Genomic DNA, 144179 nt, shown 5'->3' with positions numbered 1-144179 from the left:
TATTGGATTCTCGTTTGGTTAGACGGAGACTCCAGTATTTGGTCAAATGGAAGGGTTATGGTCAGGAGGATAATTCTTGGGTCTCTGCCTCCGATATTCATGCCAATAGATTGGTTCGTGCTTTTCACCGGGCCCATCCTGATCGGCCTGGTGGCGTGGATGAGGGTTCGGTGACCCCTCAAGGGGGGGTACTGTTGTGAGTTCATTCTCTGGTTCACCAGTTGTGAGTTCCCCTTCTTGACTCCCTCTGGTGGTGACGGGAGGTGGTGCAGCTGGTTTGATCGGTGGAGATCTGCCACCTGAGAATGAGGATGACGATTGGATCTCAGGATTCTCAGATTGGATTTAAGACAGCCGACGCCCTATTCAGGTGCTGGTGATTCCTTCTGGCTTGTCAGATCTTGGTTTTCAGCTCTGTTCCAGTCATCTAAAGCTTAGTTTTTCTGCTAATGTTCACACTTGATTTTGTTGGTCTATTCGGTTTTTTGTGTGGTCTGCCAGCCCCGGCTGGGGGCTCAGCTGAATTTCCACTCTTATTTATCAGTATTTTGCCAATTGGCTTTTTGTCCCTTACTAGTTCGGTCTCTTTTTGCTCTGTCTCAGAATATTTCAGAGTGCTGATATAGTGGGAGAAGTCTAGTGACTTCAGGGTTAATTTTGCTATCAGAAGTGTTGGACATTATGTTTGTAGGGTTTTTTGCAGGTTGCAGACAGTGTCTTCCCTTTCCTTTCCTGTCTAGTTAGTTTGGGCCCCATCATTTGCTCAGCCTATTTTCCTGCCTGTGTTTGTGCCTTCATCATGTTTCACCGTCAATACATGTGTGGGGGCTATCTATTCCTTTGGGGTCTGCTCTGGGGCAGTTAGTTTTCCCTTTTCTTGCTTTAGGCTTATGTAGTCCTCCGACCGTGACGAGGCGTCTAGGTTCATCATAGGCACGCTCCACGGCTACTGCTAGTTGTGTGGTAAGATCAGGGATCTGCAATCTGCATAGTTACCAACCACTCTGGTTTTCTGTGGCTTAGCTTGTTTTGCTTTTTTCTCCTCGGTGACCCATTCATAACAGGAGTGGTTAGTTAGCGTGAGGAGGGTAAAGTGTGCAGACGTGAAGGGAAGAAGTTCGGAGATCGAGCAGAGAGGAAAGGCTCATCTCCAGTGAAAGCGCATGAACTTGAGCCTGGTCTCCACGGTTGTATGGATACTAATGGTCCTGCAACAGACACCAGAGGAGTAGGAGGCTGTAAATGCACTACCCCCATCTAAGACTCGGAGGCTCGGAGACTTGGAGGCACAACAGCACGGAGTGAGCCAAGAGAGGAATAGCAGCTACACCTGTCTGCCATACGAGGTGTGATGGTAGAAGAGAATTAGGAGGAACTTCGGTGTAACTCAGTACTAGGAGTACTTCACTCACATAAGCGCTAGGAAGGAGACTGCACAGCCCATCTGCTGAGAGAGAATCCCTGAGTTGCTTCTAGGCTAGCCTGCTCCGGTACCATCTGTAATCAGGAACCTGGACTGCATTTATCAAGTAAAGATACAGAAATTGCACCCCGCTGTGTCTTTGTCTGCTTCCTACCCTTCCGGCACCGCTACATCCCTGTGCCAACCACATCTACACTGCCCTGGGACTACAGCTTCACCTGTGGGGAGTTTTTACCTCTTTGCTGCACCATATCATCAGTCCCAGAGGATCTGTATGCAGCGTTGGCTTATCACCTCCCTAGCCGAACACCACAGGTGGCATCACAAACTATTCATTTAATCAATTACATTCCACAATTTCAATTCCCCCATTACTTGGGCGCCCAGGGCCACGAATCGGGTCACCGCTGCTGTGACACATCCCGCTAACACCGTTCCGGTACCGAGTACCCCACAGCCCTGGGAGGGCGACCCAATTTGGCGTTACAAACAGGATTACGGAGCCCGGTATCCTCGGGTCCTGTGTGCCATAGACTGTGCTTGTGTAAAAGACTGTGTTGGCGCCATTGCCGCCATTATCCCGCTGATTGGCGCGCGTGGGAGCCTGCCGCATAGCGCAAGCAGTGAAGTCCCGCTCGGGAAGAGAAAAGGAGCGTGAGAAGTGGGAGGAGCTGAGGCCTAGAGCCCGGAGCATAAGGCCTGCGAAGCGGCCGCCGGTAAGCTCACCCAACCCCCGGCCCTGGCTAACGTTAACTAGGGGGGGAAGAGAATGTCCGCGCCACACAGCAATGCAGCGGTGGACGCCGCTGCCATCCCCTCAGCGCGCAAGGCGTAGCGCCCACCACAGCGGTCCCCATAATGCCGCTGTCCATGCCCTACATACCGGGAGCAGCCTGGCCACCGCAGTACTCGGGTGAGTCACATACCCTGAGTGAATTTAAAGAGAGACTGTGCAGTTTGTTTGAAGTATACCCCCTGTCTGAGAGTCAGAAAGTGAACATCCTTATTGGGCAGCTAACAGGTGCAGCACAGAGAGAAGTAAAAGCCTGGCAGGACACTGACAAAGAGACTGTTAAAAAGATTTTGGCCAAGCTAAAAAGCACCTTTGACACCTGCACCGCAGCTGAAATCAAGATGAGATTCTTTGGATGCAAGCAGAGAACGCAGGACAGTATAAGGGACTATGCTCTTAACCTGCAGAAGGCGCTGCAAGCAGTAAAACAAATAGATCCTGACAGTGTGAAGGAGGAAGACAAGCTGTTAAAGGAACAGTTCATTGAAGGACTCCTATTCAGTACCCACAGAGCACAGCTGCGCATCATAACCCTACAAGACCCTGACCTGGACTTTGCTGATTTCAAGGACAGGGCTATTCGGATACTGCAGGAATCAACTGACAGCCGTCCAGCGCCCCCTAGGCGCCCAGCGATCACCTACCACCAGGAAGCAACATCTTTCCATTCCATCCCTGTGGAGGCTGATGCACAGACTCTGGATAAAGATCCAACTGAAGAGCTGCGTCTCCAGCTCCAGGAATTGACCAAAGGTATGGCTGCACTTACTAAAACTGTGCAGTCCCTGCAGGTGTCCTCCAAGGAGAAGATCCAGCTTGCTTCCAGTCCAGAGGATATCCCGCGGCTCCGGAAGAGGAGAGCCCCGCCTCTCCGAGGGAGGAACAACGATCGCTATGACCAGGACGGACGTCCCATCTGTCGTCGCTGCTACAAGGCAGGTCATCTTGCAAGATTCTGTCCTTTAAACGAGCAACCCCTGGGGCAGAGGGCCAACCCCCAGGAGTAGGACCACAAGGCCCAAGGAACTGGCGAGCCAAGTATGATGGAGGGAGACCGATCCTTCCAGTGGTGATTGACGGCATCTTCGTGAACGCTTTGCTGGACACTGGCTCCCAGGTGACCACTATGCCCTATATCCTCTACAAGCAGTATTGGGCTGACTCTGAACTCACCCATGCCCAAGTGATGAACTAACAGTAGTTGCCAGTAATGGTCAGTCTTTGCTGCAGATTGGATGTAAAGAGATTACTGTTAAAGTGGCTCGGGTAGAGCTAAAATCTCAAGGTCTTATAGTTGTGGATATTGATCGACGTGAATGTAATCCCATGATGACTCTTGGTACAAATGTAATTGAAAATTGTCTTTCCGAGGTTATTGTCTTGTTGCAACAGGTGGCTGAGACTGCTGCTTCCAGTGAACAATGAGTCCTGCAGAAGGAGATCAAGGCCCTGATGCAAAGACAGCAGGTAGAACTCTCTGGCGGAGAGATTGCCAGCGTCAGAGTGAGTGATGCTTTCCCCATTGCAATACCCCCCAGATGTGAAATGTTGATTTGGTGTCGGGCAGCTATAGGCCTCAGAGGGAAGGATTACCAGGCATTGGTAGAGCCAGTATACTCCGATAGCAGGCCCACTGTCCTGACAGCCAGAGGGGTAGTTGATGTACGTAAAGGGAGAGTACCTGTACGCCTTTTGAATTGTGGGGAGGAGGAGGCCACAATGCCTTGGTATGCCACAGTTGCTAAGCTGCTCACTGTCAGTGGGTCGCCCTCCCAGGGCTGTGGGGTACTCGGTACCGGGCTGGTGTCAGGGGGAAAGGTGTCACAGCAGCGGTGACCCGGTCCGTGGCCCTGGGCGCCCAAATCAATGGTGGTTTGTGATGTAGTTTATATGGATAGTTCATGACGCCACCTGTGGTGTTTGGCAAGTAAGATGTTAAGCCAACGCTGCATGCACATCCACTGGGACTGATGATGTGGTGCAGCAAAGATGGTTCAGCTCGCTACAGGTGAAGCTGTAGTTCCGGGGCAGTGTAGATGTGGGATTAGCAGAGAGTCATGGGCAGTGTGGATGCTGATGGCCAGATATAGCGGTGCTGATGAGAGAATGAATGGAGGACAGCAGGGCTTGTAGTTTCAAAGCTTTACTCACAGTTCATAGTGCAAACAGGTGCCTGCCTCAGTACTATGTCCTCCGTGGCAGAGACTCAGCCAACCTCCAGGCAAGATAGGACTCTCCCTGCCAACACTCCGCCAACATGTGCCTTTCTGAATGACTCCGCCAATGCGCCTTTAATGGTGAAGCACTCCAGCACTTTGTTACCCTGGAATGCCTCCTTACAGATGTTCCTAGAACTCTACTTGCACGGCAGACAGCTGTAGCCTGCTTCGGGGACGTCTCACTCCCGGCTCTCTATCTGGTTTGCTGTTGTGCCTCAAGTCTTGGATGGGAGTATTGCCTTTACAACCAACTACTCCACCGGTGTCTGCTGCAGAACCATAAGTGTCCATACAACTTCGGGGACCAGGCCCCGGCCTTGCGCTGAGAACCTATAGGCAGGGTTCCTCTTCCAACCTACAACTCCTCTCTGTTCTCTTACTCCTTCGTTCCGCACTGTTCTTTCTCTCTCTTATGGAAGCTTAGGTTGCAGTTCTACGTCTTTCTCCTTCTGTTCCTTTCCTGTGCCAGCTGGCTCAGATCACTGAGGCAGCTGCAGCACTCCTTCCTCCATCTCTTCTTCCAGGGATCCTCACTCCTATCTGAGTGACTTCTTACCCGCCTGACCTTCTGCCAGACTGAACCTGTAATTCTAAACCTTCCCCACCTTTTATATGGATCTCCACTCCACCCACCTCCCAGCACATCTCGTGTTACGAAGCAGGGACCCACGAAAGGTGCTCTGCTACCCTCTAAGCATTGAGCCGCAATGTGGTCCTGCTGAACTATCCTGTGTGTGGGGTGCAGGTGTTGAAGTGTGGCAAGGAGTTCCCACCTTACCTGAATGGTGGGGCACTACACCTTAGGAGAAGGTGCAGTACCTCTGTGGCGACTGAGCCTCAGGGGCGCCACATACCCTCCTCCGTTAAACACAACACATCCATGGGCTGCAAGGTAACAAAGTAGACAGCAAAGAAACATACAAAAATTTTGTAATGCATAACAAACTTTTCTTATACTAATCTTCCTAGTGTAGGAGGTACTCATCTTGAACGTTACAAACAATTCTATCTAAAAGTCTATCTAAAATTTTTAATTCTAAGTGCAATTCTCAATTCAAAGTGCTATTCTCTGTAACACATTTTTCTCTCATTTTTCTAGATGCAAGACGCTGACCGCAAATACCTGGTCCGTCACCTGTCACTTTCAATTCTTTATTCATATCACTCATCTCTATATCAGACATTCCTAATTCTTCTATAAAAGCCATTTCTCAGTTACTAATACTCTTATAAAACACATTATCAAATACTTTACAGTAAAACACTCAACAATTATTCTTGTAAGTGCTGGACACCGCTCCCAGGTGGGATTTCTTGCAGTGTCCTTTGAGGTAGACATCATCTTCGAAAAGTGTCCATGCAAAACATCATCTTCGCAAAGTGTCCTTATGTAAAACATTATCTTCGCAAAGTGTCTTATGTAAAACCAAGAGAGAGCACCTAAAGAGGTGCAAACTATTTACAAACACAGTTTCGGATCATTCAGCGTCCATGATCTCCTCAGTTCCAAGCAGAAAACAACGCTGCCACTCAAAAACTAGGCAACCATGATGAACAATAGAAAAATAGAAAAAGGCACAACTGGTGCAAACAAACCCTCCTGGGTAACGAGAATTTTGAGAATTTTCTACTTGTGTTCCCCTCCTGGGGTTCTGGAAGCTGAACTGGAACTGCTACCAGATTCACGGTAATCGTTGACAATCTTTAAGTATTCTTCTTCCCAAGGTGTCAAGCCAGGGATCTTTGGTTTGGGCTGCCGGACTGGAGCTGATGCAAGAGCAGCGTGGTTCCTAGGAGCAGGTACCTGAGCAGTCTGGGTGGCAACGGTGGGTGGAGGGGCAGCAATAGGTTGCTTCAGCTTTTAACGCTCAATAAGCTCTTCTGGAATACGACATACATTCAGGGCATACCACCCCCTGAGCCCCTCATGCCGGGTGAATGTCACATACTCCCCAGGCTGCAGGTCTCTGTCAGGATGTCCCTTCCTCAGATGTGACTCGACATCCCTCCTGTTGAAGAACAAGTCACTGATTTCTTGGGGTCCGCAATAAATCCAAAACCCCTCTCCTTGTTCACATTCAGCACTTGCCCCCATCCATCTGCATCCCGGGGGCCGTAATGACCAGCACGGGCCCTCTCCTTGCGGTCCAGATCTGGGCCCAGTATCGCTTGCCGACGCTGCTCCCTCTCCCGGTATTCAGCTGCCAGCTGCCGGATAGTGGCCCGACATCCTGCCCAGTTCTTTTCTTCCTCCCGTTCTTCTCGGGACCGGCCCTGGCCCACTGGGGCCTGCGGCACCACCGTTAGGGGTCCAGATGTTTCCCCCTGGGGACAGTCATCCCTGTCCCAGACCAGGTCTAGCACGACCTGGCCAGCCACTGCAGACGTGGTGCACCCCAAGGCCTTCCCAGGTGGAGGAACATCTGACGTACCTGAGGCCTCCTGGCGGTGCGGTCTCTGCTCTGGTACAGGCTCGTGATGGTGGACAGCTGCAGGGATATCCACCGGAATGGTTGGTCCGGGCGTCGGTGGTGGTGAGGCCGATGGCAGCTCTGGGTCCGCGGGGGTTTCGGTCGGGACCTGCGCAGCCGCAACAGGTCTGGGCGGGAGCATGGTCTCAGCTCTCGGGTCCTCCGGTACACTCAGCCGCACCGACAGCGTGGAGGTGAAAATCAGCGCTGTCGGTGACAGTCCGGTGCAGCGGCAGCAGGCACCAGTGGAGCGGGTACCGCAGGCATAGGCCCCTCCTGGGCCTGCTGCCGTCTCAGCTGCTCCAAGGCCTCCTGCCTCAGCTGCAGACGGGTGGTCAGTTCAGCAATTTCGTCTTCTAGCTGCTGGCGGTTCATTCCGGAGATCGGGTTGGAGCCTTCAGCCATGGTGCCAGGGAAATCCATTTCCCCGCGCTCCACAAGCCTCCTTCCCTCACTCTCCAAAATGGCGTTCTGGCGTTTTTCTTCCTGCCTCGACCCCTTTCCCGCCACTGCCTTCTTCTGCCCCTCCTTCCGGGGGCGACGTCTTCTTCCAGCGCCTCCATACCAAGCCAGTATACGAACCCCTCGGGGGGTGGGCCATGTCGCTGTCACATAGTAATTCAGGCAGGGAAGGCCCAATACTCTTCGTGGTCTTTTCCTAGGACCTCCCATCTCTTCACGCCCTTCTTCTCCGCACCAGCGGCCATTTCTAATGTCCATTTTACAGTCTATTAAATCAGGTCTTCTGCACATTCTCACAATTTCAAAGTCTCACAAATTTCAGGCACACAGAACCCAATGGTATCGGGTCTCGTCATCCTGTTCGTGATGCCAAAATTGGGTCTCCCTCCCAGGGCTGTGGGGTACTCGGTACCGGGCCGGTGTCAGGGGGAAAGGTGTCACAGCAGCGGTGACCTGGTCCGTGGCCCTGGGCGCCCAAATCAATGGTGGTTTATGATGTAGTTTATATGGATAGTTCGTGACGCCACCTGTGGTGTTTGGCAAGTAAGATGTTAAGCCAACGCTGCATGCAGATCCACTGGGACTGATGATGTGGTGCAGCAAAGATGGTGTAGCTCCCCACAGGTGGAGATGTAGTCCCAGGGCAGTGTAGATGTGGGATTACCGGAGAGGCACGGGCAGTGTGGATGCTGATGCCCAGATATAGCGGTGCTGATGCGAGAATGAATGGAGGACAGCAGGGCTTGCAGTTTCAAAGCTTTACTCACAGTTCATAGTGCACACAGGTGCCTGCCTCAGTACTATGTACTCCGTGGCAGAGACTCAGCCAACCTCCAGGCAAGATAGGACTCTCCCTGCCAACACTCCGCCAACATGTGCCTTTCTGAACGACTCCGCCAATGCGCCTTTAATGGTGAAGCACTCCAGTACTTAGTTACCCTGGAATGCCTCCTTACAGATGTTCCTAGAACTCTACTTGCACGGCAGATAGCTGTAGCCTGCTTCGGGGACGTCTCACTCCCGGCTCTCTATCTGGTTTGCTGTTGTGCCTCAAGTCTTGGATGGGAGTAATGCATTTACAGCCAACTACTCCACCGGTGTCTGCTGCAGAACCATAAGTGTCCATACAACCTCGGGGACGGGCCCCGTCCTTGCGCTGAGAACCTATAGGCAGGGTTCCTCTTCCAACCCACAACTCCTCTCTGTTCTCCTACTCCTTCGTTCCGCACTGTTCTTTCTCTCTCTTATAGAAGCTTAGGTTGCAGTTCTACGTCTTTCTCCTTCTGTTCCTTTCCCGTGCCAGCTGGCTTAGATCACTGAGGCAGCTGCAGCACTCCTTCCTCCATCCCTTCTTCCAGGGATCCTCACTCCTATCTGAGTGACTTCTTACCTGCCTGACTTTCTGCCAGACTGAACCTGTAATTCTAAACCTTCCCCACCTTTTATATGGATCTCCACTCCACCCACCTCCCAGCACATCTCGTGTTACGAAGCAAGGACCCACGAAAGGTGCTCTGCTACCCACTAAGCATGGAGCTGCAATATGGTCCTGCAGAACTATCCTGTGTGTGGGGTGCAGGTGTTGAAGTGTGGCAAGGAGTTCCCACCTTACCTGAATGGTGGGGCACTACACCTTAGGAGAAGGTGCAGTACCTCTGTGGCGACTGAGCCTCAGGGGCGCCACATCAGTAATAATGCAATGCAGGCAGCAGAGCCCTTGGTCTCATCCGACCAGGTGGAGGACAATGGCTCTGTAAAGCAGCTGGAGGAGTGGTGCCAGCAACTGCAGGTGGGGACTGACTCTACACCTTCATACCAGAAAAATGGGGTTTACAGGATGACCCAGGAGTATGAGCGGGTATTCAGTAAACACCCCCTTGATTTTGGGAAGGCAAAAGGGGTTCAACATCATATCCCCACTGGGGATCATCCACCCATAAAAGAAAGATACCGGCCTATACCCCCAACACAATACCAATGTGCTAAAGGTATGTTGAGAGAGATGAAGGAAGCAGGGGTCATCAGAGACAGTTGTAGCCCCTGGGCAGCTCCCATAGTTTTTGTAAAGAAAAAGGATGGTACCATGAGAATGTGTGTTGATTACACGAAAATTAACAGCATTACACATAAAGATGCCTACCCAATTACCTAGAATTGAAGAATCATTAGCTGCACTTAAAACTGCTAACTACTTTTCCACCTTAGATTTCACTAGTGGGTATTGGCAGGTTCCCTTGGCGGAGGCAGACAAGGAGAAAAGAGGGATTTTGGGTTCTTACCGTAAAATCTCTTTCTTGGAGCCTTCATTGGGGGACACAGATGACCATGGGTGTATGCTGCTGCTGCTAGGAGGCTGACACTATGCAAAACAAGAAACTTAGCTCCTCCCTGGCAGTATACACCCACCGACAGGCACCAAGCACCTCAGTTGGTGAAAAAAGCAGTAGGAGAAGCAACCAAAACCATAAACATATGTACCAACTCAACAAGGGACTCTCAGACCCAACACGGTACTAATTAAACAGGGCGGGTGCTGTGTCCCCCAATGAAGGCTCCAAGAAAGAGATTTTACGGTAAGAACCCAAAATCCCTCTTTCTTTATCGCCTTATTGGGGGACACAGATGACCATGGGACGTTCCAAAGCAGTCCCGAGGGTGGGAACAGCAATAAAGGAACGAAATAAGGAAGGGCTTAGGTCGGTCGATGCGCCACCGCCGCCTGCAGCACCTTCCTACCAAGAGCTGCATCAGACGAGGCCTGGGTATGAACCCTGTAGAACCTCGCGAAGGTGTGCAAAGATGACCAGGTCGCGGCTCTGCAAAGTTGTAAGGCCGAAGCCTGGTGTCGCACAGCCCAAGAAGCCCCTACAGCTCGGGTGGAGTGGGCTTTCACCCCCGGAGGAGGCCGTTTCTCCTGAAGACGATAGGCTTCCAGGATGGTAGACCGAATCCAACGAGCAATTGTGGACTTGGAGGCCGGAAGACCTTTCCGGCGCCCCTCAGAAATGACCAACAAGGAATCAGATTGGCGAAAGGAAGCGGTCCTGGCAAGGTAAACACGCAAGGCTCTCACTACATCCAGTTTGTGGAGCGACTTTTCCAGAGGATGAGCAGGCGCAGGACAAAATGATGGAAGGACGATATCTTCGTTAATGTGAAAGGGGGATACCACTTTCGGAAGGAAAGAAGGAACTGGCCTGAGAACAACCTTATCTTGGTGGAGGATAAGGTAAGGAGAACGACAGGATAAGGCCGCCAGCTCATAAACTCTCCTGATGGAAGTAATGGCGATCAGAAAAGCCACCTTCCATGAAAGAAAAGACAGAGGGATGTCCTGAATCGGCTCGAACGGCGCCTTCTGGAGAGCGCCAAGAACAAGATTGAGATCCCATGGATCTATCGGAGAACGATGAGGAGGAGCCACATGGGCGACTCCTTGGAGAAAGGTCTTCACTTGCGGTAAGGAAGCCAGATCCGTCTGGAAGAGGATTGCTAGGGCAGATACCTGGCCTTTGAGAGTACTGAGGGATAGGCCCGCATCCAAGCCGGATTGGAGGAAACCAAGAATGGAAGGAATTGAGAACGATAGTGGAAAAACATCGTTTTCGTCACACCAGCAAAAAAAGGCCTTCCAGTACCTATGGTAAATGCAGGAAGAAGCAGGCTTCCGAGCCTTAATCAAGGTCTGAATGACCCGGTTGGAAAACCCTGATTCCTTCAGAATCGCGGCCTCAACGGCCATGCCGTTAAACTCAGAGATTGAGAACTCTGGTGGTAAAGGGGGCCTTGCGAGAGAAGATCTGGACGGTCTGGAAGCCTCCAGGGGACGTCCGTGAGCATGTTCACCAGCTCCGCGTACCAAGGTCGTCTGGCCAGTCTGGAGCCACTAAGATGACCGGGATGCCCTCTGACTTTATCTTTTTGACCACTCTTGGGATTAGGGCAAGCGGAGGGAACAGGTAAGGTAGGTGGAACTGGGACCACGGGATTACTAGGGCGTCGTAACCGACGGCTAATGGATCCCTGGACCTGGCTACAAAGTGAGGAACCTTGTTGTTCATCCGAGAGGCCATGAGATCGACGTCCGGGGTGCCCCAGCGCTGGCATATCTGACTGAAGACTGTGGGATGAAGGGACCATTCTCCTGACGCTAGCCCTTGGCGACTCAAGAAGTCGGCTGCCCAGTTTTCCACCCCTGGAATGTGTACGGCGGAAATCGCCGGCACGTGACGCTCTGCCCAACGAAGTATCCTTGCCACTTCCGACATCACCTGCCTGCTGCGAGTACCGCCCTGGTGGTTTATGTACGCCACAGCCATGGCGTTGTCTGACTGAATGCGGACCGGCTTGCCTACTAGAAGATGCTGCCAACGAAGGAGAGCGAGGAAGATTGCCCTGATCTCCAGAAGGTTGATGGGCAGAAGAGTCTCCTGGGCGTTCCAACGCCCTTGGGCCGTTCTCTGACAGTAGACCGCCCCCCATCCTAGGAGACTGGCATCGGTGGTGATGACCTGCCACCGAGGCGGGAGAAAGGATCTTCCGCGGAGAAATGACGTCGACAACGTCCACTTAGCGATTGTTTGACTCTGAGCGGAAGAAGAATGGGGCGATCCAGAGAAAACGAGGTCTTGTCCCAGACTGACAGGAGGAACAGCTGGAGAGGGCGAGAGTGGAATTGTGCAAATGGCACTGCTTCCATAGAGGCCACCATCCTCCCCAGGACTCTCATGCAGGACCGAAGGGACATGACCCTCGAGCGCCGAAGGGACTGGATCCCCTTGCAAAGGGTTGAAAACTTGTCCCTCGGTAAGAACACTCGGGCCAGATTCGTATCGAACTCCATGCCCAAAAAGGTCAGTCGCTGGGTAGGGCACAGAGTGGACTTGTCCTTGTTTACTATCCATCCCAGGCGTCCGAGGGCATCCAAGGTTATGTGAAGGCTGTGAAGACAGTCTTGTCGGGACGAGCCCTTGATCAGAAGATCGTCCAGGTAAGGGATGATAAGGATCCCTCTGGATCGAAGGATGGCCATGACTGTTGCCATCACCTTCGTGAAGACACGAGGGGCGGAGGCTAGGCCGAAGGGAAGAGCCGCGAACTGATAATGGTTGTTCTGAATCGCAAAGCGGAGGTATCTCTGATGCTGGCGAGAAATGGGGATGTGGAGGTAGGCATCCTGTATATCCACCGAGCAGAGAAACTCTCCGGGCTCCATTGAGGCTATTACCGAACGCAGAGACTCCATCTTGAAATGGCGGATCTTCACGTGGCGATTGAGCCATTTGAGGTCCAAAATTGGGCTAAGTGAGCTGTCCTTTTTTGGGACTACAAAGAGATTCGAGTAGAACCCTAAAAACCGCTCGTTTGTAGGAACGGGAACGATGACCCCGGCGGAAAGGAGAGAGGAGACGGCCTGAAGGAACCCTGGAACCTGTGATCGCTGTTTTGGGGATCGGGACAGACAGAAACGACTGTTTGGGAGGGAAGAAAACTCGATTTTGTATCCGGACGTGATGATTTCCCTGACCCAAGCGTCGTCGACAACGGATAGCCACGCGTCCTTGAAAAAGGAAAGTCTGCCTCCCACCCTGGAAAGCTTTCCAACCAAAGAATGCGGCGTATTGCCACAATGTTGCTGTTAGCTCTAGCAACGCGCCTTGCCACGTCCAAGGAGGCGGCCAGAAGGTACTTGCCTGCGTGATTAATTTGGTCTGCTAAATCTGCCAGCTCGTCTTGAGGAGCTGCCGCTGAAACGCCCCTGCGCAGAATTTTTGCCCAAGCCGAAATGGCTTTCGCCACCCAAGCGGAAGCGAAGATAGGGCATAGGGATGCACCGGATGCCTCAAAGATAGACTTAGCCAACGACTCTATTTGCCTGTCTGATGGGTCCTTGAGAGAAGCTCTGTCCGGAAGGGAAAGGACCGTCTTAGAGGAAATACGAGAAACTGGTGGATCTACCTCGGGAGCTTTGGTCCATTTCGTGACTAGCTCCGCATCAAAGGGATAAAGTACATCTAAGTACTTGCGGCCTGAGAAACGTTTCTCAGGATGTTGCCAGTGGTTGGCTAAGGAAGTGTCGAAATCCTTATTAGGGAAGGTTCGAGATGGAGGCCTTGCCTTCTTAAGGGAAACAGAGCATTCCTGAGGGGGGGCCTTATCCTCCTTAATCTTGAGTGTTTGGTATATAGCCAATATGAGACTATCTACCATCTCCTGAGTTCTAGCTATGTCGTCCGCCTCTGAGTCTGATCCAGATAGTGAATCCTCGCCTGACCCCGGATCGTCTGCCGATGAGGGGGACGAGGAGCGAAGCCTGAGAGAAGCAGTGGGACCCTGCGAACCGGAGGAAGAGCCAGACAAGACCCGCTTCCTAGAGCCCCGACTTGGTCTGTCCGTCTGAGGGCCATGGTCCGGTGCTGGCGACTCACCATGCGAGGCGGTCGGTGCACAGGTGACAGCAGATAACTGAGGTAACCGCTCTAAGACCTGGACCAGCGATTGAGACACCTTTGTCAGCTTAGAAACTGACTGAGACATCGCCACGGCCCACTCCAGGGGTGGGGTGGTTTCCGCCCGGGGTTCGGAGTGCTCCTGAGGGGCCGACATGGTGGAAGGGCTGCAAGAGAGGCAGAGGGGAGACGATTGACCCGAAGCCCACTTCTTTTAACAGCGCGCGCAGGCGTAGTGAGTAGCGGTGGGTCTGGAGCAGAAGGCCCTTGCGGGGTTGTGCATAAGTCTCAGTGGCAGAAAAAACACAGCCTGAGGAAACTGCGGGGGGGGGGAGCTAAGTTAGGTGCCAGGGATAGTCAACGTCTAGCCTACCGAGGATCAGAAGCGATGTGTCCCCCAGGCGAGGTCCGGAGAGAAGGAGGAAGAAGATCGGCAATCCTGGAAGAAACGCTGGCGGTGGGCGGGGCTAAGCCACCGCACGGCGTGATTGGCTGAGACCCCAGAGGGGAGGGGGACGGCCAAAGACAGTGACAGGGCTGAAGTGAAAGCAGCCCTGAGATAGGCTGAAAAAGCGCGCGGGGAAGGCGCACGCAGGGAGAGGGAGGAACTTTTGAAAATGAAAGTGAAAGTGCTCCCTCAGTTTCACTAGCGACGGCGCGCCCGGGCTTGAAAGCGCTCCCTGTAGCTGATGAGGACGGGGAGCGCTGATGGAGGGAGCGCTGACGGAGGAAGCGCGCCCCCCCGGATTCCCCCCCGCGACAAGAGGGACGCGCGCCTGTCAGAACGCTGGTTCAAGGGGCGGGAAATTCAAAAGGAGGAGAGGTACTCTGCTGTCCTAGACTGGCCTGTGAGCGCAGGGCTGCAGGGAACATTCAGAAAAACATACCTGATGTCCCTGAAGAGACTGACCACAGGGGCCCGCGATAGAACGCAGGTCGCTGGGAGAGGTGATCCTCAGTACCCGCACCGCCGTATGGTGCAGAAGACGGCTCCAATCCCCGTGTCAGGGGAAACGTCACCGCTGGCGACCACCGTCTTCCTCTCAGCCCTGTCCTGGGAGAGGGGTGAGGAGGGGAATCGGCTAGGACCGTCCATCCATGGCCCCTAGTATCCGAGGGTGGTAGGGGAAGGTCCTGCCTGCGGGTCTGAGAGCTGCGATGTGGGCGATACCACATTGCTCGCTCAGCCGCACTAATAGGAAAAGCAGGATGAACTCACATCCCGTTTCCTGAGCTGTATCTGAAAAAGAAAGGGGAAATCATTAAAAAAACACAACAAAAACCTGAAAAGAAAAGGATTAAATGCGGATCTGGGGAGATCCCGGTCTGCCTCCTACAGACACTAAGCACAAACTGAGGTGCTTGGTGCCTGTCGGTGGGTGTATACTGCCGGGGAGGAGCTAAGTTTCTTGTTTTGCATAGTGTCAGCCTCCTAGCAGCAGCAGCATACACCCATGGTCATCTGTGTCCCCCAATAAGGCGATAAAGAAACAGCATTTACCACCCCAATGGGTCTCTGTGAGTTCAACTATATGCCATTCGGGCTCTGCACTGCCCCAGGAACATTTCAACAGCTGATGGAGTGCTGCCTGGGACACATGAACTTTGAGACAGTCCTGTTGTACCTTGATGATGTCATTGTTTTCTCCAAGACTTCTGAAGACCATCTGGAGCACCTGGCTGAGGTGTTTGAAGCCTTGTCCAACTTTGGCCTGAAGGTGAAGCCCTCCAAATGCCACCTCCTGAAGCCCAAGGCACAGTACCTCGGACATGTGGTGAGTGCAGAAGGTGTGGCATCAGATCCGGACAAAGTCACAGTCATCCGGGACTGGCCGAAGCCCAGCAACCTCCATGAAGTACGCCAATTCCTCGGGTTGGTAGGCTACTACCGAAAGTTCATCAAAGGCTTCACTGAAATAGCCACTCCTATGCAAAATCTTCTGATGGGGCAGTCCAGGAAAGCCAAACAGATGAATTCCACATTTGAATGGACTGAGGAGCTGGAGAGGTCCTTCACCCGACTTAAGATGGCTCTCACAGGAGATGAAGTTCTGGCCTTCCCAGACTATGACAAGCCCTTTGTGTAGTATACTGAGTCCAGCAACGTGGGACTGGGAGCAGTACTGTCGCAGGTACAGAATGGCAAAGAAAGAGTGATCTCCTACGCCAGCAGGAAGCTTCGTCCCACTGAAAGAAACTCTGACAACTACAGTTCCTTGAAGCTGGAGTTCCTCACCATAGTCTGGGCTGTGACTGAAAGATTCAAGCATTACCTAGCTTCAGCCAAGTTTACCATCTTCACGGACAACAACCCGTTGACTCACTTGGAAACCGCAAAACTGGGTGCACTGGTGCAGCGATGGATGGCTCGACTGTCTAACTATGAATTCACCATCAAGTACCGAGCGGGGCACAAGAATGCCAATGCTGATGCGCTGTCCAGAATGCCTAATCTGCCAGACACAGGAGAAGACCCTGAGGCTCTTGAAGAAATAGAGTTACCTCCCTTCCACCGGCCACTGGCAGCCCAACGTGCTCAAGGAGTGAGAAACAGAAGGTCTGGCTTGAAAGAGGTCACCCTAAATCCATTGCACCATCGTGACTGGTCTTGGAAGCATACCACAATGGAGCTGGACACTTCGGATGGAAGAAGATGGAAGCATTGCTCCGGGAGAGATTCTACTGAGCTGGTATGAGGAAAGCCATTGAAAAGTGGTGCCGGGAGTGTGGACAATGTAACCTGCACAGAAAGGATCGAAACAGCCAGAGAGCTCCTCTGCAGCCAATAGTAACCAAACAGCCACTCGAGTTGGTAGCCCTGAACCATGTGAAGCTGGTTCCAAGCCGGTCAGTCTACATCTATGCTCTTAACATCATGGACCACTACTCAAGATTCCTGGTAGTTGTGCCTGTCAAAGATCAAACAGCTAGGACAGCAGCCAGAGCGTTCCAACAGCACTTCTGTAGACCACATGGATATCCTGAGCAAGTGCTTACAGATCAAGGTCCCGCCTTTGAGGCAGAAGTGTTCCAGGAATTCTGTAACTTGTATGGTTGTAAGAAGATCCGGACAACACCATACCATCCACAGACCAATGGTATGTGTGAGAAGATGAACCAGGTAGTGATTGACCTACTGAAGACCTTGCCTTTGGAGGAGAGGAATCTGTGTCCAGAAAAGTTGCCAGATCTGGTAGACCTCTTCAACCAAATTCCTGTGAATTCCACCAACTGCACTCCAGCCTACCTAATGAGAGCAAGACCTGGTAAACTGCCTATTGATTTGGACATGGGAGTCCTTACACCTGAGGTGACGTCACCAGATGCTGACTGGGACACAGAGAGGCAGCAACAGTACAGAAGAGTACAAGAGTGTGTGGAAAAGAGTCTAGCTCAGGCAAGACAAAAACAGGAAAGGCACTGCAATCAGCATGCACCTGCGGTTCCTTTGTCACCAGGAGAACAAGTCCTCAAGAGGAAAAGAAGACTGAATAAGTTGGATGACCAATGGGAAGCTGAACCCTACACCATTCTACCTTCAAATTTTGATAATACCAAGGTGTGCCTCATTAGCAAAGATGGAGGAGAAACCTCAGCAGCAGTATCAAGGGATCATTTGAAATTATGCCCTGACCGGTTAAGAGAAAGAATGGAAGCACAAGATAACATCCAACCCATAGAAGAAGAAAAGGTCAGCACCATACTTGGAGAATTCCCTGCCAACTGGACTAAAGTAAAGGATGCAATAGTGGTGCCAGTGTTGACATTTCCCCAACTGGTAGTACAGGAAGAAGTGAAAATCCTGAGGATCAGGAAAATCAGGCAACAGACACCAGAGGAGTAGGAGGCTGTAAATGCACTACCCCCATCTAATACTCGGTGGCACAACAGCACGGAGTGAGTCAAGAGAGGAATAGCGGCTACAGCTGTCTGCCATACGAGGTGTGATAGTAGAAGAGAATTAGGAGGAACTTCGGTGTAACTCAGTACTAGGAGTACTTCACTCAAATAAGCGCTAGGAAGGAGACTGCACAGTCCATCTGCTGAGAGAGAATCCCTGAGTTGCTTCCAGGCTAGCCTGCTCTGGTACCATATGTAATCAGGACCCTGGACTGCATTTATCAAGTAAAGGTACAGAAATTGCACCCTGCTGTGTCTTTGTCTGCTTCCTACCCTTCCGGCACCGCTACATCCCTGTGCCAACCACATCTACACTGACCTGGGACTACAGCTTCACCTGTGGGGAGCTTTTACATCTTTGCTGCACCATACCATCAGTCCCAGTGGATCTGCATGCAGCGTCGGCTTAACACCTCCCTAGCCGAACACCACAGGTGGCGTCACAAACTATTCATTTAATCAATTACATTCCACCATTTCAATTCCCCCATTACTTGGGCGCCCAGGGCCATGGACCGGGTCACCGCTGCTGTGACACATCCCGCTGACACCAGCCCGGTACCGAGTACCCCACAGCCCTGGGAGGGCGACCCATACACACGTAGTCAAAATTGTTGGTACCCCTCGTTTAATGACAGAAAAACCCACAATTGCAACAGAAATAACTTGAATCTGACAAAAGTAATAATAAATAAAAAAAATCCATGAAAATGAACAAATGAAAGTCAGACATTGCTTTTCAACCATGCTTCCACAACATTTTTAAAAAAATAAAACTCATAAAATAGGCTTGTACAAAAATAATGGTACCCCTGAAAATAAAAGTGACAAAAAGGACATGCTAAATCAAGGTGTGTCCACTAATTAGCACCACAGGTATCTACAATCTTGTAATCAGAGAGTGGGCCTGACTAGAAGGCTACAGATACTCACTGTGCTGTTTGGAAACGTGTGTATCACACTCAACATGGACCAGAGGAAGCGAAGGAAAGAGTTGTCTCAGGAGATTAGAAAGAAAATGATAGACAAACATGTTAAGGGCTGAGTCAGATGGCTGTATAACTCGTGCAAGAATCGCATCGCACTGCACGGGCTGGCTCGACACCTCTCCTGATCAGCATGATGGATTACTATGCAGCTATCAAGCTCAGGTCAGGAGAGCCAACAGCCAGTACCAGGTTTACGATGTGATTCTCGCACGAGAAATACGGCAGTCTGTCTCTGCCCTAAAGGTAAAAGTTAGACCATTTCCAAGCTGCTTGATGTTCCTGTGACTACAGTTGCACATACTATTCAGAAATTTAAGCTCCATGGGACTATAGCCAACCTCCCTGTCAAAGAGACAGATAATATGAATAGTAGCAAAAGAGCCCAGAAAAACTTCTAGACAGGTTTAAGGTGAACTTCAAGCTCAAGGAACATCAGTGTCAGATTGCACCATCTGTCATTATATGAGCCAAAGTGGACTTCATGGGAGACGACCAAGGAGGACACAATTGTTGAAAAAAAAACATAAAAAAGCCAGACTGGAATTTGCCAAACTACATGTTGACAAGCCACAAAGCTTCTGGGAGAATGTCCTATGAACAGATGAGACAAAAATGGAACTTTTTGGCAAGGCACATCAGGTCTATGTTCACAGACGGAAAAATGAAGCATATCAAGAAAAGAACACTGTCCCTATTGTGAAACAGGGAGGAGGCTCTATTATGTTCTGGGGTTGCTTTGCTGCATCTGGCACAGGGTGTCTACAATCTGTGCAGGATACAATGAAATCTTAAGACTATGAAGGGATTCTGAAGAGAAATGGGCTGCCCAGTGTCAGAAAGCTTGGTCTCAATCGCAGGTCTTGCAACAGGATAATGACCCAAAATACACAGCTAAAAACACTCAAGCATGGCTAAGAAAAAAAAAACACTGGACTATTCTGAAGTGGCCTTCTATGAGCCATGACCTAAATCCTATTGAGCATCTTTGGAAAGAGCTGAAACTGCCGTCTGGAAAAGGCAACCGTCAAACACTAGACAACTGAAGCAGTTTGCTCTTGAGGAGTGGGACAAAATACCTGTCGAGAGGTGCAGAAGTCTCATTGATAGTTACAGTAATTGCTTGATTGCAGTGCTGGCCTCAAAAGGTTGTGCAACAAAATATTAAGTTAAGGTTACCATAATTTCTGTCCCGTCCTATTTCATGAGTTTTATTTTTTTTTTAAATTCTGTGGAAGCATGGATGAAAAGCAACGTCTGACTTTCATATGTTCGTTTTCATAGATTTTTGATTTATTATTACTTTTGTCAGATTCAAGCTATTTCTGTGACCCTTGTACGTTTTTCTGTCATTAAATGAGGGATACCAGCAATTTTGACCATGTCTGTACATACATAGATAGATACATTGATAAATATGCATATAAATTCATATGTTCACTATAATAATATACTAATTATACATACACACAGGTATGGGTGCTTGCTCAAGTGAAAGTGAAAGCAGCCACACATTTATAGCGTTCTTGCTCTGGCAGGATGTGATTGGAGCTAAGGAATGGGTATTTGTATTTACAACCTCCCACACAGAGATACGGCAGACAAGTAAGCACAAGGTAATACACTGACACATAAAAATGTAACTTTTTTTGCATTTGTGCTATTGCTAAACATTATCAGAAATCTATTGTTATACTAAGAACTGCAACTAGAAACTTTAATAAGCTGTTCTATAATATGTAGATATGTCTCCATTTATAAGTGGGACAAATTTTCCTGTTATTGACCTGCAGAGATTGAATGGTCTGATTTTTTTAAGTCACTTATGTCATGCTTCTAAAAAATTTTTTTTATCTGTATTAGGCTGGTTTCACACTTGCGTTTTTTTGCGCTGTATTTTAGTGCTAAAAAACGCATGCGCTTTTTTTCCTTATATTTTGCATGGGATGCGCTTATGTGCGCATACACATGCTTTTGTATGCGTTTTTACGTGCATGCGTTTTTTGTGGTGTGCGCTCGGGCGCACAAAATGCATCCTGTTGCATTTTTTGGGCGTCCGACTTGCCTCAAAAAAACGCATGCGCGCAATGCGTTTTTTTACAGCAAGACACCCATTATAAGTCTATGGGTGCGCATATGTGCGCATTGGCATGCTCATGTATGCGTTTTTTTGCGCATGCGTTTTTTTGTTGACCATTGGTTAGACAATGGAAATTAGGGGTTTGGGTTAGAGTTAGGGTTAGTTAAGGGGGTTTAGGGTTAGGGTTTGGGTTAGGGTTAGTAGGGTTTGGTTAAGGGTTAGGGTTAGGGTTAGTATGGTTTGGTTAAGGGTTAGGGTCAGGGTTAGGGTTAGGGTATGGTTTGGTTAGGGTTAGGGTATGGTTTGGTTAAGGGTTACGGTTAGGGTATGGTTTGGTTAAGGGTTAGGGTTAGTAAAGTCATGGTTTCGGTTAGTGTGAGGGGCCAACTAATGTTGGAAAAAAACGCAAACGCGGTAAAAACGCACTAAAAATGCATACAAACGCATAAAAACGCTGCGTTTTTTTTCATGCATGCTCATAAAAATGCTTGAAAAAAACGCAGCATTTGTATGCGTTTGTATGCGTTTTTTCCATGTGTTTTTTTGCGGGAAAAACGCGCTGCAAAACAAAGCAAGTGTGAAAGTAGCCTTATGAAGGCAAACTAATTTTTGGTTGCATAAGACAGCCGTTGTATGGATTTTTGTTCACAGGAGACAAGAAAAGTCACATCTGACTGCAAATTTGCAGAAAAATCTGCTACAAAATCCAAGCCTAACAGTATGCGCATATGACATCTTTTAGATGCCGATGTAGCCGTATAATTTTTGACGTTTTTAGGAAATCGCAGGACAGCACGGTGGCTCAGTGGTTAGCACTGCAGCGCTGGAGTCCTGGGTTCAAATCTCACCAAGGACAACATCTGCAAGGAGCTTGTATGTTCTCCATGTGTTTGCATGTGTTTCCTCCGGGTACTCTGGGTTCCTCCCACATTCCAAAGACATGCTGATGGGGAATTTAGATTGTGAGCCCTATCGGGACAGCGATGATAATGTGTGCAAACTGTAAAGCGCTGTGGAATATGTTGGTTCTATATAAAAAAAAAAAAGATAAAGAAAAAAAAGAAATCGCCAATGGTGTTTTCCCTGAAGCATTTCCCTGTAGAAGGTTCAGGTCACTTCATGGCTTTCAAAACCTGAAGCTGTTAATAGAAATTGCAAAAAACGGAACATGTGTACATCAAGTGTTTTTGAATTGCTGTAAATTCTTTTTGGCATTCTTTTTAGGTCTTTTTCAGGTGGATTACAGGCGGAAGCTACCTGAAAAAGATGTCGTGTGCACACATCCTCACTCTCCAGTGATCATTATGCTTTTTATTCTTTACAGTAGGAGTGCATGACATTTTTTGGATCAAGGGCCACATTATCATACTGAACCAATCTGAAGGGCCAAAAAGAACCAAGTGTTGCGTATGTATTTGAGAAGGATTTGGAGAGTTTCTGCTCCAAAAAATGAGCACACCCAAACTTAGGCTAGTTTCACACTAGCGTTCTTGGGTGCAGCGCAGCCGCTAAGCCCCGCCCCCAGCCCTGCCCCCTCCAGTCAGTTCCTCCTCTGATCGTATGAGGCTGCATGCGATCAGCGTATCCTATATTTAGCATTGGATACGCTGATCGTGCGCTGACCGTGCGCTGGTCTGATTTTGCTGGCGCTGCGCCCAGCGCACAAAAACGAGCTGTGTTCCATTTTTGTGCCCTGGGCGCAGTGCCAAAAGGGCGCAGCGCCAGCAAAATCAGACCAGTGCACGGTCAGCGCACGATCAGCGTATCCAACGCTAAACATAGGATACGCTGATCGCATACAGCCTCATGCGATCAGAGGAGGAACTGACCGGAGGGGGCATGGCCGGGGGCGGGGCTTAGCGGCGGCCCTGCGCTCAAGAACGCTAGTGTGAAACTAGCCTTACACTGAGTTTTTGGAACAGAAGCTCAGCCAAGTCCTCCTCATAATCACAAAACTAAGATTTTTCTGTTCTAACTTGAAGTATGTAATGGTTTGCTTCGTGATCAGAACCACCGTCAGTACATGAATGCAGCACCAGAAACGCTGTTGGTGCATAAATTCAGCATCAGAACCACAGTTAGTACATGAATGCAGCACCAGAACGACTCTTACTACGTGAGTGCAGTGCCAGAACCACCATTAGAACATGATTGCAGTGCTAGAATCATCATCAGTACATGAATGCAGCACCAGAACCACCTTCTTTACATGGATGCAGCACTAGAACCACCATCAGTACAGGAATGCAGACCCAGAAATAACATGAGTACATTAATACAGTGCCAGAACCACCATCAGTACATAAATGCAGCACCAGAAACACCATCATTAAGTGAATGCAGCTCCAGAACCACTGTCAGTACATGAATGCAGCACGCCACGCAGAACCACCATCAGTACAATAATACAGCTCCGTAACCGCAATCAGTACATAAATAAATCACCAGATCTACCGTCAGTACATGAATACACCACCAGAACCACTGTCAGTACAATAATACATCACCAAGTTTAGTACAGTGATCAATTGCAGTTTCAGGTCAGCCCCATATGCACGTATCACGTGAACCTGCAACTCCCAGTAGGTCCTTAACAATAGTAAGGAGATACTGGGAGTTCTTATTACTAGTCATCATTAGCCTGCGGATCAAAGAGGAACCACAGTACTGATGAGATGTAGTCAGTATTAGAGATGAGAGAATATTTTTTAATATTCGGCTTGAATTACGATTGCCAAATTTTCAATATTCACCGATTTATTCGTCGGATATTCACTGAACATAGACGAATGCCATTCAAGTCAATGGGAGGCAAAAACAAATGCATACACAACACTTTTAAACATCCCCAAAAGCTGCCAAAACACATCAAATAAGGGGCAGACACGAGAAAAGTGGCCTTAATTCACCAACAGTACAAATTATAGAATGGCACGGCAGCAATCAGCCATGCATGAGGTATCAGGGTCTGGGTCATCCCTTACAGCTTTAAATTGAATGTCAAATTAGGACGGGGTGGGTGAGAGATCGGTGTAGGCCTGCTGTGCTGGGAACCCTGATACCACAAAGAACAGCTCAACCTGCTTTCATGCTCAGCCACCCTCTGGTGACACAAATATCAGTTTCATAGACTACTATTGTCAGAAAAATGCAAGGATAGTAACACGGGTAGTTGACTCAAAGTGAGTGGAGCCTGCCGGTCTCAGAGGCCTACTGCTACAGGCAACACACATGAAGGAGATCCAATCAGGAGTTTTCAAATTTAAAATAATTATGGCCTGACACCGCCAAAGTGGCATTAATTTCACGAGAGCAGAAATAGTATAATAGGGACCTACACATCTTCCACTACCGCCAATCCAGTAGATGGACACCCAACCAGGAGTGTTCACATTTCCAAAAATTAGTGGCAGATGCCAACGAACTGTTAGCAATTTCACCACAGTAGAAATAGTATAATAGGGACCGACACATCTTCCACTACAGCCAACCCAGCAGATGGACACCCAACCAGAAATGTTCACATTACCAAAAATTAGGTCCTGCCATCACCCAAGTGGCATCAATTTCACGAGAGTAGAAATAGTATAATAGATACTGACACATCTTCCACTACAGTTAACCCAGCAGATGGACACCCAACCAGGAGTGTTCACATTTCCAAAAATTAGTGGCAGACACCAACAAAGTGACATCAATTTCAGCACAGTAGAACTAGTATAATAGGGAGCGACATCTCTTCCACTACAGCCAACCTAGCAGAAGGACAACCAACCAGGAGTCTTCAAATTTCAAGAAATGAGGGCCTGACACCACCGAAGTGGCATAAATTTCATGAGAGAAGAAATAATATAATAGTCTTCCACAACAGTCAACTCAGCAGATGGAGACCAACCAGGACTGTTCACATTTCCACAAATTTGTGTTAATATCGGCAGCAGCAGCAGACGCAGCAGGCACAGAAGCCACACTAAAGATGTCACAGACTGCAATTATGCAAGATTAATGCAGCACACTAAAAAATGCAACATAGCACAATCTGCGATAGGAGTGCTAGAGTCCTTGGAGATTCATGACTTGTTAATCTTGATGAAAGTTAGGCGGTCTACACTTTCAGGGGAAAGTCCGCTGCGCTTATCCATCAGGACACCACAAGCAGCGCTGAAGACAAGTTCTGAGAGAACGCTGGCTACCAGGCGTGATAAAGCCGCACGTGAGAGGCGACCTCAGGCCACTCATCCATTTTTGAAGACCAAAATGTGAAAAGGTCCAAACCCTCCCTGATGGTAATGATATTCAGTTCTAGATACTCCCGAACCATCCTCTCCATTCGTTCACCACGTTTCAGACTTGGACTCTGTTGTGCTGGTGCATGAGCTGGTCTAAAAAAAGTGTCAAAGAACTCACAGAAATTGCTTCTTACACTTACACTACTGCTGCTGCTATTGTTTTGGCGTTGTCGAATTGACATGCTGGAGGTTGGAAGTCTAGAGTTGCGATGCACACGTGTGCCTCACTGCTGTCTTTGGGAAAACCTCTCTTAAGGTTGTGTAAAAAGTGTTTGGATACTCCAGCATTCCCGGGTCCCTTTCCAGGGCGGGACCATCTGGCAAAATTTTGTCTTATAAAGGTGGATCTCACAGAGTGGCAACCCAGTAGTCAGCACTATTTTGATTCCTAACTATACGGGGATCATGTTGCAGATAGTGCAGCAAGAAGGCACTCATATGTCGGGCTCTTACATGAGGTCCAAGCCCATACTGTGTTGTTGGCTGGGTAACACTGATACTTGTTCATTGAAATTTATTTTTGTATATTAGCCTACTGACCGAGCACTCCGCCCTCCACCAGGTGGTGATTTTAACTACAACAGGTCCCTACTTACCCATAAATGCAGGCATTGCTGACAGAGGTGTCCACATTCACCCAGGAATTCAGACATCAGCCTTAGAGAGGTATTCACACAGTGTAGGTACCCATCAGATTTTGAGGCCACCTTGACGTTGGTTGATGGGCAGATATAATTTGGCCAAGTTATATGCTAAGCGTCTCATATTTTTTCTTAATATTCCATAGCTGTAGTGCTGTTCAAGTTTCATATATTCTATATTGACATGCTTTAGCATGATAGAGTGCAATATTATTTTGTGTATTGTATATGGAGGTAGCTACTCCTGGTATGCACCTATTCACATTAGTCTGGAAGTGCCAGTCAGATTTTTGTCTATTGTACACATCTGGGACGCCATTTGTCAGCAACAGTAAAGAGAGCTGCCAGCAGCAGATCTTGATGATTTGTTCAAGTGAATTCAGCCTATAAGAACATTTCTCAGATAACCATTAGTAACCTCAGTAATAAGATGCCAAGATGTGCGTGTATTTCTGCACGTGGTGCTTATACTTGACACTGAATAAATCAAGATGGCTATCCATCCAGTGATTTACATAATTACATGACTTTTCTTTTTGATTTTGCAATTTCAATGCTGAGCAGTGTATTTAGTCTGCTTATGTACAGTACATCCATTGTCATATGATTATGTAAAAAGTTTTTATTATTAGAATTATGCCAGGTCATCTAAAAGCTATCACTGGCACATACTGTGCAAAGATAGATAATGCTTTTCCTGCATCATGATCAGTAATTTGTGTCATGAAAAACCTAAACAAATAAATACTGTAGATTGAAGTAAAGTGTGTATAGTATTTTTCCTGCTTTATTCCTTCTATTATTAAACTGACCTGTGTATTTTTCTGATTGCTTTAAGCAGCAAGGAAGCAATTTAGCATTTCCAAAGTTGTATTATACTTCTATTTCCTGTGGGATATTGAGTCATGTCCTCTGGAAGCTGTTGCTAGTTTTAGTTATTCTATATAGCTTCTTATGTGTGAAGAATTAGAGAAGAAAACACTATTTGTTCTTTTCACAGATAGAACAAGTAACCGTTATGTTAATATATCCTTTTTTTGGCGGTCCACGCGCCCATGCAGAAATCACAGAGATGTGTTCGTTTCCATCACATATGAAAGGTAACAATAAAATTCAATGCATCTGGATACAATGCACACGGATAGCATCAATGTGCAGTCTGTGTGCTGTCCGTGATTAACATTGCAAAAGATAGGAGAAGTTTTGTAATTTATTTTTTTAACAGTGGAAATCACTGACCAAACATTGATGACACCGGTACAACATTATTTACGTATTTCGTGTTGTGCTTCTTGTGTCCTTCAATCAAAATCAGTTGTTAAGCAGATTCTACTTCATTTTCTTTGCTGGTTCAAATGGATCTTTTGGTTCCTTTCCCAGCCATTTACCATATAGGCCTGCTTTGATCTGGGCCCTACATGTTTTTGTGTCTATCTTTTTCAGACTGCAGAGCCGCCAGGCCCAGGGGCAGACATACTGCCGGTGCAGCCGATGCAGCTGCACCTGGACCCATGGATGGAGGGGGGGCTGGCATCACCACCCAGGGAATGCTGGAGCCCACATGACATCGGGATACTGGCACACTATGGGGACCATAAATTGAGCACCAGGCCAACTGTGCTTTAAAGTGTTAGAAATACTTACGTCTCTCTGTTCCTCTGCAGCTCCAGTGTCCAGGACTCTCGGATGTCTCAGGGGAGAGGGCGCAATGATGTCACTACAGCGCGCCCTCTGCGCTGAGTACTGCAGAGAGGCATAAGACACTGAAGACACTGAGGAGACTGGAGTAATGAAGCCTGGAGCAGTGGGGGAAGAGGGAGAGAGAGGAGTAAGTATTTGATTTTTTTTAATATATGGATCAATATATAGGGCCCATTCTCTATGGAGCGCTATATGGGGCCCATTATTCTGTATGGAGCATTATATTGGCCCCATTATTCTGCATGAAGCACTTTATGGGCCCATTTTCCTGTATGGAGCATTATATGGGGTCCATTAATCTGTTTGGAGCAATATTTGGGGTCCATTATTCTGTATGGAGCATTATATGGGGTCCATTTTTCTGTATGGAGCAATACATTGGGTCTATTATTCTGTATGAAGCACTATATGGGGCTCATTTTACAGTATGGATACTATATGGAAGAATATGTGTACCTATAATACTGTATGAAGGACTATATAGGAGGAAATTGACTTGCATAAAGAGTACACTGCTGAGGACAATTTCGACTGGTAAGGTACATTTATCAATATCCAATTTACCTATAATACTACAGGTACTGAAACCTTGAAACCTGGGGACCCTCGATCACCTGAATCCCCTCTGCTTGTATGGTATTGTAGAATTTCTACAATGGTTATCACTAATGTAATGTAAGAAGTAAGTGAAATCTTTGACATTGTACTATACCTATATTTCTTTGTCGCATCTGTGCCTCATGAATTGTGGCATGTGTTAAAGGGGCCCACTGAGACTCTTTCGCCCGGGTCCCATGAAAACCTGGAGTCGGCCCTGTGTGTCTGTGCAAATGTGTATGTTTATCCCCTTAACGACCGCTGATATGCCTTTTAATGGCGGCCGTTAAGGGTACTTATGCTGAGAAATAAGTGTATCGTGTCCTCCAGAGTCGGCGTTTCTTTGGGGTCTCGGCTACCAGGGGTAGCCGAGAGCCCAGATAACATGACTCAAATCTGTTTTTACCGACCACGGTGTTGCGATCACCATTATTCATGGAATAATGGCGACCGCAAAAAAATAGTCAGATTTCCCATTTAATTTTTCTCTCCTCTGATGTGCAATCACAAATGGGTCCCACGATTCCCCCCCCGGTACTTCCCTTGTACTTCACCCCCCGTGAAGTCCCCTTGCCGCCAGCATCTTCTTCCAAGAAGAAAATGGTGGGTACAAGCGCAGTGCGCCTGCCGAGATCTGCCAGCCGGCACCTGGCAACAATAGGGAATTTTTCCTATTGGTTCATTTTGATCACTGTTATAGACCCTATCACAGTGATCAAAATAAAAAAAATAGTAAATCAAACCCCTTTTATCACCCCCTTAGTTAGGTAAAAATAATAAAATAAAAAATGTATTTATTTCCATTTTTCCATTAGGGTTAGGGTTGGGATAAAGTTAGGGTTAGGGTTGGGGCTAGGTTTAGAGTTGGGGTTATGATTGAGATAATGGTTAGGGTTGGGATTAGGGTTAGGTTTCTGGTTAGGGTTAAGGTTAGGGTTGGGATTAGGGGTGTGTTGGGGTTAGGGTTGTGGTTAGGGTTATAATTAGGGTTGGGATTAGGGTTGGAGTTAAAATTGGAATTGGGGGGGTTCCACTGTTTAGATACATCAGGGGGTCTCCAAATATGACATGGCGCCACCAGCCATTTTTGCGTACAAAAAGTCAAACGGTGCTCCCTCCCTTCTGAGCCCTGCCATGCGCACAAACAGTGGCTTTCCCCCACATATGGAGTATTGGTGTACTCAGGAGAAATTGAACAACAAATTTTGTTGTCCATTTTCTCCTGATACCCTTGTGAAAATAAAAAAATTGGTTCTGAAGTAAATTTTTTGTGAAAAATGTTTTTTCCTTCCACATTGCTTTAGTTCTCATGAAGCACCTGAAGGGTTAATAAACTTCTTGAATGTGGTTTTGCACACCTTGAGGGGTGCAGTTTTTAGAATGGTGTCACTTTTAGATATTTTATGCTATATTGACCCCCCAAACTCACTTCAAATGTTAGGTGGTCCCTAAAAAATTTTTTGTAAATTTTGTTGGATAAATGAGAAATCGCTGATCAACTTTTAACCCTTATAATGTCCTAACAAAAAATATGTTTCCAAAATTGAGCTGATGTAAAGTAGACATGTGAGACCTGTCACTAAGGGGTTAAACATGTAAGTGCATGTGTTTATGTGTGTGTTTATGTATGTGGGTGCATGTATGTGTTTGTGTATATGTTTATGCATGTGAGTCTGTGTGTATTGTAGCGTTCCACCATGTGAGTGGACGGGGATTACCCACTTTGCAGGTCTTGGAGGTAAACACTGGCACATTTAGAGTTAAAACGAGTCCTTTCGGTTTATTTGCTCCATAAACCTCACAGTAACAAAACACAGTTTCCAGCACATAACACAAGGAATAGCCTTTAGCTCAGGCAAAAGCAAGCATAAGTGTCCATGATTTCAGGCTCCGTCCTGGAGCCTCAGCAAACATAGGAGGCTTATCCGTCCTCACTTACAGCCAATATCCACAGGCCTCACTGGGTCAGCAGCCTCAGCACGTGGTCTTCAGGAAGGTAGCACACCTTCCTCCACCTAAGCCTGCCGGGACCTTCCACATGGCCCAATCAGATCCATGTGCTCTCTCTTGCGACAGGACCTCAGGTACCTTATATGGTCCATAACCACACCCACAGGTGATCACATAGCTATGACCTCACTAAAGGTCCTATTACACACAGCCACACATATACTTTATTATGACACTCTTAAACACACCCATGGGAGGGTTTGTAGATAACCAGGTCCGCCCATCTCTCTAGTTACATGGAGACTTCTCCCTTATACATTGAAGCAACACCTCAGCAATATCATTGCTGAACAACACATAAGTCTCCATCCCAAAGCCACCCACTTTGGGATACATAACGGCCATTCCGTATTCTGTCATTCATCCTTTCTCCTGGGACATCTGCACAGCGCCCCCTAGTGGACTCAGTGGTTACTACACCACATAATGTATGTGCTTATGCATGTGTGTATGTGTTTTTATGCATATATGTGACTGTACGTTTTTGGATGTGTGTATGCATACGTGTGTGTTTGTGTGTGTTTATGCATGTGTATGTATATAAATGTGTATGTGTATCTATGTGTGTATGTATGTATGTGTGTGCATATGTATATAGGTGTGTGTATATGTGAACATATTTGTTTTTGGTTCATGTATGATACTGCAATTGTAAAGAATAGGAAATCAACCTGGCTCTTCAAAGGGAATCTGTAACTCCCTTTAACGCTTTTAAGCTATTACTATAGACATACAGATGATAGAATGGTTAAACCAGCCTTACCTGTATGTGGGAACCCCGCCAGGGCCGTGGGGATAATCGGTACCGGGCCCGGTCAGTTCTTAAAGGGATGTGTCACGGCAGCAGTGAACCGGTCCGTGGCCCTGGGCGTCCAATAAAAATTATGAAAAGGGGTTTAAAGTTTACAAAAGTTTGTAATGCCACCTGTGGTACTCGGCAAGTAAGGTGTTAGCCGACGCTGCAGATTCAGTTCACTGGGGCAGTTATTGATGCAGCAGAGTTGGTTTAGGTCTCCACAGGAAGAGCTATTCCCGAGGGCAGATTATAGAGTTGAAGATAATGGTGGTAGTGCAGTGTAGGGTGGATGACGCAGTAAATTATTCTGAGGACACAGCAGAGTGAAGTCTTTACACTTTTACTCACAGTTCAATTGTTACAGTCCGCAGCCGGGGTGCTGTGTCCACCAGGCTTCTGGTCCAGACAACTCTCAGTTAGCTTGGGGTGTACGTTGCCAGGGCTCCCTTTGATGTTTCTTTCCTGGCTATCTCACTATGCTGGCTACCACCTCTCCTGCCCTGCGTGTTCACACACAGTGTACAGAGCCAGCAGACTCGGATCTTGTCAGGTGACGTTGGTCAGACCCCTGGATCCTATATGTCTGCCTTTTCAGCGAATGAGTGTGGGGTCAGCTGCAGCACTTAAAGATACTGCCGCCTCCGGTTTCCTAGCTGAGTTCTTAGTTTCTTCACTAGTTTTGGGGCCGGTCTCCTAACTGCGTCCTGGTCCCTCCACCGGCCACGCCGGTGGATGCAGGTCCAACGGCTGGATTGCTCACTATCCGTGCCCCTAAGACCTCTTCTTCCTCTCTTCGCTGGTAAGTACCGTGTCACTGCAGGCAGCACGCGCACAATCCTTAGACGTCTGTAAGGACATTGTGCAGCATTGCGCCCACATATATTGCTACTTACCAGCGGCCACATTTATATGGGATATAATCCCCTACCTGTTTCATTAAACAAGATCTTTTCCTATATCTGAGCAGTCTGCTAACTGATGAAGGCCACATGAGGCCGAAACGTTTTTTTTGTTTAATTTGGCTGCATTAAATACAACTGCATCTATTCAGAAGTTGAGTGCCAAGTTTTTCTTACTTTACACAAGGTGTGGGACCCTACTTGTGCACTCTCCAAGTAGTGCATAAGGTGTTCTCTTTTTACATCCCCTTTAAAGGACCTGACCGACCCGGTACCAGGTAACCCAAGGCCCTGCGGGGTGCTCCACTGGCTGTCAAGCTGACAGCCAGCGCAGAGAAGCTGCAGGGCGCCGGCTCCCAGGGAGCAATTGTACTGGCGTCTGTACAGACGCTAGTACAATGGAAGCTCTGACCGCCGGGTCAGAGCGACGTCAGCAGCATGATCAAGTCATGTGATCATGCTGCTGACGTCACTCGCCGGCGCCCTGAGCGAACGCTGGTGGTAAGTGCTCCACTGTGGAGCTGAAGACACTGAAAATTAAGGAAGGGGGGATTTGGAGTGGGGATGAGGGGTTATTTAATGTGTGGGGGTATTTGGTGTGGGGATGGGTGATACTTAATGTGTGTGTGGGATTTGGCATGGGGATGGGGGGATTTGGAGTGGGGATGGGGGATTTAATGTGTGGGGAGATTTGAGGACACAATGAAAAGTATGTATGAGGGCATGTATGAGGAAACAGTATGGGGGATGGGTGCAGACAGTATGGGGAGCGAACAGGTGAATGTGGACACAGTATTGGGAGAGAGGGTAGAGAGAGTGAGGGGGTAAATATATGAGGAAACAGTATGGTGAACAGGTGGGATGTTACAGGAGACAGTATGAATACGGAGGGGAATAGTGTGAAGCGACAGTATATTGCAGATATTTTTATTTAGGAGCATTATAATGACACTTCTACCTTTAAGGGCATCGTGTGAAGATTTGCTGCAGAAGACCGGAGAAGATGGAAGTCTACAGAGATGAGATATGGATGAGAAAACTCATCATGGGGTCTGGACAAGAAGAAGCAAAGAAGGAGAATGACTCCAGAGACGACATCATCTATAAGGTACCTGGATGTAAATATTATTTGTCATACTGACTAATTCTCATGATTTTATTTGTTAGGAGCAATAAGGGGGTTCTCCAGGTTTGTGCTGAATCTGTAGTCATTCTATGTGACTGCAGATTTCTCAATTCTCACAGTGCTCACTGAACGCTGTCAGGATTCTCTTGTGCCAGTAATTTACATACATGCGGTCACATGCTGACTAGACATATGTGGCCTCACTCAATGAAAATGAACAGAGTCAGGCTGGGCAAGCAAAGTCGGAATGTGGCCAGAAATATATAAATCACATGCTTGTGCTGACATGACCGTGCACTCTTGCCACCGGTACGGGAGAATCCTAAAAGTGTGCAGTGCATTAGTTGTGAGAATTCAGAAGCCTGCAATGTCAGGATTCAGCTCTGCAGGTTCCAGTAGTCATCACATGGACACTTCACTCATATGCGACTTTCATACTTATGGTCCTGTGACAACGAGCTTCTCTTCCTGCTTCTTTCAGTTTTTCACTGAACATTGAGAGTATTAGGGAGAGCAGCTCGTCGGTACATGACTAAGTGTGCAAATCGCATGTGTGCTTGGGAGGGGGGGCGCCAAACCAAATTCTTGCCCCGGGTTCCAGAAAGCCTAGATACACCTCTGGTTTGTACAGTACACTGTGTAGTAAATAGATAGGCTAAGGTTACATTTTAACTTTACTGGTTCTGATTAGATCACCTGGCTAACCCTGTATATAGCTAGATTAGCTGTTCTCCTTAGTCTGTAAGCTCAGGGAAGCTGACCAGACTGGATGTGTCTTGGAGCTGAAGAGAGAGACAGGCCAGATTCCCTTTCTAAGAGAACTCTGCAGAGGCTGTGTGCAGAAAACAGCAAGCATCAGTGGTGGCTATGAACAAGAGCTGTTTTATTTGACCAAACTGGGGCTAGCTCAGCCATGTATGTGTAGCCAGAGTTCATTCTTGCCATGGTGTGACTGTGGAATAGCAATTCGGCTCCTATAATGATCCTCAGACTAGGGGTCCTTAGCTATCCCTGTCCCCAGGATTACTTCCGATGGTAGGGACACATGGATCTTGTTCCCCACTATGCTCCTGAGTAGCAATAATATGTTAAGTGAATGGGGAGAACACAAACAAGACAGACAGGGCAAAACAAGCACAGTCACACAGCACTCTCATGGGGAAAAACACTAAGGAACAAAAGTGTAAAGCCCAATGGGACGCTAGTCACTTCTAACGGGCAAGCCGTGAGTTGGAGTGGTCATGGAGTCCAAGGTCAGAAGCCACGAGGGAATGTCTTAAACAGAAGGAAGAGACAAAAGCGTAGTCAAGTAACGTTTCAAGGTCAGATTACTGGGAGGTTAACGGATCAGAGCTGAAGGGGTTAAATAGGTGGATGGTCAGAACGAAGTCCAAAGTCAGGCAACAGATCAAGCAAACAGAACACAAGGCACAGGAGAGCACAAACCTCACAAGATGAATCTACATCTGGCAGTGGTCTGGGAGAAGCTGCTCAGTTAAATCAGGATCCTGTCAGCGCCGGCGGACTGCCGCGGCTGAACGGGGAAACTCGCCCAGACTACGGGAGGACCCGGGGTCCGATACTGCAGGGAAAGTTCAGACAACAGGACCTGTGACAGTGAAAGTTGTTAGCAGCACAAAGACCTACGATCATGTGACCACAGGGGACGTGGCTTAGCGTCCTGCTGCAGGAGAGGGCTGTAGGGTTCTATTATAGGAATCCTGGAGTAAAGACTAGGGAAACTCAGGTCAGACAAACGGAGGTCATACACGGAGAGGGCGGCGCGGTACCAGAGGGACAAGCAGAGAATAGTCAAAACGGAAGCAATGAATCATACACAGGGATAGCAATGCAGTACAAGGGAGGCAGTCAGAGAGTAGTCAGGTCCAAGGCAAAAGAGTCATACACGGAGATAGCAGAGCAGTACAAAAGGAACAGGCAGAACTCGTAACAGGGACAGAACCGGATCAAAACCAAGCAAGCATAAAGTATCACAGTCACAAAGCACACTAGGGTCACACACTCGGCCAAGGGTCTGAGTGAGTATAAGCGACAAGGAGTGAGCCCACAATGAGGCTATAAAAAGCCTCCCAGAATCTCAGAGTGAGACTGTCCAGATTAACCTCTAAACTACCTGATCCCATGAACTCAGCAGATCATGACAGTTAAGTATGCATTGAAATTACCTGGGATAGTGAACACCTGAGACAGCCGACGCCTCCCAGTCACAGATTGGCTAGTCAAGCCATCAATCAACACACCGACAGCTCAACACGCCCATGTACCAGATTGGATAACATGCTGTCCATCAAAGTACTGACAACTTCATCACGCCCTTTACCGGATTGGACGGTCAAACTGTCAGTAACTGCATCCCAGACACCCTGAGGGGTGGAACCGTGTCACCCATGAGGCAACAAAATAATATAAGAATACCAAGGCAAAAAAGGAAAGGCTTCACCAAACAACACTTGCGACAACTTTGGAATAACCACCAGTAAACCAGGATGTGACCATCTGTCTAGACCAGGATAGGCTAACGAAAGGTGGCTTTACCTGCATAGCAAAGCCAGCATATATAGGAGAGCAGACATTACTGGTTTACCCACAGCATGTGACTAAAGGAGATTAACCACCTTAGCCCAGCAAAGATTTAACTGTTGCTAACCTGCCTAGGAGCTGCAGATGTGCAAACTGTGGAAGGTAATAAAAACTGCACGTGTTTGGACCAAAACTGCATTGCTTGAGTGAACGCTTCCTAAGGCCTAATGCCTACCAGAGAGAGTGAACCCCTACAACTGATACAGTTAATTTATATGGTAGATCAGGGAGACATGGTCTCCCAGCACTACTACTTGTTGTCCACTTAAGACCTGCGACCTACAGAACGGCAGGGTGACACACTGAATGAGTTCCAGGCCAGGGCAGAGCAATGTTAAGATATCATTACGCTATGACATCCTGTAAATGAACCGGAGTGATGACATCCACGCATTGGTCAGCCCATGCCTTGCTGCTGTCTGTTGGCGGATTTACGAGGATCCTTGAAAAAGTGAGAATATGATGCATATTTTTTATTTTAATCTATACTTGTCGGAGATCTGAGGGGGCATTATAAAGTGTGAGGGGCATTATACTCTGTTTAGCAGGGCAGAGCAACGTTAAGATATCAATGCCCCAGAGTGATGACATGAACGCGTTGGTCCTCCCACACCTTGCTGCTGTCTGATGTGGACTCACCAGGATCCTGGAGAACATGAGTATATGATACATATTTTTTATTTTAATCTTGCTTGTAGGAGGTCTGTTGGGCCATCATACTGTGTGAGGAACTTTATACTCTGTTTAGCGGTCTTTGGGGGCATTATACTGTGTGAGAACTATTATGGGTGGCTATTATACAGTGCCCCAAAACCCCTCTGACTGCAGGAAATGATTGCAGCATCTACGTTTTCCTATAAGGTAGAGTTGAGCGACTTTAGTCGGATCAGGTTTCATGAAACAAAATTCGTTTCAGATGAAGCTGGTCCGACTAGGGCAAAAAAAGTCGGAGTTTCATCCGAAACCCGAGCCCAATGCAAGTCAATGGGAAATACAGTAAAAGTCGGCATTGAGCGGATGACATTCATCCACTCAATGCCGACTTTTATTCCCCATTGACTTGCATTAGGGTCGGGTTTCGGATGAAACTCTGACTTTTTTTGCCCTAGTCGGACCAGTTTCATCTGAAACGAATTTTGTTTCATGAAACCCGATCCGACTAAAGTCGCTCAACTCTACTATAAGGATAACTGTCCTACAAATATCAAAGCAACCATGTTGATAAGTGGGGAAATTCCTATGACGAAAAGAGGGAGTGGTTCAAGAGATTACATGGCCTCCCACCTACATGGCCAATTATTCGATTTATTGTTATTATTACCAACAGATAAGAATGCATATGGTTATCTTACCTAAAGCTACAATTATACTGTAAGTATTTCAGACTAGTAACAAAGGGACTCATTAGTATATAGTATTACCTAAATTAGCTGGGCACAGTGCATTGTATTTTAACATATAGTCTAAGAACAAGTTATACACAATATGGGTAGCAGGGTGGCTCAGTGGTTCACACTGTAGCTTTGCAGTGCTGGAGTCCTGGATTAAATTGCCACCAAGGACAACATATTCAAGGAGTTCAAATGTATAATACTTTAGGGTGCAGGTCTCAGAGATGAGAGCTAGATTGAGAGAGAGAGGGGGTATCCACAACATGCTCTTGATTCAACCTATGCTTTTGCAGATAGATGCGACAATCTCTTCTCCATGCCATGACCAAGGGGTCATGATAATGGAATAAACCGGATAATAGGGACTTTTGATAATCAGATGGATGTTATTTGCTACATTCTTAAAAAACATTGGGGAATTATGATTTGAAAGATGTTATTTAACCAGTTCCAAACTTCACTTTTGGGAAAGGTCGGTTCCCAAGGAATTATCTGGTACATAGTCTGTACTAAAAACCATCTCAAACAGGTACCTAGTGTCATTGAGGTGATTAGGCCAAAAACCAATAAGGCAGACCACAACAAATTCATACTAGAAGAGAGTGAATGGATCTTCAGATTAGACTCACTAACCCCTAAAGGCATCAATGAACAACAGTCATATGTGTGGTTTTTTGTGGCACTCTAATAATATGTCTAATAATATGTGTATTCCTGGTATATACTGTAACTTGACACTTGACTTGTTTTTATATTCATACTCGCCTTGTTAATATGGGTCTTCTTTTGTATGGGTCTGGTATCATGTCTATACTTATGGGTATGAGTATTGTTTCAGACCATGATTATACCATAATCATAATACTGTGCCAATACTATTACACACTGCCATTCTCCTACTGTATTTATTTCCTCTGCACCTGTAAGATTTCCTAATATTATCCCTCTTTTGTCTTCTATAATATCATAAGACACGCCTTGTGTTTTGAGTTCACTGCAGTAGTTATGATAAGTATCTGACATCAAGCACGCCATGCGTTCCACTGTGTGACGCATGACATCTACCAGCCTCATACTCGGATTGTTTTCATCCAACATCAAGTACACGATGCCTTCCGTTGTGGAAAGCATGCCCGGTAATTGATGGGCTGTCGTGTCATTGCACATGTGCATCACATGTCTGCGCGGTGAACCTCACTTATCGCGGCGCATTATCAAATAACCATCACAGACCTCCGGCTGTACTTCAGTTTCCTACTAATCCGGTAGGGAGTTTAGATTGTGAGCCTCAATGAGGACAGCGATGATATTGTCTATAAGACGCTGTAGAAATTAATGGTGCTATCTAAACAAGTTAAACAAAAATACGCAATGGTACAGCCAGTGACTCCTTCATTCCTTGCTGATGCCAGAATCGTCCTAGACATTACAATGATAATAGGCCCAGTATGTATGTGTAACCAGAGATGGAGGTGGACTAACCAGCTTTGCCTTCTCCAAAATCATCTTGGCCTGGAGGAGGAGGAGGCACAGGCTATGAAAGGAAAGAACTTGTAGCACACCCACAAGTTCAGGCAAAGACTCCAGAGAGAGCGGAAGACCTCAGTAAGGTAAGGTACATTTACACTCCGTACACTGACAAATGTGCTCTGGGGATCACTCCTAGTCTTAAAATATCAGAAATCTCATTATTTCCATGAATAATCCCTTATTTGACTGAAGTTCTGGCTGTCACTTCTCACGCTTTGCTCGTTTTGACTGTGATACAGTTGCCAGTATACTTAATTGCACATGTTGCAAGACATAAGTGTTAAGAATGTTTGTTTTTATAGGAAACTAGTCCTAGATTCATGTATGCTAATTGCTAGGTGGATACTATACGTTACTGTGAGCTAATAAAGCGTAATTGTATAACAAAAAGATGTCAAACTTTCTATTACTAATCACTGTATGATGAAAAGATATATATCATTTTCTAATATACTTTTCACTTCCTCGGCCTTTTCCAGATAATAATTTGCTGTCAGTGAATATGACCACTTTTGTCCCCACTCATCCATACATAGTGAATACCACTGTACCCAGTTCAGGTGATGCTCTCTGACTAGAGCCTGGACCCCAGACTGATACAGAGTAGCAAACTATCAGCTATATTTGTGCAGTAACCGATGTATTTAGCACTTAGACGTGTTCCACAACATCTGACAGAAAGCTTATCTCCCCTGAGAACAAATGTTTAAAGTCAGGGGAGAATTGCAACACCACTATATACAGTAGATGGTCGATCACTCCCAGAGGAATGGCGAAATCAACCAACATTTATCTAGTATGTACGAACAGTTTATGTCTTCCTGTAGGCAGAACTGGCACATGCAGATCAGTAAGCACAGTAGTTATTTCTTCTGTCTGCCAGTTTCCTTTTTTCCACTGGTTATGTTGGAAGCAATTCCTAAGCCACTAAACTAAAAATAAAGTTAAAATTAAAAGCTGCTTTCAGAGGTTAGTAACACCCTTCTGTGCTTAAAGGTTCAGGTCTTCCATTTCGTAGCCTTCAGACTGTTTAGTATTTCCACAAAGAACATTAGAAGTGTTAATTCAGCTGTAGGTTCTAATGATATAGCAGAAGGCTGGGTTGTTGGGGACACTGCTGAGTAGGCCTAAATTAGAAGGGGCTACAGTGCTACAGGTCTACACCCATCATGTCTAAAGACCATTTCTATACGAATAGTATCATCTATGACTTCCTATAATTCAAATGTCCACTTTAGAAAATCTAAAGCTGGCCACACATCTGAAATACATCAGGCAGATGGCTACCTTTCCTGATTCCCCCTTATCGGCCGGGGTATCACTTGCGAGTGTGATGCGAGAAACTCACGCAAATCTCTCGCATCAATACCTTGCACTTTGGTTCCAAGTGCCAGTGGCAATGCCGGGTATTGTTGCGAGAGACTCGTGCCACACTCGCAAGTGTGACCCTGGCATTAAATGAGCACTCAGGTCAACTAGACATTCATGTATTTTCAATGGAGAGAGAGGAGAAAGCCGATACCAGTAAGTTTTGAAGTTTTGAAGTTCCAATTCTTCCCTTCTTAGACATCATCTGCAGGGGGATAGTCGTAATGGCCACCATATGCAGCAAGAGATGGTCCTGTTCTGTGTAATCGACACATTTGGCCAACTTTCTCCTAATGTTTATTGGGGCCTTAAAGATTTTAAGAGCAGGCCCAGAAAAGTGACTCATTCATCTGTGATCACCACCGAGGCATCAGCAGCAATGGCATGGACAGACATGGACGAGTGTAATGAGTTTCTGATAGCGGCCAACTAGATTTCACTATTCTAAGGCCTTGTCCACACTGTTTTAAAGTACCTATCAAAAGCTATGAGATGCCAGAAATCTCATGCTTGTGCTTTTTTTCTTTCTTAGGCCGGTTTCACACTAGCGCATTTTCAGCGCGCGCACGGCCGGGGGTAGCTCCGCCCCCGATCCGGCTCTCTGCCCGGCGTGCCCGCCCCTTCCTTGTAGCGCCGCCTCCTAGCGGACAGCGGCGCCTGCGATCGGCGCACCCTATCTTTAGCATAGGGTGCGCCGATCGTGCGCAGGTCGTGCGCTAGTTGCGCTTTGACCTGCGCTGCGCACTTTTGACGGTGCGCCGTGCGCGCCAAAATCCAAAAAGTTCGATTTTGGCGCGCACGGCGCACCGTCAAAAGTGCGCAGCGCAGGTCAAAGCGCAACTAGCGCACGGCCTGCGCACGATCGGCGCACCCTATGCTAAAGATAGGGTGCGCCGATCGCAGGCGCCGCTGTCCGCTAGGAGGCGGCGCTACAAGGAAGGGGCGGGCACACCGGGCAGAGAGCCGGATCGGGGGCGGAGCCACCCCCGGCCGTGCGCGCGCTGAAAATGCGCTAGTGTGAAACCGGCCTGAGAGACAAGGGAAAGGAGAAAAGTCTACAAGTTCCACATATTCCATTTTTTTTTTTTTCACGACTAGAACTCATACTTAGGCCATGTGCACACGTTCAGTATTTGGTCAATATTTTACCTCAGTATTTATAAGACAAAACCAGGGGCCTTAGGCCACATGCACATGATGAGTATTTGGCTAGTTTTTACCTCAGTATTTTTAAGTCAAAACCAGGAGAGGATCAGTCAGAGGAAAAGTATAATAGAAGCACGTCACCACTTCTGTATAATTCATCCGTTCCTGGTTGGTTTTGGCTTTCAAATACTGTTGTAAAAAACTGACCAACTACTGAACGTGTGAACAAGGCCTTATAGTCTATGTGGCTCTACACATGCCTATATATTTTTGCAGACCGAGTGGTCAGCACAAAATCCTAGAGATATGCCCTATTTTGAGCCAATTCTCAGATCAAAATTGCCAGTTTAAGATTATGGGTCAGTGAAAAAAATTGTACAGCAATCGGATGCCATTTTTCACCAACTGTTTGATATGAGAAGGTTTTGAAAAGTTAATCATTTTATTACATCTCAGTAAGGCCGGGGTCGCACTTGCGAGTGTGATGTGAGAAACTGACGTGAGTCTCTCTCATCAATACCCGGCACTGCTGCTGCACTCGGGACCGGAGTGTGCGGCTGCATAGAAATACATGCAGCCACACACTCCGGTCCCATGTCGGTCTCTCTCTACACAGCCCCAATTGGAGAGACCATTAGGAGATTTGGCTTTCAGCACCATCTTTATGCTGATGGCACACAATTATACACGTCATCCCCTGACCTTACCCCCGCTGTACTACAGAACGCCAGTCACTGTCTGTCCGTAGTCTCCAACATCATGTCCGCCCTCTATCTGACTACCTCTCCAAAACTGAACTTCTTCTGTTCCCACCGTCTACTAACCTCCCTAAACCTGACATTTCCCTCTCCATGGGTGGCACCATAATAACAACCCAGCAACAGGAGCGCTGTCTGGGTATTATGTTTGACACCAATCTCTCCTTCAAATCCCATATACAATCTCTTGCCTGCTCTTGCCGCTTACACCTAAAGAATTCGTCCTTTTCTCACCATGGAAACAACAAAAACCCTTACTGTCTCCTTGATCCACTCCCGCCTGGACTACTGCAACGCTCTATTAATTGGTCTCCCTGCTACTCGACTTTCCCCTCTCCAGTCCATACTTAATTCAGCAGCCAGGGTCATCCATCTGGCTAATCGGTACTCGGACTTGCCCAATCTTCGCCAATCGTTACATTGGCTGCCCATTCAGTATAGGATCCAATTCAAAGTACTTGTTCTAACCCACAAAGCTCTCCACAGTGCGGCACCCCCCTACATCTCCTCCCTCATTTCTGTCTATCGGCCAACCGACCGCTGCGCTCTGCAAATGACTTTCGACTAACCTCCGCACTAATCCGTACCTCCCACTCCTGACTCCAAGACTTCTCCCACTCTGCGCCAATCCTCTGGAATGCTCTACCCCAAGAAATTAGGACTATCCACAATTTGCATAGTTTTAGGCGCTCCCTCAAAACACATTTGTTCAGAGCAGCCAATCACATTCACTAATAAGTCATTTTATGTGGAAGTGTGCATGCGTAGGCCATTCACTATCCCCATCTATCCCTCACTCCCTCAAGATGGCTGGACAATCATTGTAAATACATCACTGTAAATACACACTGTAAGGTAGCACTTATTGTTAGTGTTGGGGAACACTCACTTGGTAGAGGATTCACGGCACACAGGAACACTTTCCATTTAAACAGTCTATGTGGTTTATTATACAGCATAAACCATAAAACACAACAGTCTTACATCAGACAGGTCAGTGTTCATATTAGGGCTCCGCTCTCTCAGACCTGTGTCCAGTAAACAGGTTCTATAGCCTCAACACAGTTATTTCCCCCTGTCCGGGGTTACCTCTTAGGGTATGTGCACACGCTGCGGAATGCTCTGCGGATTTGGCCACGCAGATTTTATAAAATCCGCAGGTAAATCTGCAGGTCAAAAGACCTGCGGTTTTACCTGCGGATTAGCCTGCAGTTTTGCATCTCCTCATTGGAGAAGATGACAAGCCGCAGCGGAATCCGCAGAAAGAATTGACATGTCAATTCTTTCTGCGGTTTTGAAACCGCAGCAAATCCGCACGGAAAATTCTGCAGCGTCTGCACAACGGGTTTTTTTTTCATAGGTTAGAATGCTACTGTACACCGCAGCAAAAAATGCTGCGGATCCACAGCGGCCAAATCCGCTGTGGATCTGTAGCAGAATCTGCAGCGTGTGCACACACCCTTAGGAGCTCCTGCTCCAGATGTTGGCTCCATAGTCTGAACCCAGTCTCTTTCTGACCTCGGTCAGTATCACTCACGTTTGTCAGGGAAGCTGCCGAACTGGGATCACCATCCCAGACAACGCCTTGCTCACTAGGCCGCCTAACAGTTTCAGATCCTCAGCCGTTGGATAGCTTCCCAATGCAGAGTCATCACTGACTCTGGAAACACGGCCTCTCTGTGTGCTGTTCAGGACTTCTGTCCCCACTTGGAACCGTCCAACACACAGGCCACCAGGTCCAAATCCTCCATGTGCTCTTCAGGGAGGTAGCACACCTTCAACACATAGGCCTTCCAGGACCTTCCACATGAACCAATCAGTCCATACTGTGGGGATGTGGCTCGCTTAGGTGCAGCGGGAGACAAATGTGAGACAGGTTCTTCCACAGTGCTTGCAGTTTATTCACGGCATAAACGCACAAGGAAACGTAACAGCAAACAAATAGCCTTTTAGCTCAGGCAAAATAACACAATGTCCGTAGTTGTAGACTCAGAGCAGGAGTCTCAGCACACATGGGAGGTTTAGTCCTCCCCACACACAACTCCTTGGTTCAGGAGCAGGCCACATTATAAGGCTGTAGCCACACCCACGTTCCCAGCAGCTGACTGGTCACCTGACTGTGACCTCACCACAGGTCCTTCAAACAAAAACAATAACAATATCTGTTATGCTTTACTTCTGCCTTACATTATAGAGACAAGCCATTTATGAGACACATATCTCCCATCGATTACACGACCCTTAGCCCTGCCACATACCTCCCCCCTCTGCCTAAAGCCGTGGGGCTTGGCACTTTCACCTACCAGGCAAGGGATTCTGGAGAGGGCATCGGCATTCCCATGTAGCTTCCCGGCCCTATGCTCTACATGGAAGCTGAAGTCTTGTAGGGCTAAGAACCAGCGGGTGACCCTAGCATTCTTGCCCTTGGTTTCCCTCATCCACCTGAGTGGGGCATGGTCGGATATTAACCTAAACTTCCGTCCCACCAGGTAGTACCGTAATGTGTCCACTGCCCATTTTATGGCCAAACACTCCTTCTCTACAACTGAGTAATTTCTCTCACAAGAAGTCAACTTCCTACTCAAGTAGAGAACAGGATGCTCCTCCCCACGTATCTCTTGGGAAAGGACAGCTCCTACCCCGACATCTGAGGCATCTGTCTGGAGGACAAATTCACGTTTAAAGTCTGGGGCCACCAAAACGGGTTGCTTACAAAGTGCTCCCTTCATTTCTTGGAAGGCTGACTCTGCTTCTTCGGACCAGCTGACCATCACTGACTTTGTCCCTTTAAGCAGATCAGTTAGAGGTGCAGCCATTGTGGCGAAGTTTGGGATAAACCTCCTGTAATATCCCACAATCCCCAGGAAGGCTTTAACTTGCTTCTTTGACAGAGGTCTCGGCCATGTTTGAATTGCCTCCACTTTATTGATTTGGGGTTTGATCTCGCCACGCCCCACTACATATCCGAGGTACTTGGCTTCTTCTCTCCCCAAGGCACACTTCTTTGGGTTTATTGTAAACCCTGCCTCTCTTAGAGCGTCAAACACTGCTTGGACCTTTTCCAGGTGTGTCTCCCAGTCCGGGGTAAAGATGACGATATCATCCAGGTATGCAGCAGTGTATAGCTTATGAGGTGCAAGGATTCTATCCATCGCCCTCTGGAAGGTTGCTGGAGCTCCCTGTAGGCCAAACGGCATCCGGACATACTGGAAGCACCCGTCTGGTGTGGAGAATGCCATCTTCTCCTTGGCTTCCTGTGCCATGGGGATCTGCCAATATCCCTTGGTCAGATCCAAAGTGGTTATGTACCTGGCAGGTCCAAGTCTCTCGATGAGCTCATCAACGCGTGGCATGGGATAAGCGTCGAACTTGGAGACCTCATTCAGCTTCCGGTAATCGTTGCAGAACCTCCATTCACCATCAGGTTTTGGGACCAGGACAATCGGGCTCGACCAGCCGCTCTTGGATTCCTCAATGACCCCGAGCTTCAACATACGCTGCACCTCCTTGGAGATTACCTCTCGCCGGGCCTCAGGAATACGATATGGTTTCACGTTCACCCGCACATGTGGCTCGGTCAGAATTTCGTGCTCCACCACCTTCGTGCACCCCGGCAACTCTGAGAACAGGTCCCGTTTTTTCTGGAGTAACTCCCGGCACTGCTGCTTCTGGGCCTTCGATAGAGTCTCCGCTATGGTAACGGCTCCAACCTCCCCTTCTAGGTTGCCCAGCAAGCACGGAGTTACCGCTGGCTCTCTATCTTGCCACGGCTTGATAAGGTTAACATGGTAAACCTGGTATGGCTTCCGTCTTCCGGGTTGGTGGATCTTGTAGTTTACGTCTCCCAGTTTCTCCACCACCTCATATGGCCCTTGCCACTTGGCCAAGAACTTACTTTCCACCGTCGGGATTAGCACGAGAACTCGGTCTCCCGGATTGAACTGCCTCACTCTGGCTGACCGGTTGTAGACCCTGGCCTGAGCCTCTTGTGCCTGGCGGAGATGTTCTTTAACAATGGGCATCACCTTTGCAACCCTCTGCTGCATCAGTGCCACATGCTCAATGATGCTTCTGTGGGGCGTGACTTCGGCTTCCCAGGTTTCCTTGGCTATATCTAGGAGACCTCGCGGATGCCGGCCGTACAGAAGCTCGAAGGGGGAGAACCCCGTGGAGGCCTGGGGAACTTCACGGATAGAAAACAGTAAATACGGTAAGAGACAATCCCAGTCTCTACCATCTTCCTCTATGACTTTTCTCAGCATGCTCTTCAGGGTCTTGTTAAACCTCTCAACAAGGCCATCTGACTGTGGATGGTGCACTGAAGTCCTCAGCTGGGAAATTTGCAAGACTCTGCACAATTCTCTCATCACCTTGCTCATAAAAGGTGTCCCCTGGTCGGTCAGGATCTCCTTCGGCAAACCCGTCCGGGAAAACACATGGACCAGCTCACGGGCTATACTCTTCGCAGAGGAGTTTCTCAGGGGAATGGCCTCAGGATAGCGTGTGGCATAGTCCAGGATGACTAATATATACTGATGGCCCCGAGCTGATTTAACTAAGGGACCGACCAAGTCCATGGCAATTCTCTCAAATGGCACCTCAATAATGGGCAGTGGCACAAGAGGGTTCCGAAAATGAGATGTGGGGGCAGTTAACTGACATGTCGGGCAGGACCTGCAATAGTTTACTATTTCCCGGTGACACCCAGGCCAATAGAACCTCTGTACAATCCGTTCCTGGGTTTTTTCCACCCCCAGGTGTCCCCCCAAGATGTGTGAATGGGCCATGTCCAACACTTTTCGTCTATAGGGGCCTGGTACTATTAACTGCTCTGCCACCTCCTCCCTTATTTTCGTGACCCGGTACAACAATTCCCCACTCAACATAAAATGGGGAAACCTTGTGTCGGCTCCCGGCTCTTGTGCAACCCCATTAATGACGGTGACATTGTTAAAGGCTTCCCTTAGTGTGGGGTCCCTATGTTGGGCAGTCCCAAAATTCTCCCCGGCCACCCCTAACTCCGGGATGTCAGGTACAGGGGACCCTTCCTCTTCATCCCCAACAAGGACACATAAAGGGAACTCGTCTGCCTCTGGTGGTGGCGATACCTCAGTGGGGTGGATTGGTTCCCTGCTCTTGCTAGCACACTCAGAACCCATCCCCCACAGATCCCAAAACAGACAGAAATCCCGGCCAATAATTATGGGATGCAACAAGTCTCGAACAACGCCAACTTCTTGCGACTCGGTGCCATGCGCCGTTTCAATCTTCACCCTAGCCATAGGGTAGTCCTTTGCATCGCCATGTATGCACCGAACACCAATCTTTTTACCCGGGAGTATGTTTAGAGGAAAACTGGCCCTCACAAGGGTCACCAAGCTCCCGGAGTCCAGAAGCGCCATTACTGCTCGACCGTTCACCTTCACGGGACACGCTTGTGGCCCCTTGTTAGGTAGCGAGTTCACACTGCAAGCTGGATATGCGTAGTATGAACTACGGCGTCCCATGCTGCAGTCCATCTGCTCGGTGGTCTGGGGACAACGGGCCGCTATATGTCCTGGCCCATGACACTTCCAGCAAATAACACCCGAGGGGACCTTGGGCACCGCCTCCCCCGCCCCTTTTGACCTTGGACGCACCACCCCTTTTTGTGACTCCGCCCCCTGCTGGGACCCCCAATATGGAATGGGCTGCTTCCCCAAGGAACCTTCCATCCCCTGGTATCTCTCAACCAGCCCAACCAGTTCATCAGCATTTTGGGGATCACCCTGGGCAACCCAAGTCTGTAGAGGTCTCGGCAGAGAATGCACAAACCGATCCATCACAACTCGCTCTACCATCTGTGCAGGGGAAGCCGACTCTGGCTGCAGCCATTTCTGGACCAGGTGCAACAGGTCAAACATTTGGGAGCGCGGGGGTTTGTCCCGGTGATAGGCCCAACGATGCACTCTCTGTGCCCTGGTAGTCATTGTTACCCCCAAGCGGGCGAGAATTTCCGCTTTTAATTTGGGATACTCTCTGGCATCTTGTACCGTCAGGTCAAAGTACGCCTTCTGGGGCTCCCCCGTTAGGTAAGGGGCCAGTACCTCCGCCCACCGCTCTGGCTGAAGTTTTTCCCTCTCAGCCACCCTCTCAAACACCGTCAGGAAGGCCTCCACATCATCCTCAGGGGTCATTTTTTGTAATGCGCGTCTTACCGCCTTCTCGACGTCGGTGGCATCAGCCCGACCTGGGGTTGGGGCGCTCGTCCTGCCCTCCTGGATGGCGGTTGCCAGAAGCTGCATCTGCTGCCGTTGTTCCTGCTGGCTTTGCTGGAACTGCTGCCGCTGCTCCTGCTGGCTTTGCTGGATCTGCTGTAACAACAGCTTGTTGGTTTCCTGCTGCAGTGCCTGGGACTGGACCAGGTGTTTCATGAGGTCCTCCATGATTCCAGGCAATGCTTGTTGCCCCGCTGCAAACTTCACCCAGGACATGCAGCAACTGTCTCAAGTCTCTGCTGGGACCGCTGCCCGCACGTGTACCACCAATTGTGGGGATGTGGCTCGCTTAGGTGCAGCGGGAGACAAATGTGAGACAGGTTCTTCCACAGTGCTTGCAGTTTATTCACGGCATAAACGCACAAGGAAACGTAACAGCAAACAAATAGCCTTTTAGCTCAGGCAAAATAACACAATGTCCGTAGTTGTAGACTCAGAGCAGGAGTCTCAGCACACATGGGAGGTTTAGTCCTCCCCACACACAACTCCTTGGTTCAGGAGCAGGCCACATTATAAGGCTGTAGCCACACCCACGTTCTCAGTAGCTGACTGGTCACCTGACTGTGACCTCACCACAGGTCCTTCAAACAAAACAATAACAATATCTGTTATGCTTTACTTCTGCCTTACATTATAGAGACAAGCCATTTATGAGACACATATCTCCCATCGATTACACGACCCTTAGCCCTGCCACAATACACTCTCCCCATGTGACCAGACCTCAGGCACATTATATGGTCCATAACCACACCCACCGGTGAGGTATGGATCCCATGGTTATGACCTCACTAAAGGTCCTATTTCACACAGCCACACACACACAGGCTTTATCCTGGGCGTTCAGACACACGCCCCTGGGTGGGTTTATAGGTGACTGGTCCCACCCATCTCACCAAGTCACCTGGAAGCTTTCCTAATACACAATAACAAACCCTCAGCAGTAGATCTGCTGAACAACACATGTTCCGGCTTTCATCACATGACCACACATCCTTGTGATACATATCGGCCATTCACAACCCTGCCGCTCATCTTTCCCCATCACAATAAAGGAAACACCTGCATGCATGTCCTGGGAAGGCCATACAGCACCCCCTAGCTGTCACAGGGGTCACTGCATCACAACACATGTACTTTGTATCTCCCCCACCTCATTGTAGATTGTAGATTGTTTGTCTAATTTTGCTTTAATTATTGTATTGTTAACGTTGTTACTTATGACTTGTGTTTTGAAACTGTTGAACTGTAAAGCGCTGTGGAATATGTTGGCGCTATAGTAATAAAGATTATTATTATTATTATTATGCAAGTTTCTTGCATCACACTTCCAAGTGTCACCCCGGCCTAAAACTGACTAAACTCTCATGGTAACAATGACACACTCGCTGACATGGACTGTTTTTGTATATGAGAAAAATCACTAAGGTCTGAATGAGACCTAAGCATCATAGAAATGACTACATTAATCCTATGGATTTTATTTCATTTCATTTTTTCCTACGGGGTTTTCTTGTTTCTCCTCAGGAATGATGATTGCACAATGATGTAATCACATTCTAACCATACATATGAGTCATTTTAGCATTGTGTATGAATACTATACAGTGATATGTAAGTCACAGATAATGGGAAGGCTCAGATGTAAGTTTTGTTGCCTGGCTGAACTAATCGCAGTGTCTCCTTATGTGACAGAGGGCCCGCTATTAAAACTAAGAAAATGGCCATAGTCTATTGATAAAATCTGCTCTGTAGGTACAAGGAGAGCATTAGTTACTTCCCTTTTATTCATACATCTTTCTCTGTAGACAATTTCTCTATTGATATATCCCTAGTATTGCAAGCATCATGTCATCTATAAAGCTTATTTATTTTACTTAATTGTATTATATAGCGCCATTCCACCGCGCTTTACAGACAATAAAATCCATATTCATACAGTTGTTCAGCATGCAAATAAATGTTTACCTAAAAACAGTTTACATTAGCAGAAGTATCCATTTTACTCATTCTTATTTAAAACCTACTGGGGCAGATTTATCAAGACTGACTTTTATACGCCAGTCTAAAAAAATGTAAAAATAAGATCATTGGATTAAATTTTGATAAATTTCCAAAAAGACAGATACGATGCGTGTTTCGCACAACATCCTTTGTTACCCCCTTAAAAGGCATATTGTGCGAAACACATGTCACAAGTGGTGGAATTCTGGACTTAAAACGAAGTACAAAAAATTAATCCAGCATCGGAGTTTAAAAACTTTGCATATTTAATTCGACAACTTTAAAAATCCTTAGTGCAAAGAATCATAGGTATGATTAAGAGCGCGGAGTGTGCTCGAAACATGTCAGCGGCGGACATGGCTTTTTCCTTGCACTATGAATTATTTAAACTGTCGAGATAAATATGGCAATTTTTTAATTCCTGTTGATGGACCTGTTTGTACTTCATTTAAAGTTGAAATATATCTGTCCCCGGTGTGAGGTGCTGAGTAGTGATGAGCGAGTATACTCGTTGCTCAGGTTTTCCCGAGCAACGAGCATACTCGCTCATCACTAGTGATGAGCAGAGAAGCCCCATCCTGGGAATTGGGGAGCTCTTCTCTATATGCTTGGACATATGGATTCCTTGTTACCCACCCGTTTATGGATTATACTATGAAGATTAACTCTATCTAGCAACTTTGCTAATTACTACTTTTCTTGTCACCTTGCCATGAGGTTATGTGTGCATATGTATATACACATTTATTTAATTTTTACCATTACCGTGCATGTTCACCTAGGAATGTAAGTTATTTCTCATCAGGCTTCCATGATGTTCCACCTTTTCCATTTGTGTGGATGCACTATTTGATAATTTTTTTAATTTTAATTTCCGTTATTTTTATGTGGATTGTGATTTAGTTTTGTTCATGAATTTCATGTATGGCTTTACCTCTTATTAGGCATAGACTTGTACCAAAGTTTGCACCATTTTCTGGCTTTAGGCTTTAAGGACTAAGGGTACCGTTACACCTAGCGATGCACCAGCGATCCCGACTAGCGATATGACGCGGTCAGGATCGCTGGTGCATCGCTAGGTGGTCGCTAGTGAGCTGCCACTCAGGCAGATCTCACTAGCGACATCGCTGGGGATGGGGATCGCTGCTTACCTGTCAGACGCGGCGATCCTGCGTCCTCCCGCCCGGCTCCACGCGTCGCTCGTCGTCACAGCAGGAAGCGCCGCAGGAAGTGACCGACGAGGAATGATCCAGGAGCTTCTCGCACGATCAGCGATAACCAGCGGGGGAGCCGGTCGGAGGCAAGTATCACATGCAGCGATATCGCTAGCAATATCGCTGCAACGTCACAAAATCGGTGACTTTGCAGCGATATTGCTAGCGATATCGCAGTGTGTAACGGGGGCTTAAGACTGACATTCTCTTGACTATGTGTAAGATAACTATCCATAGGAGATCCTTGGGAGTTGGACACCCACCATCTTCAGTGATGAAATTCACTCTAGCAGAAGCCAGATATAAGTGGTATACTAATGGAAAACAGCAGCCCAATACATTATTATTATTATTTATTTTTATAGCACCATTGATTTCATGGTGCTGTACACGTAAAGGGGTTACATAAAAATACAAATGTCACTTACAGTAGACAAACTAACAAAGGTAGACTGGGAAGAGGACCCTGCCCTTGTGAGCTTATGTTCTACAGGCTGGTGGGGAAGGAAACAGTAACATAGTAACTTAGTTATTAAGGTTGAAGGAAAACTATAAGTCCATCTAGTTCAACCCATATCCTATCCTAACTTGCCCTAACATGTTGATCCAGAGGAAGGCAAAAAAAAAAAAACATGTGGCAAACAGTAAGCTTCACATTGGGGAAAAAAATTCCTTCCCGACTCCACATACGGCAATCAGACTAGCTCCCTGGATCAACGCAATATTAAGGAAACTAGTGTATGTTACCACGGCTGGTCAGGAGACAAATCTCAAGGAGTGGACCCTCTTGACCGTGGCACCGAGGGGCCCCGGGCGAGCTGCTAGGTGGAGCCGACCCCTATACAGGGATCGTTAGGAGCAGGCCCAGGGGTTCTGGTACCACGATAGCTGGTACCGAGCCGAGAGGAGCGGCTCAGGACGGACTGGAGTAGGAGTGCGGGACTGAAGCGTAGACAACAGAGCGGGATCGCTGAAGACTGGACCGGAGTAGGACTTCAGGACTGGAGCATAGACAACAGGACGGAGCAGGAACACGAGAGGCAGGACTGGAGTAGGACTGTAGGACTGGAGTGTGGATAGCAGGATGGAGCAGGAACACCGGAGGCAGGACTGGAGTAGGACTGAAGGACTGGAGTGTGGATAGCAGGATGGAGCAGGAACACCGGAGGCAGGACTGGAGTAGGACTGAAGGACTGGAGTGTGGATAGCAGGATGGAGCAGGAACACTGGAGGCAGGACTGGAGTAGGACTGAAGGACTGGAGCGGGGATAGCAGGAAGGAGCAGAAACACCGGAGGCAGGACTGGAGTAGGACTGGAGCGGGGATAGCAGAACCCACGGAGGACAGGACTGCGGAGCTACTGTAGGGACTACGGAAAGCAGGACTGCGAGGCTACTGCAGGAATCACAGAAGACAGGACTGCGAGACTGCAGAGAGCACACGAGGAAGCAGAACCCAGTGTGCTAGCAAACGCAACGATCAGGCGCCTCCCTCAGGGGGGGAACGGCCTGATATGGCCCTGTCAGGTCTGCCATTGGTCTGTAGGTGCTTCCGGGTCAGGGCATTGCCGGAGCACAAGTAACAGGAGGGAGGCGCGGCCGCGGCCTATGGCGCATGCGCATTGCATGCAGAGACCCCGTTGGCTGCAAGCCTGTCAGAAGGGACCGCCATGGTTAAACTTACTGGCCTATAATTTCCAAGTTCAGTTTTTGTCCCCTTTTTGAATATTGGCACCACATTTGCTATACGCCAGTCCTGTGGTACAGACCCTGTTATTATGGAATCTTTAAAGATTAAAAATAATGGTCTATCTATGACTGTACTTAATTCCTGCAGTACTCGGGGGTGTATCTCATCCGGGCTCGGGGATTTGTCAATTTTAGTGATATTTAGACGCCGCCGTACTTCCTGCTGGGTTAAGCAGGTGACATTTAATGGAGATTTTTTTTTACTGATCTTGTTATCCATCATGAGATTTTCTTGTGTAAATACTGTTGAAAAAAAGTCATTTAGCATATTGGCTTTTTCCTCATCCTCATCCACCATTTCACCCAGACTATTTTTAAGGGGCCCAACACTATAATTTTTTAGTTTCTTACTTTTTATGTAGTTAAAGAATATTTTGGGATTATTTTTACTTTCTCTGGCAATGAGTCTCTCTGTCTCAATCTTTGCTGTCTTGATTTGCTTTTTACAGAATTTATTTAATTTTCTGTATTTATTTAATGCCTCATCACTACCTACTTGCTTTAATTCTCTAAATGCTTTATTTTTGTCACTTATTGCGCCCCTTACAGCTCTATTTAACCATAGTGGTTTCCTCCTATTTCTAGCATGTTTATTCCCATACGGTATATACTGTGCACAGGTCCTATTCAGAATGCTAATAAACGTCTCCCATTTTCTTTGTGTATTTTTATGTCTCAGGATATTGTCCCAGTTAATTGCACCAAAATCATCTCTCATCCGGTGGAAATTTGCCTTCCTGAAGTTTAGTGTCCTTGTAACCCCTCTACTACACATCTTATTAAAGGATACATGAAAACTTATTAATTTGTGATCACTATTACCCAAGTGACCCTCAACCCTTATATTTGATATGCGGTCTGGCCTGTTGGTTAATATTAGGTCTAGCAGTGCCCCCCCTCTTGTTGGATCCTGAAACAGTTGTGAAAGGTAATTGTCTCTCATAGTTGTCAAAAACCTATTACCTTTGCTGGAACTGCAGGTTTCTGTTCCACAATGTATTTCAGGGTAGTTGAAGTCCCCCATAATAATGACTTCTCCTTGAGTCGCAGCTTCATCTATTTGCTTTATGAGGATATTCTCTGTTGCTTCCATTATTTTTGGAGACTTATAACAAACCCCTATCAGTAATTTATTATCTTTTCCCCCTCCCCTTATCTCCACCCACAGGGACTCTACATTTTCAATAGATTCATATATATTATCATGCAGGATGGGTTTTAAGGATGATTTTACATATAAACACCTCCCCTCGCTTATTTGTACGGTCATTTCTGAACAGACTATAGCCTTGTAAAATAACCGCCCAGTCATGGCTCTCGTCCAGCCATGTCTCAGATATCCCCACCATGTCATAATTATGTTCCAACAACATTAATTCTAATTCCTCCATTTTGTTGGCGAGGCTTCTGGCATTAGTATACATGCACTTTATGTATCTCTCTGTACCTCTATTCTTTTTTAAATTATTAACTGTTCTAACCCCACCCCCAATTTCATTAATTGTGCCCAGGTCTCTATCTGCACTGTCTTCCCCTCCTATAAGAGGCATACCCTCTCCCCCAGTCCCTAGTTTAAACACTCCTCCAACCTTCTAGCCATTTTCTCCCCCAGCACAGCTGCTCCCTCCCCATTGAGGTGCAACCCGTCCCTAGCGTAGAACCTGTAGCCAACTGAGAAGTCTGCCCAGTTCTCCAGGAACCCAAACCCCTCCTTCCTACACCAATTCCTGAGCCACTGATTAACCTCCCTAATCTCTCATTTCCTCTCTGGCGTGGCACGTGGTACAGGAAGTAATTCTGAAAATATCAGCTTGGAGGTCCTTGCTTTAAGCTTGCAGCCTAATTCCCTGAAATCATCTTTAAGGACCTTCCACCTACCTCTAACTTTGTCATTTGTGCCAATGTGCACCATGACCGCTGGATCCTCACCAGCCCTTCCTAGTAATCTGGCAACCCGATCAGCGATGTGTTGGACTCGAGCACCAGGTAGGCAGCACACCGTTCGACGATCCCTGTCTTTGTGACAGACTGCTCTATCTGTTCCCCTAATAATTGAGTCCCCCACTACCATAACCTGTCTGGCCTGCCCTGCTCTCCTATTTCCCCCCCTTACTGCAGCAGACACTCCTCTGGCTTTCAGAGGACATGCCTTGCTGCAGCAGTGCTACTCCTGCACTGACACTCCCCTCATCTGCCAACTTAGCAAACTTATGGGGTGTGCCAGATCAGGACTAGCCTCCCTGGTGCTCTTCCCTCTACCCCGCCTTCTAACTGTCACCCAGCTAGCTGCTTCATTGTCCTGCAGCTCCAACCTAGCATCCCCCCCTCATCTATCCCATTGAGCATCTGCTCAGTGAGCAGAAGACTCCTTTCCATATTGTCTATGGATGTCAGTGTTGCCAGCTACACATTTAGATCCTAGTAGGTCGGGAGTTGCAGCAGCTCAGGTGGTGTTGAAGTGGCAGCATGGTCATTGCAGGTTGTAAGCTTTCTTAAAGAGATGGTTTTTTCAGGTTCCGTCTAAAGGATCCAAATGTGGTTGATATTCGGACGTGTTGGGGCACAGAATTCCAGAGGATGGGAGATAGGGAGGTGATTGGGTGACGAGTGACTAAATGTGGAGGAGAGAAGGAGTTCTTGGGAGGACCGGAGATGTACAGAGGATAAAGGTTATGGATGGATTTGTAGGTCAGTGTTAGTAGTTTGAACTGGAAACACTGGGAAATTGGGAGCCAGTGAATAGGTTTGCAAAGGGGGGGAAACAGGAGTGTCATGAGGAGAGAGATTAATTAGTCAGGCAGCAGAGTTAAGGACTGACTGGAGAGGTGTGAGAGTGTTAGAAGGTAGGCCACAGAAGAGTATGTTGCAGTAGTCAAGGCAGGAGATGATTAGGGCATGCACAAGCATTTTTGGAGAGTAAGAGTTGCGGAAAGAATGGATTCTGGAAATATTTTTGAGCTGGAGGCGACAGGAGGTGGCGAGAGCTTGGATGTACGGTTTGAAGGAGAGGGTTGTGTCAAGGGTTACTCCGAGGCAGCGGAGTTTTGGGACAGAGGAAAGTGTGATGTCATTTTGCTGTGATAGATAGATCAGGTAGGGAAGATATACATTGCTTAGTGACAGCTGGCAAGTATTTCATTTTTTCTCCCATTCAGCTGAACAAGTTGTTACTACAGTGTTGCACCCAGGGCCGGACTGGCCATCTGGCAATTCTGGCAAATGCCAGAAGGGCCTGTCTGGTTGTTGGCTGCCTTGTCTGCTATGTTGTTAACAGAATCAGTGATCTCAAGATACCCATACTGTTAAGAGTTGTGACGGAGCACGAAGTTACTTACCCCAGCAGGCCACGGGTGTCATTAGAAATATTGGTCTTGTATTACATCTTGCTTTCTTCAATCCAGGGTAGTATATCCCATTTGTTGCTTGGGGATGGTGACAGCATGGGCCTGTATGATTTCAAATGCCAGGGCTGAATTTCAGCCCCAGCCTGTACCTGGTTGCGCCTCACGCATTGGTGGAGGGATGATCAATATGTCAGTCATGGATAATCCCTTTAATTTATCTGAAGGCTGTTGACCATATCCCTCCTGGCACACAACACTCACTTCTTCAGTTTTTGTACAGTTCTGTGTAAAAAGTGAATTTTGCAAAAGCAGCAACTACTGTATTTCTGACTCTGGGTAAACCACTAAAAGGTAAAACTCTATTTACCTGCAAATGTAGTGGTTATCTGCAGGTATACAGTGTTTTAATCATGTCTGGCTAACTTGCAGGAAGCATGGCTACAGAGAGAAAATTAAGTTTTATTCTCCCTGCAGCCGCACCGAATCTTAAATTAATGACCTCTTTTAAGTATAAGTTATCAATATCAAACTAATGGACAACCCCTTAAAGCAAGTCTTAATGAAAGTAATAATGAATGTTTAGGCATATAAAAATAATCCAACATCCATATTGTAGAATAGAAGACTTCACCCGTTATTGAGAACCTGGCATCAGACTTTGGAAAACATAATTAAAGACCTGTTTTTATTCTTTTATATATATTTGATACTATAGATATCATGAACAACATGGAACTTGAAGGAATGGCTGATTGGGCAGATGAGACTGAAGAATCAGAAAAAGATCCTCCTCCATTAACTTGTTGGGAGAAATTCCACACCACAATCTCAAACTGGATGCTGCCACCCGATCACAGAATAACATATATGGAGAGGGCAAACTGTTTACCACCTCCTATTTTTATTATTTCTATCAGCATTATTGAGGTATGTGGAGAATCAAAGCTGTTACATAAGATTATAAGTGCAGCCGTCGATAATGAAAGGGAACCTGTCACCTCCGTTTTCAGCAATGAGCTGCTGCCACTGCCTTTCGGGGCTTATCTACAGCATTCTAGAATGCTGTAGATAAGCCCTGATCTAACCTGAAAGAGAAGAAAAACAAATTTTATTATACTCACCCGGGGGAGGTCCGGTCCGATGGGCGTCGCAGGTCCGGGTCCGGCGCCTCCCATCTTCATACAATGTCATCATCTTCCTTGTTTGGTGCCGTGGCTCCTGCGTAGGCATACTTATCTTTAACAATCAACCTTAGCACCGCATGAAATATCTAGTATGAAAGAGAGACTACAACAGAGGTAAAACTTGATTTTCTAGTACTATTAGAGCAGCCTGGTTATTACTGCTTATTTTTAATAATAGACATCGTGCGTATCTGAGACATATATGGCACCTCTTTATGCTCATACAGTGCCATAAGTCAATGTTATATGTTGGCAAATCCTCCTGATGCATAACACTGAAGGAAAGCCCGAACATGATGTGAACTGAGCCTCGGCCTGTAATATAGCTCTCTTTATTGTTAACATTTTATCTATTTTGCTCCATTTAAAGTTCAGTGTCCCTGGAATAACAGTCAGTGCATGTTAGTTTTACAGCACCGCCGCCGTTTAATGTTTAAACCTGAGTTACTTGTAGCATTAAAAGTGATTCCTACTAACTTTATATTAATCCTACTACAATTATCTACACGTACAGACAAGAGAAAACAGATAAAATGAGATTACCGTTGTGCATCAACACTGATATACATGCAGCTAATTCCAATAAAAGATGACTCTATTATGAGCCCAATTACCACTAATCTACTAAGCCTTGTCATTTTTAGACAGGATCCTTCTCCTACACTATCGTGATTCAGAACCTGCAACTGTGTTTATTGAGTCCAGGATATTTATATTAAGCCACACCTTGATTTTACAGGAGTGAGCAAAAAGATATAGTATATCCCTATTGCTCAATGACAAGACCAGTCATTCCCAACCTGTGTCAGAGTTGTAAGCTAAATTGTGTCAGAGCCAATGACAGTATACTGTATGTGAAGACTGTGAAGTCCTAAATTCCCCATAGAATTCCCAAAACTTTTATATCTTTTCGAGACTTTACCATTTACATACTTTTCAAGCAGCCACTTTAAATTTCATATGGGCAGGTAAAAAGTCATGGAATTCTAAAGTCGGTAATGTTGGATGATAAAAGGATGGGAGTCCTAGCGGCTCCTAACTTTGTTCATTATTACTGGGCATCGCACCTCCACACAATCCCATTGTGGTCTTCTAAACCTGCCAACGCGAAATGGATGGAGATTGAAAAGTTATGGTTAGCCCTAGCTCACCCCAACTCCCTGATCTGGAATGGGATTTACAGTCCTCCTTCAATACACCTATTAGGTCCAATGATGCATACCAGAAATACAGTATATGGAGGGTCTGCTATAAAAAATCCAATCTGGCATCAACTAATTCCACTCTTAAGCCCCCGTTACACACTGCGATATCGCTAGCAATATCGCTGTAAAGTCACCGATTTTGTGACGTTGCCGTGATATTGCTAGCGATATCGCTGCATGTGATACTTACCGCCGACCGGCTCCCCTGCTGATTATCGCTGATCGCGCGAGAAGCTCCTGGACCATTCCTCGTCGGTCACTTCCTTCTGGGCTTCCTGTGGCGCCGACGAGCGACGCGTGGAGCCGGGCGGGAAGACGCAGGATCGCCGCGTCTGACAGGTAAGTAGCGACCCCCGTCCCCAGCGATGTCGCTGGTGAGATCTGCCTGTGTGGCAGCTCACTAGCGACCACCTAGCGATGCACCAGCGATCCTGACCACGTCATATCGCTAGTCGGGATTGCTGGTGCATCGCTAGGTGTAACGGTACCCTTACTTTTCCTTTTTCCATACGAATTTTCCCTGAAAGTCAAAGCCGCTCAACGACAGGGGTATGGACTCAATCTGTAGTACTTAACTTCGCCGACATAATCAACTATAAAATGTGAATTTTACATTCCTATGATGAGCTGAAAACAAAATTCTCTCTCCATTCTCTTACATTTTTCCAATACATTAATATTAGGCTTTTTGCCTCATCATTATTCCACTTTCTACAGGCATTTAACTCGCGCATTTCGGAAGCGCGTCACTAATCTCGCTCATCGGTGACCCGTCACATGATCGCAGGTCACCGATGAGTCGGCAAGACAAGCAGAGGTTTGAAGGAGACCTCTATGGTTGTCATTACCCGGTTGCTATGAGCACTGCCTGTTGGTTGTCGCTCATAGTAAGTGAGCATTTCTGCAACACACAGACAATCTGATCATCACATGTGTGTAGTAGAGGTCATTGAAGTACTGCAGCTTCTAGTCTCCCATGGAGACTATTGAAGCATGCAAAAAATTTAAAAAAATGCTTTTTAAAATATTAACCCCTTCACGACCCATGACGCCTACGTAGGCGTCATGAAAAGTCGTGCCCAAACGACCTATGACGCCTATGTAGGCGTCATGCTATAAATAGCCCCCCTGCGGGTCGGGTGACCGGGGTCACTGAAAGGTCACCCGACCCGCACACAAAGGACACTCTACAGTTAATCCCTGGGGGCGTGGCTTAGCCCCCACGTGCCTACGATCGCTCTGATTGGCTGTTAAAAGTGAAACAGCCAATCGGAGCGATTTGTAATATTTCACCAATGAAATTTGGTGAAATATTACAATCCAGCCATGGCCGATGCTGCAATAGCATCGGACATGGCTGGACACTGACCCCCGACCCCCCCACACACCGACTGGCGGGGCCGATCGGCCCCCGCCACCGATGGACGGCGGCGATCGTTCGCCGCCGTCATCATCTGCTCCCCCTCCCCTGTCTATCGCTCCTTCCCACCTTCCGATGCCCCCAGGACCTCCGATCGTGCTCCCGGTGTCCCGCCGTGGCTCCCGGCGTCCGGATCATGGGCGCCGCCATCTTGCAAAATGGCGGGCGCATGCGCAGTGCGCCTGCTATTGTCCAAGATGGCGGCGCCCATGAATTTGCTGGTTGCCCGTTCATTTTTCATTTTGATCACTGTGATACACTCTCACAGTGATCAAAATGAAAAAAAAAGTAAATACACCCCCCTTTTATCACCCCCATAGCCAGGTGCAAATAATAAAATAAAAAAAATATTTTTTTTTCCATTTAGGGTTCGAACTAGGGTTAGGGTTGGAATTAGGGTTAGGGTTGGAATAAGGGTTACAGATAGGGTTAGGGTTAGAAATAGGGTTAGGGCTAGAATTAGGGTTAGGGTTGGAATTAGGGTTAAAATTAGGGTTAGGGTTAAAATTAGGGTTAGGGTTGGAATTAGGGTTAGGGCTAGAATTAGGGTTAGGGTTGGAATTAGGGTTAGGGCTGGAATAAGGGTTAGGGCTGGAATTAGGGTTAGGGGTGGGTTGGGATTAGGGTTAGGCTTGTAGTTAGGGTTAGAGTTGGGATTAGGGTTAGGGGTGTGTTGGCGTTAGGGCTGTGGTTAGGGTTATTATTAGGGTGGGATTTTGGTTAGGGGTGTGTTGGAGTTAGGGTTGGAGTTAGAATTGAGGGGTTTCCACTGTTTAGGCACATCACGGGGTCTCCGAGCGCGACATGGCGCCACGATTTATTCCAGCCAATTTTGCGTTCAAAATGTCAAACAGCACTCTCTCCATTCCGAGCCCCGACGTGTGCCCAAACAGTGGTTTACCCCCACATATGGGGTATCAGCGTACTCAGGAAAAATTGCACAACAACTTTGGGAGTCTAATTTCTCCTGTTACCCTTGGGAAAATAAAAAATTGGGGGCTAAAAAAATGATTTTTGTGAAAAAAAATGATTTTTTTTTTCACGGCTCTGAGTTATAAACTTCGGTGAAGCACTTGGGGGTTCAAAGTGCTCATCAAACATCTAGATAAGTTCCTTGGGGGGTCTAGTTTCCAAAATGGGGTCACTTGTGGGGGGTTTCCACTGTTTAGGCACATCAGGGGCTCTGCAAACGTAACATGACGCCCGCAGATCATTCCATCAAGTCGGTATTTCAAAACGTCACTACTTCTCTTCCGAGCCCCGATGTGTGCCCAAACAGTGGTCCCCCCCACATATGGGGTACCAGCGTACTCAGGACAAACTGTACAACAACTTTTGGGGTCGAATTTATCCTGTTAACCTTGTGAAAATAAAAAATTGCGGGCTAAAAAATCATTTTTTGAGGAAAAAAAAGATTTTTTTATTTTCACGGTTCTGCGTTATAAACTTCTGTGAAGCACTTGGGGGTTCAAAATGCTCACCACATATCTAGATAAGTTCCTTGGGTGGTCTAGTTTCCAAAATGGGGTCATTTGTAGGGGGTTTCCACTGTTTAGGCACATCAGGGGCTCTGCAAACGTAACATGAGACCCGCAGACCATTCCATCAAGTCGGTATTTCAAAACGTCACTACTTCCCTTCCGAGCCCCGATGTGTGCCCAAACAGTGGTCCCCCCCCACATATGGGGTACCAGCGTACTCAGGACAAACTGTACAACAACTTTTGGGGTCGAATTTATCCTGTTAACCTTGTGAAAATAAAAATTTGCGGGCTAAAAAATCATTTTTTGAGGAAAAAAATAGATTTCTTATTTTCACGGTTCTGCGTTATAAACTTCTGTGAAGCACTTGGGGGTTCAAAGTGCTCACCACACATCTAGATAAGTTCCTTGGGGGTCTAGTTTCCAAAATGGGATCACTTGTGGGGGGTTTCCACTGTTTAGGCACATCAGGGGCTCTGCAAACGTAACATGACGCCCGCAGACGATTCCATCAAGTCGGTATTTCAAAACATCACTACTTCCCTTCTGAGCCCCGACGTGTGCCCAAACAGTGGTCCCTCCCCACATATTGGGTACCAGCGTACTCAGGACAAACTGGACAACAACTTTTGGGGTCCAATTTCTCCTGTTACTATTGTGAAAATAAAAAATAGCGGGCTAAAAAAATCATTTTTTGAGGAAAAAAAATATTTTTATTTTCCCAGCTCTGCGTTATACACTTCTGTAAAGCACCTGGGGGTTCAAAGTGCTCACTATGCATCTAGATAACTTCCTTAGGGGGTCTAGTTTCCATAATGGGGTGATATGTGGGGGAGCTCCAAAGTGTAGGCAGACAGGGCCTCTCCAAACACGACATGGTGTCCGCTAACGATTGGAGCTAATTTTCCATTCAAAAAATCAAATGGCGCGCCTTCCCTTCTGAGCCCTGCCGTGCGCCCAAACAGTGGTTCCCTCCCACATATGGGGTGCCACCGTACTCAGGACAAACTGAACAGCAACTTTAGGGGTCCAATTTATCCTGTTACCCTTGTGAAAATAAAAAATAGCGGGCTAAAAAATCATTTTTGAGGAAAAAAAATGATTTTTTATTTTCATGGCTCCGCGTTTATAAACTTCTGTGAAGCACTTGGGGGTTCAAAGTGCTCACTACACATCTAGATAAGCTCCTTGGGGGGTCTAGTTTCCAAAATGGGGTCACTTGTGGGGGGTTTCTACTGTTTAGGTACATCAGGGGCTCTGCAAACGCAACATGATGCCCGCAGAACATCCCATCAGTCTGCATTCCAAAACTGCGCTCCTTCCCTTCTGAGCTCTCCCATGTGCCCAAACAGTGGTTTCCCCTGACATATGTGGTATCGGTGTACTCAGGACAAATTACACAACAACTTTTGTGGTCCAATTTCTCCTGTTAGCCTTGTGAAAATAAAAAATAGCGGGCTAAAAAATCATTTTTGAGAAAAAAAAAATATTTTTTTATTTTCACTTTTCTGCGTCATAAACTTCTGTGAAGCACTTGTGGGTTCAAAGTCCTCACCACACATCTAGAAAAGTTCCTTGGGTGGTCTAGTTTCCAAAATGGGGTCACTTGTGGGGGAGCTCTAATGTTTAGGCACACAGGGGCTCTCCAAACACGACATGGTGTCCACTAACGATTGGAGCTAATTTTCCATTCAAAAAGTCAAATGGTGCTCCTTCCCTTCGGGACCCTGCCGTGTGCCCAAACAGTGGTTTATGACCACATATGAGGTATCTGTGCACTCAGGAGAAATTGCCCAACAAATTTTAGGATCCATTTTATCCCACTGCCCATGTAAAAATGAAAAAACTGAGGCTAAAAGAAAATTTTTGTGAAAAAAAAGTCCTTTTTTTTTTATGGATCAATTTGTGAAGCACCTGGCGGTTCAAAGTGCTCACTATGCATCTAAATAAGTTCCTTGGAGAGTCTAGTTTCCAAAATGGGGTCACTTGTGGGAGAGCTCCAATGTTTAGGCGCACAGGGACTCTCCAAACGCGACATGGCAACCGCTAAATATTCCAGCATATTTTCCATTCAAAAAGTCAAATGACGCTCCTTCCCTTCTGAGCCCTGCCATGCGCCCAAACAGTGGTTTATGACCACATATGAGGTATCGGTGTACTCAGGAGAAATTGCCCAACAAATTTTAGGATCCATTTTATCCTGTTGCCCATGTGAAAATGAAAAAATTGATGCTAAAAGAAATTTTTTATTGGAAAAATTAAAATGTTCATTTTTTCCTTCCATATTGCTTTAGTAGCTGTGAAGCACCTGAAGGGTTAATAATCTTCTTGAATATAGTTTTGAGTAGCTTGAGGGGTGCAGTTTTTAGAATGGTGTCACTTTGGGGTATTTTCTGCCATATAGACCCCTCAAAGTGACTTCAAATGTGAGGTGGTCCCTAAAAAAATGGTTTTGTAAATTTTGTTGTAAAAATGAGAAATCGCTGGTCAACTTTTAACCCTTATAACTTCCCAACAAAAAAAATTTTTTAAAAGTTTTATTAACTATTTTGTGTCACATAACTCTCTGGTTTAACGGAATAAAAATTAAAAATGTGAAAATTGCGAAATTTTCAAAATTTTCGCCAAATTTCTGTTTTTTTCACAAACAAATGAAAACATTATTGACCTAAGTTTACCACTAACATGAAGCCAAATATGTCACGAAAAAACAATCTCAGAATCGCTAGGATCCGTTGAAGCGTTCCTGAGTTATTACCTCATAAAGGGACACTGGTCAATATTGCCAAAAATGGCCAGGTCATTAAGGTCAAAATAGGCTGGGTCATGAAGGGGTTAAAAAAATAAAAAATATATAAAAGTTCAAATCACCACTCTTTCGCCCCACTCAAAATAAAGCAATAAAAAAAAAATCAAATATACACATATTTGGTATCGCTGTGTTCAGAATCGCCAGATCTATCAATATAAAAAAGGAGTTAACCTGATCACTAAAGGATGCAATGAGAAAAAATTAAAAACTTCAGAATTACTTTTTTTCGTTACTGCCACAGTACAATAGAATGCAATAACGGGCTATCAAAAGATCGTATCTACACCAAAATGGTGTAAAAAAAGGCAGCTCGGCACACAAAAAAATAAGCCCTCACCCAACCCGAGATCATGAAAAATGGTCAGGTCTCGGAAAATTGCGCCTTTTTTTTTTTTACTAAACTTTGGATTTATTTTTTTACCTCTTAAATAAAAAAGAACACTGACATGTTTGGTGTCTACGAACTAATAATGACCTGGAAAATCATAACGGCTGGTCAATTTTAGCATTTAGGGAACATGGTAAAAAAAAAACTGTTGAATTGTACTTTTTTCGCAATTTAATCGGACTTGGAATTTTTTTCCCCATTTTCCAGTACACAGTATGTTAAAACCAATGGTGTCGTTGAAAAGTATAACTTGTCCCTCAAAAAACAAGCCCTCACATGGCCATATTACCGAAAAATAAAAAGTTATGACTCTGGAAAGAAGGGGAGCAAAAAACTAAAACGCAAAGCCGAAAATACCTCTGGTCTTGAAGGGGTAAATAGGTCACAACATTCTTATCATATTTGCCCACTTTCCTTTTGTTTGAGTCTATGTGTTTGTTCGTGAGTTTTTACTCTTTATATACTTGAAAACATTTAATCGAATGTTAAAGTATTATTATAGAATAAGATTGGTTGACAACCTATAAATGATAGTGAAAATTTTAAAATGGCTATTTTTGTTTTTTTCTTGTAAAAATTGAAAAATGTGTTTCAATAAAAATTACAATTTAAACCAAAATTCCCCATAGAATGATGGTTCAGTTGGTTGTTCAGACAGCAGTTACAGTGCTAAGCATAAATTAGTAGACCCCCCTTTGAAAAGAAAGATTTTATTAAATATCTCAAAGAACACAAGAACAACTTCCAATATTTTCAGTTTCATTGACCATTTTTTAACCCATAACATGAAAGTAAGGTTAATATTATAACTTTCATTACAAAATCTTCAGTTTTACTCAAATTAGTTGATACAAAAATGAATACACCCCACATCAAAAACTACTACATATACTACATATACTATTTTGTATGACCTTCAAGTCTTTAAGTACAGCACCAAGTCTTGTTAGCATGGAATGAAAAAGTTGGCAAAATATTGCAATACCTGTCTTTTTCCATTCTTAAAGAACAACCTCTATTATAGCCTGGATGTGGAATGGAGAGTGATGCTCAATTTGTCTCTTCAGAATTCCCCATAGGTGTTTTGGCTGGGTTTAGATCAGGAGACATACTTGGCCAATTAATCATTTTCACCCTGTTCTTCTTCCAAAATGCAACAGTGGCCTTAGAAGTGTGTTTTGCATCATTGTCTTGTTAGAAAGTGCACGTCTACCAAGGGCTCATTGTGATGGTAGCATCTTCTCTTTCAATATAGAGCAGTACATCTGTAAATTCATCAAGCATCAATGAAATGTAACTCCCCAACACCAGCAGCACTCATGCAGCCCCTCATAAGGACACTGCCACCACCATGTTTCACTGTAAGCACCATGCATTTTTCTTAATACTCCTCATCTTTTCCAACACCATACAGTTTAGAAACCATCAGTTCCAAACACATTTATCTTGGTCTCATGACTCCAGAGAATAGAGTTCCAAGTAGTCTTCATATTTTTCAGCATGGGTCCTAGCAAATTATAGGCAGGCTTTTTGTGCATCCGCTTTAAGAGAGGTTTCCTTCGTGGACGATACCCATGCATGCCATCCTCATGGGTATTGTTTTGTCACAGAAAACAATCGCCCTGAGTTGGCAATCTACTACGTTAGCAAACAACAGTAAACCTGTATGTCTATTTTTGTCAACATTTCTCATCAGATGACGCCTCTGTTTAGGTGTGAACTTCCATGGTTGTCCTGGACATCTGTGAGATTGTTCAGTTCCATCTATGTTAAATTTTTGTATCACTTTTGCTATAAGTAAAGCTTTGCTGATTTTCTTGTAGCCTTTACCTTTCTTATGTAAAGAAATTATTCTTTCTCAGGTCTTAAGACATTTCTCTTCCTTGTGGTGCCACTGCTGACTCCTGTTTAATGAATAATAAAACTTACCTGTGGTGAAATTTTTGTTCATAAGGATCTTGTAGTCTAAACTTTAGCTTTCTTCTGAAGACTTTAATTGAGATATACTCATTTTTGCAAAAAAATTTTTGAGTGAATTTGTTAGGAAAATAATTTTTTGGGGTGTGCTAGAAAAACAAATCCTGTTTGCAATCAATGGCCCGCATTTCTGGGAGTAATTTGTAGTATTTTATCCCATAGGATGTGTTGATTCTGAAAGGAATCTAAAGGTTTCCTGACAAATCTGTTGGAGTGTACTCATTTGTACTGAGTATGTGTTAGGCGTCGGGTTCCTGTCGCTGCACAGCAGGAATCCCGAGCCTTGTATTCTTCAGTCTCCCATTCCTCTCCGGCTGCAGAGGAGGCTGCTCAGCAGACTCGTCGATCACGGCGCTCTGCTCAGACCAGCTCTGTGGGTTTGGTTGCTGCTGCCACCTCTGGTCTAGCTATAGTAACACATGATGGTCAGCAGTGAATGATTTCAGGGACTAAGTCCTCCTTTTGGTCCACTGAGCATTCCCGTGGGACGATCTCCCATTGGAGATCGGAGGTCACATGCTCAGGTCCTTCTCCAGCTCGGATTGGACCATCAGAATGGTCAGGAAGGTCCTGGAAGGACGCTGCTATAGAAGGTTCGCATGGCCGCTTGGCCATGCGCTAGTATAGACTGCATTACCAGACTATGAGGAGTGAGTGTTGTATGCATGTATGAATGTCTCTGGTGAATGACTCATTAAGAAACCCCTACCCTTGGTATGCATGTGTTGTGCAGCCTAGCCTGTTAAGCGCCCAGGCTTAGGTGTAGGTAGAGGCAGAGTCTGAGACTGGCATCAGTGTCCACCGTTGGCTCTGCACGCCACAGTGCACGTGCTCAACACTCCACCATAGTCAGCGTCTATAGTGGCGTCTGCAGGTGCAACGCCACGCGCCCAGAAGCTCTAGAGGGACTCTGACCCCGTGTCCTTGGGGCAGAGTTCTGTGACCGCATTCGGTGCGCTCCCTTGCCGAGCTCTGTGAGCTTTAAACAGGCTCCGGCATTTATGTTATGCAATAGTGCGGCTCTGTGAAGCAACAGAGTCTGCCCCTGTACACACCGGGTGACGCTAACCCGCGTGTTTTTTTCTATTATACCGCCATATAGCTCCGCCATTACTGAGCAGCAGTTTACCACCCCTGCACCGTGGACCCAGGGCAGCAAACGCACCTTATTACCATCTTTTAATATTTGGTGCATTTCGCCAGCCCTAACATTATACTAGCGCTAGGGTCTGGCTATTAATGGCGGACGAACAACAACTGCAGCGGTACATCCAGCAGCTGGAGGGTAGGCTGGCAGCTCTTGAGTGCTCAGCCTCAGCTGTGGATGTTACCGCAGTCGCTGTTCAGGCAGCCACAGAGGCTGTCTCCTGTGTGTTCTCTGCCATCCCTGCCCCGACTTTGTCCCGCCTCCCATTGCCCGAGAAGTTCTCGGGTGATAGTGCTTCTTGTAGGGGCTTCGTGAGCCAGTGTACCATACAACTGGAGCTGCTGGCTGCACAATTCCCCTCCGAGCGGGCTAACATGGGATTTATTTCCCTCTTCTTGGGCAGGGCTCTGGAGTGGACCACACCGCTGTGGGAGCGTGGTGATCATGTGGTGCAGAGTGCCTCGCGGTTCTTGGGCACTCTGAAGCAGGTCTTTTTGGGACCACGAGTCACCCATGATACCGCGCTCCAGCTGCTGGCGTTATCGCAGGGCTCGTCTCTGGTCAGCCATTATGCCATCCAGTTCCGGATGCTGGCTTCAAAACTGGAGTGGTCAGATAAGACCCTCATTCCGGTGTTCTGGAGAATCATAGAATCATAGAGTTGGAAGGGACCTCCTGGGCCATCTGGTCCAACCCCCTGCTCAAAGCAGGATTCGCTAAATCATCCCAGACAGATGTCTGTCCAGCCTCTGTTTGAAGACTTCTATTGAAGGAGAGCTCACCACCTCTCGTGGCAGTCTGTTCCACTCATTGATCACTCGAACTGTCAAAAAGTTTTTTCTGATATCTAATCTGTGTCTCCTCCCATTCAGTTTCATCCCATTGCTTCTAGTCTTTCCTTGTGCAAATGAGAATAAAGATGATCCTTCTTCAATGTGACAGCCCTTGAGATATTTGTAGACAGTTATTAAGTCTCCTCTCAGTCTTCTCTTTTGCAAGCTAAACATTCCCAAATCCTGCAACCTTTCCTCATAAGACAGGGTTTGCAGACCAGTCACCATTCTGGTCGCTCTTTTCTGAACTTGCTCCAGTTTGTTGATGTCTTTTTTAAAATGTAGCGCCCAAAACTGGACACAATATTCCAGATGAGGTCTGACCAAAGAGGAGTAGAGGGCAATAATGACTTCATGTGATCTAGACTGTATGCTTCTATTAATACATCCTAGAATTGCATTTGCCTTTTTTGCTGCTGCATCCCACTGTCGACTCATATTCAGTCTGTGATCTATTAGTATACCCAAGTCTTTTTCACATGTGCTGTTGCTTAGCCCTATTCCTCCCATTCTGTATATGCTTTTTTCATTTTTATTGCCCAGATGTAGTACTTTGCATTTTTCCCTGTTAAAAACCATTCTGTTAGTTGCTGCCCACTGCTCCAGTTTATTTATATCTTTTTGAATACTCTCTCTTCTCTAGTATTAGCTATCCCTCCTAGCTTTGTGTCATCAGCAAATTTAATCAGTTTACCCTCAATTCCTTCATCTAAATCGTTGATAAAGATGTTGAACAATACAGGGCCCAGGACAGAGCCCTGTGGTACCCCACTTGAGGCATTCTTCCAACTGGATGTGCAGCCATTTACGACCACTCTTTGGGTCCGATCACTAAGCCAGTTATGAATCCACCTAACAGTTGCCTTGTCCATTCCATACTTAGTCATTTTTTCAATAAGGATTGTGTGAGATACTTTGTCAAATGCTTTGCTGAAGTCAAGATATACTATATCTACAGCATTTCCCTGATCCACCCAATCAGTGATTCTGTCATAGAAGGAAATGAAGTTAGTCTCACATGACCTATTAGTTACAAACCCATGCTGACTCTGTTTAATCACTTCATTCTTATCTAGGTACTTACATACATGTTGTTTAATAATTTGTTCAAAGATCTTTCCTGGTATAGAAGTCAGACTCACCGGCTATAGTTGCCTGGGTCCACCTTCTTCCCCTTTTTGAAGATAGGAACAAGATTTGCTCTTCTCCAGTCTTTTGGGATTTCTCCTGTTCTCCAAGAATTTTCAAAGATTATGGAGAGGGGTTCAAAAATTTCTTCTGCTATCTCCTTCAGTACTCTGGGGTATAATTCATCTGGACCTGGAGACTTGAATTCATTTAGGTTAGCTAAGTGTTTCCTCACTATCTTTCTGTTTATAGATATCCTGGATTCTTCTATTCCCTTAATAGGACAGTGAAGAACAGTTGATGTTACATTTCCTTTCTGAGAGAAAACGATGCAAAATAGGAATTTAAAAGTTCAGCCTTCTCAAGATCCTGGCTTACCATTTCATCATTTTCATCCTGTAAAAATCCTATAGTATCTTTGACTTTTCTTTTACTTTTGACAAATCCCCAAAATCCTTTATTATTGCTTTTGACGTCTCTTGCAAGCCTCAATTCATTGTCAGCTTTAGATAATCTGATTTGTGCTCTGCAGGTTCTGCAGACAACATTATATTCTACTTTAGATATGTCTCCCTCTTTCCATTTTATAAACATATATTTCTTCCTTTTTAGCATGTGCTTAAGTTCTGTGTTCATCCATCCTGGTTTCCTTAAATGCTTCCTATTCTTCCCTCTTTTCAGAATTGTTAATAATTGTGCTTTGAGAATTTCATTTTTCAAGATTTCCCATCCTTCCTGTACATTTTTGTCTTTAAGGATATCCAGCCATTGGATACCTCCAATTCTCTTTCTGAGTCCCTTAAAATCTGCCTTTCTGAAATCTAACCTTGACGTCAGAGTCTTCACAGGTCTTCCTCCTCTAGTTATCCAAAATTCTAAAATAGCATGGTCGCTACCTCCTAGGGTCCCAGCCACTTTTACCTCCTCAACCATTTCCTCCCTGTTTAAAAGGATTAGATCCAAGTTAGCAGATCCCCTTGTTTTCTCCCCTACCTTTTGGAAGATAAAGTTGTCAGCAAGAGAGGATAAGAATTTCCTTGACCTGTTAGTTTTGCCTGAGAGAGATTCCCAACAAATGTCTGGAGAGTTGAAATCTCCCATGACAACTATGTCATATTTTTTGGAGAACTTGGCCATTTGATGCATAAAGAGTTCATCCATATCTTCAGCTTGCACAGGCAGCCTGTAGTAAATGCCTACAATGGTGTCCTTTCCATTGTTCTGTCCTTTTATTCTAACCCAAACAGTTTCTACAGAACTCCCAGTCTCTGAAGCTTCATTCTCTGTGCAGATACATGCATTTCTAACATACAATGCGACACCGCCTCCTCGTTTATCAAGTCTATTTCTTGCAAATAAGTTGTATCCTTCAAGCCTTGTATTCCAATCATGTGATCATGTGTATTGTCCCACCTAGTTTCAGTGATTCCAATGACATCATATTTCTTTTCCTGTGTTAGCAGTTCCAATTCTCCTTGTTTGCTGCCCATGCTTTGTGCATTTGTATAGAAACATTTTAGTTTGTGATTGGTTTCTCTCTCTCCAATATTTTTATTATTTAGATTCTTTTGTCTTTGTTCTTTCCTTCCACTTCTAATAGCAGAGTTCTCAATAGCATTTGTCAGGTGTGAGGCATTTTCTGGCCTTTTGCTTCCCTTCCCACATTGTTCTAGTTTAAAGCTCTCCTGATGAGTGTAGCATGGCGACTTCCAAATACATGTTTTCCAGTCTTCGCAAGGTGCACCCCATCTCTAGCAAGTAGTCCATCATATAGGTAATTCACTCCGTGATCCAGAAATCCAAATCCTTGCTGACGGCACCATCGACATAGCCAGTTGTTCACCTGCAGAATCTTATTCCACCTCCTTGTTCCATGGCCATCCACTGGGAGGATGGAAGAGAAGACCACCTACGCTCCCAGTTCTTTCACTTTCTTTCCTAAGTTTTCAAAGTCACTGCAGATGGTTTCCAGGTCATTTCTTGCGGTGTCATTTGTCCCCACATACAGTATATTAGCAGGAATGGGTAGTCATCTGTAGGTCTGAAGAGTCCAGATATCCTGTCAGACACATTTTTAATTTTTGCACCTGGAAGACAGCACATTTCTCTTGAAGTTATATGCGGTCTGCAGATAGCGGCCTCTGTTCCTCTCAACAGGGAATCCCCCATGACCACCATTCTCTGTTTCTTCTTCACAATATTTTTCTTTCTCCATCCAGGAGGATTCTGAAGGCGTACAAGGTTGCTGTTTGTGGGCAAAGTCTTATCCTGATTTATTTCTTCATCGTTCTCCTGCGTAAGAGCCTGGTACTGGTTCCTTAGCAGTATGGGCGCTGACTGCCTCCTGATCCTCCTGCTTCTCTGGGTCACATGTTTCCATTCCTCTGTTTCTTCAGGTGCACTTCGAATTTCTTCTCTCTCTGTAACATGAAGAGATAATTCTGCTCTGTCTAAGAACTCTTCACCTTCCTTAATGATTTTCAATGTAGCTAACCTCTCTTCGAGATTTTGCAACTTTTCCTCCAACAGGGACACAAGCTTGTATTTGTGGCATGTGAAGTTTGGCTTTTCCACTGGTAAGTCTGTGAACATGTAGCAAGAAATGCAGCTCACCAAATGGCTTCTGGCCTCTTCCATATTGTTATTGTTAAAGAGATTGAAAAATGAGCCAAAATTCGGTGCGCGGTTTACCGATTTCCTCTTCCCCTGGTTTACTGATTTCCTCTTTTCAGCTGCAATGACCAAAATCCAGTAATCATTGAGCTCACGGAGACTCTTCACTTATCCCAGAAGGCACTGGGAATATGCAAATGATTTCATCCGGAATCTTCCCCTGGTTTACCGATTTCCTCTTTTCAGCTGCAACTGCCAAAATCCAGTAATCGAGCTCGCGGAGACTCTTCACGTATCCCAGAAGGCACTGGGAATAGGCAAATGATCTCAGGACTCTTCCCCTGGTTTGAGAGGTCTGGCTGGCCATGTAAAGGATGCCCTGGCCACCAGGGAGATTTCCGCCACACTGGAGGAGCTTATCACCATCTCCACCCGCATACACCTTCGTTTTTCGGAGCGAAGGTTGGAGCGGTCCTAGTGTAGGCAGAGGTTTAGGTTGGCACCTAGTTTTACTAAACCTCCGGAACCTCCCGATCGGGCGTCCGAGCCCCATGAGGCCATAGGGAATTCTTGTGTGGGATCCAGGTCCCAGTCCACATGAGCACCTGTGGTCTGTCACATTTGCCAGCAGTCTGGTCACCCTGTCATCAGGTGCCCACAGCGGCCAGGAAAAAGCTTGCGTCTAGTGGCTGTTGGAGGAGGCCTACTAAATACTGCAACGTTTCCCGTGTCCTTGGGGCAGAGTTCTGTGACCGCATTCTATGCGCTTCCTTGCCGAGCTCTTTGAGCTTTAAACAGGCTCCGGCATTTATGTTCTGCGGTAGTGCGGCTCTGTGAAGCAACAGAGTCCACCCCTGTACACACCGGGTGACGCTAACTCACGAGTGTTTTTCTATTTTACCGCCATATAGCGTCCGCCATTACTGAGCAGCAGTTTACCACCCCTGCACGGTGGACCCCGGGCTGTGAACGCACCTTATTACCATCTTTTAATATTTGGTGCGTTCCGCCAGCCCTAACAGTATGCTACACTCTGCCAAACCAAGAATGCATACCATATATACCAGGGAACAGGAATCTGCAATCTGATTGCATTCGATATATTGTAGCAAGCCTGCTGGCATCGCTGCATGGCCTCCCATTCCCCACTCACCAACTTGCTCACTGCTTGAGGCCATGCTGTGATTTCTGTCTACTGCCTGCTCCATGCTTTGTCTCCTGTCTGCTCTGTGCTTATTTCCTGACTGTGTGTATAGGGGGGCGGTGCCAGAACTCTCTTGTTCTTATGGAGTCAGAGTGCACCTGCCTAATGTGTCCCTGGCCAATTACCAAGAGCCCTCTAGTATTTAGGGCAGCTGCTCCCAATGAACTCTTCCTGAGCAATGTCTAAACTCATTTAGTTTCTTGCTGTTGAATAAGCCAGGCCCTGTCCTATGTCTCGCCTTCTCTGAGAGGCTTTACTCCTAACTTTGCCTAGTACTCTCTGTCTGCCCTCCAGGAGGCAGAATATCCTGGTCCCTGTGCTATTACTCCTTGCCTTGTCTTATCCTGGTCTCTGTGTCTTGGCCTAGCTTTGTCTTGTACCTGTCTTGCCGCCCTCCAGGAGGCCGTATTTCCTGGTCCCTGTGCTATTATTTCTTGTCTTGTGGGTCGCCCTCCCAGGGCTGTGGGGTACTCAGTACCAGGCCGGTATCAGTGGGATGTGTCACAGCAGCGGTGACCCGGACCGTGGCCCTGGGCGCCCAAGTAATAGGAAGATGTGAATGGTGGAATGTAGTTAGATGAATAGTTCGTGACGCCACCTGTGGTGTTCGGCAAGGGAGGTGTTAAGCTGACGCTGCAGACAGATCCTCTGGGACAGATGGTGTGGTGCAGCAATGATGTTATAGCCCTCCACAGGCAGGGCTGTGGTCCCTGGGCAATGTAGATATGGAGACACTTAGATGTAGTGTTTGGCTCAGGGGATGTAGCAGTGCCAGGCGGACGGACGCAGGAAGGAATGTAGGACACCAGGGCATGGAGTTCCAAAGCTTTACTCACAGTCTGTAGTGCCCGCTTCTGTGCCGTGTCCTCCGGGTCAGGGACTCAGTCAACCTCCAGGCAAGATGGAATGCTCCCTTCCACACTCCGCCAACTTATGTGCCTTTCCTGAACGTCTCCTCTACAGCGCCTTTAAGTGTGAAGATCTCCTAGAACTGTGTTACACTGGAGTTCCTCCTGACAGATGTTCCCAAGAACTCTACTTGCACGGCAGACAGCTGTAGCCTGCTTTGGGGACTCTCTACTCCTAAGTCCCGGCTCTCTATCGATGTTGCTGTTGTGCCCTCAAGTCTTAGTTGGGAGTAGTGCATTTACAGCCCACTACTCCACCGGTGTCTGCTGCAGAACCATTAGTGTCCATACAACCTCGGAGACCGGGCCCCGGCCTTGCGCTTAGAACTTCTAGGCAGAGTTCTTCCTCTAACCCACGTCCTCTGTGTTCCCTTTTACTCCTACGTTCCGTACTTGTCTTTTCCCTTCTATGGAAGCTCAGGCTTCGATTCAATGTCCTTCTCCTTCTTTCCTTTCCCGTGCCAGCTGGCTCAGGTCACTGAGGCAGCTGCAGCACTCCTTCATCCATCCCTCTTCCAGGAATCCCCACTCCTCCCGAGTGGCTTCCTCTCCTACTCAAACTCCAAATTCAACTGAACCTCAATCCTGGAACCGTCCCTCTCTTTTATATGTATTCTAAACTCCACCCACCTCCCAGCACGTTTAGTGTTCCAAGCAGGGAACCACCAAAGGTGCTCTGCCTCTCTCTAAGCAAGGAGCCGCAATGTGGTTTTGCTGAACTAATCTATTGTGTGGGGTGCGAGTATTGGAGCGTGGTCAGGAGCCTCCAACTTACCTGGATGGTGGGGCACCACACCTTAGGAGAAGGTGCAGTACCTCTGTGGTGACTGAGCCTCAGGGGCGCCACACTTGTCTTGGTCTAAGCCTTGCTTTGTATCTGTGTATACTTCAGTCCATATATACCTTGTCTTGCACCTTTGCCTTGTCTGAACTCTGTCCTACCTCTGTCTGTCATTCTCCTTGTCTGTGGTTCCTTTCCCTGCTGTGTCTTTCCTGGTGTCCTCCCTGTCTGCTTGTGCTCCGTATCTCTAGCGGTTTCGCTCTGTTCTGCCTGTGCTCCGCTTCTGCTGCTGCAGAACCTCTTGTTGCAGCTTCTCTCCGCATACCTTGTGGTTCCGCTTTGCTCGGCTCCTGCTGCTGCAAAACCTCTTGCTGCAGCTTCTCTCCGCATACCTTGCGGTTCCACTTTGCTTCGTTCTTGCTGCTGCATAATGCCTTGCTGCAGCTCCTCTCAGCATACCTGCGTTTCCGCTCTACTCTCTTTCTCTGTGGCACCTGCTGCTGCAGAACCTCTTGCTGCAAAACTGCAGTTTCTCTCAGCAGCCTTGCAGTTCTACCCTGCTACGCCCCTTGTGGTTCTACCCTGCTCTGCAACCCTGCGGTTCTGATCCGTTTTCCGTTCCATGTCCTGTGGATCCTTGTCCTACCCATCTGTACTGGTTCCTCAACCAGTTTCTGCATCCTCTGTCTGAACAGCACTCTACCTGTTTTGTAATAAGTAATAATAAATTAAAAATCTATTAAACTGAACAAATGAAAGTCAGGCATTGCTTTTTCAACAATGCTTCCACAGAATTTTTAAAAAATTAAAACTCATGAAATAGGCCTGGACAGAAATGATGGTACCCTTAACTTAACATTTTGTTGCACAACCTTTTCACTGCAATCAAATGATTCCTGTACTTGTCAATGAGATGTCGTCACCTCTCGACAGGTATTTTGTGATCACTCAAGAGCAAACTGCTCCAGTTGTTTTGTGTATGAAGGTTGCCTTTTCCAGACGGCATGTTTCAGCTCTTTCCAAAGATGTTCAATAAGATTTAGGTCAGGGCTCATAGAAGGCCACTTCAGAATAGTCCATTGTTTTCCTCTTAGCCATTCTTGGGTGTTTTTAGCTGTGTGTTTTGGTCATTATCCTGTTGCAAGACCCATGACCTGCGACTGAGACCAAGCTTTCTGACACTGGGCAGCACATTTCTCTCTAGAATCCCTTGATAGTCTTGAGATTTCATTGTACCCTGCACTGATTCTAGACTCCCTGTGCCAGCTGCAGCAAAGCAGCCCCAGAACATAACAGAGCCTCCTCCATGTTTCACAGTAGGGACAGTGTTCTTTTCTTGATATGCTTCATGTTTCCGTCTGTGAACATAGAGCTGATGTGCCTTGCCAAAAAGTTCCATTTTTGTCTCATCTGTCCATAGGACATTCTCCCAGAACTTTTTTGACTTGCCAACATGTAGTTTGGCAAATTCCAGTCTGTTTTATTTATGATTTTTTTTTTCAAAAATGGTGTCCTCCTTGGTTGTCTCCCCTGAAGTCCACTTTGGCTCATACAACGTTGGATGGTGCGATCTGACACTGATGTTCCTTGAGCTTGAAGTTCACCTTTAATCTGTTTAGAAGTTTTTCTGGGCTCTATTGTTACCATTCATATTATCCTTCTCTTTGATTTGTCAGCAATTTTCCTCCTGCGACCACGTCAAGGGAGGTTGGCTACAGTCCCATGGAGCTTAAATTTCTGAATATTATGTGCAACCGTAGTCACAGGAACATCAAGCTGCTTGGAGATGGTCTTATAACTTTTACCTTTAACATGTTTGTCTATAATTTTCTTTCTAATCTCCTGAGATAACTCTTTCCTTCGCTTCCTCTGGTCCATGTTGAGTGTGATACACACCATGTCATCAAACAACACAGTGAGTATCTGTAGCCCTCTGTACAGGCCCACTCACTGATTCCAAGATTATAGACACCTGTGATGCTAATTAGTGGACACACCTTGATTTAACATGTCCCTTTTGTCACATTATTTTCAAGGGTACCATCATGTCTGTCCAGGCCTATTTCATGAGTTTTATTTTTTTTTTCAATTCTGTGGAAGCATGGTTGAAAAGCAATGTCTGACTTTCATTTGTTCAGTTTCATAGATTTTTAATTTATTATTACTTTTGTCAGATTCAAGTTATTTCTATGACAATTGTGGGCTTTTCTGTCATTAAAAGAGGGGTACAAACAATTTTGACCACGTGTGTAGATGGTATTGTGTGGTTGGCACTGGAGGATGGAAGTGGAAATTTATGTGGTCTTCATTAAATCATTCCGGTTAATGTTCCTATTTGTTTCCGTTTATCTAGCTGGGTGTTTTCATATACTATGCAGTATGGATGCCACAGAAACAATGGATCACTCTGGATACTGGTATAAATAACAGTCCATTTATATACCGACCAGATAAGCGAGAGGAAGCATGGAGGTTTGCATCTTACATGTTGGTTCATGCAGGGTAAGAATGAAAGTTGGAATATCCTGTCCCTCACATATAATGTGAAGAAGTAAAAGACGTATAGTTACTGGTAGTGAATTCCTTTCCATTACTATGAAAACGGACAGGAATTCACACAGACCACACAGACCACTGCTATACACAGACATGTTAATGCAAGAATCATTGCCCTGTAGGGAAAGTGCTTATTGGGAACGTCTGGAAAAAAAAAAGAATACACTCTACATTGAACAATTAAAGATATGCAGTAGTTGATTTTTCTCACACTTAGGGAAATAGATATTAGTTAGAAGAGACCTCTGCCCGTGAGGCATACAGATGAGTATAGACCTGTCGCCTCAAAGATGTGGCCTGATGATCAGTATCTTGTAAATCAAGACATTCACTAACCCTAGGCCTAGCTGATAAGCTCATAGTGCGCACACATTTCATATTTATGCGAGAATCCCACAATCTCATTTGCACTGGTTTATAAATAAAAATAGCAGATAAAGAAGGAACCTACCTTCTATGTGTGACAGTCTGAGGTTACAGAAAAACTGGCTGATAGTTTTCTAAACCATATTTGTATTTTTTTTCCCACAGAGTACAACATATAATCGGGAATCTCTTTCTCCAGCTTTTCCTCGGAATCCCATTGGAAATGGTCCATAAAGGACATCGTGTTGGGTTAGTTTACATTGCAGGAGTCCTTGGAGGTTAGTGTTATTGCAAGATTAAGGCCGTATTCACGTCAGTATTTTTATTCAGCGTTTCCTTTGTATTAGTAAGCCAAAATCGTGAAAGGCTCCAAAACACAGAACAAGGGTCATCCTTTTCATTACAGTTTTTCTTCTGATTTTGGTGTATAAATACTGATGTAAGATATTCACCAAATAGTCTGTAAGTGTCTGTAAATGTTAATTTTTACATTTACTGCATGGGGATTAAAACAATGAAACCCCACCTTTGTCTGATATTGGGTATGCAGTCAGAAATACAGTCTAGCATCTATGTAATCTTTGAATTCATATTATTTTTACTACACATTGCAATAAATAACTAAAAACCCTTGGTGGCTGAAAACTGTCAACAAGCTACTGTTGATAAATCTGTCTTTGTTTTATAGTATTAAAGGGTTTTCCCACAAGCAAAAGTTCATTTTAATCAATAGATCTTGGAATCATAATAACTTCCACAATTGCTTCCAAAATTTTCACAAGGAAAAAGGGGGGCCCAGGCACAGTCCAGGCCCCCTCTTGTGCTTCAGCTCACCGGTCCCCAGGGTACAATGCACACTGTGCTGGTGCACCACCATAGGCGGTGCACATCTTGTTACTAGGAGCTTTGCTGCCTGGTGCTGCACAGCCGTTAATACAGAATGGCTGTGCAGCTAGAGGATTTCCTCTGCCTCTTCTGTGACATGCTAGTGATGGTGTGTATGTAAGAAGATGAGACAGGACGGAGTCAGCAGTGTGCGGTGCCCTTTAAGGCTGGAACTATCGGGGCTGTCACCACTGTTGGCGGGGGAGTTTTCCTCAGAGAGGGAGCGACCTTTCTGTCAGACAGCATGGAGCATGGGGTACAAAAGGAGACCTGAGCGCGGGAACGGGGCAGACTTGGCAGGAAGGCGACAGGAGACGGTTGACTCCCTCTCCGCTGCTCCTACTGACAACTCCTCTGTTTCCAGACCTCCGTGTGCTGACTTTGAGACTACTCATGACGCTATTCAGTTACCCTCTGTACCCGCACCGTTGAATACCACTGCTTCACCCGAGATACCGGAACAACTGTTTAGAGACTACTCCGAAAGAGTATTTGTTGCGGCTTGTGCACGGGCTTGCGACCCGTGCCCGGCGCCATTTCTGAGGCATTCGCACAAAGGACTGTTTCTACGTTCCAGCGTACCCAAGACAAACAGGACTGAATCCTTCGGCACTATCGGGCGGCAGTGTTGCTCGTTTCTTCATAGCAGAGTCAGAGACTTTGCGCATCTTTTGAGACGCTGCTGGAAATATTCCAGCCTTCCCCCTGCCAGAATTGCAACCGATAAGTGTCCCGTTTATCTTGTATATTCTTTTGCCATTGTCTTTACCTCCCTGCGTGGAATATTACTGTTATTCATTGTTCAGTAAATTCTTGTTAACCCCTTCTCTATCTCCGGTTACTCATTGCATCCGATGAACTGTTTCTCCCTTACATGTACACAATGGCATCATCGCATACGCGCCCGCATGCATGAGCGCCACTCACAAAGAGGACAGCAGAAGCGGAGCTACACCTGCAGAGGAATTCTCTGAGAGGTAAGTATGACTTTTTTTTTTAATAAAATGAATTAAATCAGTATCAGTGGGGGGGGCAAATGAGCATGAATTGAGACTAGGGGTGGGGTACAGTGAATGATGATGAATTGAGACTGAGGGGTGGGGGCAGCACATAATGATTAATTGAGACTGGGAGATGGGGTACAGCAAAATGGTGAACTGAGACAGGGGGATGGGGTATAGCAAAATGGTGATGAACTGAAATTGGGGGATGGGGTACATCAAATGGTGATGAACTGAGACTTGGTGTGGGAACAGCAAATGGTGATGAATTGAGACTGGGGATGGGGAAAGCAAATAATGATGAATTGAGACAGGTGGTTACAAAAAATGATTGAGTCTGGGAGTGAGATACAGCAAATGGTGATGAATTGAGATTGGGGGTGGGGTCAGCAAATGGTGATCAATGGAGACTGGGGGATGGGGAAAGCAAATAATGATGAATTGAGACTGAGAGTGGAGTACAGCAAATGGTGAGGAATTGAGACTTGGAGTGTGGGAGAGTAAATAATGTTGAATTAAGACTGGCGGATGGGTTACAGCAAATTAATTATACGAAACTTGTGGGGATGGGGACAGCAAATGGTGATGAATTGAAACAGTGGAGTGGGGACAGCAAATAATGATTAATTGAGACTGGGGCGTGGGGCGAGCAGCATATGCTGGGGCTCATATGTGCCCAGTTATGATATGCTCAACTCCCCTGATGAATCAAGAGTGAAGAAACGCGTCGTTAGAAAACAATGTGTGGGACAGAGTGCTGGGGATATGCTACATACCAGACATTATAGAAGACTCAACCTCTGACATGCGGTGAGATCGTTCCCATTTATTTCTGCATATGACTTAATCTTGTGGGCCTAAAAGCTTGGGGTATGCACCATGAGGGTCAGAAAGAATAAGTGAACCATGTAATGAGGTGGTGTATAAACTATAAACCCTTTTTGAGGCTGGAACTCATATAGAATATTGGACCTATAGGATATTGAAATTGAATATTCCCTGGGTCTGTTTGCTGCTATATGTTGGATAGCTGTGTCTTATATATTGTGAGGCAGTGACCCCTGTTACAGCTATAGGGTGCTGTGTGGTCTCCCCAGGATGTGTATGGAGGTGTATGAAGGCCATAGGTGTGCATGGCAGTCACGGGCGTAGCTGTGACTCCAATGCAGACTGATAATAGAAGTAAGTGTTAGTCTTGGGCATGTTAGTGTCCAAGACAGAGGTACGGAAAACCTGCTCTGGATATTGTGTTTGAAAGCCACAGGTTTCTGTGACAAAAGCCTGCAGGAAAGGGATAGTGAGTGCTGAGTAAGTCTGAGGAGTCTCAGGCATGTCAGGGCCAGAATGAGTTGGTGCTTGTTGTGCAGAGCAGTTGGTGTGCAGAGCACAGGACAGAGTGGAGCCAATAGGCATGGCACTGACAGCGTACACAGTGATGCAAGTTGTCCACGGTGTGATGAACAAAGCAGGATTTAGTGCTCCAATGTTGAATATCAAGGCCTTTTAATATGATAATGAGATAAGGCCCAAAACAGAACTTCAAAGCTTGAGTAGGAGCCACGCCAGCATGGGGCAAGAAGGGGCCTGGGGGCTTCAATTAGAATATACCTGTCAGCTAGACACAGAAATACACATCCATTGTCTCTCCCAGCCACCCCGACTCCATCCTAGTATCATGGATTATGAGCACATCTTTCGAGTTATGGACTCATGAAAAATATCTGTGTGACCCTGGGGAAATCGCGCATCTGGCAGTGCGACTCCTGAGTAGGTGAGGGCTCTGGGACCTGAGATATAGAGATTGGCCCTCCACAGCGACCCAATGAGGCCATGTTTGCACTCCACATGACAGGCAAAACAAACCGCATTCACTGGTACCTCTCATGTCCTGATCCGATCATGCTGTTGAAAGTTACCCCCTTTCTTAGATATTGGGAATAAGTTCTGCAGGGAGCTAAAGGGTGGAGATTATTAGCCCACCCTCTGACACAGGGGGAGGGACCCAGCTTGCTTAAGAACAGCAGCACATGGCAGAGACACTCACTCTCTCTCAGAAGAACCAGACGATGATGATCTAATAAGGAACTGGAGACAGATCTGCCAAGGGGAGCAGCGGCAGCGCTTTGGGGTCTGTCCGGCAACTAAGATTCTTGTACCTGTTGACTGCAGAGCTCCCGGCACCCACATGCAACCTACCATCTGGTAAATTGACCTCCAGCTTAATATCTCTAATTCTTGTACCCTTATTGTTATATTTTACTCTAACTGCAAATCCACTGTAATTCCATTGTATAGCTTACTGTATATTTCTGTAATTATCTAGTGCGCCCTTAAGGCAATTAAACCATAAAATTAATCTTGGGCTGATGCTTTTACTCTGATTACGAATCTTAGAATACCCAGCGGGTAACAGGACATCCTCCCCGGTGGCCATTTGCTCTAGGTGCAGATCCCTTACTGACCTGAGCGACAAAGGGGGCGCCGGAGAGTTGTGCCTGTGTAGTTACGTCACATTGGTGACGTGGGAGGAACGGGTCCTGTTCCTCCACATTGGTGGCAGCGGTGGGATCAGAGTAATAGTGTGCGTGGGACCCCTACTCCCAGACACTAGAGACTACCAGCGGTAACTTTCACTGCTGGGGTCTTAAGGTCAGCCCAGCACTAGACGGTCAGAGTGCAAATATAATAAGTTGTGTGCGAGGTCAGGGTTGCAGCTGTGTCAGTAACCAGAGGTTCCCAAGATGGCGGAAGGCACCAGGAGTAAGGCAAAGGGGAGGCCAATGCTATGGTCTATGAGGAGGTGGTGGAGGACAATACCATTGAAGGTGAGGGGGAGCTCAGCCAGGGCTCCCCAAGGAGCCAGACCCCCGTGCTCAGTCCCACAGTGGACTGTCCACCACCTGCCCACCCCAGCCTGTCCAGATCGGAGGCCCTTTTCCAAGTGGCTATGGCACAGCTCGAGGATGGTAATGACGCCGCCCATGACAGACTCCTGGTGGCGGCAGAGAAAGCAGTGGACCATGAGCAAGTGGCGGCAGAGAAAGCAGCGGAGTGTGAGCATGCCGAACGTGTGCTGCAGGCTGCAGAACGCCATGAAGCTGCTGAGCGCCGGCACCTACTGGAGATGGCTCAGCATGGGCTCCCGTTGGATGCTCCAGGCCCACCGGGGACCAAGGCTTCCAAGGTCCGGGCGGAGGACTTCCCCCTGCTTGAAAAGGATGGAGACCTGGATTCTTTTCTGCTGGCCTTTGAGAGAACCTGCCTCCAACACCATCTGGCCCTGGATCAGTAGGCAAGGTACCTGACCCCCCCGTTTGAGGGGTAAGTCCCTGGAAGTTTTGGGGGACTTACCTGCCGAGGAGGAGTAGGACTACAACAGCATCAAGTGGGCCCTGATCCAGCACTACAACCTCACCCCGGAGTCATACCGCAGGAAGTTCCGGAGCCTGCAGCGGGGCTCAAAGGACACCTAGACCGACCACATGCGGGCACTACTGAGAGCTGCAGAGCACTGGAACTCGGGTCAAGAGCTCACCACCCGCCAGGAGGCCCAGGAACTGTTCGTCACGGAGCAGTTCTTGTGGAACTGCCCAGAGGACCTCCAGCAGTTCCTCCGTGACCGGAAACCAAAGGGGGCTACTGCTACAGCCGCCCTGGCAGACGAGTATGCCAACAACAGGGCATCTGAGCCAAAGAAGCCTGCCAGCAGCACCTGGAGAGGGGGTAAGCCCAATCCTGCCCCTGTCCCCCCAGCCCCCAGAGTGCAAGGGGTGTACCCCCCTGCTGCCCTCTCCAGGCCAGGAGCAGAACATAGACGTTGTCAACATTGCAACCAGAAGGGACACTTTAAGGCTGCGTGTCCCCAGCGCCATAAGGCTCCATCTCTGTCCCTGAAGCCGTCCACTGTTTTGTGTGTGGGAGGGGGTGGTGGGAGGTCCCTGGACAATTACCAACCCATCACCATCGGCCGCTCAGCGGTCATGGGACTGTGGGACACAGGCGCTGAACGAACCCTGGTACGTCCTGAGGTGGTGTCCCCTCAAGACTTGGTGCCTGGGAAAACCCTTTCCATCTCCGGAATTGGAGGTGTTGAACCGACACTGCCCGTCGCCAAGGTGTTTTTGGACTGGGGCGCCGGTAGGGGAATGCGGGAGTTGGGAGTAACGCCAAATATTCCTGCCAATGTGTTGCTTGGGACCGATTTGGGGTGGTTAGTGTCTCAGTATGTGGCCACTGAACCCCCAAGTCCGGCTCCCCAAGAATGTCATGACTCTACTGTGAATGCTAATGTTAATGTCTTGAACGTGCCTCCAACAGTGGAGGAGAGAGTGAAACCTGATGGTAAGCCATGCACTGACACTACACACACAGGGCTCACAGTGAGGACAGGTGAGAAGACTGCAGGGGAGAGCTCAGAGGTGGAGGGAGGGGCTGCTATGCGCAGTGTAGGGCCCCTAAGTGAATCCAGCCTGCAGAGTCTATGGCCTTTGCAGAAAGAGGAACAGGCCATGGGGGGAGGGGGCATCCCAGGAGAGGAGCCACCAGGTAAGACCCCAGGGCAGGAGTTCCCCGCATCCGGAATGTCAGGAGGCCAGGGAAGTCTGCCTGACCCGGCGACTTGGTCGGGGGCCGAGGGGAAGCAGGCGCCACCTGTGGTCTCAGCGGTCGTGGCCGCTGTTACCAGGAGTAGGAGCGCCGGAGCCCAAGGAGCCTCGCGGAGGTCCAACGGTTTCCCCCTCTCCGACCAAGTGGCTGCCGAGTCAGACAGCGGCCAGGAGACAGATCCCGGGGTGCTGACAGAGGATGTGGCAGTTTCGTCAATTCTTGCCACATCGAGTCAGGGATTTCAGGCAGCGTTGAAAGCTGACACTAGCCTGAAAGCTCTCAAGGAGCAGGCGGCACAGCCTCCCCTGGAGTCCGACCGCGAGCAAGTGGTCTGGGACCAGGGACGGCTGTACCGGGTAACGGTCCAGCAGGGTTCACTGGAGGCGTGGCCCAGGGACCGACAGTTAGTGGTACCCTATCCATTCAGGGCAGAATTGTTGCGGATCGCACACGAGATTCCCATGGCTGGACACCTAGGGATCGCTAATACCAGGGCCAGGCTAGCTCAGCATTTCTACTTGCCGGGAATGAGGACCGAGGTGATTGCCTACTGCCGTTCGTGTGACACCTGTCAAATGGTGGGGAAGGCGGGGCGGCGCCCCAAAGCCCCACTGATAACTCTGCCCATCATCGAAGAGCCTTTCTCGAGGGTGGCTGTGGATCTCATTGGACCTCTGTCCACTCCCAGACGCTCTGGGAAATGCTTCATACTAATGGTAGTGGACTATGCCACCCGGTACCTGGAGGCGGTAGCTTTGTCATCCATTCAGGCTGACAAAGTGGCCACTGCCTTACTGGAGATTTTCTCCAGAGTGGGGTTTCCCCAGGAAATGCTCACCGACCGAGGGACCCAGTTCATGTCGCAGCTGATGGAGTCTCTCTGTAAGCAGATACAGGTGCAACATCTGGTAGCCAGCCCGTACCACTCACAGACCAATGGCCTGTGTGAGCTGTTCAATGGCACTTTAAAGCAGATGCTGAAGATGTTGGTCGACTCCCACAGGAAAGACTGGGAACGGTATCTCCCACATCTGCAGTTTGCCTACTGGGAGGTCCCACAGGCCTCAATGGGGTTCTCCCCCTTTGAGCTCTTTTACGGGCGACGTGTACAGGGGCCCCTTGCTCTGGTGAAGGAAGCATGGGAAGGGGATTTGGCCACCCCTGGAGTGTCGGTCATTGAGTATGTCCTGCGCTTCCGGGACAGAATTATGGCCTTGACACGGCTGGTGCATGACAATATGGCCCAAGCCCAGGCTGACCAGAAGTGGTGGTACGACCAGAATGCTTGTGAGCGGACCTACGAGGTGGGTCAAAAGGTATAGGTACTGGTCCCCATACCTCAAAACAAGCTTCAGGCGGCCTGGGAGGGTCCATACCTCGTTCACCAGCGGCTCAACGCTGTCACCTATCTGGTCACCCTGGACCACGCCCGTGGAAGGAGGAAGGCCTTCCACGTGAACATGATGAAGGCCCATCATGAGCGGGAGGCTTGTGCCCACCCAGTGTACAACCTTCCCGAGGAAGGAGAGGAGAGGTAGAAACCCTCCTGGATCTGCTCACCCAAGTCAAGGCGGGTGGATCCATCGAGGATGTGGGGGTTGGCCACCAGCTCTCGGAGGACCAACGTTCCCAGCTGGGGGTCACCCTACACCCCTTTCGGGAGCTGTTCAGCAGCCTGCCCGGAAGGACTGAGACAGCCGTCCATGTCGTGGACACCGGCAATCACCCCCTGATCCGGCGTTCAGCGTATCGTGTCTCTCTTGAGGTGCAGCAGCACATGCGCCAAGAGATAGACAAGATGCTGAAGCTGGGGTGATCCAAGTGTCCAACAGCGCATGGGCTTCGTCCTCGTCCCTAAAAAGGACCAAACTACACGGTTCTGCATGGACTACCGGGGGCTCAACGCTGTGACGGTCACCGATGCGTACCCAATGCCGCGCATCGATGACCTGCTCGATCAGCTGGCCGGGGCCAAGTACCTGACCATCATGGATCCGAGCAGGGGGTATTGGCAGATTCCCCTGACCCCTGGGGCACGGGAACGTTCTGCCTTTATCACCACATTCGGACTGTACGAGTCCACGGTGATGCCATTCGGCATGAAGAACGCCCCTGCCACTTTTCAGAGAATGGTCAACATGCTGCTCGAGGGACTGGAAGGGTATGCGACCGCGTACCTAGATGACATCGCCATCTTCAGTCCCACCTGGGAGGATCACCTAGAGCACCTGGCACAGGTGCTCGGGCAGATCCAGTGAGCAGGCTTGACCATTAAGCCGGAAAAATGCCAGCTGGGTATGAGTGAGGTCCACTACATGGGACACCGGGTAGGTGGGGGAGCTCTGAAGCCAGAGCCCGGGAAGGTGGATGCCATCGCATCCTGGCCCAACCCCAGGACCAAGAAGCAGGTGATGTCCTTCTTGGGGACTGCCGGGTATTATAGGAGGTTTGTTGCACACTATAGTGCCCTGGCCAAGCCCCTGACGGACCTCACCAAGAAGAAGCTGCCCATCGCAGTCGACTGGACAGTCGCCTGCGAGACAGCTTTCCAGGCTCTCAAGACCGCCCTTTCTAGCTCTCCTGTACTACAGGCAGCCGACTTCACGCGGCCGTTCGTAGTGCAGACCGATGCCAGTGACTTTGGCCTCGGTGCTGTGCTCAGCCAGGTCGACACTACGGGCCATGAACACACGGTTCTGTACCTGAGCCAGAAGCTCCTGCCGAGGGAAGTGGCCTACTCCACAATGGAGAAGGAATGTCTGGCAATTGTGTGGGCCCTGCAGCATCTGCAGCCATACTTGTGGACGCCAATTCACCGTGGAAAGAGATCACAACCCCTCAGCTGGTTACACACTGTCTCTGGGACGAATGGGAGGTTGCTACGCTGGAGCCTCGCTCTCCAGCAGTATCACTTCACCATTTGCCACAAAAGAGGCAGGGACTATGGTAACGCTGATGAGTTGTCCCGGCAAGGAGAGGGTGCGGAAGGGTGCATGGGGGAACACAGGAATGTGATACCCCCTAGCGCCCTCTAAAGCAGGGAGGTGTGATGAACAAAGCAGGATTTAGTGCTCCAATGTTGAATAGCAAGGTCTTTTAGTATGATAATGAGATAAGTTCCAAAACAGAACTTCAAAGCTTGAGTAGGAGCCACACCAGCATGGGGCAAGAAGGGGCCTGGGGGCTTCAATTAGAATATACCTGTCAGCTAGACACAGAAATACACATCCATTGTTTCTCCCAGCCGCCCCGACTCCATCCTAGTATCATGGATTATGAGCACATCTTTCGAGTTATGGACTCATGAAAAATATCTGCGTGACCCTGGGGAAATCGTGCATCTGGCAACTAAGATTCTTGTACCTGTTGACTGCAGAGCTCCTGGCACCCACATGCAACCTACCATCTGGTAAATTGACCTCCAGCTTAATATCTCTAATTCTTGTACCCTTATTGTTATATTTTACTCTGACTGCAAATCGACTGTAATTCCATTGTATAGTTTACTGTATATTTCTGTAATTATCTAGTGCGCCCTTAAGGTAATTAAACCATAAAATTAATCTTGGGCTGATGCTTTTACTCTGATTATGAATCTTAGAATAACCAGCGGGTAACAGGACATCCTCCCCGGCGGCTATTTGCTCTAGGTGCAGTTCCCTTACTGACCTGAGAGACAAAGGGGGCGCCGGAGAGCTGTGCCTGTGTAGTTACGTCACTTTCTTGATGTGGGAGGAACGGGTCCTGTTCCTCCACACACGGTAACTGGTCTCGGATGTGGACAGTCCTGTGCCTGGAGGTGGATGTCCTGTGCCCGAAAGAGGACTGGCGTGTAACGATTGCAAAACAGGTGGATACGGTGCCAGGCTGTGATCCGGAGGATATCCTGGACTGTGTACGGCTGTAAGTAGAGACTGTGATACAAGTGGTGCAGGACACCCTCGGCAACTAGTCAGAGGAGAACTAGCGTTTGTAGTGACTGCAATCTAAAGGATGCTGTGTACTATGTAGTGCTATGAACTGGTGTGAATTGAACACTTATAATATGCACTGAAGTTATATGCATTTGCGTGGATTGGAACCTTTTCTGCGTTATGATAACACATTAAAGAGACTTTTATGTTTGAACTTTGTGGGTCACTGCCTCATCACTGTGTACGGTGCTACCGCTGCCTTACAATATATTTAGCAGATTGCCAGTCCCTATGTCTGTGGGCTCAATATAAGAAATAAAAGGGGTTCTGGAGGGTAGGGAGACTTTTGCTCCTCTACTCATACTCAAAGGCTACCAAAGGTTTTGGTTTCTGAGTTATCTTCTTGTACACCCATATGCACATTTATATTTAGCATCTAATGGAGCCCCCATTGTTGAGCCCCCTCTATGTATATATGGGTTGCGATAGGTTACCCAAGATACAAAGGAGTAACTAAATAATAACATTGCTTGACTTTGCACCTGTGTATACAGTATATCCCTGAAAAAGTACTGAAGCAGGGAATGTGCATGAGTATGATATGGTTTACTCTGGTCAGTTAAGGCTACTTTCACACTTGTGTTTTTTTGTGCTGCGAGCGCAGTACAAACGCGCATAAAAAAAACGCATCATGCGTTTTTAATGCATTTTCTTGTTTTTTGCGCATGGTTTTTACAAAAAACTAATGCGTTTTTAAACGCAGACGTGCACATAACCATGCGCACATCAGCGCTCCCATAGACTTTAATGTGTTTTTGGGTGAATTCCGTGCGCATTGCGTGCGCATTCGTTTTTTTGAGACAGGTCGGACGCACCAAAAATGCAACAGGTTGCATTTTGTGCTCCTGGGCGCACACTACAAAAAAATTCATGCGCATACAAACGCATGACAATGCGCACCCATGTTAAATATAGGGGAAAAATGTAAGCGCAAAAAAACGCAAGTGTGAAACCAGCCTAAGTGAGCAATCTGTGATACATTACTGGAAAAGCAAGCTATCTTTTTTGGTGTTGCGTGATTTGTTGGCACATTTGCATTTTAATTGTTTATGGTTTTTTGTTATTTGAATATAAAACTTTTTTTACCAATGCGTAATAAAAGTTATATTTTAGTTCCCAAGCCGCTAATACCTACTTGAAATTTATTTGGTACTTTGAGCCCTTTCTATAATATACTGGGGGGGTGGTGTACAGCAAATGATTATGAATTGAGAGCGGGGGATGGGAAACAGCAAATGGTGATGACTTGAGGATGGGGGAGAGCAACTAATGATGAATCGAAGGAAGGTCCTCTTACTGTGCAGGGCAGCACTATGTCACTCTTTTCTTCATCTGACTTAATGTAGAAGTTGGGGAAAAAGTGAGGGAAGTGCTCTGGAAGCGATCAGCTATAGATAACTATGGGTTATTTTATGCAGAGACAATTCCTGGATGAAAGAAGTTATAGAGGTCTTCACTGGATGAAGAAGAAAAGCGAAAATGAATTACTTAAACTACAGATGTCACTGGTGAGTCAGTATGCTACCTGTACACTGACACTATACCTTATGTAGTATATACCGAGCTCTTGTATATAATGTCGCTGGTTATCATTGTATTACCTGTACAATGACACTATATACAGTGCTTCTATGTATAATGTCACTGGTGATCACTGTATTACCTGTACACTGACACTATATACAGAGCTCCTATGTAAAATGACACTGGTGATCACTATATTACCTGTACGCTATATACAGAGCTCCTGTGGTAATATGTGGTCTGGTCACGCTGTGGCGGTATTTGTTCAATGTATGTGATATTATTCAGTCACTATGTGATGGTAATATGTGATCTGGTCATGATGTGGTGTTATTTGTGCCTTGTATGTGGCATTATTCAGTCACTATGTGGCGGTTTTATGTGGTCTGGTCATGGTATGGTGGTATTTGTCCCTTGTTCATGGTATTATTCAGTCACTATTTGGCGGTAATATGTGGTCTGGTCATGGTGTGGCTGTATTTGTCCCTTGTATGTGGTATTATTGATCTTTTAAAAAAAAAAAAAAATGACACATTCCCTTAAAGAAAAATAAAGAAAAATATACCTAAAATAGAATATTGGATATTTTAAGACATTTTTAATAAGTTAGAGTAGAGTAGGGCCCGGCCAAAAGAGTCTACCTTATTGTGGTGGCGGCTTACAAAAAATCTTTTGTCCAAAACAAAAGCTGATGCCTATGTAGGTGATAAGGTGTTCAATGGGAAGTGTGTGATTGGTGAGGATGTGGTGCAGAAGTGGAGTTTTTCAAAGAGTGGGTGGTGGGACTGTGGAAGGTTCGAGGGGTGAAGGCGGAGCTGGTGTGGAGCCTGAGCGGAGTTTCAATGGTGGCCCAAAAGTTTTGCCAGTATGGGGCCATGAAAATTCCTGGTGGCAGCCCTAAATGTGGCCCTGCTATGTAGTGTGTAATGGCTGTGTCTGACCATGCAGGGAGATGGTCTGATCATACCAGAGTTCCTGAGCGGGGGGAAGCAAAAGAGAGTATACAGACAATACAGAAGAGTATCACAGTTGATTCTTTTGTGAAGTAAAACATTACACTGCCTGTTTTTAAACTATGTTTTACTTCAAAGAATCAGCTGTGATCCCCTGCTGCAATGTCTGTTGTCACGATGTGACCAAAGCGGTGTAACACGACCCCACGATTGGTCGGTCACCAAATGGCACAACTACACAACGCCGATGGAAAAGGGGAGAGGGAGGCCCTGACAATAGGGAATCAGGGATGGTCACCTCCTGAGCTCCAACCTGAGCCTGTCCCTGAAAATAATAATAATAATCATCTTTATTTATATAGTGCCAACATATTCTGCAGCGCTTTACAGTTAAACAGTTCCAAAACACAAGTCATAAGTAACAATGTTAACAATATAATAAAGCAAAATAAAACGACCCTGCTCATGAGATCTTACAATCTACAATGAGGTGGGGAGATACAAAGTACAGGTGTGTATTTACAATGGTGTATTTACAATGATGGTCCAGCCATATTGAGGGAGTGGGGGATAGATGGAGATAGTGAATGGGCTACACATGCACACTTACACATAAAATGACTTTGATTAGTGAACGCGATAGGCCGCTCTGAACAAATGCGTTTTGAGGGAGCGCCTAAAACTATTCAAATTGTGGATAGTCCTAATTTCTTGGGGTAGAGCATTCCAGAGGATTGGCACAGCGCGGGAGAAGTCTTGGAGTCAGGAGTGGGAGGTACAGATTAGTGCGGAGGTTAGTCGAAAGTCATTTGCAGAGCGCAGCGGTCGGTTGGCCGATAGACAGAAATGAGGGAGGAGATGTAGGGGGGTGCCGCACTGTGGAGAGCTTTGTGGGTGAGAACAAGTACTTTGAATTGGATCCTATAATGAATGGGCAGCCAATGTAAGGACTGGCGAAGGGCAGACACATCCGAGTACAGATTAGCCAGATGGATGACCCTGGCTGCTGCATTAAGCACTGGAGAGGGGAAAGTCGAGTAACTGGGCGCCCAATTAATAGAGCATTGCAGTAGCCCAGGCGGGAGTGGATCAATGCAACAGTGAGGGTTTTTGTTGTTTCCATGGTCAGAAAAGGTCGGATTCTAGAGACGTTCTTTAGGTGTAAGCAGCAAGAGCGGGCAAGAGATTGTATATGGGATGTGAAGGAGAGATTGGTGTCAAACATAACACCCAGACAGCACACCTGCTGCCGGGGTGTTATTATGGTACCACCCACAGAGCGGGAAATGTCAGCTTTAGGCCTGTTTCATACTTACATTATTCCCGTCAGTTGCCATCCGCCAAAAAGGCGGAGAACGGATCCGTGTCCGTCGAGACACCAACGGGTGCCACCGGACCGTTGCATTGACGGGGTCCACCGATGTAGTAATGTTAAAGGAACCACAACCAAAAAGTACTGCCGTGGGCCGCGAGAAGAGAGCTGGGCCGCGGGACCGGGATGAGCCGCGAGAAGAGACCGGGGTCGGGACGAGATCGCGGGACGAGCCGCGAGAAGAGACCGGGGTCGGGACGAGCCGCGAGAAGAGACCGGGGTCGGGACAAGAGAGAGAGAAAATATTTTTTCACCCGGCATTTAGGGTTAACTTTCCGGCAAAGCCAATTCCGGGCATGTGCACTGTACAAATGCAGATCCGGCAGCCAAAAAAACGTTGCAGTGTCCGTCCTGCCATGTCAGCGGTCGCTAAAATTTTGGCGGATCCGTACAAAAACGGATCCAACGGATGACCATCCGTCAAGATCCGCCGTTAATGCAAGTCAATGAGGAAAAAACGGATCCGCCAACAAAATTGGCGGATCCGTTTTTTTGCAAAACTGTGGATTTTGACTGATGGTGAAAGACTGATGTGTGAAAGAGGCCTTAGGGAGGTTAGTAGACAGTGGGAGCAGAAGATGTTCAGTTTTTGAGAGATTGCATTTCAGATAGAGGGTGGACATGATGCTGGAGACTGCAGACAGACAGTCACTGGCGTTCTGTAGTACAGCAGGGGTAAGGTAAGGTCGGGAGATGACGTGTATAGTTATGTGTCATCAGCATAAAGATGGTACTGAAAGCTGAATCTGCTGATGGTCTGTCCAATTGGAGCCGTGTAGAGAGAGAAGAGAAGGGGGCCAAGGACTGAGCCCTGAGGTACTCTGACAACGAGAGGAAGAGGAGATGACGTGGAGCCAGCGAACAAAGCACTGAAGGAGTGGTAAGAAAGATAGGAAGAGAACCAGGAGAGCAGTATCCTTAATGCCTAGTGACTGGAGACTAGAGAGTACGAGACGGTGGTCAACAGTGTCGAAAGTTGCAGAAAGGTCGAGAAGAATGAGCAGATTGGTCACCGGTACATTTTGCAGTCAGAAGGTCATTGGTAACTTTTATTAGTGCAGTTTCAGTTGAATGTAGGGGGCGGAAGGCGGACTGTGAAGGGTCTAGGAGGGAGTGAGTGTAGAAGTAATAGGTAAGGTGGGAGTAGACTAGACGCTCCAAAAGCAGGTCCTTCCCCCTGCCGACATCAGGATACCCCGTCCCTAATTGTCGCCTAGTTCTGCCCTGGCTAGTGAACTGGCCGGAAAGGCATCACCTCTGCAGATAACACACACAGGGGGGACGTGACAGACACCAAAGGGACAAGGTAACAAAAATACAATTTAGCTTTTCTCTGCTGCAAACACTGACAGTCAGCTGATGCATCTGGTGACCTTTTAAAGGATGTGGGAGTGATCACCACCCACATCAGCTAACCCTGCAGCAATGCAATTACACCAGCAGGGGGGGGGGACTGACATTAACCCCCGATGGCCTGAAAGGAAAAAAGTTTTAATCTGCCACAGATCCAAAAATGAATTGTGGCATCTGTATACTCTCTTTTGTTTTTTTCTCTGCCCAGGAGATGTGGTATGATACGGCCCAGGAGATCTGGTATGATCAGACCATGTCCCTGTACAGTCAGACACAGCTATTACGCAGTACATAGCAGGGACACATTTATAAGATTATCTCAGCACAGGAACATTTCATTTAAACAAATCCAATTGTGGAAGTAATTATTATTCCAAGATCTGTTGATTAAAATTAACTTTTGTTTATGGGAAAACCCCTTTAAATACACAAGGGTATGTTGCTCTGAATAGCATATGGCTCGATTGACTTATTAACTCCATACTGCAAGCAGTAATCCTGTCCTTAGTGTATTCACACAACTATAATGACTGGTATACAAAGGTGAGGCTTCACTTTAACGATATATGTGCCTTTTCTAACTTGAATCATTTTAATACTAGAATAATAAATGTAAAGACTATGAGTTGTGTGTCCATAGTTATGAGGCACTTGTCTCCCCAACCCTAATGCAGCTGACTGACAGAAGCTAAATTTCTCTTGTGCTTTTCTTGTAAATAATTATGGGCAAATATGTTGAAAAGTAAAGCAGAATGCTCCATAATCATATTCTATATATTTCCTCATCACATGCTTTTGAATAGAGTGATTTGCGGGTTAGGAATAATTTTCCTGGTAATATGCCTGGTGGTCATGAGTAATTTAGGGATTAATATTTAATTAGCAATCCTCAAACTATCTCTTTCTGATACACACCTGAGTCTCAAATGTACCTGCAGTTAAAGCCTCATTCACACGTCAGTATTTTTGCATCAGTTTTGTAAAGCAAAGAAAGAAGATAAAGTAAATAGGGTCTCACAAAGACATCAGCACAGATCTTTGTTTAAGGTACTGTCACACTTGGCAATGCACCAGTGATCCCGACCAGCGATATGACGCGGTCAGGATCGCTGGTGCATCTCTAAGTGGTCGCTAGTGAGCTGCCACACAGGCAGATCTCACCAGCGACATAGCAGGGGTTGTTACTTACCCGTCAGACGAGGCGATCCTGACGTCCTCCCACCCGCGTCCATGCATCGCTCGTCGGCGCCACAGGAAGCTGACGACGAGAAACAGTCCAGGACGTTCTCGCGCGATCAGCGATAATCAGCGGGGGAGCCGGTCGGAGGTAAGTATCACACATAGCGATATCGCTAGCAATATCGCTGCTTCGTCACAAAAACCAGTGACGTTATAGCGATATTGCTAGCGATATCACTTAGTGTGACAGGCTCTCTAGCCGCAGCATACCTGACACTCACTGGTGATTCACCAGCTCCCACCACACACCTAAAGCAATTCAACAGCCTTTTATAGGATCGGCAAAAGCTGGATTGAAAGAATGGGAGAGACCATTCCCACCCAGGCTCTTTGGTCGCTCATAAATCTCGGACTCAAAATCCAGTCCTATTAAACACCTCCTCAGCAACCTATCGTTGCTGAAGCCTTCTTACATAACTAAGGCCAGCCACTTTGACATATACCTATCATTCAGAACTATATCTCCTGCTTCCCTACAGTTTGTATGACCAAATCAGGAGAGGAACTTACAGAGAAAAACTATAACTGTGACTCTGATTCACTTCTCATGGACAAGCAGTGAGTCGGGAAAGTCAAGGAGTCCAAGGTCAATAACCAGGAGGGTACGTCAGAGGGACGAGACAAAGGCATAGTAAATTAAAGGTCTGAGGTCAAAATACTGAGAGGATAGCAGATCAGAGCAAAAGGATTAGACAAAAGGATAGTTAGAACAAGGTCAAAGATCAGGCACTGATAATAAGCAAGGCACAAGAAAAACAATCTACACAGAGTTGAAGCTACAAGTAGCTATCTGAGACTGCCAGCTCAGTTAAATAGCTGTGCAATCATGGGAACAGGGAGCATCTGGCGAGAGTTCAGCACGTCCCAGTCTCAGATTGGATGGCCGATTTACCAATAAAAACACAGACCTCTCAGCATGCCCCTGCACCAGACTGGACAACTGAGATGTCAACCACAGCCTCCTAAGACACACTGAGGGGTGGAATCATTTCAATAATTTAAAGATTGACACCTATTCTATGTTTTGTAGACACTCCTGGTTTTGGCATACAAATACTAATGAAATACTGATACAAAAATACTGATGTGTGAATGTGTCCTAATGGTCACAAGTTTACATATATAAATAGATATGCTAATACCTAGATCTCTGTCTATCAGTGGTAGGAGAGCAAGGAATGCAAACTAGGGACTCATGAATAAGATGCACACTCCAAAATGTACCTATAGTTTGTCTATAGGATCTGCTGAAGCTGGCGCCATGGCATCCATTCTATAGAGGGATTTTTATTTATTGTACATCTATTTCTGTTCTCAGTGGGGTGTAGAATATATGTGAATAATCATAAAGGTGCACCCATTATTCAGTGATGTCATATTTTAAGCAATGTAAACCTTTTTCTACTTTTGTGACTAGGATCCCTGGCTAGTTCCATCTTTGACCCACACCTTGCACTGGTAGGGGCGTCCGGGGGAGTCTATGCCTTAATTGGAGGTTACTTCATGAACATCATAGTGGTAATTTGGTTTAATTTACTATGACAGGGTCTTATATCAATAAATGCATATTTTATATTAACTTTTCAGATGATATTGTGCTGCTACAGACTAACATTACCATCAAAGCTGAATGTTGGAATTATTTATATATACAGTATATATACAGTATATATATATATATTTATATAAATATATATATATATATACACACAGTCAAAAACGAAGTACACCCTCTTTGAAATGTAAAAACAACCTCAGCTGAAAATTACATTGTCATTATTTACCAACAAGTAGGTCACAATGGAGAAGCAGTGTGAACAAAAATATGTACACTATAGGAATTAAAGGGAATCTATCAGCAGGTTTTTGTTACTTCATCTGAGAACAGCCTGATGTAGGAAAAGAAAAGCTGAATCCACCAATGTATCACTTACCGTATTTTTCGGGCTATAAGATACACCGGACTATAAAACGCACCTAGGTTTTAGAGGAGGAAATTAGAAAAAAAATTGAAGCAAAAAATGTGGTCAATTCTGTACTAATATCCCCTATCCTGGTATTTATGATCTCCTCATCCCCCTCCTGGTATGCATGGCCCCCTCATCCCTATCCTGGTATATATGGCCCCCTCATCCCTATCCTGGTATATATGGCCCCCTCATCCCTACCATGGTATATATGGCCCCCTCATACCTACCTTGGTATGCATGGCCCCCTCATCCCTATCCTGTTATGCATGGCCCCCTTATGCCTACCCTGATATACTAAACGCAGAGACCTTCTGCAGCCAGATGCAGAGCGACAGTCTGTAGCATCTGACACATCCGTGACAGTACCCCCCTTCTACGAGTGGCCTCTGGACACTAAGGACCAGGTTTCTCAGGATAAGAGGTGTGGACTGAACGAATCAGCCTGGGGGCATTCATCTCTGATGCTGAAACCCACCTCCTTTCCTCTGGGCCATAACCCTTCCAGTGCACCAAGTATTGTAGGGAATAATGTTGGAGACGAGAATCTACAATCCTCGAAATCTGAAATCCTAGATTACCATCAACCATTATTGGGGGCGGCTCCTGATGGTGATTATTAATAGCAAATTCTACCAGCGGTAAGTAGGATGCTCAATCCTCCTGATTCTCGGAGACAAAACACCTGAGTTAAGTCTCCAAATTCTGATTAAGGCGCTCGGTCTGTCCATTTGACTGGGGATGTAAGGCAGAGGAAAAGGACAGCTGCACCCCCCAGTGGAGAACAGAACTTGGAAACAATTTGGGTCCCCCGATCTGTCACCACATCAGAGGGAACCCCGTGAAACTTCACAATCTCATTTATAAACACTTGAGCAGGAGTTCTGGCATTCGGATGTGCCGGTAATGCAATGAAATAAACCATCTTACTAAACCTATCTACAACCACCAAAACCACGGTCTTGCCTGCAGATACCGGTAGGTCAGTAATAAAATTCATGGGCAAGGGCATCCATGGCCTGGTAGGAATAGGTAGCGGAAGAAAAGTACCAGTCAGACGGGTATGTGATAGCTTAGAATACGCGCAGATACTACAAGCAGATACGTGTTCAACCACATCCCAATGCAACCCCGACCTCCAAAAGCAACAGCAACGAAAAATGAGGTCCGCAGTTGTCTTACCAGCTGGATGACCAGCAAGCATAGAGTTGTGATGTTCCATAATTACTTTGCGGCACAGATTAGATGGTACAAATAACCTTCCTGAAGGGCAGGAGGCAGGGGCGTCCCACTGGGCCTCCAACACCTCACACTCCAGGGTACAATGCCGAAATGACTACCACCTTCTGCAAAATTGGGGCAGGGTTCTCATGGCCACCACCAGGGAAGCTCCGGGAAAAAACATCAGCCTTGACATTTTTGACCCCTGGACAGAAAGTGACAACAAAATTGAACCTAGTAAAAAACAGGGACCATCTAGCTTGCCTAGGGTTGAGACGTTTAGTCCATTGAAGATATGAGAAGTTCTTATGGTTAGTAATATCAGTAATGGGATGGACAGCCCAATCCAACCAATGTCGCCATTCTTCAAATGCCAATTTAATCGCTGAGAGTTCCCTATTGCCAATGTCATAATTTCTCACAGCTGAAGACAATTTCTTAGAAAAGTATGTGCATTGATACCATTTTCCTGGGGATGCACCCTGAGACAACACAGCCCTAACCACCACCTCCGACGCATCAACTTCCACAACAAAGGGCTTGGAAACATCGGGATTACTGAGTATAGGGGCCATGGCAAAACAGCTCTTTAGGGAAGGAAAAAGCCTGCAGGGCAGCATTCGACCATTTGGAAAAACCAGACCCCTTCCTTGTCATGTCAGTAAGGGGTTTCACAACTACAGAATAATTTTGGATGAATTTCCGGTAAAAATTAGTAAAGCCTAGAAAACACTGTAGAACTGTAGAGCCTTCAGGTTCTCGGGACAGTCACAATCACGGACAGCATTGACTTTCTCGAGATCCATTCGAAAACCCAAAGATGACAACAGGTACCTCCTGGATGGACATCGAAAACACATTTTTATAGTTTGGTACATAGTTTGTTATCCCTTAATACTTGCAACACCTGTTTAACATGCCCTCAATGTGACTCAAGATCCAGTGAGTAAACCAAAATATTGTCCAGATAGACCATCACAAACCTGCTCACCAAATTATGGAAAATATGATGGAAATATTATTGAAATGTTGGGATGCGCATTGGTTAGACCGAAAGACATAACCAGACTCTCAAAATGACCCTCAGGGGTATTCAATGCCCAATAAAATGTCCCTCTTTTCCACAAAAAACGCTCCCTTTTTTTGCGAATCTCTAGGTGAAATGTACAATGCAGAGGCACCCCCTAACTGCATGGGTTCCTCCACCTTCCTCCAAACTGGTTCACTGCCAGACCACTCCCCTGGTAAAGGGGCAATATCCTGAAAAAGAGGCTTCGGGGAAGGTGGTCTTATCCACCTATCCCGAAGGCATATATATACAAGTATAGCCAATGACATAGCAGCCTTCAAGGACTCGGGTTTCATACACTGCCAAAGCATCCTTCAACCTTTCAGTAAGGCTCTGAAGAAATTGGCTTCTGAGAGCCGGGTCATTCCATTTTGTATCAGCTGCCCATCTGCGGTATTTGGAGCTATACGCCTCCACTGACTGATTCCCCTGTTGAAGGTGATGCAACCTGGACTGAGCCAAGGAGACTTGGTCAGGGTCATCATAGATAAGGGCTAGAGCCCAAAAAAACTCTCCACAGACTGGAGACAAACTGAATCCTGTGGCAAAGAGAAAGCCCAGGATTGAGGATCTCCTTGCAGCAGATAGATCACAATACCAACTCGTTATTCCTCATTTTCAGAGGAGTGAGGACATAGTTTGAAATACAGTTTGCAAGTTCCTTGTCCAAAAAATACTTGTCTCTACTTCTGCATAACCTGTCAGGGAGGGCAACCTTGGGTTCCAGTGGGACTGACCTACCTGCAGAGACCCCAACATCAGCAACCTGCAGCCGCTGTTGCTGCTAGTGAACCTCATAGTGGAGGTCATTCACCTCCAGAGACAGACAGCATAGCTGCTCTGCCAGCCCTGCAACTGGATCCATAACCAAAGGAAAGATGGAAAAAAACACACAAAAATAAAACCACTGGGTCCAAAAGTCAGTAGGATTAAGAAGACGTCTGCAATGCGAAACGCTGAGACCTTCTGCAGCCAGATGCAGAGCGACGGTCTGTAGCATCTGACACACCCGTGACAATGGCATCCTCATCCCTATCATGGTATGCCCATCCCCCATCCCCATCCTGGTTTACATGGCCCCCATCTCCATCCTGGTATGCATGGCTCCCTCCTCCCCATCCTGGTATTGCATGGCCCTCTCATTCCCATCCTGGTATGCATGGCCCCCTCATCCCTATCCTGGTATGAAGGGCCCTCATCTCTATCTTGTTGTGCAGGGCCCTCATCTCTATCCTGGCATGCATGGCCCCATGCTAATCCTGATATGATGGGGTGTGGAATGCAGTGAATATTCAATTCTTTTTAGCAGCGGGCACAGGAGTTAGCCGCAGTCGCCGAATCCTGCCTCCTCTGATCCACTGTTCCGCCGCTGCCCCACCTCCCCACCACAGCCTGAGCAAGTACATCTGAACTATAAGACGCACCCCCCATTTTCCTCCATGTCTTACATTCCAAAAAATACGGTAAATTACTGGGTGCAGCTGTTTTGACACAATCAGAGCTTTATAGATTTAAAATGAAGCAGAGCTGAGAAAGATAATTCCACCCACACCAGGATCTCCATGTAACAAAGTTCATAGACAGTGAGGTGCTTAGTTGCCTGACTAGTCCAGCAATATTAATCTCTTAGTGATAAATTCTTCACAGTTAGTAAACAACGCACACACTTTGACAAGTGACACATCCCTGAAATCTGTGTGTCAGCCTCTATCTCCTGCTGTCTTCAGATTACATAAAAAAATCCTGCTGACCGATACCTTTTAAAGGAAACTGATCATGTTCCCAAACACTATTAGCCTGCAGATATAGTGTTGATCTGCAGGGTAATAGTGTTCCAATACTGTCCGCATGCCATATTGAAAGTACTTGGAGAAAACTTTATTACTCCCTGGGGCCACTAGCTTTCATCCATCGAGGCATGTCTGAAGTGCTTACATCTGTGCAGAGCTGTCAATCAAAGTGTTGGGGCGTGCTGTCACCTACTGTGTTGTACTGAGCAGTGAATAAAGCCGCTTCTTGCATGCTTCTATGACTAAAAGCCGGCGGCTCTTGGGAGGAACAAAGGTCAAGTTGTCAGGGTCCTGACAGTGCCGGCGTACAGCCTCCGCTAGGCAGGGACTCACCCGCACCGTAGGGACTCCTGGGGACAAGAACAGCTGGAAAATAAAGATGCACGGGACCTGAATGTAGAAGTTTAGAAAGCAGGCACAGGACCTACAGTCATGTGACTACAAGGGGGCGGGGCTTAGCGTCCTGCTTTCAAAGAAGGTAGAAAACTCAAAGTCGGGCAAAGCGGGGGTCATGCACATTACAGGCAAGTGAGGTACAGGAGGGATAAACAGACGGAAGGTCAGACAAAGCCAAAGGTCATACACAAGATCTCAGTAAAGTACCAGGGATGAGACAGAACGGATAGTCAGAGCCAAGCAGAGATCAAAACCAAACAGAAGTAGAAGGTACCAGGCAGAATCCAAAGCAGAATCCAGAGAACAGACCGAGTCATACACAGAGAATCATGCAACCAGAACACAGCACTAACACACTCAGGGGTCACCACTAGTGTTGAGCATTCCGATACCGCAAGTATCGGGTATCGGCCGATACTTGCTGTATCGGAATTCCGATACCGACTTCCGATATTTTTTCAATATCGGAATTCGGCATCGGAATCGGAAGTTCAGTTGATTGACGGCCTGACGTCATCATGATGCGCGGTGTGTGCGCATCATGATGCGCCGTCATTTCGGGCCTTCCGGGGGTCTCTGCCGGCCTGCCGGGGGGCTGTGCCGGCCTGCCGGGGGGCTGTGTGGACTGCCCGGGGTCTCTGCCGGCCTGCCGGGGGGCTGTGCCGGCCTGCCGGTGGTCTGTGCACCCTGTGGGGGTCTGTACCGGCCTGCCGGGGGGCTGTGCCGGCCTGCCGGGGGGCTGTGCTGATGTCCGGGGGTCTGTGCAAGCATCGTCCGATGGGACTACAAGTCCCATCGGGCGATGCCTGCTACCATGACAGTGATTGACACATTAGCCAATGATGGGACAGTAGTAGTCCCATCATCCGGCTAATGTGTTAAATGTTAAAAAAAAAAAAAAAAATACTACATACATACTACATGCATGCTACATACATACTACATGCTACATACATACTACATATATACTACATGCATGCTACATACATACTACATGCTACATACATACTACATGCTACATACATACTACATATATACTACATACATACTACATACATGCTACATACATACTACATGCTACATACATACTACATGCATGCTACATACATACTACATATATACTACATACATACTACATACATGCTACATACATACTGCATGCTACATACATACTACATACATACTACATACATACTACATGCATGCTACATACATACTACATGCTACATACATACCACATACATACTACATGCATGCTACATGCATACTACATGCTACATACATACCACATACATACTACATACATGCTACATATATACTACATGCATGCTACATACATACTACATACATACCACATATATACTACATACATACAATACATACATAGACATACAGTACATATAACATAGAGTAACATACTTACCAATACTTGTCACATTGTTCCCCGAAGCCATTGTCTTTCCGGAATAAATATTAACATAACAAACCACAAAAATACTCACCCACGATCCGAAGCAGTCCACGAGTGTGTCCCACGACGATCTTGGGTAGAGAACTGCAGCATCAGATGATGCTGCCGTTCTCTACGGGCTGCAGGAATCCAATGACGGAAGGTAGGTATCCTTCCGCACTGTATTCCTCCGCCACTTAAAAAAAAAAAAGTCCCTAGTCTCACTTTATGCCATTGCTGCGTGGGAATTTCCCACACAGCAATGGCATAAAGTGAGACTAGGGACTTTTTTTTTTTTAAGTGGCGGAGGAATACAGTGCGGAAGGATACCTACCTTCCGTCATTGGATTCCTGCAGCCAGTAGAGAACGGCAGCAACAGCTGATGCTGCAGTTCTCTACCCAAGATCGTCGTGGGACACACTCGTGGACTGCTTCGGATCGTGGGTGAGTATTTTTTTGGTTTGTTATGTTAATATTTATTCCGGAAAGACAATGGCTTCGGGGAACAATGTGACAAGTATTGGTAAGTATGTTACTCTATGTTATATGTACTGTATGTCTATGTATGTATTGTATGAATGTATTGTATGTATGTAGTATATATGTGGTATGTATGTAGCATGCATGTAGTATATATGTAGTATGTATGTAGCATGCATGTAGTATATATGTAGTATGTATGTAGCATGCATGTAGTATATATGTAGTATGTATGTAGCATGTAGTATGTATGTAGCATGCATGTAGTATATATGTAGTATGTATGTAGCATGTAGTATGTATGTAGCATGCATGTAGTATATATGTAGCATGCATGTAGTATGTATGTAGCATGCATGTAGTATGTATATGGTATGTATGTAGCATGTAGTATGTATGTAGCATGCATGTAGTATATATGTGTTATGTATGTGGTATGTATGTAGCATGCATGTAGTATGTATGTAGCATGTATGTAGTATATATGTAGTATGTATGTAGCATGTAGTATGTATGTAGTATGTATGTAGCATGCATGTAGCATGCAGTATGTATGTAGCATGCATGTAGTATATATGTAGTATGTATGTAGCATGTAGTATGTAGCATGCATGTAGTATATATGTAGTATGTAGCATGTAGTATGTATGTAGCATGCATGTAGTATATATGTGTTATGTATGATGCATGTAGCATGCATGTAGTATGTATGTAGCATGCAGTATGTATGTAGCATGCATGTAGTATATATGTAGTATGTATGTTGCATGTAGTATGAATGTAGCATGTATGTAGTATGCATGTTGTATGTATGTAGCATGTAATTTTTTTTTTTATTTTTTTTTTTACATTTAACACATTAGCCGGATGATGGGACTACTACTGTCCCATCATTGGCTAATGTGTCAATCACTGTCATGGTAGCAGGCATCGCCCGATGGGACTTGTAGTCCCATCGGACGATGCCTGCACAGACCCCCGGAGCCGGCACAGCCCCCCGGAGCCTGCACAGCCCCCCGGCAGGCCGGCACAGCCCCCCGGCAGGCCGGCACAGCCCCCCGGAGCCTGCACAGACCACCGGCAGGCCGGCACAGACCACCGGAGCCTGCACAGACCCCCTGGCAGGCCGGCACAGCCCCCCGAAAGGCCCGTACAGACCCCAGAGAGGCTGTACAAGGGCAGGAAAGGGTTTTTCTTATTCCGATACCGGAAGTCCCATAGACTTGAATGGGACTTCCGGTATCGGAATCGGCGATACCGATACTTTTTTTAAAGATCGGCCGATACCATCCGATACGATACTTTGAAGTATCGGACGGTATCGCTCAACTCTAGTCACCACACCATGCCAAGGGCGAAAGTATAACTGACGGGGGATGGGAGCTTCCTGAGGCTATAAGAAGCCTCCCCAGAGCCAATGAGAGGCCACCATAATAGGTCCCAGGTGTGCCGGTGAGAGTCTGCACTGAAGTCAGAACATTAACCCCAGCAGTGCCGGTCACCCAGCACTGGTATCATGACACAAGTCCTCCCAGAAGACAGCCTTTCACTAGTGCGGCCGGACAGCATTGTAATTCTGTTAATCTGCTTATGAACAACATATCTGCAGGTTAGTAGCATTTGGAGACGTGGGTTCCCGTTTAATGTATAGTCCTTAGTTATCTATCAAGCCATTGCTTTCATTTTTAATTCTGCCCTGGGAAACTTCAGCTCAATCTAAATGATTTTTCAAACACAAAGTCCAATGAAATTTCAGAAGAATGTTTGTCTTTGATGACTTGTAACATGAATAATTGCTGGAAAGGCGAGCAGAATGAAGAAAATGTTTTGTTTCATTCCACAGAATTTCAAAGAAATGGTGCCATTGTTTGGAATTTTTAGAATTTTTTGCATTGTTTTAATAGGTAAGTTCTCATTAAAATGTCCATATTGACTGACTGATCTGCCACATTATTTTCCCTTATTGGCTGCTTCTGTTTTCTTTCCTCACATCTTATTTTGAAGCTACAGTTGGTACTCTTTCATGTGATCAACAACTATTTTGTTTTTCCTGTAGTCATTAAAGAAGTTGTCAACTACTTAGACAAGTTCTTGTCATACCCCTCTCTTGGCCCCCATAAAATAATAAAGCTTGTACTCACCTCCCGTGCTGGCGCCGCTCCCACAGTGTCGGCACTCGCTCTCCCAGGCCTCCCTTGCTATTGTGGTGACACGTGACGCTGTGCCTAAATCAACGTCGGCATCACTGTCCCTACCATCGGATAAATCGAACATGAAGAGGAAGTCCAAGATCAGCTGCAGTCCGAAATTCCTCTTCATGTTCGATTTGTCCGAACCCTGGGACAGTGATGCCGGCGCTGATTGGGCACCAGCGTCACGTGTTACAAAAACAGCCCTGGGAGAATGAGTACAACACCACGGGAATGACGCCACCACAGGAGGTGAGTATAGGCTTTTTTTTATGGGGGCCAAACTTTTTTTTCAAGAAGTGGTGTCCTAGTAGTAGAGAACTCCTTTAATAGATTGTCATCTTACCAATATAACTATAATTTTATAGTTGATTCTAATCATTTTTCCCTACGTGTAGTGAAAATTAAAGTCCTTCGGCCCTTGTCCTTTCAAACAAAGGTCAGCTCCTACCGATACAAATCAGGCCATGTTAACAAGCAGAGCTGCAGTGTAAGGCCAGGGTTAGATGAGTGTATGAAAAATCATTTGACTTTCATCCAGAAAACTGGACAATTGTCATCAGTGTGTCCGTATTATACATCCATGTGACATCTGTGAGAAGCGCAAGTCAGAAGCGGGTGTATGGAACATGCTTAAGAGGTGAACCCGTCCCATACTCGGCAGGTAATGGCTGTGTGTTACAGCCAGGACCTGCCTCTAACAATCACGGGCTGCACGAAGTGCTGCCCACGATTGTACTGTAAATCTGTTAAACGCTACTGTCAAACATTGACTACGGCATTACAGTGAGCCGGTATGGGGGCGCATAATTCTAAGTGTCTATCGGCGCGCCCGTGACATAATCACAGGTTCCTGATCGGTTGCTATGGCAGCAGGGGGTCTGTTGAAGACCTCCGTGCTTGTAATTATGGAGTTTCCTCCGTGCTTGTAATTACGGAGTTTCCTTGAAACCCAGCCTGTTGCTTTAAATGAGACCGAGATTTATACTATATACAGCAAATGCTGTGGCATTGCTGTATATAGCATAGGCGATCACACATTTGCAGCTTCAAGTCCCCTAAGATGAATAAAAAGAACAGTCAAAAGTAAAAAAAATATATTTTTAAAAAATATGAAAAAAATAAAAAAACGTAAGAGTTCAAATCACTCCTCTTTTACCACATAAAAATAAGATAAAAGATTTTAAAAATACACATATGTGGTATTGCCGCATTCAGAAAAGTCCAGTCTATTATTGCGATTGGTAAGCACCGTAAACAAAAAAATTCAAGAACGCCAAAATTACGGGGTTTTTTGTTCATTACAATGCCACAAAAAATGCCGTAATAAGTGATTAAAACATCACATGTAAACCAAAATGGTATCAGTAAAAAACATTGTTTCGCCCCGCAAAAAGTAATTCGTCACACAGCTCCATTGACCAAAAAAATGAAAACGTTACAAGTGTCAGAAAATGGCAACACAACCCCCACAAAATAATAAAAAAACTGGATATGTTTGATATCACTGTAAATGTACTGATGAGGAGAAACTGTCATGTGAACAGATCTATTGATTTACTGTACGTTGGTCAGTGTGACGTTTGATTTTTATTCGGAAAGCATGTGTCCGCATGATACAATAAATCTTAGGGAAAAATAGCAGCCTCATTTTATGAGTCAGAAGATAATTTTACTTAACATTTCCTGGGGCCAGAACCACTAAAAATGAAAAGAAGTAACTTTGTTACTTTTTCTGAAATCCTAAATTGACTTCTTCTATGTTGTACAGTTGGGACTGATGTTGGCTTTGCCCTCTACAGAAGATACATTTCTAAAGTGTCTGGTCCACAGGTAGGTATTTTCACTCAGTAATATTTGGGGCTTATCTATTACCTTGTATTTTTAAAGGAAAAAATATATACTCAACTGAATGCAAAAAATACAAATTTACAGCAGAAAGTCCGATGTGTGAAAGTACAGTAAATGTGGTCAAGGCATGTTTGTAGACATTTTATTCTGAATTGACAAACTATAAGAAATACGTGTTTTGTTTTTAATTACTATCACATTACTTTCACATCATAGTTGTATTTGTAGCTACGGTTAATTAAAAAATATATTTTTTCTAGGCATTAACTACTGTTTTCCTCGCTTTCACATCTAGGTTTCATTCGTTGCTCACTTTGCAGGAGGCCTTGCAGGAATGTCTATAGGTTACACAGTTTTCAGCTGCTTTGACAAAAACCTGATAAAGGACCCGAGGTTCTGGATCTGCATTGCTGCATATGTCGCTTTCCTGGTTTTCGCTGTACTATTCAATATATTCTTGTCTCCAGCACCCTAACCTTTATTACATACTAACGGAAAAACCACAATATGTACAATCTCTAATATCTAATTTATGGGAAATTGGAGCTTCACAACCAAAATGCAAAAAGAGGTTTTAACCCCAAGTGCTATTTATATGGGTGCCTTTTTTTTAATAGGAGCCATTGATCTAGGGTGCAACTACTACCTCTACAGCCATTATAGATAAGCTCTTGTCCTGGACCATGGATATACCAACATTATTGCTCTAATTAACTCTTTGAACAATGCTCAGAATTTGGATACAACTAGATAATTTCAGCAGAAAAAGTGAATACAGTGATCTCTGACCAGAGTGCCATGCTGCAACTTCACCTGAATGAAGTTCACAAGCTTCAGCAAGCCTATGTGATACCTCAGCACAACGTTTACTTGGGAAGAAAAAGTTTTGATTTATAGCTGTATATTTGAAATATTGGAATTAGACAGTATTCTGTGGTTGAACATTCATGATGTGCCTTGATATGATATGGATGGTACTTAACGGATCCTATAATGAATATATACTTAACCCTTTTTTATAACTTGTAATTTAAATGTAATGCGTACAAAAATGTTTAGGAGATCTAATGATCAATAATATTGCACCTGTTCCGGGTGCCACCATCCTAACATCTCTGTATCTTCTACATCTTTGAGCCCCCAGCTGATATATCGAAGACTTTTGTTGAAGCTCTTTTACTAATATTCATTGCATATATGAAGTTATTAATGGCATCCTATTTCAGCGTATAATTAGGATTTAGTTTCATACTTTCCATTTGTCACCAATAGAAGGGGGCACTTTCCCTATTTTTTTGAATCTTGTTTGTTTCTTCCAAGTCATCAGTGATGAGTGACTGTGCTCGAATACCGCTATTCGAATATCTTTAGTGTGGAGAGAAAATTTTGGCTAGTCCTAAAATAAATAAAATCCTCAATTTATTTCAATTCATATAAAAGACCATACAGGTTGGGGATACATCACAACGCGTTTCTGGCAACAGCTCTTATTCACGGAGATGCAGATTCCTTATGATACATGGTATAAAAACAAACGGTAACCAACCGTTGATCAATGAACACATATGTTAACAATCAATCACATTTGAGAATAATTTGCATAAACACCAAGCTAAATCCCCCAAAAAACCTTTAATATAAATAAAAAGTATAATTTCTATAGTTCATACCATTGGGGCATTTTGTATCAAGTTTTATGATCCAAAATAGTTCTCTTAAGAGAAGTTTTTTCTTCCAATCACTGCCTCTAATAGGAATATTCACTCTTTATATCCCATAGAACGGAAAATTATTTAATTCCCCTTTATGTCTCGCTACAAAATGTTTGCATGCTCCTGAATAGGATGCATTTTTATTTTTGATGTTAGTAACATGTTCTGCCATCCTTTTCTTTAATTTGCGTATTGTGCAGCCAATGGATTTCATTTTACAATCTTTACAAAATATGCAATATACAACATAGTTTGTATTACAATTAATGCATCTTTTTATATCATTGGCTGCATCAATCTTTTGCGTTTGCAGTGTATATTGAAACATGGTGCATTTGGGACATGCACATTTAGAAAAACCTTTGCAACTTAGCCAAGTTTTTTTTTTATTACTTTTTGGAGGCATGTATAGACTTGGGGAAAGAGTAGCACCTATTGATCTCCCTTTTCTCGGCACACATACTAATCCATTTTCCAGGATTTTATATAAGTCCCGATCTTGGAATAATATAGGGACATATCTATGTACAATATTTTTTATTTAGAATATCGAGTATTTCTTCCTTGAATGAAAATTTAAGTCGATGGGTAGATTTTTATCTACAGCCATTAATTCCCAGAACCCCAGGTTATTTAAAAGATACGTCATCAGTAATCGATTATATGAAAAATGTAAAATGTTGTGAAAAATCTAAATTTCTGTCATGTAATGTGGTAAACCTGCTTTCATCGACTCCACATAATTTAGCATCAAGTGCTGTGTTCCACCATCTACAAAAATACAGCAGATACACAGATGAAACAAAGGAAATTATTATCCGCAGCATTGAATATTTTTTGGAGCATAATTTCTTTATGTTCAATGAGGAATATTATTTTCAAATTAAAGGTTGCCCAATGGGCTCATGTTTCGCTCCACCTTTAGTGGTACTTTTTGTATCATGGTGGGAAGAAAGCATTATTTTTACAGACAAAAATCCCTTTAGAAATGACATTGAACTATATGTGAGATATTTGGATGATGTTTTACTAATATGGGTAGGGGAAGTGGAGAAAATCCCATATTTTTTATCCTATATCGATGCCAATGATGTAAACTTAAAATTCACTCACACTGAACCACAGGATAAAATCAGTTTCTTGGATTTGTTTCTTATGGGAGATGCAAAGCAAAAAAAAGTCAGATATCGGAACTATAGAAAACCTATTAGGGGGAACACCACACTTAGAGAGGACAGCTGCCACCCTGCACACACTGTGAATTCAATTCCTTATGGTGAATTACATAGAATCTATAGAAACAGCTCTGATATCACACTATTCCACAAACAAGCAGAGATAGCGACATCGAGACTAATGGAAAGGGGATATAAGAAAAAACAAATTGATGTAGCAATAAAAAAAGTTCTTGTAGGAAACACTCACTCAAATAATAGAGATGATGGTATGATAACAATAAATAATCACCAACAACAAAATTTAACAAAATGAAAAATAAAACCATTTTTAGTACCCCATATAGTTGCCAATTTCAGGAAATAAAAATTATTGTACATAGATATGTCCCTATATTATTCCAAGATCGTGACTTCTATAAAATCCTGGAAAATGGATTAGTATGTGTGCCGAGAAAAGGGAGATCAATAGGTGCTACTCTTTCCCCCAAGTCTATACATGCCTCCAAAAAGTGATAAAAAAAAAAACTTGGCTAAGTTGCAAAAGTTTTTTAAATGTGCATGTTCTAAATGCACTATGTGTCAATATACACTGCAAACACAAAAGATTGATGCACCCAATGATATAAAAAGATGCAATAATTGTAATACAAACTATGTTGTATATTGCATATTTTGTAAAGATTGTAAAATGAAATCCATTGGCTGCACAATACGCAAATTAAAGAAAAGGATGGCAGAACATGTTACTAACATCAGAAATAAAAATGCATCCTATTCAGGAGCATGCAAACATTTTGTAGAGAGACATAAAGGGGAATTAAATAACTTTTCATTCTATGGGATAGAAAGAGTGGATATTCCTATTAGAGGCAGTGATTGGAAGAAAAAACTTCTCTTAAGAGAACTATTTTGGATCATAAAACTTGATACAAAATGCCCCAATGGTATGAACTAAAGAAATAATACTTTTTATTTAGATTAAAGGGTTTTTTGGGGGATTTAGCTTGGTGATTATGCAAATTATTCTCAAATGTGATTGATTGTTAACATATATGTTCATTGATCAACGGTTTGTTACCATTTGTTTTTAAACCATGTATCATAGGGAATCTGTATCTCAGTGAATAAGGGCTGTTGCCAGAAACGCATTGAGATGTATCCCCAACCTATAGATCTTTTATATGAATTGAAATAAATTGAGGATTTTATTTATTTTGGGACTTGCCAAAATTTCTTTACTATGATAAGCCACAAGTCACGACTATTGACTGGAGACCCATTATATGGCAAGACGGACTGAATTATACTATAGGACACGGTGAGGCTATCTTCTTGGTTTATCTTTAGTGTGCTCGCATATTATGTTTGAGTCCCTACAGCTGCATGATTTGATGATTTAGACAGCCTGAACATATGTGGGGATTCCCTAACAAACAGGCATTCCTCACGTGTTCAGGCTGTCTAACAGCCGCAAAACATGCAGCTGCAGGGACTGGAACATACTGTATTATTCGAGCACTACAGGATAAGGGTACCGTTACACCTAGCGATGCACCAGCGATACCGACCAGCGATATGACGCGGTCAGGATCGCTGGTGCATCACTAGTTGGTCGCTAGTGAGCTGCCACACAGGCAGATCTCACCAGCGACATCGCAGGGGACGGGGGTCGCTACTTACCTGTCAGACGCGGCGATCCTGCGTCCTCCCGCCCGGCTCCACGCTTCGCTCGTCGGCGCCACAGGAAGCCCAGCAGGTAGTGGCCGACGAGGAATGGTCCAGGAGCTTCTCGCGCGATCAGCGATAACCAGCCGGGGAGCCGGTCGGAGGTAAGTATCACATGCAGCGATATCGCTAGCAATATCGCTGCAACGTCACAAAATAGGTGACTTTACAGCGATATTGCTAGCGATATCGCAGTGTGTAACGGGGGCTTAACACCCGAGCATGCTCAGATAAGATGTTATCCGAGCACGTTCACTCATCACTACAAGTCATTTCTTAAAAATTAAATAGGCTATTCAGTTTTTAAACAATTATTATAAATGACTCACATTGACTCTTAATTGCTAAAATAAACATTAATCACCTATTATGGCCAAAGATAAAGTTAGCCAGGAAAGATACTGTACAGGGACAGAGAGTAAATGGAAGCATAAGGTTAATTCTACACTTAGATTATCTTTATGATAATTCGGAAAGTTGGGGCTAATCGGAGTATATGGGTGTGGTGGAAGCGATCTGCAGTACTAAGAAGCAAGTTGTTGCTGGAAAATATAGCTTAGCAGTGAAAGAATAGGCCTGCTGTCAGGATTCGTACCAGGGTCTAGTCTGGGTTCCACAGCAAGTTTCGCTGCCTTACTGGCTGTGCCACACAGCCAGTCGGAATATTCAGTTTCTGATCAACTAGTTCTTTTTCGTTCATCATTCTTCCCCGTTCTGGTGATTGGCTGCTTCACTGTTTCCTGTTCGTATGTCCCGCCTTCTTCCTATTTAGCACTCCTCAGGGCTTTCACTCCTTGCCGGTGATTCTTTTGTGGTACGGATTCCTGCCTTCTCCACTGCGCTGCCCGGTACAACCTCTGACAGCCTCCCGGACTCTCTTTTGTCTGAGTACCTCTGGACTCTAGCTTTCCGCTTTGTCTTTGCTGAAGGTTTAGTACTGTTTGGTGTGTTAGTTTTGGGTTTCGTGGATTAACCCTTCAGTTTCGTTCTCTCTTTAGTATCACTCTTGTAGTCCTCCTTGCTGCTGCTTGTCTCCCTTAGGTTGTCCAGCATTAATTCCACCCTCGGTTTACCCTCACTGTAGCTCCCTGCACTTGCGCCTAGGAAGGGACCGCCGCCCAGTTGTCGCCCACCGGCTAGGGTGGGGCCGGCAAGTAGGTAGGGTCAGCGGGGGGGTGGAGCTCAGTGGCACCTTCCTTCCCCGCCGTGTGGTGGAATCATAACATAATCACCGGCCCCCCAAATGGACGCTATGACCTCCTTAGTCAATCAGATGCAGGGTCTTGCTCAGCTGGTGCAAGATCTTGCTGCGCAGGTCCAGCGTCAGGAGCAAATTCAAGCAGCTGCCGTGGCAGGGACAACTAATTCTGAGCCTAGAGTTAACTTACCCGAGCCATTTTTCGGAGATAGAAGCCAATTTGTTTCTCTTAGAGAAAATTGTAAATTATATTTTCAATTACGACCTCTTTCTTCTGGTCCTCCAGCTCAAAGAGTCCATATCATAATCTCTCGCTTACGGGAGGGGCCCCAAGAGTGGGCCTTCTCTCTGCCGCCAGATTCAAATCTCCGTGTTTCAGTAGACGACTTCTTTCAAGCCTTAGGGAATATTTATGATGAGCCTGACCAAGTAGCTCTGGCCGAGGCAAATCTCACCTCCCTGTTCCAGGGTGATCAGGAGGTAGAGATTTATTGCACCCAGTTTCGTAGATGGAGCTTAGCTACCCGTTGGAATGATCCCGCCCTACGGAATCAATTTCAGCGGGGCCTTTCTCCAGCCCTAAAGGATGAACTGGTACATTACACCCTGCCCCAGTCTCTAGAGGAGCTGATGACCTTAATGGTCAGAATTGATCGCAGGTTAAGGGCGAGGAGATCGGAGCAGGCAGCAGCGCAGGTTTCCGTTTTCTCTAGGGTCACTCCGACTGTTCCGAGTCTGCCAGCTGCCGAACCCATGGAAGTGGGAGCCATGCAAACTACCACAGAAACTAGTCCTTGCCGTCCGCGCCACGCACTTGGAACCTATTTTTACTGCGGGGATCCTCGGCACTGGATAAAGGATTGCCCGCGGCGCCCTTGCACTCCACAAGAATCTTCTCGGAATACACCACCTAGGCCCGTGGGTGGACAGGTAATTCCTTTAAGTTCTAAGAGACTCTTAGTGCCAATTTCTATCGCTTTCTCCTCCTCTAAGGGAGAAGGAGTGGCCATGATTGATTCAGGGGCTACTGCTAATTTTATGTGTTATGAGTTTGCTGTCTCTTTGGGTATTTCTTTAATTCCACTCGCTCACCCCACTAAATTAGTTGGTATTGATAACACCCCACTAGCTAATGGGGAGATTAGTCTCTGTACTCCATTACTATCATTTCAGGTTGGTGTACTGCATGTGGAACAACTGTCATTTTTGGTTATGCATGACCTCCCAACTAGTGTCATACTGGGGCTCCCATGGCTCCAGCTCCATAATCCCAACATTAACTGGGTTTCTGGTGAATTAGAGAAGTGGGGTGCAGATTGTTCACAGAAATGCCTGTTAACACACGTTTGTGGTATCGTCTCCGTACAAGCTTCTCTTCAGAGTCTTTTGGGCCAATTCGCAGATGTCTTTTCTATGAAGGAGTCTGAGCGGTTGCCACCTCATCGCTCTTATGACTGTACTATCAATTTGGTTCCCAATTGTAAATTCCCTAAGGGACGCTTATACAATTTATCTCCTCCTGAAAGAGAAGCTTTACGTGAGTATGTACAAGAGGCTCTAAGAAAGGGGCATATTCGTCCGTCCACCTCACCCCTGGCTGCAGGTTTCTTTTTTGTCAGTAAAAAGGATGGAGGACTCAGGCCGTGTGTAGATTACCGAGGTCTTAATGAGATAACTGTCCGTAACCAATATCCACTACCGTTGATTCCGGACCTGTTTAACCAGGTTCAGGGGGCTCGATGGTTCTCGAAGTTGGACCTGAGAGGGGCGTATAATCTCATTCGTGTAAAGGCTGGCGACGAGTGGAAGACCGCCTTCAATACCCCCGAGGGCCACTTCGAGTGTCTGGTTATGCCCTTTGGGCTGTGCAATGCTCCGGCGATTTTTCAAAATTTCACCAATGATATTTTCCAACATGCTATTGGCCGCTATGTAATTGTCTATCTGGATGATATTTTGGTGTTCTCTCCTGACTGGGACTCACATTTGAATCATGTAAGGGATGTACTCCGCAATAACCAACTTTTCGCCAAGCAAGAAAAGTGTATTTTCGGGGTCCAAAGTCTATCTTTTTTGGGTCATATTTTGACACCCCAGGCCATCACAATGGAGCCGGAGAAGGTAAAAGCGGTTCTTAATTGGGCTCGTCCTGCATCTTTGAAAGCTCTTCAAAGATTTCTGGGGTTTGCCAACTTTTACCGCAAGTTTATAAAAAACTTCTCTATTGTGGTGAAACCTCTCACAGATCTTACTGTGAAAGGTTCCGACTTGGTAAACTGGAGTAAGGATGCAGTGGACGCCTTCACGTTTCTTAAGGAGAGCTTTGCCACTGCTCCTGTTCTTACCCAGCCCGATCAGGAGAGACCCTTTGTTGTTGAGGTTGACGCCTCAGAAGCGGGGGTGGGGGCAGTACTTTCACAGGGGACTTCGTCTTTGACTCATTTGAAACCCTGTGCATTCTTCTCAAAGAAGTTTTCCCCAGCGGAAAAAAACTATGATATTGGGAACAGGGAACTGCTCACTATAAAGTTGGCCTTTGAGGAATGGCGGCATTTCCTGGAGGGGGCCAAACATCCTGTTACTGTCTTCACCGACCATAAGAATCTTGAATATCTCAAAACGGCCAAACGGCTAAATCCAAGACAGGCAAGGTGGGCGTTGTTCTTTTCACATTTTAATTTTGTGATTTCTTTCAGACCCGGCTGCAAAAACGCCAGAGCAGACGCGCTATCTAGAAGCTTCTTGCCTGAACAACCGTCAAACATCCCACCTGTTCCCATTTTACCTGAGAAAGTGTTTTTGGCTGCTAATACCTCTGATTTGTTTGCTGAAGTTAAACAATTTCAACATTTGTCTCCGTCCGGCTCTCCTGATAATAAATGGTTCGTTCCCTGTCATTTGCGTTTGAGACTGCTGAATGAATACCACAACTCTCCTCTTTCAGGTCACCCTGGTATTTCGGGTACTATGGAGTCAATCTCCAGAAATTTTTGGTGGCCGACTTTACGCCGGGATGCCACTGCCTATGTCAAGGCGTGTGACATTTGTGCCCGGTCTAAGGTTAACCGCTCACGGCCTTTGGGAGAACTATGTCCTCTACCTGTTCCCTCCAAGCCATGGACCCATCTGTCCATGGACTTTGTTACTGATTTACCTCCCTCCCTGGGAATGACTACCTTGTGGGTTGTGGTAGATCACTTTAGTAAGATGGCGCACTATATTCCTTTACCCACATTACCATCCGCCAAGCAATTGGTCCCCTTGTTTCTAAATCATGTGGTGCGGCTGCATGGAATTCCTTCTAATATTGTCTCAGATAGGGGTACCCAATTTGTCTCCAAATTCTGGAGAGCTTTCTGTAGTAAAATTGACGTTTCCCTTGCTTTCTCATCGGCCTTTCACCCGGAGACCAATGGGCAGACAGAACGGGCCAATCAAGCCCTTGAACAATTCTTACGTTGCTATGTGGCTGATAAGCAAGAGACCTGGGCATCTTTTATTGCCTTGGCAGAGTTTGCCATAAATAATAGGGTGAACTCTTCCACAGGGATGTCTCCCTTCTTCTGCAACATGGGATTTCACCCTAAATCCAGCTCTTTCTCTGGGGACCCCTCGGACAGTCCTGAGGTAGAAATTGTTTCCTCTGATCTGCGGTCGGTTTGGGAGCAGGTCCAAAGCAACATCAAAAAGGGTCATGAGTCACAGTGCCGCTTTGCTAATAGGAAGCGGAGGAGAAGTCCTTCCTTTGAAGTTGGGCAGAAAGTGTGGCTTTCTACTAAAAATCTGAAACTGAGAGTCCCCTCTGGTAAACTGGCTCCCCGGTACATTGTGCCCTTTAAAATATCTCAGATAATCAACTCTGTTTCTGTCAAATTGGACCTCCCCCAGGCGATGAGAGTGCATAGGGTATTCCATGTTTCTCTCCTAAAACCTTATGTACCTCCAGTTTGTCCTGCTGACACAGCTCCTGTTGTTGTACTTGGTCACCCCGAGTTTGAGGTAAGAAAGATCTTGGACTCCAGGAAAGTTCGTGGGGTCCTGCAGTACCTGGAAGGGGTATGGCCCTGAGGAGAGGTCGTGGGTGTCTCATTCTGAGGTTCATGCCCCCAGGTTGTGTAGGAGGTTCCATGTCGATTTTCCTGAGAAGCCTTCCCCGGGTGAGGAGGCCCCTCATAAAGGAGGGGGTAATGTCAGGATTCGTACCGGGGTCTAGTCTGGGTTCCACAGCAAGTTTCGCTGCCTTACTGGCTGTGCCACACAGCCAGTCGGAATATTCAGTTTCTGATCAACTAGTTCTTTTTCGTTCATCATTCTTCCCCGTTCTGGTGATTGGCTGCTTCACTGTTTCCTGTTCGTATGTCCCGCCTTCTTCCTATTTAGCACTCCTCAGGGCTTTCACTCCTTGCCGGTGATTCTTTTGTGGTACGGATTCCTGCCTTCTCCACTGCGCTGCCCGGTACAACCTCTGACAGCCTCCTGGACTCTCTTTCGTCTGAGTACCTCTGGACTCTAGCTTTCCGCTTTGTCTTTGCTGAAGGTTTAGTACTGTTTGGTGTGTTAGTTTTGGGTTTCGTGGATTAACCCTTCAGGTTCGTTCTCTCTTTAGTATCACTCTTGTAGTCCTCCTTGCTGCTGCTTGTCTCCCTTAGGTTGTCCAGCATTAATTCCACCCTCGGTTTACCCTAACTGTAGCTCCCTGCACTTACGCCTAGGAAGGGACCGCCGCCCAGTTGTCGCCCACCGGCTAGGGTGGGGCCGGCAAGTAGGTAGGGTCAGCGGGGGGGTGGAGCTCAGTGGCACCTTCCCTCCCCGCCGTGTGGTGGAATCATAACACCTGCCTGTTCAGATATGTGAAACTGGATGCACAGAGTTGCTGGTAGAAATGAAAAAAGGCACAAGAAAGGAACTGTATGTTGGGGGTAATCTATATATTAACAATGAGTATGCATTCTGCTCTGTTAAAAACATAATGCCCTTGTGGGAATAACCCTGTGATATAGATAGCGACATAGAAAATGAGGTAAAAGGTATCTAACAATGATTAAAAAATATCTTGAACATAAAAACTTGATTTAGACAACAGGTCAATCCATTTAGGAGGTCCATGCACTTCAGATAGCAGTGGCAGACTCCCAACTATCTCAAAAACTTGCTTTCAGTCAATCCTGCATGTACCCTATATTTCAGTAGGATTAGGTCAATAGGTTGCTGTTAATATTAAAGTCATGTTTACTAATGTGTATCATATTGTCAGAAAAGTAGAATGTACTCAGCCATATTTCATTCAGTTTAGCAGATGAGACCTAAAGCAATTTTCCACAAAAATATTCTATGCATTTTTTGAAAATAAATAAAAAAAATTAGGATAAAGGTTGTTTCTGTAAAGGACAATTTCCGAAGTTTAATTTTGACTCATATTCCTTTATAGCTGATTACAGATTGCAATTTTGTCACAGTGCAGAGAAAATGGGTTACATGTATTTAATTTATTTTAGGTATTTATTTTATTATTTGATTTACTATATGATTTTAATTGAAACTAGGATATCTGTCAAGTCAAAATAGAAGTCCATGGTTAGACTTTGTGCAAGCCACTCTATTTAGCACTACCCAGGTGCTCCCACCTAGTCACCTTTTTCACCTCTGTACAGGGAGATAGATGCCCTTTATTTAAGGGGCCACTCAATTGCATTCACATGCCACCGAACGCCAAACCAGGAACCACTGTAGTCAGCATCAGAGGGAACATAGTGACTTCATCCAGTAGCCTAACTTGAAGCTCATGGGCCCCAACTTAAAATCTTAAACACTGCCCCCATATATTATGGTTCTTTAATAGCATTTGCCTTCTCATTTAGGCCAAAGAAATCTTTGAGGTCCCCTTTGGCTCCAGGAAAGGTTGCAATCCCTGCACCCTCTAAAGCTCCTCTGCCAACTTATCTGACAGTAGCGGCTAACTCATGAGCACAATACCTACGTTTATCACACTTGGCCAACAGTTTTGTGATTTGTGTAAGTAGCTCAAAATAGTACAGATTACTTGCTGAGCTGAGCTGATGGTCAAATGACCACACTCAAAGCCTTGATTTTCCTCTACAAAATTAGGAACTACAGCAAATGTAACACCAATAAGATGGATTAACAGTGAACAACATGACAGTGATATTTCACTTTTTCTTTTTTAATACATTTGCAAAAATTTCTACATTTCTGCTTTTTTTCAGTCAAGATGTGGTGCAGAGTGTACATTAATGAGAGAAAAATGAACTTTTGTGAATTTATCAAATGGCTGCAATGAAACAAAGCGTGAAAAATTTAAAGGGGTCTGAATGCTTTCTGTACCTGTAGGGTCGGTGGGCCGGGCTGGGGTGTGGTCCCTCTGTATACCGTGCAGTAACGTATAGACACAAGATGGAGGCAGATTTCACGTGCAACAGGTGCAAGTTTATTCACTCGCCGTCTGCCTGACGGCCTCGCAGCACACCACAATCCTCTTCAAGGCTCTCCGGTTACAGCACACTTCGACACAACGTACTTATCACCTGAGACATATATATACGCACCGTCCCTTTACACTTAGGAACGCTCTGACAGCTCAGTCACTGTGGTTGCCTCAGGCCTGTACACCAACAGTACTTTACTGGTCAATTGTCATTTCCAATACGGTGTCCCACACCCGGAGCCTCGTCTACACTGCGGTACCTCGTGTCAGGACCACCCCCCAACCCTCTCTCTCCTCAGTCCCCTGGTTTGGTTCTCACAGTGCACCAACTGTCACAGTCTTCCTGTCACTTGAGCTCCCCCTGGGGACTGGAACTTTCTGGAACCCTCCTGTCAAATTTATAACTTTCCCGGTTCCTTGTAACTCCTCCCCCATGACCAACGGTTTCTAAAGCCCTAAGCTGCTGTCAAGTCCTGAACTCACACTCCTCCCTGCCATCTTGTGGTCACCCCAGGTACTGCACATCACCTACACTTTCCTAGCTGTTTCCCCACTGTCATAACTGCTATCTGCCTAAAATGTGCAAACCCTCCTTCCTACTTGCTGACAAGTCCGTCCGTCAGGTAACCTTCCCTACATACCCACTGTATAAAACTAGTAAGGCACCCTTCCCAAGTAGCCCTATCAGGACAGCTTTACTATCTTGTAGTTTTTCCCAGTTGCTTGATCTATGAAGACAAACATATTGGTTAAATTGGTGCAAACGTTTGCAAGTCAGAGAAGTTGTCTATTGTTTTGTTCTTTTAGACAAAGGCCCCGCAATATGTCAAAAAGTATACATTTTATCTTATGACCAACAAAAGGCTGTAAAAATTGATTGGGCTGTCACAATCCTGTACAGTGTCCATCTTTGGACGTAATCCAGATCCCCAAACATAGGGCAAAGTTTTGCTGTCTTCTCAGTTTATATTTAACAACTGTGATATTGTGAAACCGACATGTTTTGTATCATTGATTGTTAACGTGAAACATATTCTCCAATGTAACCGCCATAATTTGTGCAAGTTAATTTTCTTGTTTTTAGTAATTAAATTAAAAAGGAAAAAATCAGTTCACCAGTGTGGGATAACATGACATAATATACGTGATGCATGGATAAACTCCAGGTGGGTTGTTGGTTGAATGTAGGTGGTAATGCAAACAGATAATCCAGCATCCGCATCTTCAAAATAAAATTTTGCATTAACGAGATGTGCATTAAAAACATGATAGTAGATATCAAAATATAATGCTACTATGGGTTTCCAACTCTGAAAAGTGACTTTTAATCATGACAATATATTTGTGAAAAAAGAAGATTATAAAGGAAAAATATTTCTAATATGGGTGGGAGGGAATATGCAGACACATCACTAACAAAGAATCCCAAGTAACAAATTCTATCATACGGAGTGTAGTAAAAATGACAAATACTTAACTGTAAGGTATTATTCAGCTGTAGTTCAATATAGATATGGTATACAGTTGAAACCAGAAGTTTACCTATGCTATGTAAAAAGACACGTATGCATGTTTTTCTCAATATCTGACATGAAAACAGAATAAATCTTTCCCTTTTTAGGTCAATTAGGATTACCATAATTATTAGTATTTGCCAAATGCCACAATAATGAGAGAGGACGAATGTTTTAAGGCATTTTTATTACTTGCTGCAAAGTCAAAAGTTTCCATACACTAAGATTACTTTGCCTTTAAACAATTCTGGACTGCCATATGATGATGTAATGTGTTTGGAAGCTTCTGATAGGTTGTTTGGCAATGTCTGAGTTAATTAGAGACACATCTGTGGATGTATTTTAATGCACACCTGAAACACACTGCTCCTTTGTGTAGCATCACGGGAAAGTCTCAAGAAATCAGCCAAGATATCAGGAAGAGAATTGTGGACTTGCACAAGTCTAACTCATCCTTGGGTACAACATCAATATACCTGAAGGTGCTTTGTTCATCTGTACAAAGAATTATATGCAAGTACAAACAAGTTGGGAATGTCCAGCCTTCATACCGCTCAGAAAGGAGAAGGGTTATGTGTCCCAGAAATGAACGTGCTTTGGTTCGACATGTGCATATTATCCCAAGGACAAAAGCAAAAGACCTTGTGAAGATGATGCTAAAGCTGTAAGATTGTGTCAATATCCACAGTGAAACAAGTACTGTATCAACTTGGGCTGAAAGGCCACTCTGCCAGGATGAAGCCATTACTCCAAAAGAAGCATAAAAAAGCCAGATTAATGTTTGCAAATGCACACAGAAAAAAGACCTCAATTTTGGAGACATCGCCAGTTGTCTGATAAAACTAGAATTGAACTTTTTGGGCATAATGACCATCGATACATTTGGAGGAAAAAGGGAAAAGTTTGGAAGCTTAAGAACACCATCCCAATTGGGAAACATTGGGGTGGCAGCATCATGTTGTGGGGCTGTTTTACTGGAAGAGGGACTAGTGCACGTCACAAAATAGATGGCATCATGAGAAAAGATTATGTGGCAATACTGAAGCAACATCTCAAGACATCAGCCAAGAAATTAAAGCTTGGGCGGAAATTGGTCTTCCAAATAGACAATAACCTGAAGCATACTGCCAAAATGGTAGCAAAATGGCTTAAGGATAACAAAGTCAAAGTTTTGGAGCAACCATCACAAAGCCCTGATCTCAATTCTATTGAAAATGTATGATCTAAGCTGAAAAGGCAGGTGCAAGCAAGGCGACCTACAAACCTGGATCTCTTGCGCCCAAATTCCAAACAACTATTGTGAGAAGTTTGTGGAAGGATATCCCAAATGTTTGACCAAAGTTATTCAGTTTAAGAGCAATGGTACCAAATACTAATGAAATGTATGTACATTTTGACTTTGCAGTAAGTAATAAAAATGCCTTAAAACATTCTCTCTCATTATGCTGGCATTTGACAAATATTAATAATTATGGTAATCCTAATTGACCTAAAACAGGAAAGGATTATTTTCATTTCATGTTAGATATAGAGAAAAACATGCATATGTGTCTGTTCCTATAGTTTATGTAAACTTCTGGTTTCAACTGTATAAGATCCTTGTTTTTGTTTTTTTTTTTTAAATTAAGACGATTAGCAGGGTGGGTATCATGGCATTGTATCCAATACACTTTATGGGCTAGGAGGAATATAATTCAGTCTACCCCTATTGTGGGACAGATAACCCTTTTAATGCTGTTTAAAATTAGCAATGATGCAAAGCGTTGATGTTTCTCAAGAAAATATTCTGAAACGCCTGACATGGAACGTTTTTTTTTTGTATAGGATGTGAAATAGTAGCACTAATTTGGTCCACATTTATCATATATTTGCGAGTGATATGACTTACATATCGTTTTGGTTTCACGTTTTAGTAAATTGTCTGATTTCCAGGGACCAGCTTGAAAACATATTATAACACTCTGTACTGCCATGGCATTAATTACATAGGGAAATCTTTGAAGGCAGGATCCATTTAATGATCACACATGCCTTTAAACAAAGTAATATGGGGCAATCAAGTGAAAGGTGCGAACAAGGATCTCTTTAACCCCTTTCCAACCTTGGACGTACCCAGTACGTCATAATTGGGAAGTGCTTCCTGACTTTGGACTTACTGGGTATGTCCAGGCGATTTTGCGATCACAGCCAGGTTATCAGCTGCTATTATAGTTGAATCCCAGCTCTCACTGCCAGGAGTGGTGCCCGCACAGCTGCCGGCAGTTTAACCCCCTAAATGCTGCAATTGATATTGATCGAAGTGTTTAGAAGGCAGTTAGAGGGAGAGGCCCCCTCTGCCCTCCAATCAGCACCCTCGCGATGTCATCGCAGGGGCCCCATCGTTGCCATGGTGACCCAATGTGGTCATGATGACATCCGGGTCCATAAAACTCTTAAAGGGAATCTGTCACCCTTTTTTTGCCCTATTGGCTGCTGGCATAGACATCGGGGGCTTATCTACAGCATTCTGTAATGCTGAAGATAAGCCCCCGATGTAACCTGAAAGAGAAGAAAAACACGTTATATTATACTCACTGAGGTGGGCGGTCCGGTCCGATGGGTGTTGCGGTCCAGTCCGGCGCCTCCCTTCTTCATGCGATGACGTCCTCTTCTCCCGTCCTGTAATGGCTCCGGCGCAGGCACATTGCTCTGCCCTGTTGAGGGCAGAGCAGAATTGTGCAGTGCGCAGGCGCCAGACCTCTCCCGACACCTGCGCACTGCAAAAATTGTGCTGATGTAAAGTAGATATGTGGGAAATGTTATTTATTAACTATTTTGTGTGACTATTTTCAAAGTTTTTGCAAAATGTCTTATTTTTTTCACAAATAAACGAAAGTCATATCGAACAAATTTTAATACTATCTTAAGTACAACATGTCATGAAAAACAGAGTCAGAATTAGTGGGATCCATTGAAGCGTTCCAGAGTTATTACCTCATAACGTGACAGTGGTCAGAATTGTAAAATTTAGCCTGGTAATGAAAGTGAAAACAGACTTGGGAGATGAAGGGGTTAAAGCCCGTGGGTTTCCAATTAATAGAAAATGTCACGTATACAGCACAAAACAGATTGGTATATTTCCTGTGTATTTCTTGACATAGAGTTGTGGCATTTGCAGAATACAAAATCTCACATGTTGGTTCTTAACACAATAAAACTTAAGTAGCTACAGTATGTGTTCTGACTCTGAAGCTTTGTTTACTGCCTGATGCTTGATTAAACTGGGGCAGGGTTTTCATTTAACTATGAAATCGGACATGACCGATTGATTGGCTCTTTACAGCTCAGTGCCAGACTACGCCGCTATTGATTCTGCCCAGCCCTGTACATTGTGACTGCTGTGAGTTAAGTAGAACTAGAGTACAAGCTTCATTACTGCTATGATGATCATGCAATTTATGTCAATTAATGACACATTCATGACATGAAACAAATCTCGGGGTCCTGATTTGTAAGCACTACAAAAATAGCCGATGATCTGAAAAATGAGCTTGGCTTTCCCCATATGCCTTCTTTATGCACTCCCCCTATAACTACATTACAAGTAACTTACTATTATTATAGTTACAATTTTTACTTTGTTTTTGTACATCATTCAAGGCTGACTTAAAGTAAGTGTGTATATTGATACTTAATCTTTTCACTATTAGGACCTGTACATACGACATTTACAGTCCAAGTGCAATCCGTTAAAAAAATGGATCACCCTCGGGCCAATGTTATTCAATAGGGCAGTACAGATAAATATTTGTTTTCATTAACCAAATTGGCGTATGAAAGAATTTGCAGTGTGCATGATTTTCCTCCTTAAATTGGATGAGATTCACTCATTCTAGTCTTTGGCTGCTCAAACAAAATTGGATGACACAGTATAGCATCTGATTTTTACTCATACATTGCAATTCTGCAACATAGGAAACTTATAGTCTTGAAGTTGTAAATGATTAGAGTGCACCTGTCAGCAGTTTTGGTTGATATAAGATGCAGCCATCACCTTTCAGGGCTTATACACAGCATTCTATAATGCTGTATATATGCCCCCAACCCGACCTGGAAGAACTGAAAACTAAGTTTTATTATACTTACCTGCTGGGCGGTCCGGTTCGAGTGGTGTCGCTGGTCTTGGTCCGGCGCCTCTCATCTTCTTATGGTCGCCGCCCTCCTGCTTGCTTCATGTGGATAGAAAAGGGGGAGACAGGGCGCTTCCAATGCGTAGGTCTGTATGGAAAATAGATGAGTGCACAGCAAGTGTTAGGCTCACCTGATAGGGTTGTGAGAGTCACAACACCTATAATTGCATAAAAAAGCTGCAGCAGTCTGCACGAGGTCCAAGGACTTGGTACAAAGAGAAGGCTGGTAGTGCAATAAGAGACTGCACTGCTGTGGTAGAATTCAAGATATCTTTATTGCCAAGGCGTTTCCTGAGCCAGTCCCAGCTCACTTCATCAGGGCATGTTACAGAAGATCATTGCAGGGGTATATATACATAAAAAATAAAAAAAAATAAAAAAAAAAAAGGGGCAGGCACCAAGAATAGTGGGGTGACACGTCAGCATGGATACATATACATGAATCATACAAAACAATAAAACTTTATTACAACCATATTAAAAACGATGTTTAAAATGCCATAAAAAGAGTGTTGGTATAAAAAAACGTGATTAAAAAATAAAAAGACACGGGGGGGATCACGAGGTAAAAGATTAAAAAATGGCTCTCGAGTCCTGGGGTGGATTAGAACTTGCCTCAGAGGATATAACTCATGGTATTAGTCCACTATACTACATGTGAAACTGGAAAGTAAGGAGAAAATGGTTAAAATCATGTGTAAATAGCTAAAACTAGTCTCAAATATCTTTTTTCTAGGTAGAGAAAAGAGAAGAACAACAAGAAGAAACGCTCTGGAATAGGTGATATAAAAATGGTTAAAAATTGAGTGTTAAGACTTAATAAAAATTAAAAAAAAATAAAAAAAATTAAAAAAAAAAAAATCATGGGTGAAAAAAAAATGCATAAAAAATTTTTTCTTTAAAAAACGAAGATAATATAAAGGAATTGAACGAATAAGATATTAAAACACAGGGTCAAAATAAAATCAATAAAAAACATAATTGATGATATTAAGACCATTGGGCTCAATAGATTTGAGTTTGTAGATCCAAAAAACTTCCTTTCTGCATAGTGATTGAAACCTATTGGGGATGTGGTCTGGCATGTGATCAATGGGATAAATAATGGCTTTACTGAAATCTCTGGAATGTGTGGTGTCAAAGTGTCGTGAAAGTCCATGTTTTTGGAAGCCTATTTTGATATTGTGACGGTGTGAATTCATGCGACAATGTAGTGCGACCTACATACAATCTGGGACAAGGACAGGAAATTACATATATAACATGAGAGGAATTACAAGTGAGGTGGAATTTGAGGGGAAATTTTTCAAATTTAATGGGGTGGACAAACACAGACCTGCAGTGTGAAATGGTATGACAGCAAGCACAATTAGGACGGTGACACTTATAAATCCCTGGTGATTAAATGGTATGGGTAGTAGGCTTCTGGGGTAGAAGTCTACTTGGAGCCAGAATATTCTTTAATGACCTGGCCTTTCGGAAGGTGATAGCAGGTTTGTCTGGAAGGACCCCATTAAGTATGGGGTCCTTCTTAATGATGGGCCATAAATTATTTAGAACATCTCTTATCCTGTTCTGCTGTGAACTGAATGTTGTAATAAAATTTGTTCTAAAGAGTTCAGCAACATCTTTCTTTTGTTTAGTCAGAGATTTGCTGAGGAGAATATTCTGGTTAAAATTTTTAAAAACATTATCACATGTAGAGCTAATGAGTTTTTTGGGATATCTCTGAGCAAGGAACCTTTCCCTCAGGACCTCGGATTGTGTGTTAAAATCCTCATCATTAGTGCAGTTCTTTCTTATCCTTTGGAACTGTTTGTGAGGAATATTAAAAAGCCATTTTTTGTAGTGTCCACTCTTAGAATGTACATAACTATTAGAATCCACCTCTTTAAGAAACGTTTTACTGCAAATCTTGGAATCGCTTCATGTGGATGATGTGACCCTACATCATCCACACAGGTTCCCTGGCTTCGCGCTCCTGTGCAGGCGTTCTTCTCTGCCCTGTTGAGGGCAGAGCAAAATACTGCAGTGCACAGGTGCCGGAAAATGTCAGAGAGGCCCAGCGCCTGCGCACTGCAGTACTTTGCTCTACTCTCAACAGGGCAGAGAAGTACGCCTGCGCAGGAGCGCAAAGCCGGGGAGCCTGTGTGGATGATGTAGGGTTTGTTTATAAGGGTTAAAATTTGACCAGCGAATTTTCATTTTTCCAGCAAAATTTACAAAACCATTTTTTTTAGGAACCACCTCACATTTGAAGGGAGTTTGGGGTGGGCAATATAACAGAAAATACCCAAAGTGACACCATTATAAAAACTTCACCCCTCAAGGTGCACAAAACTACATTCAAGAAGTTTATTAACCCTTCAGGTGCTTCACGAGAACTAAAGCAATATGGAAGGGAAAAGTGAACATTTTACTTTTTTCACAAAAAATTTAATTTGGAACTATTTTTTTTATTTTCACAAGTATAACAGAAGAAAATGGACCACAAAGTTTGTTGTGCAATTTCTCCTGAGTACGCAAATACCCCATATGTGGGGAAAAGCCACTGTTTGCATGCATGGCAAGACTCAGAAGGGAGGGAGCACCATTTTGACTTTTTGAACGCAAAATTAGCTGGAATCAATGGTGGCGCCATGTCACATTTGGAGACCCACTGATGTACCTAAACAGTGGAATCCTCCCAATTCTAACTCCAACCCTAACCCCAACACACCCCTAACCCTAATTCGAACCTTAACTATAACCCTAACCACAATCCTAACCCTAACACACCACTAACCCTAATCCCAACTGTAAACATAACCCTAACCACAAACCTAACCCTAACACACTCCTAACCATAATCCCAACTATAACCACAACCCTCACCCATTCCTAACTTTAGCCCAACCTAACTTTAGCCCAACACTAACCCTAACTTTAGCCCAACCCTAACCCTGACTTTAGCCCAACTCTAACCCTAAAGGAAAAATGGAAATAAATACTTTTTTTTAATTTTATTATTTTTACCTAAGTAAGGGGGTGATAAAGGGAGGTTTAATTTACTATTTATTTTTTATTTTGATCATTGTGAAAGGGTCTATCACAGTGTTCAAAATGAACTAATAGGAAAAATTTCCTAATTGTTGCCCGATGCCAGCCAGCAGATCTCGGCAGGCTCAATGCGCATGTACCCGCTATTTTCACCCGGAAAAGATGCCGGGGGACTTCACGGGGGGTTGCAGAGACACCAGAGGTACCGGGGGATCGGCGGACCCTTTTTCTCTCTCCTTAGATGTGCAATCTCTGGGGGCGCTATACACTTATTTCTCAGCGCCGTTAAAAGCGGCGCTGAGGTATACAGTAAGTACCCTTAACTGCCACCGTTAAAAGGCGTATCAGCAGTTGTTAAGGGGTTAAATAGCGCTATTAATTCCACAGTGCTTTACAGACATCATGTGGGGCTCACAATATACATTCCCTATCACAATGTCTTTGGAGTGTGGGAGAAAACTGGAGTACCTGGAGGAAACCAACACCTCTTATCCCCTGGGATGTCCAATTGTCTCTGACATAGGAGGGTGTTATGAGCTCATTTTCTGCTCCACCAGCTGGGAGTTCTCCTTCCATTCTCCCTCTGGTGGTGACAGGAGGTGGTGAGGTTAGTTTAATTGGTAATGGTCTGCCACCTGACGAGGAGGATAATGATTGGATCTCTTTAGTATCAGACTGGATATAAGACAGCCGACGACCTATCCTGTTGCTGGTGATTCAGTCTGCTTCTCAGGTCTTGGACTTCAGCTCTGCTCCATTCTTCTCAAGTTAAGTTTGTTTTTTTGTTTTTTTTGCTAATGTTCACACTAGCTCTTGTTGGTCAGCTCAGTTTTTGTGTGGTCAGCCAGCCCGGCTGGGCTGTGCTGAATCTCCACTCTTATTTATCTGTATTTGCCAATTTGCCTTTTATTAGATTGGCCTCTTTTTTGCTCTGTCTCCGAATATTTCAGAGTGCTGATATAGTGGGAGAAGTCTAGTGACTTCAGGGTTAATTTTGTTATCAGAAGTGTTGGACATTATTTTGGGTAGGGTTTTTTGGCAGATTGCAGACAGTATCTTTCCTTTCCTGTCCTTTCAAGTTAGTTTGGCCCCATCGCTTGCTCAGCCTATTTTTCTGCCTTTGTTTGTGTTTTCATCTTGCTTCACCGTCAATACATGTGGGGGCTGTCTTTCCTTTGGGGTCTGCTCTGGGGAAGTTAGTTTTCCCTTTTCTTACTTTAGGCTTATTTAGATCTCCGGTTGTGAAGAGGTGTCCAGGACCATCGTAGGCACGCTCCACGACTGCTGCTAGTTGTGTGTTAAGATCAGGGGATCTGCAATCTGCATAGTTACCAACCTCTCTGGTTTTCTGAGACTTAGCGTGTATTTTTCTCCTCGGTGACCCATTCATAACAGAATCACCAGCCAGACCGCAGATTCTAGGGTACTCAAAAGCAGGAAAGAGTTGTTTAAAAAGAAAAAAAAAAGGGTCAGAATTTTTTTTAATATTTTTTTCCTTTTTCTCTGGGGCCGTAGGAGGATTTTTTTTTCTCTTAATGGAGATTAAGCAACTGTCTGATCATGTGGAGCAACTTGCTGCTGAAGTGCAGGGAATTTCTACCTACCTCATTCAGTCACATGTTGCTGAACCCAAGATCCCTACTCCTGATGTGTTTTCTGGGGATCGGTCTAAATTTCTGAATTTTAAGAATAATTGTAAATTATTTCTTGCCTTGAAGCCTAACTCATCGGGGAGCTCTGTGCAGCAGGTTAAAATTGTCATCTCCTTGCTGCGCGGCAATCCCCAGGATTGGGCTTTTTCTCTGACACCTGAAAATCCTATTCTGACTAATGTGGATGCATTTTTTCAAGCCTTGGGGTTATTGTATGATGAACCTAATGCCGTTAATCAAGCTGAGAGAACCCTGTTTGCATTAAACCAGGGTCAGGATCCTGCAGAGTTATACTGTCAAAAATTCCGAAAGTGGGCGGTCCTTACTACATGGAATGATAGTGTACTGGCAGCTCTCTTTCGGAAAGGTTTATCAGAGACCGTAAAAGATGTTATGGTGGGATATCCTGTTCCCTCTGGTCTGGATGGCTCTATGTCATTAGCCATTCAAGTTGATCGGCGTTTACGTGACCGTAAAACTACACGGGAGGCGCTGCCACCTTCTGAACAAATGTCTGAACCTATGCAATATGATGGGGTGTTGTCTAGGGCACAACGTCAGGAGTTTAGAAGGCGTAATAAGCTGTGTTTTTTCTGTGGAGACGCCTCTCATACTATTTCTGTCTGCCCTAAACGAGAGAAACGTTTTGCACACACATTTGCTGTGGGCAGTGTACAACCTAAGTTCCTTTTGGCAATTACTTTGATCTGCTCCTTGTCCACATTTTCCACTAAGTCTTTTGTGGATTCAGGAGCAGCTCTGAATCTGATGGATTTGGACCTTGCTAAATGTTGTGGTTTGTCCATGACGCCTCTGCAGATGGCTATTCCTTTGAGGGGTATTGATGCCACTCCTTTGGCAGAGAATAAACCTCAGTTTTGGACCCAGGTGATAATGCGAGTTGCCCCAGACCACCAAGAAAATTGTAAATTTTTGGTGCTGCATAATTTGCATGATACTATTGTTCTGGGGTTCCCTTGGTTGCAAACTCATAACCCAGTTTTGGATTGGAAATCTGTGTCTGTGGTGAGTTGGGGTTGTCAGTGTGTTCTTAGGGACGCTCCTGTTTTCTCCACCTCTCCTCAGTCTCATGATATTCCTGATTATCCGGCTGATTTCTCTGATGTATTTAGTGAGAGTAAGTCTGCGTCTTTGCCTCCTCATAGGAGTTATGACTGTGCAATTGAGTTGATGCCTGGGTGTAAATTTCCCAAGGGTCGGCTTTTCAACTTATCTGTACCCGAACATGATGCTATGCGATCCTATATTAAGGAGTCGTTGGAGAAGGGTCATATTAGACCATCCTCGTCACCTTTAGGCGCTGTTTTTTTTTTTTTTGTGGCCAAGAAAGATGGTTCATTAAGACCGTGTATTGATTATCGTTCCCTTAACAAGATGACGGTTAAATATCAGTACCCGTTACCTCTGATGTCTGATTTATTCTCCAGAGTTAAGAGTGCCTGCTGGTTTACTAAGCTTGACCTCAGGGGGGCGTATAATCTTATTCGCATCAAGCACGGGGATGAATGGAAGACGGCGTTTAATACTCCAGAGAGACATTTTGAGTACCTGGTGATGCCTTTTGGGCTCTCTAATGCCCCTTCTGTCTTCCAGTCCTTTATGCGTGATATTTTTCGAGACTTTGTGGATAAGTTTTTGATCATCTATCTGGATGATATTTTGATCTTTTCTAGTGATTGGGATTCCCATGTGGAACATGTCCGGACTGTGTTCCGGATTTTGAGGGAGAATTCCCTGTTAAGGGATCGAAATGCCTCCTTGGTGTACAGAGGATTTCATTTTTGGGATTTATCTTGTCTCCATCGACTATTGAAATGGACCTGGCCAAGGTACAGGCCATTTATGATTGGGATCAGCTTACTTCTTTGAAGGCTCTCAAGAAGTTTTTGGGTTTTTCTAATTTCTATCGTAAATTTATAGGTAATTATTCTAGTATTGTCAAACCACTGACTGATCTGACCAAGAAGGGAGCTGATGTGCTGAATTGGTCTCCTGAGGCTGTCTCAGCATTTCAGGAGCTTAAGCGGAGATTTACTTCAGCTCCATTTCTACGGCAACCTGATGTTTCACTTCCATTTCAAGTGGAGGTAGACGCTTCTGAGATTGGTGCAGGAGCTGTTTTGTCCCAAAAAGACCCTGTGACTTCTAAGATGAATCCCTGTGCCTTCTTTTCTCGAAAGTTCTCCCCATCTGAACGCAACTATGACGTGGGGAATCGGGAATTGTTGGCCATGATATGGGCATTTGAGGAGTGGAGACATTCTTTGGAGGGAGCTAGACATCAATTTGTGGTCCTCACCGATCACAAGAATCTGATTTATCTGGAGTCGGCTAAACGCTTGAATCCTAGACAGGCTAGATGGGCCTTGTTTTTCACGCGTTTTAATTTTGTGGTCTCTTTTCTTCTGGGCACTAAGAATGTTAAGGCAGACGCCCTTTCTAGGAGTTTCTTTGCTGATTCTCTTAATGTGACTGAGCCTACTACTATCCTAGGTGAGGGGATAGTTCTTTCTGCCATTTCACCCGATTTGAGATGCGCCCTGGAGGAAATTCAGGAGGATAAACCTGAGCGTTGCCCTATGGGAAGATTGTATGTTCCTGACCAGTGGAGAAAAAGAGTGATGTCTGAAGTCCATTGCTCCGCATTAGCCGGTCATCCAGGTATTTTTGGTACCAGAGATTTGGTGAGTCGGTCGTTTTGGTGGCCTGCCTTATCTCGTGATGTCAGGAATTTTGTACAGTCCTGTGGGACTTGTTCTCGGTCTAAACCCTGTTCTCGTTCTAGTGGGTTGCTGATGCCCCTCCCGGTGCCCAAGAGGCCATGGACCCATATCTCAATGGATTTTATTTCTGATCTTCCTGTCTCTCAGAGAATGACTGTTATCTGGGTGATTTGTGATAGATTTTCGAAGATGGTCCATCTTGTACCACTCCCAAAGTTGCCATCTTCCGCTGAGTTGGTACCCTTGTTTTTACAACAGGTGGTTCGGTTACACCCCCAGACCAATGGGCAGACTGAGAGAACAAACCAGACCCTGGAGTCTTATTTAAGATGTTTTATATCTGCTGATCAAGATGATTGGGTCTCATTTTTGCCCATGGCAGAATTTGCGCTGAACAATAGAGCTAGTTCTGCCACTTTGATGTCACCCTTTTTCTGTAATTTTGGGTTTCATCCTCGATTCTCTTCAGGACAAGTGGAATCTTCGTCCTGCCCAGGTGTTGACACTGTGGTTGTGAGAATGCAGCAGATATGGGACCAAGTGGTGGATAAGTTGTCACTCTCTCAGTAAAAGGCCCAGCATTTTTCCAACCGGCATAGGACCATTGGTCCCCGGTTTAAAGTGGTTGATATGGTTTGGTTGTCATCTAAGAATATTCCAATGAAAGTTGCATCTCCAAAATTTAAGCCAAGATTTATTGGACCTTATAAGATTTTGGAGATTCTTAATCCTGTTTCTTTTCGCTTGGCTCTTCCAATTACGTTCAAAATCCATAACGTATTTCACAAATCACTGTTGAAGAGGTTTGTTGAGCCAGTAGTTCCTGTGGCGGCACCTCCTGACCCTGTTTTGGTTAAAGGCAATGTGGAATATGAGGTGGAGAAAATATTGGATTCTCGTTTGGTCAGACGGAGACTCCAGTATTTGGTCAAATGGAAGGGTTATGGCCAGGAGGATAATTCTTGGGTCTCTGCCTTGGATAGTCATGCCAATAAATTGGTTCGTGCTTTTCACTGGGCCCATCCTGATCGGCCTGGTGGCGTGGATGAGGGTTCGGTGACCCCTCCTCAAGGGGGGGTACTGTTATGAGCTCATTTTCTGCTCCACCAGCTGGGAGTTCTCCTTCCGTTCTCCCTCTGGTGGTGACAGGAGGTGGTGAGGTTAGTTTAATTGGCAATGGTCGGCCACCTGACGAGGAGGATAATGATTGGATCTCTGGAGTATCAGACTGGATATAAGACAGCCAACGCCCTATCCTGTTGCTGGTGATTCAGTCTGCTTCTCAGGTCTTGGACTTCAGCTCTGCTCCATTCTTCTCAAGTTAAGTTTGTTTTTTGCTAATGTTCACACTAGCTCTTGTTGGTCAGCTCAGTTTTTGTGTGGTCAGCCAGCCCGGCTGGGCTGTGCTGAATCTCCACTCTTATTTATCTGTATTTGCCAATTTGCCTTTTATTAGATTGGCCTCTTTTTTGCTCTGTCTCCGAATATTTCAGAGTGCTGATATAGTGGGAGAAGTCTAGTGACTTCAGGGTTAATTTTGTTATCAGAAGTGTTGGACATTATTTTGGGTAGGGATTTTTGACAGATTGCAGACAGTATCTTTCCTTTCCTGTCCTTTCAAATTAGTTTGGCTCCATCGTTTACTCAGCCTATTTTTCTGCCTTAGTGTTTTCATCTTGCTTCACCGTCAATGCATGTGGGGGCTGTCTTTCCTTTGGGGTCTGCTCTGGGGAAGTTAGTTTTCCCTTTTCTTACTTTAGGCTTATTTAGTTCTCCGGTTGTGACGAGGCGTCCAGGACCATCGTAGGCACGCTCCACGACTGCTGCTAGTTGTGTGTTAAGATCAGGGGATCTGCAATCTGCATAGTTACCAACCTCTCTGGTTTTCTGAGACTTAGCGTGTGTTGTTTTTCTCCTCGGTGACCCATTCATAACAGGAGGGCTATGTGATCCAATGTGTAAATTCATTGAATATTGCTTACTACCACTTGAGATCTTGCCCTCCTACGTCAGGAACAGTAGTGATGTCCTGAACCTTCTCGATGGACTCCATCTATATCTGGGAACAATTCTTGTAACTGCTTGTTGTTGAATCCTTATATACGAATATAAGGCATAGAGATGGACTCAAAACTTCTCGTTTTAGAATTGGGGTGAGCAACCTTGAGCCTCGTGTTGGAATTATGATTCATCCTGACTTATAATTTTTTTATTTTCAAAGATAGATATTTTCTACAGAAACAGTGCACCGCAATGGGGCAACGTGTTCGACATCTCATGCTGACCTCTTCCTGGGCTACTGGGAAAAGGGGCATATTCCATGATGACCCACATTTTGTTTCCCATGTGCTGGGATGGTTTTGCTATATTGATGACCTTCTGATCATCTGGAAAGGCTCTGCCCTTCATCTGTAGACATTCATGTCAGGTTTGCATTGCAATGACTCCAACGTCAGGCTCTCGTATGTTTACCATCATAGTGAAATCAGCTTCCTTGACATCAAATTAATAGTCCAGAGTGATGGTGATAGTCCAGAGTGATGGTCTCTGGAAGGAGACATCTGTTAATTCACTGTTAACTTACATGCCTCCTCAGTCCATATAGGATCAATGATCCTGGTGACTGCCAGAATTAGTAAAAATCTCAAGGATATTATGATGAGGAGCCAGTACGTGATAAAATTGCCAAATATCTTTAATGCAGGCAAATGCAAATGGGGATGCTACCCAGCTGGAGATTTGTCTGGCATGTAATAATCTGCAGCAAGCCACATCATTTACATGAGCAAATGGCGCAAAGGAATTTCAAATTACGGATTATATTTCTAGTAGCACCACCCATGTCATCTATTACATCACCTGTACGTGTAAACTGACATTTGTGGGCCTTACATCCCGGGAGTTGCATACACCACTCGTGAGAATGTAAGAGACATTTTGGCATCCCGACAGGAGATGGATTTGACTACACTGAAAACTATCAAAAGACATTTAAGACCTGTCATAATTGCAATCCTAATGATTTAAAGGGAACCTGTTGCCATATTTGACTATTAATATGGGCATACAGGTTATAGACTGCTGAAAACAGTCCTCTCTGTGTGTCTCATATGAGATGCCTTATCTTTTATCCCTTTATGTAAATGACTTCTTCTAGGCTACGCAGAGGATGATAGAGTCAATATCAACTGAACCATTGACATCCTGCATATACTGTAGTATCAATATGGCCAGATGAAGGGTGGATGAAGAGAAAGACAGCGGGTGCCTGCGTGCCGGGTCCTGAACATGAGAGGCTGCATCCACTGTTCCTGGGGGGAATCTTGAAGGAGGCAGACCTTCCCCTGCAGTCTGGAGGAAGCCTGAGTGAGCCGGACCTTCCTCCTGACCAAGCGGGGCAGGGAGAGCCTGAAAAGCATGCGTAGCAGCAGAGATAAAAGGAAAAAGAGTGCGAAGCAGGTCAGTGTAGCTTCCCCCACGAGAGAATGCTGGGGCTCAGACAGGCTATGCTGCAGCAGACCTGAAGAACGGGGAGTAGTGTGCCCAGCAGCAACCCAGAGAGAGACCGCTGCAGAGCAGAGCCATGCGGAGCAGAGCCGTGCAGAGCCGCACACGAGCCGCACACACAGAGCAGAGCCAAGCTGGGTGTTACAGCAACCACGGAGAGGAGCGCTTCGGCCGGGAGCACCAGTGCCATACAGACCAGCGCCGCCCGCCACCAACAGCGGGGACCAGGGAAAGCTGGACGTACAGTGTGTGCCCAGTGACTGCCAGAGAACTGGGTGCCATACACTATGTGACCATGAGTACCGCACACGCACTGCCCAAGAGGGACCGCATATGAGACTGACACTTGTGCCCTGATGTTGGCAGCGAGTAGTTGCCCTGACACTTGTGACCTGACTTCACCAGTGAAGAATAGTTGTTGAGCCACGTTTGGCTCAGACAGTACCGTGACCCACACTTCTCTGGCTACAGTAGTATATGGACTAGGGGCAGCGGAAGGTGCCGGAGACCGACCAAAGTCACCAGAAGACGTGGTTTTGTTGCACACAGGACCTTCTCGGAAGATACACCGTGCCAGTACTTGTCAGCGCTATCCATTTCCTGGACTTTTGAATCACGGTTTCTAAGCAGAGCTGCCGCAACTGAACCATGGTTCTGTTATTTACAATATCCTTTGTCAATTATACTGTTTATCCCTGGTTTAACCCTTTACCTCCCTGCGAGGAGTATTCCCTGTTAATAAACCTGTTTAACCCTTGCTCTGCCTCCCCGTCTGTCACTGCTGTTCCTTAAACACACACCTAAATAAATCACCATAGCATATAATCCATACAAACACTTCCAGTACACATTATTCCTACACAAAATATGCAGTCTAAGTCCACAAATATGTAATAAGATCAAAAAAGTTTATTACATCAATACAGGTCATAAATAGATAGAACAAAAAATTATAAAAGTCAGAAAGAAAAAAGGCTCAGGTGTTTAGGACAGCAGATCATCAGTAATAAATCAGGGTGGGATAACAGTGGTCAACATATAATCATTATTGTCATTATATGAATGTGTAAGGAGGAAGACCGGGCACCTGTACTGCGCTGGGTCCGGAACTGTCAAGGCTACATCCCAGGTTGTCTGGGGGAAGGAATAGGGAACTGGACAGACCTCTTTACCCGGAAGCAGGGGGCTTGGCAAACCAAAAAGCGCGTGTAGCGATGAGCAGTTTCCCGCCGGCGAGGGAGAGGCAGGTATGTGCGCAGCGTGCTCCGCTTGGTGTGCAGCAGCACGAAAACGTACTGCGGTCGGCTACACGCGAGCAAGCCACTGAGACCAACAGCAGAGGAAGGGCCGTGGGCTCCACTAAGCTCAGTACCGCGCGGGCACAGGAACGGGAGCCGTGTGCAGAACTGGTCGTTGTGGCCCTCTTTACCGGGCAGCACACCGCAGAATTCCCTCGACAATAGACTGTATGCAGCTCCCTTGACTCTGGCTACACAAGTGTATTGTGCTGGCAGAAATATGACATGGTGACAGCCTGATTTCAGCTAACAACAAATATAAACCTAGCACTCAACTTAAAGGTATTTGCAAAGGTTTATTGTAGTACACAAAAAAAGACATTTCGGTCAATGTGACCTTCTTCGGTTACGTGTGGTATATAGATTGTGTAGAGCTTATAGGCATCTATCAGAAAGGACGATGGTGCTTTAAGCATTGAGGAGAATAATCTGGTGCTTTAAGCATTGAGGACACCGCATCTGGAGACACATTTGCCCCTCTCCTATATTCTGACAAGCTCATTACCTTAGAGAGATTATTCTCCTCAATGCTTAAAGCACCATCGTCCTTTCTGATAGATGCCTATAAGCTCTACACAATCTATATACCACACGTAACTGAAGAAGGTCACATTGACCAAAGCGTTTTTTTCGTGTACTACAATAAACCTCCTTGCAAATACCTTTAAGTTGAGTGCTAGGTTTATATTTGTTGCTTTAACAGTTTGGGAACCTAACCTTAGCACCATCTTGAGTTGTGCTCACAGTGTTCTTTCTATACGTGACTTCAGCTAACGGCGGGAAAGGGAAAATGTAGAGTTAACTTATCAGTCTCTGTCGTCCAGAGGGAGGTGGTTGGAAGATCCCACAATGGCGCCGCAGGCGGCGCGTCACATTGATGAAGCGGTCCTGGATGTACCGGAGACACTGTCTCTTGGTAGCAGCGAAGAGTCTGGGAACTTCAGGTGGGCCGCTGTATGTCCGGGTACCAGTGTCAGTCAACGTTTCCTGTCTGCGGTCGTGTAGGGTTGGTGTCCGGCAGCAGTAAGTGCTCACTGGCGCTGTTGCTGGGGGCAGGGTAGTACACACTCAAGCGTAGTCTGCCATCTGGAGGGTTGCCTGCAGGGAGGGAGCAAACCTTCACCTGCCGCAGCTCCTGTCTTCCCGCCAAAAGCCCTGGGTTCCTGTGCTCAGCCACTTTTATAACAGACCCGCCCTTGGCAGCAGGGGCCACAGGTCTCTCCCAGTCAGGTTCTCTGTCCCCCTGCAACACCAGTGGCAGTCCCAATGGTTCCAGCCCAGAGACACCGTTGCCTCTAATGTTCTGGTCCTTCCTCCCACATACTCATTGGGGGGGCGGTCTGATGCGGTCCCTCCTGCTTGCTTTTTTGCTCCCGGCATCGCACTTCTGTGCAGGCGGACTTCTTTTCAACAGAGCAAATTACTGCAGTGCACAAGCACGGAGCCTCTCTGACCTTTCCCACCTGCACCTGCGCACTGCAGTTCTCAACAGGACAGAGAAGTATGCCTGCGCAGAAGTGCGATGCTGGGAGCAAGGAAGCAAGCAGGAGGGCGTGGTCGCAAGAAGATGGGAGGCGCCGGACCCAGACCTGCAACACCAATCGGACCGGACAGCATCAGACTGCCCCCCGGGTGAGTATAATGAAACTTATTTTTCTTATCTTTCAGGTCAGACCGGGGACATATCTACAGCATTATAGAATGCTGTAGATAAACCCTGAAAGACGGTGGCCACATCTTATAGCGACCAAAACAGGTGAAAGGTTCCCCTTTAACCGTTCATCTCCTTGCAAGGAGTATCTTTCCTGTTCAATTAAATTGTTAACCCTTGCTCTGCCTTTATTGCATCACTGCATCCTGCTACCTGTTTTCAATACATAAAGTGCTTTGTGTTGTTATAGCATCAATGAGAGGACAACCAATGTAGTACAATCCATGTGTAATACGTGCACACTTGTCACCTTTATTGTTATTAATAACAGTGTAAAGCCATAACCAGACATAATATCAATACCGATTTCCACCATACTCCATGCATCCAAGGAATTTACCTATAAATTAGACATACCCAATTGTTATGAATGAGTCACCGTAGGAGGCAAAAACAGAAATGCTAGCTAAGTCCAGAAAACCAGAGAAGTTGGCAGCTATCGGATTGCAGACCCCTGAACCTATCAACAACAACTAGCAGTAGCCGTGGGGGGTTCCTACGATGCCCTAGAACCCTCGATCACAGCCGGAGAACTGCCTAGCCTAAAGACAGAAAGGGAAATCTAAACTGCCCCAGAGCAGACCCCAAAGCAATAGGCAGCCCCCAACATATAATGACGGTGAAGCAAGAAGAAAAAACACTAACACAGATAGAAAGATAGACTGAGCAAATGATGGGGCCCAAGCTAACTAGGTAGGACAGGATAGGAAAGCTGCTGTCTGCAATCCGCGAAAAACCATATCAAAATAAGAGCCAACAGACTAACAGGGAAAAAGGCCCTGAAGACGCTAGGCTTCAAAAAGACTATGTCAGTACTCAGGTATTTTCTGAAGACAGAGCAAACCGACAAAAAAGGAATTCAGCTCACCCCAGCAGGGAATGGCAGAAATCCAGAAAATCAAGGCAAACTAAAACCAAAACACAAATGCAAAAAGGCAAAGCAGAAAACTTAGCTTTTGAGGAGCAGGAATCAGACTGGTCTCCTAGAATTCCACAGAGAAATCACCAGCGAGGCAGAAGGGCGTCGGCTGCCTTATATCCAGTCAGAGATCCCCGTCGCCTAGTCATCCTCTCCTAACTCAGGTGCTTGGTAATCAGCCTCACTATCTTCCTTCACCAGAAGAGGGAGTTCATCAGACCTCAATGGTGAAGGGGAAAATGAACTCATAACACCCAATGCTATTACTTGGAATATAGTGCAAACTTGGGTGAATCATTCGACTTCACTAATGCCACTCCCATCTCCTTTAGCCAGAATTGTATCTGGATCAGGTCAAACTAAGTCTATTGACTCCTTGCACAAAATTAAACAGGAAATAGGATTTTTTTTGGCAGATGGCACCCTACTCCCGCTACCAGAATTAGAAACTAAGTTTCCAAATTACCATCTAAAGTTTCTTAATGATCATAGACTAAAAAATGCCATGGAATTGTATTTGAAACCTGGAGTCCCAACCAGGAGAAAGAACGGTCTTTGAATCAATAATAACCCAGCCCAAACGCCCAAGAGGTATACTGGCAAAATTGTACCAGATACTCATGACCAATTCAATCTCCGTAAAATGAGTGTATATACTGGCATGGGAGAAAGAACTTGACATCAGACTGCAGGTCTGGGAAGTTGAACATATATATAAAAATTCATATGGCCGTCCGGATGTGTGAGAGTCCAAGAAAGCTCCTATAAGATTGTTACGAGGTGGTGCATCACTCCAGTGATAACACAAGGATGGTATCCCAATATTCCTCCAATTTGCTGGAGATGTGCTATAGATAAGTGAACATTCCTAAACCTATGGTGGTCTTGCAATATGATAAAGCTGTTCTGGGAAGGTGTCCTGAAAATTATCACTAAATTATCATTAAATTGTGCAAGCTTACAAAACCTCTACAACCGAATCTTGATTTCCTGAACTGGTCCAGTGATTTCCCGTAAACAAAGTATAAATCCTTAATGTTATTTCTGGTGGCGGCAGCTAAGTTACTTATTCCTCCAAAATGGCGCTCCCGTGCTTCAGAGTGGATACAAAAAGTAGATCAGTTGTACTATATAGAGGAAATAGTCGCATATATACAAACCTCTCCCATGCTAAATTTAGGGAACTTGGGCCCCATGGATATCATATAGAGAGAGAGATGAATATTACGGACTTCTTCAAAAAGTTGAAAGATTCAAGAAAATGTTCTTCATTTTATAATAAAAATAGACCAGATACTAAGGCAATGATAACACTATCCCTGAAATCTTTCCGGGATAGTCTGAATTTAGGCATCATTCCGCCCCCCTCCCCAGGTTTGGGAACTTTTCTATCACTCCATTCCTATCTTCTGTTTATTCTTTTTGTATCTGTATTTTATACTGTTTAGCTTTTAGAAATGTATGTAAAAGAATTAGCTTCCTGGAGAATAATTGTATAGGAGACCGAACTACATGGCTTTACAGTAGGATAACGGATTTCTACTGAGGAATTATTACGGTATATATGAACGAATATGATTAAGGTCATGCTTTGTATACTTACCTATGATTAATCAACAAAGGACTTTCAATACTCCATTTTAAGACTATATAGATTTCAAAGAATGTTCTTTTTGTTTTGCATTTAAAACTCAATAAAAAGATATTTAAAAAAAATATATAACCAGACAATAATGGTCCATAACTAGAGGGAAGGCACACATCTATACAAGGTACTGCCCAAAGGGGTTGCAAGTACAGTTCATCATACAGGTGGTAGTATGGCTAAGTGGGTCTTATACATATGATCAAAACTATTACTATTTGGCATGTGGATTGTAGATTGGGAGAACATACAAACTCCTGGCAGATGTTGTCCTTGGTGGAATATGAACCCAGGACCCCCAAAAAAACAGTGCTAACAACTGAGCCACCATTAGATAGCTTCTTTAAGGATAATAAGTCATCAAAATGTTACAAAAAAAAAAGCCAAAAAAACATTTTATGACGCCAGAATATATGTACAATCGTTTTTAGGTACTTGTGTTTATGATGAAAGGCCCGCCAATATGTCAGTGTTCTCAATTTACTGTAATGATTGCACAATGATTTAACTCTATTTATAGAACCAGACATATAGAATAAACTGAACTTCAGACACACGATTTCAGAAGACAGGATGTTCATATGTAAAGATCAATATTGTATAGATTAGAACTCATGGACCGTATGCTGACATTTGAGTGCCACAAGCAACCTTTTTTTTCTCGTATAGAAACTGTAGTATGATTATTTTAACTTGACACATTTTCTCTTGTTTTCAAGTTTTATATTTGTGTAAGATTACTACTGACAAATAAAAATATGTATTTAATTAAATAAGCTTAAACCAAACAGTAGAAACACAAAATTCTAAATCGAGTTCATGATTAAAATGACTCAAGGACGGTGTACGCAGTTACAGAAATAACAAATTCATTGATATCACTGTACACTTTGAAGTCAAAGGATCGAATTGCTGCATATACTGATGTCACAATAATGAAGACAGAAGGCCACAGTACAAGGATTACCGCCAGATAGTCATAGGAATTCCTAGTACTTGCTTCAACAGTGCTTGAACGGAATAGGAATTCTCTGTGCTAGACCCGCCTTTATAATGTCTCATAGTGAGATAATTAAAAATACTAGAAATTACTTTCAATTTATCCAAAAATTTCTTTAAAAATATAAATAGATCTTCATTAGAAAACATGGCTCCCAGAGCGAGGTATTTACACATACACGAGCAGCAGACGTGGAGATCCTTGCCAGGGTCAGCTGCCCACAGTCATTAGGAAATTCTACAGCTTTGACGTAAAACAGTCATCGACGCAGAAAATCCTAATACTACTCAAGCCACCAATAGTTCACTTTATGTTCCTGTTCTGTAAAGATCCCTTTTCAGAAGTCATCTCATTATCACCCCAGACAGGATTACAATCACTTCCACATATATTACATGATCCATTATTCGCACAAGGTGAAGGACACGGCTCCAATACTCCCCTCCCTGCACAAGGATCTCTGCATAGATCACAGAATATGCCCAGAAAACTTTCCCACAACAGTCATTTAACATCTCTAGACTATTTTTCTCTTATTTCCATGTAGCTGCCTGGGAGTATATCTTAGGAAAAAAGGCTGCCTGCATGATTATGTGTAAGGGGTTGCAAAGTTTAGCACCTCTCTCCAACCCCTTTAAGAGGCGTCCTGATGTAATAATATCGTATGTACCCTCTTCTGTGTGCATATGTAAAGTATTGTCTGTTGCCACTGCATTGCATTTATTTATATCTGCTAGGGAGAGTGCAGTGTTCCTTTCTGGCCACTAGAGGGGGACCTTATAGTCCCAAGTTAGTATAGGGATTATAGCAGATAAATAGTCAACATAGGAGGGGCACAGTGGCTAAGTTAGAGGGACTTCCTGATTTTAGTGATTCGGGGAGAGGGCGCCCATTAGCTCCGGAGACTAAGCAGTACGGGCACATCACCTAACATGTGGCAGCTTATCTTGTGGGCTGATGCACTCAAAGCTGGGGCAAAACGGCTGAGGGAACATCCAACTGGAGTGTGGCTGGGCACTGAAGATGCTGTGGGACCATTCAGCACACTCCAGCCTGGAAGCGGGCTTAGTGACAGAGAGAGAAGGAAAGAGACAGAAGAGAAGTTGTATGTTGTGAACTTTGATGATGATGCTGGAAAGAATATGAATATGCTGTGTACAAGTCTCAGTAAAGTTCCTCCGTTTAAAGATGAACTGGACT

The 144179-nt window shown here is 45.5% G+C and overlaps 1 protein-coding gene across 1 annotated transcript; it reads left to right on the top strand.

Moving 5' to 3' along the window:
- Window positions 1-38382: 38382 nt before the first annotated feature.
- RHBDL2 (rhomboid like 2) lies at window positions 38383-108826 on the top strand. The gene is made up of 8 exons (XM_073572235.1): window positions 38383-38444; window positions 56919-57130; window positions 77638-77786; window positions 78372-78484; window positions 96530-96630; window positions 105330-105390; window positions 107447-107508; window positions 107822-108826. The coding sequence occupies exons 2-8, from the start codon at window positions 56924-56926 to the stop codon at window positions 107999-108001; spliced, it is 873 nt and encodes a 290-aa protein (XP_073428336.1). The 5' UTR covers window positions 38383-38444; window positions 56919-56923; the 3' UTR covers window positions 108002-108826.
- Window positions 108827-144179: the final 35353 nt, after the last annotated feature.

This window comes from Dendrobates tinctorius, unplaced genomic scaffold (genome assembly GCF_039654945.1).
Source record: "Dendrobates tinctorius isolate UK_male_01 unplaced genomic scaffold, ASM3965494v1 ptg000007l, whole genome shotgun sequence".
NCBI lineage: Eukaryota > Metazoa > Chordata > Amphibia > Anura > Dendrobatidae > Dendrobates > Dendrobates tinctorius.
The sequence above is the reverse complement of the archived record's forward strand: the minus strand, read 5'-3'. Positions and strand labels throughout refer to the sequence as shown.

Excerpts from the sequence above, each read along its gene's own strand:
- RHBDL2 (XM_073572235.1), top strand. The coding sequence starts at position 56,924 with ATGAACAACATGGAACTTGAAGGAATGGCTGATTGGGCAGATGAGACT. Across the intron at positions 96,631-105,329 it reads ACTTCATGAACATCATAGTG|AATTTCAAAGAAATGGTGCC; the intron begins GTAATTTGGTTT and ends TTCATTCCACAG. Across the intron at positions 105,391-107,446 it reads TTTTTGCATTGTTTTAATAG|TTGGGACTGATGTTGGCTTT; the intron begins GTAAGTTCTCAT and ends TATGTTGTACAG.